The 144,179-nt window shown below is 42.2% G+C and overlaps 2 protein-coding genes across 3 annotated transcripts; one reads left to right on the top strand and one right to left on the bottom strand.

Annotated features, from left to right (window-relative positions):
• The first annotated feature begins 53,001 nt into the window (after window positions 1-53,001).
• On the top strand, window positions 53,002-97,845 carry LAS1L (LAS1 like ribosome biogenesis factor). The gene is made up of 14 exons (XM_033137429.1): window positions 53,002-53,090; window positions 54,021-54,251; window positions 55,645-55,770; window positions 56,937-57,006; window positions 57,219-57,300; window positions 61,512-61,694; window positions 63,548-63,594; window positions 65,206-65,315; window positions 78,910-78,995; window positions 79,491-79,697; window positions 84,283-84,421; window positions 84,931-85,283; window positions 88,448-88,592; window positions 97,615-97,845. Exons 2-14 carry the CDS (start codon window positions 54,070-54,072, stop codon window positions 97,703-97,705), a joined length of 1,821 nt encoding a protein of 606 aa, XP_032993320.1. The 5' UTR covers window positions 53,002-53,090; window positions 54,021-54,069; the 3' UTR covers window positions 97,706-97,845.
• Window positions 97,846-106,659: 8,814 nt separating this feature from the next.
• Window positions 106,660-141,590, bottom strand: ZC3H12B (zinc finger CCCH-type containing 12B). Of its 2 annotated transcripts, XM_033137497.1 has the most exons (8): window positions 141,307-141,590; window positions 138,780-138,851; window positions 134,476-134,565; window positions 113,730-114,451; window positions 112,550-112,689; window positions 110,709-110,943; window positions 110,144-110,250; window positions 106,660-108,527 (listed from the first exon to the last, which is right to left on the bottom strand). In XM_033137497.1, the coding sequence occupies exons 4-8, from the start codon at window positions 114,323-114,325 to the stop codon at window positions 107,107-107,109; spliced, it is 2,499 nt and encodes an 832-aa protein (XP_032993388.1). In that variant the 5' UTR covers window positions 114,326-114,451; window positions 134,476-134,565; window positions 138,780-138,851; window positions 141,307-141,590; the 3' UTR covers window positions 106,660-107,106. The 2 variants fall into 2 exon arrangements, with proteins under 2 accessions (XP_032993388.1, XP_032993387.1); XM_033137496.1 differs by lacking the exon at window positions 138,780-138,851.
• Between the last annotated feature and the right edge of the window lie 2,589 nt (window positions 141,591-144,179).

The following is a 144,179-nucleotide window of genomic DNA, read 5'->3' as shown; positions in this document are numbered from 1 at the left end:
TACTTCCATACACAAAATCAGCTTGGGGAGATAGATAGATACCGGTAGGTAGGTAGGTAGATAGATGATAGATAGATAGATAGATAGATAGATAGATAGATAGATAGATAGATAACTGAAACTGAAAGCTTAAAAGGGGGCAGGTAGGGGTGCCAACTTGAATAAAATATTGTGGGGGCCCAGGAAAGCTCCACCCCACATAATCGATCACATGATGCAGTGCACACACACTATTTGAATGAGAATGCACATCAACTTTGTGGGGGCCAGCTCCCCCAAATATTTTATTGTGGGGGCTAAAGCCCCCACAGCCCCTAGGAGTTTGCTTTATAGGGGCAGGTCACCCCCTGTCATGTCTACAGCACTACATAATAAAAATAATCGGCAATGCAAATACAAAATTGCATTTATATCCCACTATTCCTCAAAGGAAGTCAAAGAACATACATGGCTTTCCTCTGCTCATCTTACTCCAACAACAATTCCTTTAGGTATGTTAGGCTAAGAAAGCAACTGTTCCAGGATGGGATGATCTATTCTAGACAGCAGTCCTGTGCTCATTTCCTTTCAATCCTACTGAATTTATTTCTGAGTAAATATGTGTAAAGATGAGTGAAGTTGTGGGCTGCAGCTCCAGCCCCACCCAGCATGCTCCAGCTGGTCAGGGATGATGGGTGCTGTAATCTGCCCAGGAACATCAGAAGTATGCAAAGTTTGCTACTCCTGAGTTGTGCTGCCAGTCGGGATACCTAATCAAGTGGGGTTCTGAACCTGGGTCTCTGCAGTCTTAAATCAACACTCGACAGCATACTTAACTCACTACCATCAGATAATTGCCACTGTTAAAATAATCTGCCACCCAACAGCCGGTCATTTCTTCCCATTAAGGAAATGTGATCAAATCAAGATGGGCCATAATATTTTCATGCACTGAAGAACAAATATATGCCTGGCAACAAAGAAAGGGTCCCTCCAAACTGCCACTGTCTTGCAGGGGAGGGAGGGCATGCTGGAAATTTAGTGGATTAAAGTAGGCTGTTGCCCTAGTTCAAGAAATCCACTTTAAAAAAAATAAAGAAATGTTTTTGTGGATTGGAAAGTGATGGGAAAATGAATCGAAAAGTGTGGGAAGAATTAATGATTAATGGGAAGGCATATAAACATTTCATTAAGGAATCAGGATGAACGCAGGATGAATGCCCTGGGAGGAATTCCACACTGTGCTGAAAATGAATTAACAACAACAAGAACAACAACAACAAAAATATGCATTCCATCAGCACAAGTATTTTTGCTTGCCCAACAGAACCATCTTTTCTCCCCGCCTCCATACTGTTATTTGAGTACTCCTGATACACACACAAACATGCACACACAAGCCGGGGGGGGGGGGGAATTGGGGCTCAGGAAGAAGAGAGGGGAGAAAGCCCCATTGTGCTGGCAGAAGCCTTTGCACTGGCTCCCGCTAGCCGAACTGCTTAGCTCAAAGTGGTTCACCCTTGAGGCCTTTTCTGGCATCCCTTGACAACATTTGACATCCCCCCAGCCCTTGCACTGCAAGCTTTGGGAATGAGGCATGAGGGCTCTGACGGGGTCTTCCTGCCTCCTTCCCAAAGCCTAGGTAGGTAGCGCTTTCCCAGCTTTGGGAAAGAGGTGGGAGAGCTCTAGTACCCTGCCAGAGACCTTGTGCCTCCTTCCCAAAGCCCAATGCCTCACTTAGCCAGCTTTAAGAACGTAGCATAAGGTGGGGGGGGGGGTTGTCAAAGTCTGCCCTCACTCCCCCCCCCCCTTGTGACAATGCAGTGTGCCGGTTCTGTGTCAAAGTACTCTTGGTATGAAAAGTTGGACTGCCCTGATTTAGCTTATTTTAGCCCTCTGGGAGTGACCTGAGCTGCATTTACATGGAAGTTTATTCTGTTTCCATGACTTTCCCCAAACTGTTAAGTTCTGCATTATACTTGAACATTCACAACATAATAGCTTCTGGATTTACAGTGGAATTTAGTGCAAATTTAGTGCCCATTTCCATGTTATTTGCTTCCAGAAAAATCCATGGACGTGAGTGCTAAACTTTTGCTATATTCCACTTTAGTTTTGGATGTGGCTTTTACATTGTGTGAAAGCTGAAATGTAATGTAGAAATTAACAGTTAGGGAGGCTTTGTGAAAACAGAATGTGACTCTGTTGTGAAAACAGAAAACAAACATTTGAATGTGACTCTGAATAATGCACACCGAGTCCAGAGAGAAAATAAATGGATAATACTTTACTGAGTAAACTGAACAAGAACAGTGTATATAACTTGAGAAGAAATAAACAGAGATGGTTTGTCTTTCTTTATAGTTTAGGCCTAGTCCATAGCAGGGAGATATATGACAACTACTCAAGGGAAACCTTCCTAGAATGATACAACCAATCAGGGTATGTGTTCCCTCAGCAAGCATCATACCACTCTGCCTGGTTGCTAAGCAACACCTGACACCCAGACCCTTTGTTATCTGACTTGAACGCTAACAGGAATAACCCTTGCAAACAAAATGATCTCTGATGTTCCACTTTCAATTTGCTTGTTGTCATTTAGCCTCCCACAAAAACAAATAGAAACAAATGCTCAGTAAATACTGGAAACAGGGTGAATGCAAAATAACCAGGTCACTTGGAGGAGCCCAAAACAAAAGACATTAAAGGGCCCATCTTCCCCTTCTTTCCAAAGGACTTGCCTGGGAGAACACGTTGCCTGTGGCCCCACACCTCTGTGAAAACCAGTGCTGGTGATGGTAGTATTTATGTCATGTCCTTTAAATCCACAGTTCCCTTAACAATGATAAATCTGTATGGAAGAGAAAGAGGATGCTTTGGCAGCCTGACAGGCACTTAATGTGCAGAGATGAATAAAAGATAAATCACCACTTCTGGGGATGAAAGAATCAAGCTGTCAGTCAACACACACTGGAGGTGGGAGGGGGCTCTACAGTGCTAGTGATGACAACAGTTGGAGGGGGAAATAATGAGGAATTAACAAGTATTTGGAAGGAAGAAACATCTAAAGCTGCCATCCGCAGGGATGCAAAAAAATAAAATCAAAAATAGTAGGCCAGAAAACTGTTTTTATTAGGTTGCTGTGGTTCTAACTTGCCTCCCTGGTTCTCCCAGTCCCCTCCTACCTCTCTCTCTTGATGGCTGCACCGGGGGCTGTGGCGGTGGAGGTTGGTAAGTGTTTGGCTGGGGTGGGCCCCCGCTATGTTGTCTGCTTAGCTTGGAGGCCTTCAGACCTCTGAGCTCTGGTAGATCGCCGTTGGGGTGATCCCAGTCCTGGAGGAGCCAAGGTCGTCGGGGAGGGAGTTGGGGGCTCCGTGCAGCCCTCTCAACCTTTGCGTTGGGCATCCCTGGCTCCTCCATGCTTGTGGCGGCAGTGTTGGTGGTGTGGGGACTGGCCAGAGAACCCTGTTGGTGCTGGCGGTCCCCATGAGCTTGGTGCGGACATGGTGCTTGCCATCTTGCCTCGCCGGAAGTCATCCAACGGCTAGAATCTTGTACGCACAGAAATGAAAAGAGAAAACACCAAGGCAAGAAGAATGGATTTTGGAGCTAATGGACTATGCGGAACTGGCAAAACTAACGGCAAAAATAAGAAACCAACATGATGGACTATTCATGGAAGAATGGAAGCCCTTTTTGGAGTATCTGAAAAAACTATAATCAGTTGAAATTGTGAGCAGGATTTGAAATATGAGCGACATAAGAAAAATGATAATATATGAAATAGAAGAATAAGTCTTAGGTGAAATGCTTATTAGAATGCAGTATGTAAATGGGATTAAGAACAGACTGACCGGGAAGGCACTGGGAATTTTACCTTTATCTCCCCACAAGGAAATAGTGTGGTGGACTATATTCTGATACCCACTAAAATGACGCCCAATGTGGCTGAGTTTTACATGCTTAGTGACCATCTCACCCTACATTGCAAACTTGTCCTTCCTTCAAAGAAGACAGAACAGTTAATTAATCCATCCCGCCAGGAACCGAGACCCCAGCACACAAGAATACGAGTCAACGAGCATACACTATCTCTTTTCCAAAGCTTGGTGAATTCTGATTGTGTGATCCATTTGTTCTTGGTAGAGAAAGGTGAACTCTCCCCTGTTGTTGGAGTCACTCAGTTTGAGGAATTTATTGATATTTTAATAACGGAACTGTCCCATTTGCACCCATTTAGGCCACCCAAGAAGAGAGGAATTGGCGATGGGACTGACAAAGAAACCATAGCAATTAAAACTGAGGTTAGGAGAATCTATAGAGTTCAGAGAGACGGGCAGCTCTCAATTGCCTGACATTTACTTTTCCAGATCCCAACTCAGGAAAACTATCCAGCTCAGCCGGACAAGATGTTGGGATATGCTACTTTCGGCCATCCTATCGAAAGATCCTAAAATTTTTTGGAAGGCTGTAGCATACACCCCCCAGACACAGGATGATTTGTTGACATTGATTCCATCTTTGTCATGGGTAGAGCATTTCAATGTGGTTTTCTTCGATGACTGTATTCCACCCGATGGCCAGGACCATGCCATTATTACCCTTGCGGATGAGTGGCCACCTGTCTCCATTACTGAAGTTATAAGTTTAATTGACCAGATGAAAGCAGGAAAGGCTGCCAGCCCTGATGCTATTCCATCTGAATTGATCAAAGCCAAGGCAGAGTGGTGTGCTCCGATACTAGCGGAACTATTCACTGTGTTAGATAGATCAGGTATCATGCCTAACTCATGGCAGCAATCTATAATTATCCCAATTTTTAAAAAGGGTGACAAAAAAACTGCCATCCAACTATCGGCCAATAAGTCTATTGTCAAACATCGGGAAATTGTATGCCAAACATCTGTTAAACAAACTAACTACTTGGCTTGATGAGAATAACATCATAGGTCCAGAGCAGACAGGGTTTAGGCCAGGGAAATCCACTTTATGCAACTGCATGGTGTTATCTCATTTAGCCGCTAAGTACCTGCGACTCCATAAAGAATGTCTTTATGTGGCCTTCCTTGATATCAAGACTGCTTTTGACACTATTGACAGGGAGCTACTATGGTCCAAATTGGAGTCAATGATTACTTTACTTGATCAAAAAGCTTTACACAAAGAACACCTGTCATATAAGAACTACTACTCCAGGGAATGCAATGACAGATCCTGTCATCATAAACCGAGGAGTAAAGCAGGGCTGTGTACTTGCTCCCTCTCTTTTTTAATCTTTTTCTTAACGATCTTGCTTCTTCACTAAAACAGGTGGATGCCCATAGCCCAAAACTCAATGCATCAAGCACTCCCATCCTCCTATACGCAGATGATATGATTTTGCTTTCACAGACAATAATTGGCTTTAAATGATTGTTAAACTCCTGTATTGATTATCTGTCCAGAATAAAATTGTGTATGAACTTTGATAAAAGCAAAATAATGGTTTTGGGGAATTCACGCAAGAGCTATAGCTGACTTTTGGTGGAAAACCCATCCAGCAGGTATTCGAATTCAACTATTTGGGAATTACATTCCATCATAGGCTTCTATGGTCCTCGCACCGTGCTACAGCGGTGAATGCCAGTAAGATGGCTATGCAGGCCATAATGCGTTTCTTCATAACAAGAGGTAATTCACATATCCCCTCTGCCCTCAAGGTCTTCAACACCAAAATTATAGCTCAATTACTCTATGGAATTCCAGTCTGGCTGCCAGGGTTTACCCAGCTGGTAGAACGAGTGCAGGCAGCTTTCCTTTTTAAGATTTTTGCTCTCCCATGTTGTGTACCCTATGCAGCCTTGTGACTAGAGGGAGGTCAACACAAGGTAGAGACCATTGCCTGGGTGAGATTTCTTCTATGCTGGTTAAACATCTGCCTCAAAACAGATAAAGATCCTCTCCTCAGTGAAGTTTTGTTAGACTGCTTCCCTTCCCCAGGGCTACAATGGTTTAACATAAAGATACAGCAAAGAAAATATGTTCCCCTCTTTACTTTCAACTTTCTTGGGGACATGAAATTAACCACAATTATCTTGAATTTTTGCTTAACCCTCAAGAAAGAAGGGCATTTTTGCTGGCCAGGTTTAATTCAAATCCATCAAACCTCCTTTGGGGAAGGTTCTCTGGAATGGTGGAAGGAGATAGAATTTGCCCATATGAAAACCACCAGGTGGAAACTCTTTCAGACATGGTTCTCAAATGTAAACTATATGCTATATGCTGATCTCTGCCAGCAGTTCCTAGATCAACTCTGTATCCCCAACTGGAAACCAGAGTTGGAGGTCATACATTTTCTATTACTGGGGAACGATCAGGAGCTCACCAAGTTAGTGGCTGAATCTCTTTACCGGTATTTTGGTTTTTTGTCGACGAAACACATTGCAGACGTCTCATCTCCCTGGAGACATAACGTTAGACTGCATTGCTCCTTTTCTTTTGATAAATGTTCTGTGTCACTGGGGAGGTGGTAATTCTGTCTTGATTGCTATGGATGTTTGTATGTGATGCCAATAAAAGGTTTGATGATGATGATAATATATGAAATAGAAGAATAAGTCTTAGGTGAAATGCTTATTAGAATGCAGTATGTAAATGGATTAAGAACAGCATGGAAAGAAAGGCAGAAAGTCAACATTTTAAAAAATGTATAACAAATTTGGAATCTGGAATTTATATGTAAAGATAAAGTTTAATAACAATTTGACCCACAAAAAAAGAAAGTGCAAATTTCACAGAGTTGCCTTTAAATGTGAACTGAATTGAATTTCTCCAGATTCCCTACCTTGAGGCAAATGCCACTGAACACCATAGAACTTACTTCCGAATGAGTATGTATGGAGCTGTACTGCCAATTCCCAGTTTGTGTTTTATTTTATTAACTTATCTGGAAGTGTAAAAATGTTAACATTTTGAGCGACCTAATGCAGACTGTGTGATGTCACCACCTATTCAAAATCCAGTTTAAATGTCTCTTGCGGAAATGGCATAAACCTTCCCTGAACTAATGAATGTATTTTTATTGAGCTCTTTCAAGAGTAGAGCAGGGAGTGAGTGGAGAGAATGCTCTGTCTCCATTCAGTATATAATCTCCAGATGGCATGCATCACTCAGCCCAGAGTCAACTTTATTAAATAAAATGTTTTCCTGGAGCAAAATGTGCTTGCTTTGCTGAGTCCCCTGTTAGAGTAGCAGGCCCAAAGAGCTTGGCTGATCGAACTTGTTATATCAGATTTATTTTAACAGGCCTTCAAGAAGAAATGGGCTGGTTGCTTTTGCCAGAATTCAGGACAAAAGAGCTCAAAAAGCTGGCTAGAGAGCATAAATCTCCTTTAGAACAGGGGGGGGGGGGTAACCTTTTCTTTGGTCCAAGATCTGCATTAATCCTTGATCAACACTTCAGGCGCTGTATGCAAATGGTGATGGGTGACCCAAGGTAGTGTTTGTGTGCATCTAGCTGATTCATGCAGATCGGCTTAAGAAGGGCATAATCCCCCAATTTCCCTCATCAAATGAACAGCCATGGGTATAGGTAACCTTGCATGCCTAGTCAGCAGAGGGTAGTGTTGGGACTAACAAATAGTCCGGAGGAAATACACTTTGTGCTTTTCTGTGGAAGTGCCAAGCTCCACTCTTCCTCCTTCTTGCTCTCTCTCTTTCTTCCCTTGGTTCTGCCCAATGCAGCTATGAAACTAGCTCCCACCATGTTGGCTTAGATCTGAAGCCATCCTTAGAAATATGAAGAAATTGTTAACAAAGACTGTTTTTCTTCTTCTTTACCAATGGGACCTCTGTATTGTGTGTTTACTCTTGCAATGCAATTGGTGTGGGAATAAGACAAATTGGGGTGGGGGGTGGGGCTGGCTGGCTGGCCGACCAGGTAGCTCCAGATTTCAAGGTTTTTCTTTAGCTCTGTGAAACCAATTTCAAACCCAAGACAACGCTTACCCTCGGTGGGGAACTGCTGCTGGGTAAAGCGTACAGGTTTCTCAACCATGTCTCTCAAATGATACCTTTAGCAAACCCCTTGGAATCTCTGTTTGGGCAATGGGGAGGATCACCACTTTGCTTCTTGCCTTTCTCATGTCATCTTGCAGAACCTCAGGTGTCACATTATTGGGCAACAGTCTACAATCCAGCTTAGAGGTGGACTCTGACAAAGAGGTCTCAGCATCCCTACCTCCACTGCTGGATCACCCAGTTTAGAGGTTGCAGCTTTGTCCAACATTTCCAACTCTGGAGACACCCCCTTTGGCAACCCTCATAACCAGCAGCTGCAGAATGAGGCAACAGCCCTTCAGGCAACGGACAGCTCCTTAAAGCTGGTGGGACTAACAGGAGGTATCAGGCCAATCACTGGTGCCCTTCAGCTCTCTATATTGGACAAACAGGCCAAACCCTACGCCAAAGGATAAATGGACATAAATCTGATATCAGGAATCACAAGACAGAGAAACCAGTAGGAGAACACTTCAATCTCCCAGGACATTCTATAAAAGATCTCAAAGTAGCTGTCTTAATACAAAGGAATTTCAGAAATAGACTGGAAAGAGAAGTGGCTGAATTGCAACTAATCACCAAACTTAAAACCATGGAGAAACCTGGTTTGAACAAAGACATTGGATTCTTATCTCATTATACATAACAAAGCTATCTTTAGCCATCTCACCCCTTGCCTTTCCCTGCAAGACTAATTGCAGCCGTTTAGAGTCGTCAACAGGTTTTCCACACTTATCAGCCGATCACCCATTCCCAACACCCTTCTGAGTAATACCCCTCCCCACTCCCCCACTATATTTAAGGATCTGGTGACTTCTGTTTCAGTGTATCTGAAGAAGTGTGCATGCACACGAAAGCTCATACCAGTTTTTTTTAAGCCCTCAAGACTGAAATATGCTGCTGAGGATATAGCTCAATGTAGGGGAGCTGTTTTCTACAAAGGAGGCTTTGGGTTGCTGCCTTGCCTTGCCCTGCCCTAAAGACCAGCTACCTCTGTTCTTCTTACTCGTCATTACTACCACCAGCTCATTTGTAATGTGGAGAGGCAGTGAGCAGCAGGCTTCTGTGCACCATCACTACTGTTTGTTTGTTTGTTTGTTTGTTTGCTTGCTTGCTTGCTCCCTCACTTCCTCTAGGTCAGAGTGGAATGCAGGTGAGCAATGGCTCTTGTGGTCCTTCAGCAGGTGCCTGACATGCCAACCTTTGACCCCACCCATGGTTTGCAAATGAATTCCATTTTGTTTTCATACCTTCTACAATGGGAAGTAGGGAGTTGCCTTAGGATTGGCTCATACAGATGTAGATCATCCTGGTTAATGGCTTACTACCTCTGGCATAGTAGGATGCGGGTGGCACTGTGGTCTAAACCACAGAGCCTAGGACTTGCCGATCAGAAGGTCAGCAGTTCGAATCCCCACGACGGGGTGAGCTCCCGTTGCTTGGTCCCAGCTCTTACCTACCTAGCAGTTCAAAAGCAGATCAAGTGCAAGTAGATAAATAGGTACCGCTCCGGCGGGAAGGTAAGCGGCATTTCCGTGCGCTGCTTTGGTTCGCCAGAAGCGGCTTAGTCATGCTGGCCACATGACTCGGAAGCTGTCTGTGGACAAACGCCAGCTCCCTCGGCCTATAGAGCTAGATGAGTGTCGCAACCCCAGAGTCATCCACGAATGGACCTAATGGTCAGGGGTACCTTTACCTTTACCTCTGGCATACAGGTAGGTAGCCGTGTTGGTCTGCCGTAGTCAAAACAAAATTTAAAAAAATCCTTCCAGTAGCACCTTAGAGACCAACTAAGTTTGTTATTGGTATGAGCTTGTTCCTCCTGAAGTTTTTATAACTGTTGCTGAATTATAAGTGACAGTTGCCTGGATCCATCTGGCTGAGAGCTGTATGCAATTGGAATTGTACCTATCTTCAGCTTGCTAGGGCTCAGATGATCTGCAGGGGGAGGGGCTCTGTGTCTTCTTCTTAAGCCTGATTCAGGAGCTGAGACAGTACATATATTTCATTTTATTTATTTTTGTATACTGCTTAAGCAGATGATGGGCAACAGCAGTGATAATTTGTTTGGGTGGGTATGGGGGGGGTTGGACTTAATCCCTAGCCCTTTGGTTTGACCATCAGCTGATTGGCATGGCCACTTATCTGCCAAGGCAAAAGACATAAAAAGTATGAATGGGGAAAATCTATCCATTTTAGTTTCTCTTGGTTTCTTTTTTTGCCAGTATTAATTAAGTTCAGTTTGTGCATTTCTGCTTTGGGTGATTTTTCAAAAATGTACATTTCTCCTAATATGTGCATTCTTGTACACAATTGTGCCTTTGATGTGCATTTTTGTAAGCTTGCTACTTTCCTTAATATGCAGATCTGCATGCTAAGGTTTCCTCAAGTTACACATTTTTGGAAATGTCTACTGGTTGATGAACACTGTGCAGTAAAATTCAGAGCAGTGCACATTTCCAAGGAATGCTGCATTTTGGCTTGCCTGCTAATTGGGAAGTGCCAATTAGGTGGGTGTATATTAAAATGTAAACCAAAATGAACTTCTCCTTTATGTCCCTAATAGAAAACTCCCTTGTTTGTTTAAGTGGTTTAATACAGAAGCAGACCAGTGAGATGGAGCAGAGCTGCCCTCCTGACAGTGATACTGCTGCAGCTTAGCTAGAAGGGATGGAGTAGGATGGGTGTCATAAGTCTAATGACAGGAGATTCTTTTAGATCAGAGCGTTTTCAAGAAGAAACAAAATGACACAAATCTTCTTAGAAATAACCGTTTTATTGATTATAGAGGTAGTTGATTATGGAGGTAATTCATTTTTAGGCCTCACAGACTCCCCTTCTTGATTTATTAATAAATAATAAATCACATATATTCTTTAAGAAATGCAGTACATGCTTGAATAGTATTATTAATACGTTGTAGGCATCAAAATAAGATGCAGGACCATATGATTACACATAAAAGTAATGACAGTAAAATTACAGTAAGCTGAATAAATGATTGCAAAAAAAGAAGGGGGGGGGCAGAAGCTTTTGATGAGTAGCCATAAAAGATATCATTATTATTCATTTGTTAACCTTTGTAAATGACATATTCTATTCAGCTCAAAAGTCCTATTATCCTTTATAAGGCCCACACTAGATTTACACATAACATATCCATAGAATACAGTTTTGGTCTGTAACTACTGGAATTGCTGCCACTTTACATATCTCTCCTCTCCCAATGCTGCCTTGAGTGGTATTTTACAAAGATATTATTCCAATAAACAATATATCATTTTCCCATTTATAAATATCTAGGTGATACCAATCATCAATAGTTGCCAATTCTTTCTGGAAACCCATTGCACGAAGAACCCCTTCTCTACATTTTCCTCTAGCAAAAACATACGGACATGTTCCTACAAATTCCACACCAATTGTTATATTGTAAAGTATCATATAGCCATAGCAGTTTCTTTTGTTGTTTCATTTCTTATATAAAGCATTTGAAATATTGTTTTATTCATAGCCTGCATGGCTCTTTCTGAGAGTCCTGTTTCCAACAAATGTAACCTGTATGAATCAACCATATCACCTCCTTGCAATCTCAATACAGTATCTGAAACTCTAATTGTCCATAGGCACTTGTTTGCCTGTATCTCAATATCACAGGCATTTGCAATTCCTGTTCTCGTACCTATTCCTCCCAGGATTGTATCCAACAAATCCCCTCTGGAATGGGTTCGTTTCCATTGAAATAATTTAGATTTTGCCAATAATTCATAAAACTCATTGGTATAATTTCTACAAAATGACAAAGAGGTAGACACATTTAAGCCTGACATATGCAATTTAAATCCCATTGGTGCACTAAGGGTTGAAACAATACCCTTCGTCTTTCATGACAAAGTTTAATAACTGATGGAGTATTTTTCTCCTTATTTTTGCATATACATTTATACTAAAGAAGACCCAAACACCATGTATTGTCACAAACCCTTTTTTCCAGAAAGGTATTAATCCCAATCCTCTAAGAATAATAACCTAAATGATGTGGAAATAAACCGAAAACATTTTTCTTCCCCCTCCAGGCCAAAATGGCTAAGTAATGCAGGTTGTAACAGGATATTTCACCAATACCGTTTCTCTTTCCCCCACTCTTCTTATAAATACAACCACTGGATGTTTTCTTGGTACTAAAATAGTGTGAAATGTATGTTGGTTGTGTTTTAATGTTATTAGGGATAGTGTTTTATTCCCTGTTTCAGTTGGCAAATGATAATGGTTTCTGGGTACCTCCTTTATTACACTTGGTAAAGGTGCTCCCATTTTTTTCAGTTGTTGGAGCTCAACATCCTCTTGTTTCCTCGGTTGACCACAGAAAAAGACCAAAAATAGAAATACATAATCATTATTCAACATCCTTCATCAGGCATCAACCTAAAGAAATTGAAAAAGGCTTTAATTGATTTCAGTGTACCCATTTCCATTTTTCACTGTCCATCTGTATAAGACAAGAACGGGGATAAATAAAATCCAATATGACATATGGACCCCACCACCAAGATGTTGCTTGGCTCCTAAAATCATATCCATTACTTGTAAGCAAACTGGTAACATAATATTTTCCCTTTTAAATGCTTCGTTCAAATCCGCTTACAACCAAGTTTCATGTATTTCTTGCCTCATAAATTCACTCTCCTTTCAGAGTTGTAAGAAATTCATTTCTGATTCTTCCATTTGTTCCATATCCAATACTGTGACAGGAAATCCCAAAGACATTTTAAATCCAAATAATATCTCATAGGATGACAATCCTGCTTCTTATAGCTGCCAATACAGTGGGTAATTTCCCATCCCAATCTTTCCCAGATTCCCCCCCCCCCCCAATCTTCTCAACATTCCCTTTTTTGGGGGGTCTGGTTTAATCTTTCTACCTTTCCTTTCCCTGTCATCCAATTATCTTTAGCCCAATTTTTTTTTATCACACTCTTGTAAGAGTTCAGATTTCTGTCTTAAGGCTGATAACACTTCCAAGACTTCAGCATCTTGTACACTACATTGTCTTTCAATAATACCACAAGCAAATCATTCTGTTCCTGCCAAAAGCAAAGCCCATTTTATTATTCGGGAGCCAGTTTGATACCAACTTCCATCTATAAATATTACAGAATTGCTTTCACACAGTGAATTCTATTCACCTTTGTGTATATTCACAATTTCTGTTGGGAGCACAGGTGAATACCGTAATCATGGGTACTGCCAGTTTCTACAATAAATACCATAAGGTCTGGTATTTTAATAGTTACAGACACCACACTCTTTTGTGCTAAATAAACAGTCCATTCAGCTAATTTGGTAGAACTAATGCCTGGCACTGTACCTTGTAAAACCGTGGCAGCAGCAGCCTTTTCACATTCATCAAATTTCAATTCAAGCTTATTCAGTTTTCTAGAGGCATACGCAATTGGGTGATATTCCTTATCAAATTTCTGATACAGTGGTACCTCGGGTTACATACGCTTCAGGTTACATACGCTTCAGGTTACATACTCCGCTAACCCAGAAATAATGCTTCGGGTTAAGAACTTTGCTTCAGAACAAGAACAGAAATTGTGCTGTGGAGGCGCAGCGGCAGCGGGAGGCCCCATTAGCTAAAGTGGTGCTTCAGGTTAAGAATAGTTTCAGGTTAAGAACAGACCTCCAGAACGAATTAAGTACGTAACCAGAGGTAACACTGTATAAGCCTGCTTGCAAATGTATAGGTCATGGCCATGAGTTCTGGCCATGAGCGGGGCCAGTTTGGTCTCTGGATTCCTATCATATATTTTATTCCTATTTTCATTCCATCAAGGGGCATTTTTAAAACATCTACATCCCATATTGTGTTTGCTACCTCTTCCATTTTACTTTTCTCCCAATTTGCTCCATTCCTCGGCTCTATCAAATCCGCACAATACATTCCCATATGTATATATATGGGCGTAAACAAAAGGCAATAGGATCTTTCCCTGGTTTTTAAGTCCCAAACCTTGCTTTTTAGCTTTGGGGACACCTGTCTCCAGTGGTGGAGCTTCATGCTCCGGCACCAGGGGTGGAGAGCAGGCGGGGGCAGGGCTGGCACGCATCCCGGGGGCGTGGTGCGTCGCTCAAAGGGGTGGCGCACGCATCCTGGTGGCAGGGCGCGCTGCCCGCAGGGGTATGGCGCACGTTCATGGCGCCCGCAGGGGCATGGCGCACGTCCCTGCCTGTCTCCCCCACATGATCCCTTAAAGCTAAATTTATTCCTAAACGTAGGACTGTGCTTACATGCTCTCCCATTCCATTAATCATTCTCATTAATCTTTTAACTTCTTTGGGGGTAAGCCCATGTTTCGATATCTGCTTTTCCTACAGTAGAACTTTCCCCTTCTACTTGGGTTTTTAATTCCCTTAATTCCCCAGTTGTCATCTGTTCCTGTACTTCCTGTAAGTAACTGTCTGTAATTGTCTTTGCCCTGCTCTCCTGTTCCCCCATATGTAACACTGAGGCTTGTGAATACCTTAACACTTACTCCTATGGGATTACAACAGGGATCGTCCTCACAACCACCATCACAACAAAAGAAATCAAATCCCTCACATGGATCTTTCTTATATGCCCTCAGCTACCTTCCGTTCTATTTCCATCTGTAAATTTTCCACTTCGTCTTCATCATTTTTAACAGGTTTTCTCCTTGATGGAGACGCTTCTGTTGCAGCATTTCCTTTTCTATATGCTCCACACTTTACTTTCTCAATTTTGTTCTTCCTCCTTTTACCAAGATTTTCACTACCATTTACTTGTGCAGCCATTTCATTGATTTCAATTCTATTAAAGTTCTTTGGTTCTGGGCATTATTTATAAGCTAATCCAACAAATCTTCCATAAAACATAACACCACGTCCCTTTTCTGCACAGGATCTTTTACCCTGTTTTCTTATCCAGCATGTCTGCTGGTTTCTAGGACTTTATCTTCCCAGGTATATTCTTCCTGGGTGTTTTCAGTCTCCCTCTTTTTATACTCAAGCAGAGTTTGTATCTCATTTTTAAGAGTAGCGCTCTCTTATTCTATCTTCCTAGGTGTATTCTAAGTTTTCACCTAGTTCTCCTGTTTTATACTCAAGCAGAGTTTGCATTTCCTATTTTATACTCAAGCACAGTTTGTATTTCACTTCTTAAAGAGGCACCCTATTTTTCCAACATCTTTAGCTCATGGACTGTTCCTGCAGCACTGAGTTTCTTTATATTTCTTAGCCATTCCTGGCCTTGATCTGATTTCGGAGTACTTTGCCAATCCCAATTCCTCCATTTGGTCTGATTTCCCGCAAAATTTTCTCCATACAAAAAAAAAAAAATCTTTCAACTGTTCTTTAGAGTCCTCCCCGATTGCTTGTCTAGGTACGTCCCCCCAAAAAACTTTTTTAAGAAGCCATTATGTCTTTTCTTTCAAATTGCTACTGATCCCATCCTCGTCGCCAGTTCTGTCATAAGTCTAATGACAGGAGATTCTTTTAGATCAGAGCATTTTCAAGAAGAAACAAAATTACACAAATCTTAGAAATAACCCTTTTATTGATCATAGAGGTAGTTGATTATGGAGGTAGTAACTAATAAGAATTCATTCACTCCTTTCATTCATACTCACCAGATGGTTGGACCCACTAAAAAAGGTGATCAATCTTTTTTAAGAGTCTGTGGACGGCCACCTCTGCAGCAGGTAAGCAATGCGCTGTGCCAGGGTTTTACCAGCTGTTATATAGTTTCAGGTTCGGTCCTCATATGGCTGCATTGTCTTGTATTGCAGGGGGTTGGACTAGATGATAGTTGTCGTCATGCTGATTCCCCAAATAGTTATGAATAGTTATTTGTCCCAACATGTCTTTTGAGAACAGTGTCTGCTGTCTGCTAGGCCAGGCACGCACATAAAACACAGCCCGGCTCTTCCTCTGGGTTAACCCAAAGGTAACTTGTCTCAGTGTGTCCTCTGAGAATGGTTACTTGTCTCAACATGTCCTCTGCATGTCCTTTCAAAACAGTTAAAAAATAATAATCTCAGTATGTCCTCTGCATGTCCCGTGACTTCATCCAAACATCCAGCACATCCTACTTGTCCATTCCACCAGCTAGTTCAACAGTCCATCTTTCCTGTTTTCTTCAGAATCAAACAATCTCTATCTTGATCTTCAGAATCAAGCAGTCTCTATCTTTATCTTTATTTTTATCTTCAGTGTCACATACCATCTGGTTCTACTCACACTTCAGACATATCTCCATTCATACCATTAGGCATACTAAACATATCTTCAATTATACCATGAGGTCATTTTTAGGCCTCACATGGGGGCTGCAGAAGTGCACCAGGGAGAAGCACCAGTCAGTGGTCCTACAGAGCCTACACCTCACCAGTGCCCTGCCTCACCTTTGTACTCCCCAGGTAAGCAGCAGTGATGCTGATATAAGGAGGGTGGCACCGAAAGGATACTGCAATATGAAATGTAAAACAGGCTCACCATGTCCAAGTTCACAGGGGTGCTTCCAATTTTTTTCTCTGTATTTCTTTCTGGATGCTAGAATTCTGAATAACCCAGACTGTCTACCTCCCTTCAAGTAGTACCTGTGACACACCAAATGGGTTTTGTAACACACCACCCTAATCTCCGAGTGGTGCGAGACTCCAGGGGTTGCAGGCGTGCTTACCAGAGTCTGTGTACCTTTTGGGGACAATGAGGCACAACAGAGACTGTGGTGTCTTTATGATATATGGTTTTATTTACACATTTATACCTTTCCCCAAATGGAGGGATCACAGAGCATTCACATCATATGGGGGTCTGGCTACCCCATTGAGAACACAAAAATCCATCCTTTGCATCTCTTAGTTCCAGCCAGTCATCCCCAGCTCACATGGAGTTCTGTTGTTCCTTCTCCTTCTTGCTGTTAAGCTATTCCAAGGACCTCTGGCCAGCCAGCCTCATTAAATTTGAAACCCTAAACTATACCTTTGCCTCTGCCCACCAGCACCCAGCAAAGAGGGTCCCCACTCTCCTTTGCCTGGCAGTCTTGCCCTCTGACTGTTTCCTTGATGGACCATCACTGGACTTCATCCTATGCTAATGGCCCATCCACCTGCCTCTGCTGAGCTGGATTGCCTTGTTAGCATAATTATATCCAGGGACTTCTGTGCTTGGCAGTTTAAGCAAACCTTGATTTATTCTAACTTTTACCAAATTCAGGAATCATGGAGAAGATCTGGCACCCATGAATTTAATGGAATATGCCCCCACCTCTGCAAACCCATAACTTATTTAAAGGAGCCTGAAATAAAGCAGTAAAGATCCCACCATGATACTTGGGGCCAGTGTGATGTTGTTAATGGGCCCTTCCAGACTGGTGTTTTATTGCATGTTCATTCTGCAATATGTTCTTGACACAATAATAGTGCATTAGTGGTGAGCTTATTTCACTTTAGTTTGTTCTTGCAATGCTTCCCCAGTGCTACCTCATTATTGCTATCCGGAGGGGCTGCAGCAAAACAAGAATGAAAAATGAACCAGACAATTTGTGGTATAAGAAGTTACACTGTTACAGGATTTCAGCATGGAGCAAGGACAGATTATCAATGGTATAATCAGCATAATTGCACTAGGACCAATGCCTGCAAGGGGCCCCAAGTCTGAGCTTTCATTTTTTTTAAAAAAAAAAATGTTTGTCTCTAGCTTTTCTGGAAAGCAAGTTATGAATCAAAATGTTCAAGGTATCAACCTGATTGTAGATAAGCGTTTCCTAACACCAGGAACGGAGGTTTCATATCATTCTGCCGAGCAGTTTCACAACAACCCTGCAAGGTAAACTTGGTGGAGAGAGGGTGAAAGCCCCAAGGTCACCTGATGAGCTTTGCAGGTGAGTGGGCATTTGAACCTGGGTCTCTTTGTTTCTAGTTCAAAGAGAAAAGGGATGGGCGGGGAAGGGGTAATGCTTATCCCAAATTGTGCAATCTCCTACTGTATGCTTCTGACATGGCAACAAACAAAGAAGAATAGGATTTCATGTGATTTCTACTGTAGCAATGTTTTTATTTCTAGGGAACCTTGCAGAAAAGCACATCAGAACTTTGCCAGCTCATCAGGCAGTAAATGCTCTTCTTCACTAAGTGCAGTTGTGCTTAATGAATTAAAGATGAAAGTCACAGCAGGGGGCAAAATTGCTAGAGAGGGAAGCACTTTTCTTAAAGGGCCAATTCAAATCCTTAGATGGGACTCTCTGGCTCTTTAAAAGTCATCTCTAGAGTGAGTGTTTCCTTGAAGAGGGTGGGAGCTGCCTGTATTTTGGCAGAGGTAATAAGTAGAAGAATGTAATGAGATTTGTTGCAAGCAAACCCTTGTTCGCTCACCCCTATAGCATCTAGTCAGGGAAAGGAGAATTGTTTGTCCTTTAGCCTTTGACCTGCAGGGTAGTGACGCTGGTGAAATTGATAATTATATAAGAACATAAGAAGAGACCTGCTGGATCAGGCCGAAACCTCATCCAGTGCTGCATCCTGTTCTCACAGAGGTACAACAGCTTCCACAACAAATCCCACTCATAATGTGTTTGGTTGCAGGATCTGATCCTCCACACCTCACCAAAAACTATTTTTGAGCTTGGGAGGCTAAGAACTTTTGCTCACAGGGAATGTGGCTCTCAGGCTCCAAAAGGTTGCTCACCCTGGATGTAAAGTGTGCAGGGATTCACTCTGCATACCTCCAAAGGTCTCCAAAGCAAGGGGGAAACTTGCTTTGGAGCCCCCTGCCTGTTGACATCAGGCAGGAACCTTCAGTGTTCTATTTTTATTATATTTATTATCCATCCTTCACCATCAGGTCCCAGGGCAAGTTACTACAGGGGAGGACAGATCTCTCTCTCACTCTACCGTGAGCCAACTTTGACAGGTGGGCAGGACCACCCAATTGTAAATCAACTGCTGTTATAATGTCAGTTAACTGACAGGTGGATTGTCTCACCCACCTGCCAAAGTTAACCTACATGGGTGGGGGTAGATAAACAGCAAGCAGGGTTGAATTCGCATCCATTTTTGTTTCTTCAGTTCTCAGTGCCTGTTGTGTTTGCCATGGTTTTCCATAAATGACTAAAATCATATATTTCCATTTCTTCCATTCTTTTTCCAGAGGAGCGCCAAAGATCTGATAGCTTTTACCTCTGAGTTTAGTCCGAGTTGTACACAGAGCCATTCCACCAGAATCACAACTCTTCCATTTGGCTATTTCATTCTTCCAAATACCTCTGTGAAGGACTTTTCCATTTCACCATTTGTTCCCTCCAACTCTACTATTTCAACCTCTGCCAGTCCTTCTCCAAAGTCTCTGTATCATGTTTGATTCAGCTGTTCATTTCATTTATCCCTAGTTTACTTTCACCCCCCATTTCATCAATCTTTGATCTAATCAATTTTATTTGCTCAGAAAACATTTGCTGAAGAATGCCAGCAGTCAGTGGAATATCCAAAGATATACTTGCCATACTTAATGTTTTTGATCTTATTAACAATCCAGTCTTATTACATCTCCCATCTCTGCCATGAGATCTTCATAGAAAAACTTTCTCTCTCGCTACTTTCTCCATGCTGTGCATAATTTTAAAAACATTTATCCTGTTGCCTCTTTTCTTGACTTTTCTTTAAACTAAGAAGTCCCAGAAGCTGCTACAGTATCTTTCCTAGTAGGGGAGTTCCTCATGGAGGACGTTTTGCTTAAGATTTCAAGGGCTGGTGTCTATTCTCTCCCCAAAAGCTGATAAAGTAACAGATGCAAAGGAAGCACTGGGGAGAGAAGCAGGCTTAACAAGAGGAAAATCTGTAAGTGCATCACACTCAGCAATTACTTTTGATCCTGTCTGTCATATTCCCTCCTACTCACGTGTCACTCATGAAACTACCCTGGCTTACAAATTCAAATGCTGCAGGCAAAAAGGCACCCAGGTCTTACCAGCTGTGGTTTCAGCATTAGACATACTGGTCTATGGTCAGAGAAAGCATTGCTCATACACAGTTGGATCACTTGGGGAAAACAACATTAGCCTAATGTGCAGGTTTTTTAAAAGGGGGGTGGGGGACTATCATTACAATGATTACAGAACTGAAATATTTCTGGTTTTCTTTTGCAGATTTTTCCATATACTTTTTGAAGTGGAAACCAAAGGTAAAAAGGTTAAAAAGGTAAAGGACCCTTAGATGGTTAAGTCCAGTCAAAGGTGACTATGGGGTGTGGTGCTCCTCTCGCTTTCAGGCCAAGGGAGCTGGCATTTGTCCATAGACAGCTTTCCAGGTCATGTGGCCAGCATGACTAAACTGCTTCTGGCACAATGGGGCACTGAGATGGAAGCCAGAGTGCACAGAAATGCCATTTACCTTCCTGCCACAGTGGTACCTATTATCTACTTGCAGTTTGCTTATTTTGAACGGCTAGGATGGCAAGAACTGGGACAGAGCAATGGGAGTTCACTACCGTCACATGGATTCGAACTGCTGACTTTCTAATTGGCAAGCCCAAGAGGCTCAGTGGTTTAGACCACAGTGCCACCCACGTGCTGGGTTACCTTAAAACTACTAAGGATAAGACTATGGCCCCTTACTGACAGTAGGCTATAGTAGGAGGCAGTTACGAGCTGAAGGGGAAATGCTGAGAGAAATTATTTCTCCAAATTCTCCTCTAAATAATTTGAAGTCAAATTAATATCAGAACTGCACACAGTATTCCAAACGTGGTTGCATCATAACAGCAATTTGAAATCAGTAGTTTTATTTCCAGTTCTTTTCCTAAAGATCCCTAGCATGGAATTTGCTTTTTTCACAATGGCTGGGCACTGAGTTGACACCTTCATTGAGCTGTATTTTATGACTCTAAGGTTTGCAGCCTAACATGCATCACTTTACATTTCTGCCCCATCCTTGGTCCTGGCATCCACCCTTTCTCCCATTGGTCAGGACTCTGGGTCCAGAGCCAGATTGAGGCAACTACCACAGGTGGCAGAATCTAAGAGGACAAGTGGCATATTCCAGGTTCCAGCAAGATATCATAAGACCTTTCGCGAGATCTTGTGAGAACCCAGAAACCGCTGCCAAACAACCCAGGTAAGTTAGGATTCTGTGAGGGAGGCAGTGGGAGAGGGTAGCCTCAGCCAGTGAAATGGAACCTGCCACTGTCTGGGTCAATGGTACTGCCTCCAAGATTCTCTGCATCTGTAGATCAGGGCATCTTTACTGTCATTTATTCTGGCACTGACCTTACTTTTGCCCTCTGCATGATGTCAGTGTTCCACAATCATTGCCTGATTCCACTACTTTGCCCTGCATGAGCTTTGACATTACGACTAAATCATCTGACCTCATATAAGAGGGGACAATTGCCACAATAGGAAGGAGGGAGATTGATTGATTGATTGGTTGATTAAATAAATAAATAAATAAATAACCGCATACCCCAAGCTGATTTCTTTTGAAGGGTTGTAAAATTGCCAGTGACAGCAACACTATTGTATGATTTTGCATGCTAGTTAATGCTTATAATTTTAGCAAAGCATTTCAATAGTACTACATGATTAGGAAAATGATGTGCTATGCAGGCTTGCATTCATAATGTTGAACAGGGACTGGGGGGAAGTGAATGAGGATGCTGCTGGCATCATTCTGTTGCTGCTCTTCCTGCTTTTGTTTCTGTTTGTGTGTGTGTGTGTTTATGTAAGAAGGGCACAAAGAATCTTTGACCGTATAATTACATCAAACCAAAACATGGTATAATTGAGAGTCTTTGTCTCATTTAGGTTAGGGTCAATTCCAAAGTATGTGTGTGTTTGTTTGTGTGTGTGTGTGTTTGTGTGTGTGTGATGTTTGTCAATACAAGTCCCCCACACCCCCAGATTTTGATGGTACACATGTCCAGACCCCAGACTAGGGATAAATCAATCAGCCTCCATATGCTCCATACATTGTCTATGCATTGGTAACCTCATGGTTGGATTACTGCAATTTGTTTCTACGTGGGGCTGCAACCTCCACAGAATCTTTGGGTTGCTGTGGAGGCTGCAGCTGGTGAAAAATGCAACGGCTAGGTTGTTTGTGAGAGCAAACTACCCATCAGCATATAACATGCTACTTGTGGGATTGCACTGGCTGCCAATCCACTAATGGGCCAAGTTCAAGCTGCTGGTACTTATATAATGCTCTCTACAGCTCATGGCCCAGTTCCCCCCCTCACACAAACAAACAAACAAACAAACAAATGTGTAAACATAACACACAGGTACTACAGGAGCAACCATTCATAGACATACAAGTACAACATGGTATTAAAGCAGCCAAGAGGAGAAAAGATGGTGGTTGCCAGTCATGACTGGAATAACATAAGATAACCAGATTACTTGAGAGACCTGTTTCCTTATACCACGAGTTGGAAGGGACCCCAAGGAACATCTAGTCCAACCCCCTGCAATGCAAAAATCTTAACTAAAGCATCCATGATGGATGGTCATGTGTCCCACTCTGTGTGCACCCTTCATGGGCCAAAACTACATTTCAAAATTCAGAAAAGTACATAATACAATCTGGAGTTGTGTTGTGATGAGCAATCAAGTCTGGGTTCTGAACTGCAATCATATGTTTGCAACCATTCAGTTGAGTCAGTCAGTTGTGAAAAACGGGCTGAACAAATTTCTCCTTTACCCCACCTCCAGACTCAGCTCATTCCACTTGCTGAAGATCATTCTAGCTATATTGAGTTGAAATCTGGATTTACATCAGAAACATTCACTGGAACCACCAGAAAGTTCACTGTGAATTCAGTACAACTTATCTGCGTCTCTTGTAAGGGGGACATGTCAAACTCAAATAATCTTTGCATGAGTGATTCTGTCAGTCAGGCTACTCTTCTGGACTTAGTTCACCAGAAAAGGCATCACAAAGCTGGAAGTGAATGGACTAACAGAGTGCAAAAGCATGCATGTTTGGTCAAAAATTATCCACACCAAGTACAGTAAGAACATAACATGAGAGGTGCCTGCAGGATCAGGCTAAAGGACCATCTATCAGAATGGCCAGATATACAGTGGTACCTCTGGTTACGAACTTAATTCGTTCTGGAGGTCCGTTCTTAAGCTTAAACCGTTCTTTTTCTGAGGTGCGCTTTCGCTAATGGATTTCTGTTCATGTCCTGGGGCAAAGTTTGCAACCAGGAGCAGCTACTTCCAGGTTAGCGGAGCTTGTAACCTGAAGTGTTCATACCCAGAGGTACCACTGTATGTCCATGTAATGGCCTCCATTCAGAAAATACTCCCAGGAAAATGGGTGTGCACAGGATGGCAGCCGGAGTTTGGAGAACCTGTAACCTTGTATTATTATTATTATTATTATTATTATTATTATTATTATTAATACCCTGCCCATCTGGCTGGGTTTCCCCAGCCACTCTGGGCAGCATATAGCACATAAAAATTGTAAAACATTAGACATTAAAATTTTCCCGAAAAAGGAGTGCCTTCAGATGTCTTCTAAAAGTCAGATAGTTGTTAATTTCCTTGGGGGGGGGCATTCCACAGGGTGGGCATCACTACTGAGAAGTTCCCCGCAATCTCACTTCTCGCAGTAGGAAACTGCCAGAAGGCCCTTGGAGCTGGACCTCAGGGTCCAGGCTGAACAGTGTCTGGGCTGTTATTAAACAGCAGCAAAAGCTTTATGGTAGTAAGGGCTGTTTGATGGTAGAATAGACTCCCTTGGAAGGTGCTGGACTCTCTTTCATTGGAGGTTTTTAAGCAGAGGTTGGGTGGCCATCTGTCCTGGGTGCTTTAGTTGAGATTCCTTCACTGCAGGGGGTTGGACTAGGTCACTTTAAGGGTATGAGATAACCAGCCTCATATAATCAAAATGCTTAAGGCTAATGAACCCAAGACACGGTCAATGCCATAGAGTAAGCTATCCTGCCAGGCTTAGCTAGGTCACACCCCCTCCCCCTTGGAGGAAGGAAGTCAAGTCCATTCTTCTGCTTCTGTACCAAATTATTTAGGAACATTCAGCACTCTGGACTAACCTGTTTGGAACAGCACATGAATCTGGCCTTTGAGGAGTTCATAAGTAAACCATTTTTAACTTATCAAATGTGTGGTCTTTTACTATGCCTGGTGAAGTGGGAACTTTGGAAGGAACTTAGAAGGGGATATCTTTTAATGAAAAAGAGGCATAGTGCCACAGCACCATAATACTTGTTGTTGTTGTTGTTCTTGTTGATGATGATGATGATGCTACTGCTGCTGCTGGTGCTATAGCACTACAACACTATGCAGTACAGGACTGAGATAATGTTAGGTTTTTTTAATAAAAAAAATTCTGGTCACTACCATTTTATCAGTGTGCCTAATGTCAGTAATCAGAAAGGTGCATAATAATAATAATAATAATAATAATAATAATAATAATAATAATAATAATAAGTGTTACAAGTTTGTGGGGTGCCTAGACCCTCTTCCTAGTTCCTAAACTTCCCCTTCTAATTCACAGGTGCAAGATACTGGATTTAGCCTGTTAAAATTAACCCAGAAACAAAGATGGATCCAGGAGTAGCTCTAAAGTACAAAGTTCTATTGTTGCAAGTATTTGGGGTGGGGGACTGAAGGAAGAAAGATGACTGCCTTTCACTGTTTGCAAAGTCAGTGAGACTTTACTGAACACTGATGGTTTCTGGAAGGCAAAACATGCACAGTTGAGACCTCTTATTATGCATATACTAAATGAAAAGAGACTTGCAAAGGCAACATTTGTTGTTTTTTCCTCACCCGCTCCCCAAAATGGTCTTCATAGGCCCAAATTATGCCTTTGCTCTTCAAAGCATGTTGGTCATTTTTATCATTCTGCTTTACCACCACCTTCTCACTTCTGCGCCTGTCTCTCTGACCATCATCAAGCATCTGTGGATAAGCTAAAGTATTTGTAGTTCAGCTTTTCGCATCACCAGAATGCTTGACCTCAATCTTAAAGCCCAAAGGAATGTGTCAGCTGGAGTCTGACTTCTCATTAAATTACTAATAAGTTCTACCTTCTGAATAAAGCTTCCATTCCTCTGCATGCTTGTTTTGCATGTTTAAGGGAATTTGCTACTGCAATTGGGGGAGGGGATTAAATTTAGGTTAAATAATGTGGTTCCCTCATTTTCAAATCTCCATCTCAGAACTCTGGCAGCCATCCTAAAATATGCCATGCCTTTGATGAATCCCCTTATGAATCATGCTTGCATGAATGAAAATTATCTATCTGTGCAATGCCTTGTATTTTAAAATGTATCATAGTATCTCATCTTTTTAACACTTTCATACCAAAAGTTCTTCCCCCTCACAATAAATATATCACAATTACTGATTTTTGCGTACAAAACATATGACCCAGGGAACTTGCTGGTACTCTTTACATTTGTGTAGGGATGGGGGTGGCACTTGTGAGCGAAGCCGTCAGGAACCTCGTACTCCCAGTAGGGTCACCCAAGGCAGTAAGGTCAAAGGGAAGGAGCTAGACAAAAAATGATCCAAGAGGTCCTCAACAGCAGAACAGGCAGATGATAACAAGTGATATGTTACAACGGCTGTGAACGCAGATGAAGACTGCAGCAGATAAAAATCTACTGGTCGTTGTGACTACTCATGCCACCGGAACAGAGCCTTACTGTGAAGACTGTGCGTTGATCAGCAGGCACTGATCTACACACATAAAACAAATTCACACACAGGCATCTTCCAAAAACCCATTCCAAACCCAAACCCCAAAAGTCCCATGGCGACAGGGACTTTTGGGGTAACAGGGACAGGATTGTGAAATCTGGAAGCCCCTAGTCACAAACCCGAACATGGGTGGTGAATACAGATTCAGTTGTTCTGACTCAAGAAACGAGGCAGTTGAGCAGCTCGACAGCTGTATCCATAACTGAGCAGCCCTTTTTAGGATCCACTCTGCTCACCCTGAAAAGGGGAGGGGTTAGAAATGGTGCCCTAAACAAATTCTGCCTCCCTTATTCCCTGACTGGATTAACGTGCCCTGTGGGGTCACCACCCAGCGGTCGTAAAAGACAATTGAACTTCGGAACGTGGAATATACAGACTTTGTCGGATAACCGCTGGATGCCGTCCTATCAGAGACGCCTAAGGAAGATAAAATTGTCCTCCTGGGTGATTTTAATGCAAGAGTTGGGTGAGATTTCGATATGTGGCCTGGGACTACTGGGAAAGAAGGAATTGGCAACAGCAACCAGAACAGAATCTTACTTTTGACGATATGTGCAGTGTACAACCTTGTTATTACCAACACACTCTTTCGACAGAAAAATAAATTTAAAACTTCATGGAGGCATCCTCGGTCAAACCACTGGCACCTCTTAGACTATGTTATTGTCCATGCTAAAGATTGCCATGATGTGCTCCTTACCAGAGCTATGACGAGTGCCGACAACTGCTGGACAGATCACCGACTAATATGCTCCATGATGGCTATCAAGATTATACCTCAACGCAGGCTTCAAGGAAGGAAACCAAGGTGCAAATGAACACTCAAGCCCTTCAAGATCCCATTAAGTGGGATTGCTTCCAAACAGCTCTTAAGGCCATTCCGTAAATTTACTTTGGCCTGTTATTATAGCGATAGTCTGGAACAAAAACAGCATCATAGGTAGAATTGTCATTTTAACAGCTGCTATTCTTCCCCACAGTGAGAGCTTCAGTCTGCTCCAAATGTCCATTTTTCATTTAACCTCCTTCCATGTAAGTTCATAGTTGTCTTTGAATAGGTTTATGTTATTTGGGGTTAGCCAGATACCTAAGTACTTAACTTTTTTGTCATCATTATTCCTGATTCCTTTTGTAACTGTTTTAATTGTTCTCCTCTCAGGTTTTTTAGTCATCATTTTTGTCTTGTTCTTATTAATTTGCAGTCCTGCCACCTTTCCATATTCCTCTATAATTTTCAGTGCTTCCGCTAATGATGTTTCAGGGTCTTGCAAAGTTAGCACTATATTGTCCGCCTTAATCTTGTATTCTTTCATGCCCAACTTTATACCTTTAATTAATTCAGTATTTCTTATCTTTTCAAGCAATACTTCCAACACGCTGATAAACAACAAGGGGGACAGCAGGCAACCTTGCCTTGTACCCTTTGAGATCTGGAGATCTTCTGTTAACTCACCATTTATTATGAGTTTTGCCTTCTGGTATGTGTATATAGCTTCGACACACCTCATTATATTTGCTCCAAAACCCATTTCTTTTAAGTTCTTTTTCATAAAGGCCCACAACACGTTGTCAAACGCTTTCTCAGCGTCAATGAAAATTAACGTGGCCTGTTTATTTATTTTCTTGTCTAAATATTCAATTATATTTATTATATTCCTCATGTTATCTTAAACTCTAAGTTATGATTTGCAGCTTGGGAGTTTAGACAGCCAATCACGTTGAGAGTGGGAGTGGCTCAGGCCTTCAGAAATGTACATAAGCAGTTGCTTTGCCCCTATTGTCCAGTTCTGTTAGTTCAATAAAGGTTCTTGCTGTTATCACTGTGTCTTGCTTTGTGGGAACCCACCTACACTTCAGTCACTGACTCCCATTGTTGGGGAGGGACTTCTGGAGATCCTGAAGACCCACTACAGCCTGTAACTTTGCAATACAGATGTGTGTCCCATGGATTCACTGCAGCACTCAGAGAAACTGGAATCAAATATAGGTGGGGTTACCCCTTCAAACTGCTGATAACACATGAAGGAATAACTAAAGCTGCAGTCACCCACCTTGAAGCAAAATAAAAATAAAAATGGACCAGCTACAGCTTCAGCCAAAAAGAGATACACAGAGGAGCAGAAGACACTGATCCTGAAGAGGGAAGATGGAGGGGGGGGGAGAGAAAAGAACAAAACTAAGAAAATGGCTGCAAAAACAGCAACATAACAGCAGCCTTTGATGGATTCTGTCCTGCTTGAAAACCAGAACAGGCAGTGTGGTTAATGGTTTTAAGGCCCCTCTAATCAACCTTCTTAGAGGCATGTGTCACAACTGCTCCCTGTCACTGCTGTTATTTGCAGTGGTGATAAAGGTGCTAGGCAATTGATTGTGAGAAGATTCTTCTATTAAAGGCATCATCTGATGCCTTTGCAGATGATACTTCTAGTGCTACATAACCCAGCTGAATGCTTTCCATCGAGTCACAAATTACTCAAAATCTGGAATTCTCTTTTCTAATGCAGATGCAGCAGAAAATGGATTTTATCTACCGTATTTACTCAAGTCTATTGTGCCATCGAATCTAATGCGTACCTCAATTTTCAGAACCTTGAAACCAAAAGAAGTATTTGTTGGTGAATGTAAATGTGCCATCAAATCTAATGAACACCTTAATTTTCACAACATAATTTGGCCAAAAAAGATGAGCATTAGATTCAAGTAAATACGAATAATCCAGAGTAAATGGGAGCAGGAGGGTGTTATTCATCAAAGTGTAGTCCAAGAATTAATGAAGAATATAAATAATATTAAAATAGAAAAGTTTAAAGAATTAAGTAGAAATTTTTTATTAAAATGGTATAGAACTCCGGCACAAATGGCGTATATAGTGAAAGGGTTTAGTCCCAAATGTTGGCATTGCGGTCAGGAAAAAGGATTTTATTCCCACATGTGGTGGGAATGCAGTCTGGTTAAGGAATATTGGCAAAAGATTACAAAGGTAATTTCTGGATTATTTCAAATAAATATAGAAGTGAATAGGGATTTACTATTTTCGGGAATACTGGGAAATAACAAAGTAAAAAGTAATATGCAAGAGCTGTATAAGATTATGATTCTAGCCGGAATGGCAGTTATTGCACTGGGATGGAAAGAAAAGGCTAAATGGGAAATGGGAAAATGGAATGATTATGTTTTTGAATACGTACAATCTGAAATATTTGCACAGATAGCGGCAGAGGATAGTTGGGAAAATAAATGCCAAAGAATTACAAATAAATGGGCAATTTATAGGAATTGGATAGAAAGGGGTGAAGCCAACCCAAACATACAAGCTCGAATGAACAGACTGTGTACATGGATAAAGATCTGAAGAACGAAGGTCTGTCCAGAGGGGAGGGTGGGAGGGGAGGGGGAGGGGGAAAAAGAAAAAAGAAAAAAAAGAAAAAAGGTCTATTGGAGATGCTTGAGAGTGCTACCTTGTTTAGTGGCTGTTTTAAATGACGCATTCGAAATGTATTAATTGTATTCTGAAATTTGTGCATATCTTATTGTACGATGATTCTTTTTTTCTGTAAATCAGCTGCAGATTTTTGTTAAGAGGTATTTATATCTTCTGAATAAATAGTTCATTTTTTTTAAAAAAAGTAAATACGATATTTCATTTGGCTGGGGATGGGGGAAGCCCTGGCTTATACCCCACCCATCTGACTGGGTTGCCCCAGCCATTCTGGGTGGCTTTCAACATACTATAAAGACACAATGAAACATCAACCATTAAACCATTAAAAACTATATAGGGCTGCCTTTAGATGTCTTCAGAAAGTTGTGTAGTTGTTTATCTGTTTACAACGTTGAACATGTTTTGGACCACTGTTTCTGACATCATTTCCAAGATCACAAAAAACCTCATACCCTCCAACACTTATCCAATGAAAATAGATACGTCCCATTCCATAATGATAATTTTACTATTTTCTCCAATGAAAATAGGGGCATCCTAAGTAAAAGTGGGACATTCCAGGATCAAATCAGAAACCCGGATGGTTTCTCTAAATCAGAGATGTCCCTGGAAAATAGGGACACTTGGAGGGCCTGCAACTTATCTTTGTCACTGGTCCTACTTTCACTAAATAAAAACCCAGATCTCAATATCTGGCATAGAGTCATTTTCCCCCTGATGACAGCCACCTGTTAGCATGTTTTTGGAAATCCGAGGCTGAACAGCCACTAGAAATATGGTTCAGCAATGGGTTGCGGCTATCTCTGAATGCCTCAATAGACAAAGAAGGATGAGAGAGACACTTTAGATGAAACCTGGCTTTCCTTTTTTTCATATACAGTGGTACCTCGGGTTAAGAACTTAATTTGTTCTGGAGGTACGTTCTTAACCTGAAACTGTTCTTAACCCAAGGTACCACTTTAGCTAATGGGGCCTCCCACAGCACCGCCACCACATGATTTCTGTTCTCATCCTGAAGTAAAGTTCTTAACCTGAGGTACTATTTCTGTGTTAGAGGAATCTGTAACCTGAAGCGCCTGTAACTTGAGGTACCACTGTATAAGGGATGGAAATAAAAATTCTCTCCCACTGATAACCCAAACACATCAGTGCAGGAGCTGTATTAACCAGTAATGTGCTTAACAGTGTGTCTGAAATGGCTTCTGGTGCAATCGCCATGGTGTTTGGCAGCCTTCCCATGGCACCAACCTCCAGTCATGAAATTTATCAGGAATAATATGGGGGTAATTATCCCTGGCAACCCCCAGGGCAGGGGGGCACTTCTCACCCGTGGGTCATCCGATATCTGCCACTCGCTACAATGGAATGCAGGGGCAGGGATGCTGGGTGCTTAGCACTGCACGAATTGGAAACTCTCCATTGCTGGCGCCATGAGCGAGAGTGTTCCTGTTCCTTTAAAAAAAATTAAATTTGGACTCTGAAAGAGGCGTGTTCTCAAAAGAAGCGGACAAAAAGGAACTGCTAAATAATCCAGTCACTGAGTGTTAAGGTTCTGATCTGGAAATGACTTTCATTGTTTTGCTACGGTTTATGTGAGGTGAGCATCTGTTTCTTTTCTATACTTATTACTTCATGACTTGGCAAGCCTCACTAAGAAATATTTAGTTCACTAAACAGAATGCAAGAGGAACTGTACAAAAACTTGAGAATTTGATGCTTTATGGTACGGCCCTCTGTGGAGGGCTCTAATTGGAACTGGCAAGATATGAAAGGACTTTGTACAAAAACATGATTAGATACACCTTCGGCTTGGAATGATAAAATGGCGTAAATGGTGGCACATTAGAAAAAGAAAGGGCCTCTCTAGGGGGTAATTGATGGATTACAACTGGGGAACATTTCACATAAGAAACTACATTTGCTTGCATGGATTCTTGTTGTATATGGAATAATATCAAAGTGAAGGTGAATCTTTGATCTTTGCAAGCTTCCGCTAGGGCCCAGGGGAAGCAAAGCTTGGATTTTAGAGGAACCAAACCATTACTAACTGTGAAATATACCTTATGGCATTGCCCCCTACGGAAGATCCTTATTCGGATTTGAAAACACCAGTTCGTTAAAAGATTCGAATGACTGCTGTGTTTTAAATTTTATTAGATAAAGGAAAGCTGGAAGACAGACCAGAGTCCTGGAAGATAAGATTGTGGAATGAAAAGGAAACTCTGAGGGGGACTGCGCCAAAAACATTTGATGAGAACAACAGGAAGAATAAATAAAATTCCTCTTGCACGCTAATATACATATGGATTTGTTAAATACGATTGAAAGTCACATACCAGTGACAGAAATGATAAGATAAAGGATAAGATTGGATTTATGATACTGGGAATAATCAAGAGAGAAAAAACAGGAACAAGAAATAAAGGATTTTCTCCTGACCAGCCAGTACATGGGAAGTCCTTTTAAATTATATACTTTGGAATGTATAATTGGCTTTATTATTTGTGTTATGATGTGGCAAGATTTGATTTGTTATTAATTAGAGTGTTATTAATGAAAAAAGAATAAACATTCATATATATATATATAGTGTGTCTGAAATAATATCGCGCGGTTAATGTAATGCACCCAGTGGTAATTGTATCATGCATTTAGACTTGTAACTCAGTTCTTGTTGCAGTTTTGTTATATTGGAAAATAGTAATGGTGTAAAGAAAAAAGGCAAATAAGGCGTGGGGCATGATAAAGGGAAATAAATGTATGCATGTGGTTTAGAGAAAGTGGATAGTTTTTCTTCCATAAATCTAGAACTTCAAGCCATTCCACCAAGCTAAATGCTGGAAAAATCAGGACAAACGATAGTACTTCACCACTTAACACACATATTTAAACTAAGGAATCCATAGTTGGGAATGGCCACCAACATGGATAACTTTAAAAGAGGATTAGGCAAATTCATGGAGGATGAGGCTATCAATGGCTACTAGCCATGGCGGTTATGTTCTACCTCTACTATTGGAAACCAAAATCGAAAATTCTTTCTAGTAGCACCTTAGAGACCAACTGAGTTTGTTCCTGGTATGAGCTTCTGAAGAAGTGTGCATGCACACGAAAGCTCATACCAGGAACAAACTCAGTTGGTCTCTAAGGTGCTACTAGAAAGAATTTTCGATTTTGTTTTGACTATGGCAGACCAACACGGCTACCCACCTGTATTGGAAACCAGTGAATACCAGTTGCTAGGAATCACACATGGGGAGAGTATTGTTGCACTCAAGCCAGCCTCAGGGCTTTCCATAGACATCTGGTTGGCCACTGTGAGAAAAGGAAGCTGGAGTAGATGGTTCTGTGGCCTGATCCAGCAGGACTCTTTTATGTTCTTGTGAATAAGTGCTGTCCTGAAATAATAAAGTATTCTACACATGCTTTGAGAGTAATCCTAGAAGGGCACCCCAGAGGACATAGGATTTTGAAGTCTGTGGGCAGAGAGAGTAGTCCACCATCTGAAGCCTCCTCCCAACAAGTGTAGGAGCCACTGTTGCCCCTCCACTGTTCTTACCTCAATGATGGGGAGAGCAAAGGGGATATTCCAGGGGCAGATCAGGGTGGATTTTTAAAAAAGGTGTCTTGTCTGTGTTCTAAGCTTAAAATTTCCCCTGGATTGAGATGAACTCTAAATGTGGTCCATGTGTTAAAGCAGAAAAACAAAACAAAAAACCAAACCATTGGTTTTTATTGTTCCTGTGACATATTTACCACATCAGAAAGGATGTCATCAGACTCAGGAAAAGCTCTGTCAGTGAAGCCAGCTATTCCCAGGGTCATCCAGCGATCAGACCAAATCGGAAAATGGAGCTGCAGGAGGAAAATAATCTTTTTCAGACATGGCTTTAAAGGGGAAGGGAGGTTTGAGCAGGCTCTTACGTGTGCCCTTCCTCAATGGCAAACACCAGGAATTCAAAGCAGAGATTAGCTTTCGAAAAGGACTGAAACGAATCCCTGTGGAATAAATTAAATGCCTCACCCTTGAAGAGTGATTATGTTTCTTTCATTGGAGAAAGAGACTCTTTCACCATAAGAAAAAAGAAAGAAAAGAGGGGGGAGAGCACTGCTGTCAGACCTTTGCAGCTCGAACTCACTGCCTTTTGACAGTTTTTAGCAGGAGTTGTTTGGCATATTTCTGGGGGTGCTTATTTGAAGGGGGTGTTAATATGTGAGCTTTTATCCCCTTCTATTAAAATTGATTTGTTGTTTTCCTTCTGTCCCAAATGTATCACAAGTTGTGAACGTTGTTTGAATCAATGATAGGGAACCTGTGCCCCCTCCAGGAGTTGTTAGACTACAGCTCCCATCATCCCTGACCATTGGCCGTGCTGTTATTTTTGTGACTGGACAACCTTTAGTAGCACATAAATTGCTTTCAGAAAACCAAATAATTTAAATCTTAGCTTCTGAAAACGTCAGATGTTAATGTTAATAATAATAATAATAATAATAATAATAATAATAATAATAATAGCAAGTACCTGGCAATCATTTTAATGCTTTCTATGCAATTTTACACAAATGTTACTTACCAAGCAAAACTAAATAATATTAATTTAACCAAAATATCTTTGAATTCCCAAGTCACACCATACCTTTTCAGCACCCCTCATTTTTGAAAGTTGAACATTGAAAAAATTCAGCTCACTCTACGCTAGATCACCAAGGGTCTACATAGGAGGAAGGGTCTACTCAGAAGATCCGGCAGCAAACAATGATCCAGAGCAGGGGTCAGTAACCTTTTTCAGCTGTGGGCAGGTCCACCCTCCCTCAGACCATGTGGTGGGCCGGACTATATTTTTTTTTGGGGGGGGGGGGGAAATGAACGAATTCCTATGCCCCACAAATAACCCAGAGATGCATTTTAAATAAAAGCACGCATTATACTCATGTAAAAACACCAGGCAGGCCCCACAAATAACCCAAAGATGCATTTTAAATAAAAGGACACATTCTACTCATGTAAAAACATGCTGACACCCAGACCATCTGCAGGCCGGATTGAGAAGGTGATTGGGCTGCATCCGGCCCCCGGCCCTTAAGTTGCCTACCCTTGATCCAGAGACTACCTGGAAGAGGATGAGCTGGCAGTGACCAGATAAGATTCCTCAAGACCTTTGAAGGGTTAACAGTTCCCATCTCCTCTAATCCAGATTACACATTGTGTTGTATATGCATGCCCTGCAAAGCTCCACAGCATCCACCCTCCAAAATGTGAGATTGCTTTGCCTTCAGACCATGCAGAAGTTACATTTCTCCCTGGAGTGGGAAATGTGAAGAGCATTTCTAAGAGTATGCCCTGCAGCACTGAGTATCTGAAGTCATCCCCACATACAAACAGCTAGGATCACAGGAAAAGAAAGCGATTCCACACCTTGAATATAGTTTCATTGCAAACCCTTAACACCGTATATTTTGAAAAATTCAGCACTGAGGTCAAGGCAAGCAAAGTCTCAGTTTGAGAATGCACTGAAATTTCCTGAAAATATTCACATGTAGATGCAGCACACATCTGATAAGAATAACCTCTTTGGAAGTACTTTTTATTTATTGGAATCCAAAATTAAACATACTAAAGCTCTCTTTTTCAGGAATAAAGGATAATTAGCAACAATGTAAGAACATGCAATTAAAGCCCAATGGGTTATAATTTATGTCTTACCCTCTGATGTGAAACAATTAGTATAGCATTAAAATGGTTTATGCATTAACTGCTTAAGGGGCAGAATTAACTCTTTCAGCATCTGAATGAAAGCCATTATATGGTTGCCCTTTTAAATGTGTCTGCCTTCCCCTTCCCTTCTGTAGCACAGAGTAGATTAAACCATTAAGGATTAGGGTGAGAACAAAATCTACTGCATTGTTTAATAACTTCCTTGCTGCTCACAGATACCCACATCCCATACCCTGAGTGGCACTGCCAGGTTTTCAGGGTGCCTCAGCACGGACTTGCCGAAATCCAAAACTTCCACACAGGTGAATGAGCAGTGTTCCAGCTTTATAAGGGCTTTGGGGGGGGGGTCAGTCTGGACAGTGTCCATGCATCCCTTCCATACCTGTGGTCCTATGTAGATGAAGGTAGAATCTCTAAGAGGAAACCAGTTATTTTGTTAAGGGAATGACCTTAGCCAACCAGACAAGTATTATTATTTATATTAGAAAGAGGTTACCCCTCTGTTATAGAGACAGACAAGGGTAACCCCACCCTCATCTAGTTGGAAGCAACATCAGCTTGTGATGCAGAAGAACAATAGCTAGAGTATTGCGTGTGCGAGTTTTGGCTGATGCTGGAAGACACAGACATGTCTTGTTCTGCACTGGACCCAAGAACTGTTCCTTGGGGCTTCCCTGGGACCCTAATGGAGAACCAAGATGTGTTAGTACTTTTGAGCCCCTCCATCTTATGCTCAGGTTGTATAAATGTGTAAATAAAACCAAATATCCTAAACAGCAGTGGAAGAAGCATCTTTGCTGCCCAGGGCGGCGGCGCGGAGGCACCCACCTGGAGGGCGGGGTCACGATGTGCGTCGTGACGTCATGACGCACGTTGGATGCACTGCGCATGCCCGGAATTTCCTGAGGCCCACTCCCAGGCAGCCCTACCCCTATCCCCTTAAAAAACAAATACAGACCATACACTAATTTAACAAAATAATAAAAATAAAAAACAAAGAACAACGCTAAAATTAAACTAAACATTTGCCCCACCCCAAACAAAAAATAATAAAATGATATAAAAACCACCATTAAAACAAATTAAAAGTGCAGCAGTGAGTGCAGGCCCCGCCCCCTAGGCCAGGTGGAATTGGCAGGAAAAGGGAGCGGCCTTCCAAACACTCACGGAGCAAGCAGCAGCAGCAATGTCCCAGGCCTCTCTGCAGGCTTTTAAGCTGGAAGCAGAGGACACCGTCTACCTAGACCGGGGTGGTGCTCCTCCCTCCCAGCCCAGATCAGGAGGTGTGGCGAGTAAGTTGTGTGTGTGTCCCTTTGTGTGCGCACTCTCTCTCTCTCTCACCCAGACACCTATCAGCTGGTTGGCGGGCGTGCAACTCCCCCTGACGCCACTGTGGGCGGTGCATGCTCTAGGGAGCGTTTCCCGCATGCAGCAGCATGGGGAAGGGAGTGGCCGGCCACTTTGCCAACCACCAGCTTTGGTGACGGCGCATGTGCCCACAGAGAGAGCTCTGAGTGCCGCCTCTGGCATGCGTGCTAAAGGTTTGTCACCACTGGTCTACAGGGAAGGAGGCAGACTTTCAGCTTAGAGAATCATAATGGAAGAAGAACTGAGTTCAAGGCAGGCATGTCTAAGGGTGCATATACTCAAGGCTGAACGGAAGAAGACAGAAGGGGGCTGGCATCTCTTCAGTCTAACTGCCAACTCCCAAAGGATATGGATGTGCACCTGTGTGATACTCTCTGCTGCCAACCATTCACCATGATGACAGAGCACATCTGAGGTCCTTTATCCCTGTGGGGTTTTGTTTAGGTATGGAGTGTGGCCTTGTTCTCTTTTTTAAATGACAACAAAACCTGGTCTTTCTTCATGCTGTTGTACATGAAGACTACAGTTTACAAGACTCACAACCCATCTTACCTCTTTTCCTCCTTGCACTTCAGCATGCCCGCATCTAGGACTCCTGTTTTGATAATATCAAGGCCCAGAAAGCTCTAGTGAGTAAATTGTACAAATAGTTGCTACTCAACTGAATGAATTTTTACTTTTTAAAAAAAGGGGGGGAGGGAGAAGAATCTACATCAGGAGTCACCAGCATGACAATTGTTGGTGTAATGTTGCCCTCACGTCTTCCCCTGGTGCCCATGAAGCCACTAAGTCCCCACCACCTCCATGTTCCCTTGGTCATGAGGTAGTGAGGGCGGTAATATTCTCCTCTCTTGTTAAGTATAGGGCTGAAAGATAAAATTACAGCAGTGTTCTTTCCCACTTCCTCTTTCAACTCTATGTGCTTTTAAGTCCAATATTGATTCTTCTGGGTATAATTTTTACCTAGCCTTCTTGAAAAAGCCATGCACACACACTTTCTCTCTTTCTCTGGTGGGGTGGCGATCCCCACAACACACACTCCAAAATCCAAAACTGCATGCTTCTAAATAGTTGGTGACCCTGATCTGCATAGCAAGTAGCATTACTGATAAGACCTGGGAAAGGATATGGAAATATTCTTCTGTAACTGTGATTTATGCAAAAACTAAAGGAAACAGTTGTGAAATCCAACATGCTCTAACACCGTTTTGGAATGAGTAAAATATATCATTTAAATTGTGAGCAATGTTGGAGGTGCAAGTACACTATTAAGACAGACTTCAAGCACATATTGGGGACTGTCTGACCAGTCTTTAATGGATAGAACTATTTCAATCCAATTTATGGAATTTGTTTATTTAAAGATTTATATATTGCTTTTCACAAAATGTATCAAAGTGGCGTACAACAATGTAAATTGAATACTCTTTATGCCCATGTTTCTTATATAGTACTTTTTATAGGGGTGCCTGTTTTGTTTCCCCAGAACTTACTCCGCGCTTGGAAAACTCAAATGAATATTGATGATACCTCACTCCCAATCTCTAGATGACTTTACACCATGGTTTTATGCATGTGTTACACAGCATAAGGGACACAATTGAATCCTATAGGACCCCCTCCCCCCAAAATCATAAATGCCGAGTTGTTGAGCAGTGGTCTCTCAACAATAGTTTCTCAAATTGATCATTTGGACGGAAACAGGACCTCCATGCACAGTACTTTTAAGGGTTGGTAGCACTGAAAGCTGCTGTGAGATCTTAGAGAAATCACAGAGTCATATTGCCCCTATTGGTATTCCAGGATAAGTCACCCATCAGGATGCACAAAGAGTGTACCAAAACAAGGTCTAAAGCCCAACTGAAAGAGATCCAGAAAATCAGCCTCATCAAAAAGTAGTTGAAGTTGTGCAGTTGCTACACACTCAAGCAGGTTGTCCAAGTAAGGGGTCTGGGTGGTGATGGTGGTGATATTATTTTTTTAAAAAATTAATCATCATCATCATCACCCAAGGTGATTTACAGAACTGAAAATATATAACAAATATAAAATATGCTAAGCTTAAAGCCAAACAATAAAGCAACAGTGAATCTAAATAATTCTAAAAGCACATGCCCAAAACATTTAACAAAATCAAAAATAGCAGAATATAGAATTAACCAAAAAGAAATAAAAATTAATGTACTGTACTGTAAAACCAACACACACCATTTTAATCTGTTACTTTGCAACGTAGTGGTAAATTCTAAAGCACGGGCACGCTTCATAGCAGTCCCCATAGCAGTGCCCCTTCTGATGAGTGTGGGGAGAGGGTTATTGGTTTGTACGTTTTTTTCTGGTTTTATTATGCTTTCTGTGTTTTTATCTTGTACTTTTATGTTGTGAACCGCCCTGAAATCTGCGGCATAAGGGCGGGGCACAAATTAAATAAATAAATAATTTTGCTGGCCAGTGCAGACATAATGAGTTAAATAGCTGCCACCCAGCTTTATCCAACATCTGATCCTATGAAGAATTCTTGTGGACTCAAAAGCTTGCCCACTACTTTATGACATTTTGGTTAGTCATAAGAAATAGACTTTTATTATTTTTCAAAATGAACCACGGCAGTTCTAAAAATTGGCCATGCATGCTCATGTAATGTACCTCTTCCTCTGGTTAGCTTATTTTGTGAGTTTCTCTCTGAGAAAAACCTATCTATTTAGCACAAAGAGGGTTGTAGATAGCCTGCCAAGAGATGAGATCACTGCCCCTGCTGTGAAATACTTGGGAGGCCCTTTGTCCCACCACTGTTACTGAATATGAATCACAGGTGTTTTGTGTAGTAAGAGTGCCGCTGCATGCTTGCTCTTGGTTCTTGAGATAAACAGGCATATTTAGATCAATAATCTTTGCAGTTATGAGTAGAAAGAACTGCTATGATTAATACTGTGTCAGTGGAAGTGACTTTTGTTAAGTCTATATTGATGTAACACTGTGCTGTTGTAACAAGATGCATGATATTCTTTTTGAAAATCAATTTAAGCGCACCAAAAGGTTCGAGCCACTGCTGCATGCCGGGGTTTGATTGAAAGGGCGCTGCTCTATGGAGAAACACCCCCAGCTGTTCCTGCCACTGTGCTATATACTGACCCAGTCAGTAATGATGGCAAATTTAATGACATTATATTCCGGAAAAATCATTTCCCCAATCCCTTATGTGATGTTTACGTGGCCCACGCAGGCCCTCTGCTGTCAGACTTTTCACACTGCCACTGGCATTGCCAACTTGCTGCAGAGAGATGAAATGCAGAGGTGGCAGAGCAGTGTTATGGCTATAGTCATGTCAGCACTCAGCAGCTGATTTCGCTATTAGAAGGAGTGATAAACATATATCTCCCAGGATAGCATAATGGTTTATTGAAATGTTTTTGGTGGTGGTGTTTATGTTTCCCCAGGGGGCAGTGGAGTGTCCTGCTCACACCCAGTCAAGGGGGACAAAGGACAGATAGTTATTCTTGTTGACAAAAGCACACACAGCAGCTTCTAAGCACTGAATACACACTGCCACACACTTCTAGCAACTATGTAGCAGGCATTAACTCTCCCTGCAGAGTTGAACAGAGCAGTTGAAGCAACAGTAGGACTGCGACCCCTACGCTTATGTACCTTCGACGGAATGGGCACATGCTACCCAAGACTTCTGCTACATGGAAGTTGCCATTACACTTGCCTCTTTTAGCCCCTCCTGGTCCTAGGATGCAATGGGGGTCCAACTGGCCCACCCCTCTGCTGAAGAAGCCTCTCCCTCCACTACCAACATGCCTGCCCCCCCCCTCCAACTGATCGGACTTTTCCTCCTCCTCCAGCCCTGGCTCCTGCCTCATGGGTGGCACAAAAGCCCATAAATCACTGGCTCCCTCTCATGGGTCAGCCTTCCCCCCTGCCACACATTCAACACAGCCCTGCAAGTGTTTGAAATGGGGAACAGGGAGGCAAACCATGCACTCTTGTGCCTTGTCCGCATTTGCAGTTTGTTCTGCTTTTTAGGACTGCCTTTACTCCCGTTATGCCTTGTACACATGCATGTAACTTAGGGGTTTTAGTTACAATTCAACAGTGTACAAACTTTGTTCATAAAAACAAATAAACAAAATAAAATGCATAACGACACTGTAACTCTAAAGTGCAATGCAATGTGGCACCTAGAGCTTTTTGCCACTTTGGGAATTGGGGGTGGATTAAAACATGAAATGGGGCCATGGACTGGCTGGATGCAGAAGCATGGTGGGAGGCACCAGCTGGGTAACTCACAAGGGAAGAAGCCAGGGGATTGGTGGTGGGATGACAATGAGTGGTCAGAGGGAGAAGATTGGGAGGACATGTCACATGCTAAAGAGGCAACAGGGTTTAGTGAACAGGAAGAGACTGGGGCAGAGAGCAATCCAAAAGCAGAGGCCGAAGCAGAGGCTAGAGAGGAGGGAGGGGGCACAAGGCAGGGATCAGGTAGGCTGTTTAAGAAGCCAGAGGGTCTCCCCCTCCAGCTGCAACCATCCTGGTCTCCCAGAGCATGAAGAGGAATGAAGAGGATGGATGAAAGAGAAACAAGAAGAAGGAGCCTCAGATTGCTTGGGAAGGACCCAGGAAGGAGATTTAGGGAAATGTGGGAAGGTGGGGACCTTCAGTCCTTGCAACTGCCTCACTGTGGAAAGCTACTGGGCTCATTAGGCTTGAGCTGCTTTGCTTCTTTGAATAAAGAGTTAACTTCACTGGCACCTTGTGAGTTATTACTTACCTGACCCTGGCAACTGCCTCTGACACCTGGCTCCCACTTGCTGAAGAACAAGAGCTTGAAGGAGGATTCTTTTCAAAGACTTTAATGTCCAGATTCCTACAATACCGGTACATATGCACATCGTTGGTTAAGGCACAACAGGGAATGCACATAATTAATCCAAGGTTCAGCTACACAAAGGCAAGTGAATTAGCTCCCAAGGCTTAGCCGTTGATCAGACAATGACACATACCTTTGCTATCCTATATAAAGGAACAGGGCGGACACAACTTAGCACAGCAAGCATTTCTGCAATCCCTCACTATGCTTGGTAGAGATGGATTCATCTCTTCGCACCCCTTTAGGAGCCTATTGCATCTTGGGAGGGGGTCTCTGCCCCCGAGTGCTGGACAGGGCACCCCCCTCTGGATAGGGCTCCTCCTAGTGTCTGACTGCGCTGCAGAAGCTGGTACATGAGGCACCATGGAAGTGTCAAGGAATGGTCCAACAGCTGTAGAGAGGGAGGCGAGGGTAGCAGAGGTCATGGCTGTCATTGCAGAGATGGGTGAGCTGGAGAGTGGGTTGAGGGGAAAACCCCATGCTTGGATCATCCCCAGGACCCTCACTGTAAGGTTGCCTCAACTACAGCATAGACCTTCCCAACGCATTGGAGCCCTCCTTCCAAGGAGAGAGTGGAAAGGAGGAGCATGTGGCCTAGTCATGTAATGTAGGGTTGCCATGTGTCAGGTTTTCACTGGACACATCTTCTTTTTCAGGAGTAAAATTTGTGTCCAGGAAGATTATTTAAACTTGGCAAAATGCCCCGGGGTTTTTTTTGTTTGGCAGCAGGCCAAACTCAGCAGCGGAGGCAGGAACCTTATGCCCCTCATTGTTCTTCTCCCTTTGCCAGCAGGGAGCCAGCCCCACTCCAGAAGGATGCTGCCATTGAGGAGCACAATGGCCAGCAGGACACACCCAGGTAAGCGGTGTGCTGTGCAGCTGCACAGTGTGCACTGGAAGCCCCAAGCAGGGCTGCAAAAGCAGGGTTCCCGCTCTGCACCCCCGCCGTTCCTTCGCCATTGGGGCCTTTATTCAGCGCCTTATACAGGCACCACGGGTCTCCCTCTAGACCTGCACCCATGGCCTCTCCTCCTCCTCCAAATGGCTGCTACCACTGTGCACTGCAAAGGCTCCCCAGGCTACTGAGACGCCTCCTGGCCACGGAGCCTGGCCCAGACCAAGCAGGATGAACAGGAGCAGGCGGAGAAGCATGGCTGGCATCAGGGCATGGAGGAGCAGGAGCAGCACAGGGGAAAGGGTTTTCCCGGCTGGGAACCGGCGTGCTCTAGTGAGGCTTGGGTATGCAGGGAAGCCCTAGCCACATCCCTAGGGCATAGCTGTCAACCCCCCTGCTGTTCCCCACTGCTATATACATAGCTGTCAACCCTCCCTGCTGTTTCCCAATGCTATAATAAGGGAATTTCCCGCAAAAAAGGAAAAGGTTGACAACTATGCTAGGGTGCTCCTGTGTGGCATGGTGGAGCACGAGTCCCCAACATGTTCCAAGCCCAGTAGTCTGTGGAGGTGAGTGAGGGACGTGGTGGTTTCTGCTACTGGAGAGAGCCAACCTGCCGCAAGAAAGTTGAGGCTGCAAGATGAGACCGGCGAGGTTCTGGGGAGGGAGTGCAGTGGCTCCTGGTGCTGCTTCCCCCAGGACTGCAGCTGCCTGCTACTACGGACCGGACCCTCCCCCTCCCCTAATCAGTAATTTGTTTTGTTTTGCCTTCAGTTGCTTGGTTTGGTCCAATTATTATTATTATTATTATTATTATTATTATTATTATTATTATTTTGGTGGATGAATTCAGAGGAGACCAAATATGCCGGCACCCATGGGGAAGGCCTGAGCCCTCAAGGATGCTGCCTCAGTAATGACTCCAACCTCTGGATGCAGTAGTAACCATCCTCATTCTTATTTTTTTTAAAAAAAAAAAATTACCCCCCTATTTTTGGTTTGTTTTTGTATTTTTAGTCATTTCCCCCTTTTCTTCCATTTCTTGGGGGGGGGGGAGAGGAAAATCCTCTTCTTCTTTTAACTCTATCTCCCTTCTCTTTCTACTCCACTTTAACTGACATCTCTTATTTATCACTCTCCATATTCATTTTTTTACATTCATTTTCATTTTTATTACCATTACTGTATTAAATATTTCAATACACCTTTTATCTTATTACTATTTTTCGTTCCCCTCCCCAGCCCACCTACAAATGTGTCACAGCAAATGTGTCCTCTTTTTGCTCTTCAAAATATCGCAAACCTATTTAATGCTAAATCATAATTTACTGCTACATCCAAATGAGGCCATTGCCTGCTACTCACAGTTTTTGTTAGTGCTTGTTTTTAAATTTAAAAATAAAATCTGGAATTTTTATTTGTCTTTTTTTAAAAACAAAAAACAAGTACTATTGATGAGTGTTTCTTCTTAACTGAAGGGTGTTAACCTATTAGTTGTGCTCACTTTGCATCCACATAGCCAATAAATGTTGAGCTTGTTCAGAAAGGAGAAATCGTGGGAGGAAAAAGGCTGAGAACCTGGCTTGGAAATGAAAGCTCTTTGGTGTGTTTTGCTTCTCCATTGCTGATTCACACCACTCCATTGCTGAAATTTGCTGTGACGGCCGGGATTGCTCATGGAACTTATTAAATCATCATTCAGCGCAGAGCCTGGCATTTCAATCAGATGGGAGGATGGCTGCATTTTGTGTAACACAAGAACAACAGAATGGACTACAATGCTACAATTCAAACACAATGACAGCCATACTGGAAATGTGTCTGCATAACGAATTCCAAAGAGGCAGGCTATGTGAGTGGGTTGCAGAATAAACAACAGAGAACAATGGCTAATAATTTTTGTTATGACACAAGCTTCTACAGGGCTAGTTCATTTTGTCATACCGTATGCAGGCTTATATGTAATGTATATGTTAAGATATGTTAAGATGCCACAAAGCTCTTGTTTTTGTTATGTGGTGGAGGCTCCATGTGGTAGTATAATGCTTGAAAACGCCTCATTGGGCAGATTGTCAAATGTGCACAGGGACATAGGAAACTTCTGAATCAAGCCATTGATCCATCTTGCCAGTATTGTCTATACCATGCTGATGACCTTGAGACACTGATGGGCTACAATTCCCATCAGCCCTAGCCATTCTGAAAAGTAGGGTGCCTTCAAAGAGAGGTTTGTCCAATGCAAAGAGACACATGGTGAACATACTTGCCCAGCACAAACCCCCTGCATGTTTCCTGAGAATTAAGTCCCACTAATAGGACTTGCTCTATTGCTTTTACTCTCTGTATTTAAGGTCAGCTGTCAATATTTTGCAGGGGGGATTCAAGGGAATACTGAAGATTTTGATTTGTGTAATTAAAATGCATTTAAGTTCTCTGTCATCATAACACAGCAAATTCACTTTTTAAAAACCATGACCAATTGTAGTTAGGAAAGTGACAGGGAAATGCTCTGAAAGTGTGGATGATAGAATCAAAGAATTGTAGAGTTGGAAGGGACCTGGAGGATTATCTAGTCCAGCCCCCTCCAATGCAGGAATATGCAACTGTCCCATACAGGGATCAAACCTGCAACCTTGGCATCATTGGATGAATGAATAACAGGAAGATGTATAAACACAGCACAAACAAATCAGGCTGAATGCTCACTGTCATATAACCTCCTGACAAACAAATCAGAACACGTGATCAATAAAACCAGGCATACTCTGCATAAGCTTTATGCAAGCAAATAATAATAATAATTACTTGCATTTACACACCACCTTTTCTCCAAGGAGCTCATGGTTTGCCACCATGTAGAGATTGCAGTCCCAATCTCTGACCCAGGGTGAAGGGACTGGAAACAATACATCTGCCCAACTCCAGCAGCAGCACCTCAAAGGGCCAGAAAATCGACTGCTAAATGCAGTTTTTATGGTTTAATTTGATTATGAACAAGCTGGAGACTAGATTTTTTAGGAAGGAGCTTTTGATCATCCTTAATTGGCCTTGGCCAGTGCTGGCAGCAAACAACATTCACCCCCAAAGAACCTGTGTGCTGCTGTCATTGTCTCCAAAGAGTCAGAAGGAATAAGGGATTCTGCTACAGTGAAGCCTCCTCCTTTGTCCTCCCCACATGTCTAATGTGTTACCTACAAAAAGCTGAAGGATGCTTACAGACTAATTAATTTGTTAGGAGGCTTTTCTCAATTTTGCAGCCTCTTGGGCTTGTAAAAAACAAAAAAACAAAACAACCTTTCCCTGACCGGCAAATAAACATTAGCTGTAATTTCTCTCACAGAGCCGTGCCTGCCTAAATCAGATTTAAAGAGGCAGTGAAAGATAGGCGTGCCTGGCGTGCTCTGGTCCATGGGATCACGAAGAGTCGGACACGACACGACTGAACGACTGAACAACAACAAATCTTCTGAACCCACCTTTTGGGACACTCTCTGACACTGGTGATCAGGTGTTCCTGCTTTCAAAACATGCACAATAACAGGTTGAAGTCAAGCAGCCCCCTCTGACCAAGAGGATCATAAACAATTGCTGCCAGCAGAGCAAAGATCCCTCTGCAGCAGAGTGGCATGCAGTTATGAAAGTCTCTCAGAGTTTGCATCCCCTGGATTGCTAGCACTGTGAAAGGAATTACAGTGGTACCTCGGGTTACATACTCTGCTAACCCAGAAATAATGCTTCAGGTTAAGAACTTTGCTTCAGGATAAGAACAGAAATTGTGCTCTGGCAGCGTAGCAGCAGCGGGAGGTGCCATTAGCTAAAGTGGTGCTTCAGGTTGAGAACAGTTTCAGGTTAAGAATGGACCTCTGGAATGAATTAAGTACGTAACCAGAGGTACCACTGTATGTGGTTTTCTGGTGAAAAGGTGGGGGGCAGGGTAAATGCACATGCTTTGCATGTGAAAGGTTCTAGGTCCAATTCCTTGCCTCTCCAGTTAGAACACATGTGGGAAACCTTCTTCAGACTGCATGGCACAACCATCTCTAAGGGCCACTTGACAGCAGTGGTTGGGGCCTGAAGCAAAAGTGGGGAGGAGAAACAGACATGATTTTTACCTTTGAAAAGAAAAAGTCAAGGATGGGATAAAATTTGTTACCACACCTTCACCAGCTTATTCATGGTGGGTTACGTCAATTCAAAATTCAATCTTTGTTCAAAGTATTTTCATTAATAACAAGAGGCAAATACAGAAAAAAGAAATAAAAGATTGTTTTTTAAAAAAACAAAGATTAGTTGTCACAATTGTCAATAAAGAAAGAAAGAAATGTAGAATGCAGCTGTGATTTACTAAGCTAATAAGAAAGCATACTGAGAGGGAAAGGATGTGTTGTCTGTAATTACCAAAGGGTTCCATGGTCTCAATCCATTTCAAAGAAATAAACAACATTGGGCTGTAATAAATTAGGACACTTGCATAGATCTGTGGTACCTGACATTCCTGAGTCGCTGTGTTTGTATATAAAAAAATAAAATGAGACCAAATGGTGAAGAAGGGATCTTGATCACTTTTGCCCCTGAGCACTTTTGCTTATGCAAGATCTTTTCAAGAAGGGGCAAGCCTTGGAATAGCAATAATCAAGATTATTGAGATCAAAAGCCTTCCAGAACTTGGCAGTTGTGGCCTGGGCCACTGTCAAAAGATGCTAAACCAGTTCCTTGTTATTCAGGTCTCGACCCAAATTTACAAACAAATTTAAAAGAAAATTAAATAAAAAATTCCTTCCAGTAGCACCTTAGAGACCAACTAAGTTAGTTCTTGGTATGAGCTTTCGTGTGCATGCACACTTCTTCAGATACACTGAAACGGAAGTCACCAGACCCTTAAATATAGTGAGGGAGTGGAGAGGGGTATTACTCAGAAGGGTGGTGGGAATGGGTGATCAGCTGATAGGTGTGGAAAACATGTTAACGACTGCAATTATTACAGGGTCTTACAGGGAAAGGCAAGGGGTGAGATGGCTAAAGATAGCTTTGTCATGTACAGTGGTGCCCCGCTAGACGAAAATAATTCGTTCTACGAATTTTTTTGTCTAGCGGTTTTTTCATCTAGCGAAGCGGCAATGACAGCCGCGCTCTGCTAAACGAAAAAAAAAAGACGAAAATTTTTCGTCTTGCGAGGCATTCGTCTAGCGGGGCACCACTGTATAATGAGATAAGAATCCAATGTCTTTGTTCAGACCAGGTTTCTCCATGGTTTTAAGTTTGGTGATTGGTTGCAATTCAGCCACTTCTCTTTCCAGTCTATTTCTGAAATTCCTTTGTATTAAGACAGCTACTTTGAGATCTTTTATAGAATGTCCTGGGAGATTGAAGTGTTCTCCTACTGGTTTCTCTGTCTTGTGATTCCTGATATCAGATTTATGTCCATTTATCCTTTGGCGTAGGGTTTGGCCTGTTTGTCCAATATAGAGAGCTGAAGGGCACTGTTGGCATTTGATTGCATACACAATGTTGAAAGATGAGCAATTAATAGTCCTGAGATGGTATGTTTGATGTTGTTGGGGCCAGTAATGGTGTTGTCCGGGTTTATGTGGCAGCAAAGTTGGCATCTGGGTTTATTGCAGGCTCTGGTACCAGTGTCCATGTTGAGTCCTGTTGTTGTATTGTTGTGGGTAAGGAGTTGTTTTAGATTGGGCGGCTGTCTGTAGGCGATGAAGGGTCTTCCACCCAGAGCTTGAGAAAGAGAACTGTGCTCTTTCACGTAACAAAAGCTTACCATAGTTAACAGTGAATTGCACTTTATTTATTTATTTAAAGATTTTCTTGTTTTACAAAAGTGTGTGCAACGTCTCTCTCGTATTTTTTCCATGTAACATATTTACAAATCAGTTTTGGTTGTTGAGACATTAGGGAGAGAAGGGGGAAAGAGGTGGGTGAGGTGGGGTGACGATGTTTCTATTTTACTTAATATATGTAGGGTTTGGTGTCAGCGTTGTTTGTGTAGGTTCTCTGTTGTTCGCTTGTGCTTCTTTGGCAGTGAGAGAGGTCGGGATTGGTGTAGGGTGTGATTATTTATGATTGGCTGTGGTGATCTTTGGTTTCCTGTGTGAGTAGGGTGGGTGGGTGTTTGTGATCAGTTTAGCCATATTGATTTGTATGCTGTCGGTAGATTTTTGTCATTGTCTTGTTGGGCTGTGTGTGTGATGAAGGGGAATCATACCGGGGTGAAGGTGTCTTCTTCTGTTTGTCCCCGTGGTGAATTGCACTTTATTATTGATGAGGCCTCGGAGCCTGCACAGAGTAGAAATTAAAGTCCTCCAGCCAGGCCACATCTGTAAGTTAACTCTCCAGGAGTTAGGCTCCTCGGTCATAGCTGTTTCTCTTAAAACAAGGGCTCATGCCAGATATTTAGTTGGCAATGTATTCATTACAGGGAGGTGAAAACATTTGTTTGTTTTGTTGTAAGTTTTTTGGGGGGGTTAGACTACATGAGGTCTGAGCCCCTTATAATTCTTGAGATCCTCAACTTGACAAGGGTTAAAAATCTAATGGAGCATTCAATTGTTGAGGAAGCCAGGCCTGCTTTTTGGTGAGTCAAATATGTAGGGTTCTTAGTATAACAAAGGAAGTGGTTGGATGGCCATTTGTTATGAATGCTTTAGCTGATATTCCTGCATTGCAGGGGGTTGGACTAGATGACCCTCGAGGTCCCTTACAACTGTACAATTATGATTCTATGACTGCCAAGAATCCTGTGAACAGTAGTTCAGAGCTCACAAGTCTCAGCACCCTACACAAACAACTCTTTCTAGGATTCTTTTTTGGGGGGAGGAAGGGGGGGTAGAATGTTTTAAATGTGCTTTAAATACATAGTGTGAATGCAGCCTTTATGTAAATCTGCTGCTGTACATCCTTCCTTGGTTCCTGCCCTACTATGCTCAATCCCTTTAGTGAGGCACAAAGGGAATAAACTGTAAATGCTTTTTGCAGGCTCCTAGTTTACTACTAATCCTGTTATGCCTGATCAAAAAACTAATGGAAGACCCCTAAGGGCATCATGGTTTTTAATAGTAGGTATTTAAACAAGATGCTGTCTTTACAGTATACACTTGTGCATTTCAGCTTTTCCTTCATTATGCGGTGGGATGGACAGGGTTTTTTTTTGCCACACTTCCAGGAACACTTGGTTAATAAAATGTGTGAGACCAGGCAGGGCAGAGAGCCATGAATATGGTTGGTCTGCAACATGGAACATATCGAGCGATGAAATTTCCCTGGTTGTACTGGTGGTTATTAGTGATCTTTTGCCCACTTAGCCCTTCCCCACCTGCTTCCCACCTGCAGATCACGCCCCACCCAGGACATGCCCCCCCCCCAAGCAAAAAAATAAATAATAAATAATAAATGGTTATCGGCAGCCTAAAAGGAAAAAAAAGCTCAAGACTGGTCTTTCTCCCCCTCCCAAAATCTCAATAACAATTCAGCTCTTCCGCTCTTGCTGGAGGTACAGTTGGCCACTGTGTGTGTGTGTGTGTGTGTGTGTTGCGCCAGCTGTTTCCCCTTCCCTCATGCCGACAAAGAGCTGGCGTGCCTATCAGAGACCGGATCCTAGCCTGCACCCTGCTTGGTCAAATGGGGATGCAGGCTGAGACTTGGGCAGTGTCAGGGGGCAAATTCATCGTTTCCGGGATCATCGGGATCATCGTTGCAAGGGAGCTTGGCAAACTGAGTTCACTTGCATGGTGAGTAGTTCCTTTGCGAGGACTGAGGATCCTGGGAAACTGAGTTTTTCAGCCATTTGGGGCTTTCTGTTGGGGGGGGGTTCTGTTTTTTGAAGCTGTTTTTGTTTTTTGAAGCTGTTTTTTGTTTTTGAACCTGAATGACCATGGCTCCCCCCCCCCCTAGTTTTGATCCTGGGTACGCCCCTGACCCCAGAGCTTTTCCTCACTACACAGTATTCCTGTCCACTATTTCTCCCATGCAAAATATTCCTTAGTGCTGCTTTGGAGAAGTTTTTGTGTCCTGCGAGGTCACTGTTTCCTCCTCCTCCTGCTGCTGCTGCTTGGAACCATGCTACTGGAGGTCTAAGGTCAGGGTGGGCAAACACAGTAGTTTACTCTATTCTCAGGGAGAAGCAAGGAGCTGGGGAACTGGCTTTAAACTCTAAGGAAATTTTAAGGGGTTGGTTGGAGGTGTGAGGTCCAGGATGCCTAGGTTTAATTAATTGGTCATTTCTTCCCTTTTCTGAGGCTGTGACCTAAAGAGAGGCAATAGCAGAAATGACCAGGTAGAAGAATGCAGCTGCACTTGCTGCATTCCATAATATATGGTTGCATTAATATTTTCCTTCATACTGGTATTAGTAACATTCAGCGTCTCTCCACTTCAGTGCTTATACGACATCTGAACTGTGCCTTTAGGTTGGGGAAAGGTGGAGGGGGTGGGGTGTTCAGTTTGCAATTATTCTTTTCAATTTATTTTAAAGCAGCTGAACTTTTTTTTTTAAGGAAAGCACTGCAGGGCTGTTGTGCAGCAGTGAGGCCAGGAATGGCATGGGAGAGACTCTCCTGAGTAACATCCCTTCTCTACACCCATGTCTCATAGATTGTTTTGGAGGATACCATGGTTAATGGTATCAAAAGCCAGTGAGAGATCTTGTTAGAGCTACAGGGTCATGTTCTCCCTCTCCCAATAGTTGTCATTCACCAGGGTGACCAAAGCAGATTCATCCCAAATCCAGGTCTGAATCCAGATCGAATTGTGTCTACATATTGTTTCCTCCTGGAACGCCTGCAGTTGCATCACAATGGCTGCATAAATTCCTTGTCCCAAAAGGTGGTATGTACGACAGAGCAGTAGTTGTTAAATGCCATCTGGTCCAGGGTGGGACCCCCCCGGAGTGGTTGAACTATCACCTCCTTCTATGTGAGCAACATCACCCCCTCATAAAGGGCAAGGGTCCAAATGACATGTTGTTGGGTATGTATTCACAAGCACCCTGCCAACATCATCAGGCTGCAAAAGCTGAAACTGATCCCACAAAACATGACTTGATGGGAGTGCTTGAAACCTATATTGGGAATACATCCATCACAGCATTTAGCTCACTATGGAGATGAATAAACCTTGCCCTCAAAGTGCCTAGCAAACAACTCACAGAAGGTCTCTGAAGTGTCCTGGGCCCATTCCACTGATATAGGTGCCAACAGCCTGCTAACCACCCTGAAAAACTTCACCAGCTGATTTCTTGATGATGACTTGGAAGCAATGGAGCAGGCCCTCTTTGTGTTTTCACAGCCATAGAGTAGGCATGATTGCATGTGTTTGTATAGCTTTGCAGTGGGACTTCCACCACCTATGCTCTGTCATCCTGCCTGTCTGCTTCATCTCATATACAGTGGTACCTCTGGTTACGAACTTAATTCTTTCCAGAGGTCCGTTCTTAACCTGAAACCATTAACCTGAGGTACCACTTTAGCTAATGGGGCCTCCCACTGCCGCCGCCACATGATTTCTGTTCTCATCCTGAGGTAGTTCTTAACTCCTGGGTTAGCAGAGTCTGTAACCCGAAGTGTTTGTAACCTGAGGTACCACTGTATACTCTCTGGTACATCAGGGAACTGAATGTGCTCCACAGTAGCAGAGAAGCCACTCAGGAGTGATCATTTCCATGTCCCCCTGAATCTCGCTGTTTCATAGTGAGACAGGGGCCTTGGCAGGATTGCCAGTCCTAGCTGTTGTAAAATCCCTTAGAGAGTACTGGTGTCTGTAAGCATGGGCATGTTTAAAGATGCATCTTCAACATAGGAGAAGCTGAGCCAGAGTAAGCAACAACTGAACAGGAAGAGTCAGATTTTTTTATGCACTGTCAAATTTTGAGGGGACATATACCCAGGCCTGCCATCACCTAGCGACCTTCATATCAGAGTACAGTAAGGCACCTGCTTGGTCCCAACAGGCAGTGTTCTGAAGTGTAGGTGCTGCCACACTAAACAATCTGAGTTCTTAGTCTCAATAGGCATTTGGGGGATTCATTCGTATAAAGCAGGTTTCAGTCTTATGGATCAGGGAAATTACTGCCAGGTTATAGTGTGGGCAGGGCTGAGAGGGGACTGTCGAAAACAATGGAGGGTATCAAGGATCTGGTGTACCAACAGCAGCTACAGTAGATCGCCTGCCTGCCACGACTTCCCCACAAATAAAAGCTGAAGGGGAGGCATTGGAACCTGGATCTCATTTTGTGTGAAAAGTTGTGTGTGGAGAGTGTGAGGGGTTGTTTTTTCCTCAAAAACTTTGGCTGAAAGTTTAACGGGGCTGTGAGAAGCAGTTTGGGAGGACCTGGAGGAGACCAGGGTTCCATATTCCCACACTCAGCCACTGCCACTGCCTCTCGGCCTGACTTACCTTACAGGGTTATCGTGGGGATATAAATCGGGAACGGGGAGAGTCAGGTACACCAGCCTGCATGAAAAGATGGATGAAGCCTAAATAAACTCGTAAGATGCTTATATCTCTTCCCCACCTGAGTCACCTCTCAGTACTGACGCCTTTCACGCGAGCATGGTATGCTTGTGCGCTTCCGCCTTCGCCTGAGGAAAACATAGAGGCTTCCGCCCAACCGCAGCTGCCCTTAAAACCCTGGAATCCCGTGCCGTTGCTATGGGCAACCGTCACTTCCGCCCAGGTGAAGACCGGCAACCACAAACACCAAGCCTGGAAAGTCCCGGAAGCTCAGCCACCGGGGACAGTCTTGTTGCAGCTATGTCTATGCTTTCTCCCTCATATCCGCTTTCGTGTCGCAGGGGGCGCCGCGCACCCAGTCAGATTGCTCCCTCGCTTCCTTCGCTCCGCCCTTGCCGCTCCTACTGTAATTGGTCTCGCTTTCTCTCCCGCTCGTTTTCTTTTCCCCTCAGTCGGCCTACCCTCTTCTTGACTTTGGACGAGCTGGGGAGCCTCGCTCGTCTTCAGCAGGTCCCCTCGGCGCAGGATATAAGTGTGTGCGGCGGGTCTGCTCAGCATAAGGTGGACGTTGGGGACGGGATCAGCCCTGATGGGTGGGCGGGTGGAGTGGTTACAGGCCCGTCACGCACACCCTTCCCAAATAGGGCGCAGAGAACGGCGGTGGTAACCTAAGTGGTGGTTTTGCATCGTATGTATATATGGAACACCTCCTACACGTGTATCGCCAGACAGTGTATGAGTGTGTGTTGTATGTACGTCTGTAGATATATGAATATATTCGTAGGAATTGTTGTTCCATGTGCTGGCGGCGGCCTTACAGTAGTTCAACTCAATACAGTTTAAAGCAACATAGAATCACATAAATACTACTAAATACAGGTATAGTGATCCTAATTTATAAACTTGTGTTAGTGTGTATGTTTAAGTATAGACATCTGATATATTACGTATTTTGTGTGATGTATGTATAATGTGAAGGTATGAATTACTACTGAGTAAATGCAGCAAAAGCAGCAGAGACTTGAGTGTAATTGTGTGTGTGATATATTTATAGAGAGTGCACCCAAAACTGTTAGTAATTGTCATCAGTGTATGATTTTAGTGATTAACAGGATCTTACTGGGATCCAGAGCTGTATGAATATTAAAAAAATGTCTCTTTTATATTTATATATGCATCACACAAAAAGGTATGTTTATTTATGTGTGTATGGTTAGATAGATAAATGGATATAGGACCACCGCAGAAATGTAGGAAAACAGCATCAAGTATAGGCTAAGGAATTTAATTGTGTTAAAGGTGCTTCAAGATGTTCTTCTGTTTATGCTGCAACAGAACAGCACAGCTGCCTAGTGGAAGTTGAGTAAATGCCAGTTTTGTCCATACTGACTTTTGAACTTGTGTGGGACATAGGGACATCACTTTTTAGCTTGAGAACGCATATGAGACTTTGGTGTGTTTCAGCTCACAAAAGTTTTGTTTTATCCTTAGATCTGATATTGTTGGATCTGCGGAGGTTGTTGAAGAGTGTAGCCGCAGCATGGCTAGCGGTCCCAGTAGCACAACCCCAGGATGGAAGCAGATGTCTTGGCGGAAGAGGCCACAGAGTGTTGTGGCTTGGGAGAGCAAAGCTGAATGGGACCAAGTGATGGTGGGCCTATATTGTGGGGACCGTGAAATACAACGGGATGCATTGGACCGAGTATCTGCTTGGAAAAGCAGGTAAGAGGGAATGTGAACAGGTTGTAGAGGCAGCAAGCAGTGTGAAGTGCAAGGGCAAAGGAAGGATGGCAGGGGATAAGATGAGTCAGACTCTATCCCAGAGCTTTCCAAACTTTACATGTTGGTGACACACTTTTTAGACTTGCATCATTTCACGACACAGTAATTCAGCAAACTGAGGGTTAAACTATCCCCTTTCAGCCCCAGGAGAAGTGCGGGGAGCATTCACATGGCACATCTACACACTGCAACTGACACACTAACGTGTCGTGACACACAGTTTGGAAAGCTCTGCTCTATCCTATGATTGCTAAGGGTGAAGACCTCTGTCCTCTCCTCTGCTTAGCAGCACCTATTCTTTTCTCAGTCCCAAGCTCTTGGCTTTTCTCTTGAATTTAGATCAGTGGCTCTCAAACTTTTTTCTCTGGGCCACACTTTCAGAATAAAAATTTGCTTGCACCTCACTAAATTTTTTATTGATAAGAAATGCATTGGAAAACAAAAAGAAACAACTCCCGTCAATGCTTGCTTTATAATATGGAACGTGAGTACTTTATAATATGATCATGGGACATCCAGAAATTATAAAACAATGCAGCTACATAAGAAACATGAATCATTCTCGAAATATAATACAGTATAAATTAGCTTCTTACATAAGTATCTTAAGTACAGACTCAGTAAGAGGTGTGAGCTTTTGCCAGGTAATCTCATTTATATTAGGTCTAATTTGAGAGAAACAAACTTTCATCAACACAAAGAAGCCTTTCTCTTTTCTGATCTTCCATATTTGTTGAAAATCCCTGTTCACAAGAATATGTTGTGGAGAACTGTAGAAGAATAGCCAATGCTCTTGAAGAGAGGCATGGATTCTGCTTCTGGTTGCATATTCCAAAAAAAAATTTTATACTATACTGCACTGAAATGTTTAAATGTTTCTTTGAATGTCCTTGAATTTTCCTGCCACATGTACCTTCCTCTGCTGCCACACCCTTTGAGAACTACTGATCTAGATTAAAGGTGGGGAATTTATGGCACTCCAGATGTTGCTGGACTACAACTCATGTTATCCCTTGGCCACGCTGTCTGATAGGATTTGGAATTCAACATTTGCATGACCACAAGTTCCCTACCCCTGATTTAGATCCTAGTCAATTTCACACAGTACCTCTCTTTGGCAATTCCAGATGAAAAAAATGGCATACTTACATACATAATTTTATTTGTATGCCACTTTTCCACAGTTCAAGGAGTTCACAGGTCTACTTGAGGAAGGGGTTTTCTTAAACTCAAAAGTTTGAAAACTACTGCTCCAGGAGTTTGGAAGTATATGCTTTTTGTCTTCAGAATGGAGACAATCCTGACCTCACTGTGTTTCACTCTTTAAACCTAGGTATGGACATAGGATGCCATTAGCTGTGGAATGCACTGCAGATCTGATTCGTTGTAAACTCCTAGATGCCTCTGGTGTTCTGAAATCCCATGAAATGGTGCTTACATATGGTCTAGCTCTTGTGAGGTAAGAACGGGTAGACAGAGGAAGGAAGATCGGAGGGCTGGGAAGGGTGTTTGTGCTAGTCATTAATTCCACACCCCTAGTGCTAAGCAGGGAGAGATTAGTCTCTCTTTGTAGAAAGCTGTCATACTTTTATAGCATTTTCAGTCTACTGTATATATAATTCATAATTGCAGTATACACTAAAATTCCAACCATTAAGTTCTTGGGTGTTGGCTTCAGCTCAGGTTTACCCACAACTGAAATTCTGTTTTGATTTTAGTTAAGGTGAATAAAGTTTAGTAACTGAGTTGGCACATAGGAACCAACAGGTTCAGTTCTAGCTTGCATGAGAGAACTTTAAAACAGCCATTCAATTAGATTTAAATAATAAAAGCAAAACCAGACAATCCAAGATGATTGGTTTAAGGCATTTCACATTTTTAGAACTGCAGATTAGAAAAAAGTAAAGTGTAAGGTTCCCAATTCATTTAGATTAAATAATCCTTTTGGCAGCTGACACTTTTTGGGGCAAAAAAAAATTCACCCCCAAGTTTCTCTCACCCTAGTGCATATGAAGCTTCTCTATAGGCAACAAACCTGTTTACATCATCCAGCAACCATCAAATTTTGGAATTATATGACTGGTCTTTTATAAAATTCTGAAATAAATAGAGCAATATGTTCCTAGGTGAATTGTATAAGTGCATTTGATTCAGTCTGATCCTCATATATGAAGATGGTGCTTTATTAGTCTATTAAGAATTTACCAGTCAGATATTCTGTGACTGTAGTTTGAAATCAAACTTAAGTATTTAAGTCATGTTTTGATTAGTGTTGTGGGGCAGAGCAAGCTGATAGGTCTAAAAGAATTCTAAGTATGTAATAAATTTGAAATTTTAATCTTACAGTCAGAGACATGTACATTGTGCTCATGCTGATTAAATCTGATGATGCCCTTGAATGCACCACATCAGATATTATTGACTGAACTTTATTTATTTTTTGTGGATTCACATTCAGTGGAGACTTTCAAACAACAGTTCAGGTTCAGTTCAGGAAAACAAAATAAAGCTTTATTCCAGGTTTATATTTTGACTGCATTCCTGGAAACATTTTTTTTCAGACAAATGTATCATGAAAAACTAGAATCAGTTGTGTATTGGGTATTTTTTTTCTTTCATGTGCAGGTTTGTGAACCTCCTCACAGAGAGGAAGCAGAAAACGGTCATCATTCCACTGAGACGCCTAGCAAAAGAGGTAGGAAGGTTCCAGAGAATTAAGTCTCTGCAGGCTACAGACATCACACACACACGAGAGAGAGAGAGAGAGAGAGAGAGAGAGTGGCAGGCATGCAGGCAGGCAGGCAATTGGAGAATGATGACACAGATAGTATTCATCTCCAGCAAATGTGAGGGAGATCTTACCCCTTGCCCCTGTGATGTTAATGACCATTTGGTTTTCTTTCATAGCTAAACATCCCAGTATGGATTGTGAACCTTCGTCATGATTTGACCCATGGCAACCTACCTCACCTGGATGCTTGCCAAAAAGGTGAGTGCAGATTTATATAGTGCTATCTGTGCCCATTGTGTGGGAGAACGGGCCAGACTCCAGAGGCTCCCACCTGGAGAAATGGAAGCAGGGGTAAATGGAAATAATAGGTGACAAGGTGATTTACAAATAATTAAAATCAGTTTAAAGTGGAAAACAACAAATACATCTAAAAAGAGACTGAACCTGTTAACAAGTAAAGACTCATCGTAAAGACCCATTTATCCAGCTGGGGAAGCCTGTGGGAACAAAAATATCTTCAGTTGCTTCCAGAAAGTGCAGATAGTGGGTGCATGTCATAATATCTCAACAGGAATGCTGTTCCACAGAACAGGAGCAGCCACACTAAAAGCCCTGCACTGAATTACTTCAGAGTGGGCTTCTGAAATCGTTGGAACTTTCAAGAAAGACTCTCCCATAGATTACTGTCATCTACAGTCATACCTCGTGTTGCGTTCGCTGTGGGTTGCGAACGGCACGGGTTACAAACCCGGCAAACCCGGAAGTGTTTACTTCTGGGTTTCGACGCATGCGCAGAAATGTTCTGCGCAGGTTGCGCATGCGCGATATCGCTGCTCTGGTTGCATACTTTTCGGGGTGCGAATGGCACCCAGGAACAGATCAGGTATGTAACCAGAGGTACAACTGTACTGGGTATAAAAGGGGGTATAGTTATGTGTACTTGGGCTTAGTTGGAATACAGTACAAGGGTAAGTGTGGGGCAGGTTTGCTAAAGGCTTCATGGAAGAGCTGTGTTTTGAGGAAGGGTTGGAAGCGAGGTATTCTGGAAAGGTATTTCCGGGCAGAAGGGGTTGTTGTTCAGTCGTTCAGTCGTGTCCGACTCTTCGTGACCCCATGGACCAGAGCACGCCAGGCACGCCTATCCTTCACTGCCTCTCGCAGTTTGGCCAAACTCATGTTAGTAGCTTCGAGAACACTGTCCAACCATCTCATCCTCTGTCGTCCCCTTCTCCTTGTGCCCTCCATCTTTCCCAACATCAGGGTCTTTTCTAGGGAGTCTTCTCTTCTCATGAGGTGGCCAAAGTACTGGAGCCTCAACTTCAGGATCTGTCCTTCTAGTGAGCATTCAGGGCTGATTTCTTTGAGAATGGATAGGTTTGATCTTGCAGTCCATGGGACTCTCAAGAGTCTCCTCCAGCACCATAATTCAAAAGCATCAATTCTTCGGCGATCAGCCTTCTTGATGGTCCAGCTCTCACTTCCGTACATTACTACTGGGAAGACCATAGCTTTAACTATACGGACCTTTGTCGGCAAGGTGATGTCTTTGCTTTTTAAGATGCTGTCTAGGTTTTTCATTGCTTTTCTCCCAAGAAGCAGGCGTCTTCTAATTTCGTGACTGCTGTCACCATCTGCAGTGATCATGGAACCCAAGAAAGTGAAATCTTTCACTGCCTCCATTTCTTCCCCTTCTATTTGCCAGGAGGTGATGGGACCAGTGGCCATGATCTTAGTTTTTTTGATGTTGAGCTTCAGACCATATCTTGCGCTTTCCTCTTTCACCCTCATTAAAAGGTTCTTTAATTCCTCCTCACTTTCTGCCATCAAGGTAGTATCATCAGCATATCTGAGGTTGTTGATATTTTTTCCGGCAATCTTAATTCCGGTTTGGGATTCATCCAGTCCAGCCTTTCGCATGATGAATTCTGCATATAAGTTAAATAAGCAGGGAGACAATATGTCGTACTCCTTTCCCAATTTTGAACCAATCAGTTGTTCCATATCCAGTTCTAACTGTAGCTTCTTGTCCCACATAGAGATTTCTCAGGAGACAAATGAGGTGATCCGGCACTCCCATTTCTTTAAGAACTTGCCATAGTTTGCTGTGGTTGACACAGTCAAATGCTTTTGCGTAGTCAATGAAGCAGAAGTAGATGTTTTTCTGGAACTCTCTAGCTTTCTCCATAATCCAGCGCATGTTTGCAATTTGGTCTCTGGTTCCTCTGCCCCTTCGAAATCCAGCTTGCACTTCTGGGAGTTCTCGGTCCACATACTGCTTAAGCCTGCCTTGTAGAATTTTAAGCATAACCTTGCTAGCGTGTGAAATGAGTGCAATTGTGCGGTAGTTGGAGCATTCTTTGGCACTGCCCTTCTTTGGGATTGGGATGTAGACTGATCTTCTCCAATCCTCTGGCCACTGCTGAGTTTTCCAAACTTGCTGGCATATTGAGTGTAGCACCTTAACAGCATCATCTTTTAAAATTTTAAATAGTTCAGCTGGGGTAGTAAGAGACAAAGGTCAGCGTCCTTTGGGGGAGCAGTAGATCTGCAGGTGATAGAGATGGACTATCAGTCTCACTGGCAATCTATGTGCAGTACAATTGCACGTTACATGCAATTAACTTTCACAATTTCAACCTGACACAGTTGAAGGCAGACAGGTTGAAATGGCACATGGCAAAGCAAAGCAAGACATAGAGTTACCTGGCATAGAAAGAGCTTTTAAGCTCTCTGCCTTGCTTGGGGGCCAATGCCTGCTCAGCATGCTGGCTCTGGGATACTGTTATGAGATCTTACAGGCCATTACTAGCCTTCCAGAGCTGGCCCACTGGTTGGGCATTTCCCCGCCCCCCAGTGCAAACCATGGAGCTTAAAAGGATTGCCTGGCATGAGATTGGATTACCTGGCATGAAAAGCACCTGTCTGCTTTGCTTTCTGGGCGTGACCCACTCAGCATGTAGCTCCGAGAGTACTGGAGATATATGTGGAACCATTGCAGGTGTCTTGCTTTTGAGGACCTGTTTGATCAGAGATAACATTGGGACAAAAGATACATTGAACGCTAATTCCACCTTCACTTGCTGATCTTCAGCCACAGTGGGCTGCTCTGTCGCACCAAATGCCTAACTGCTAAGTGCAGTACTTTGTTATTTCCAGCAGGTGGTGCTGCGCATTTAGGGCTTGGCAAATGCTTTCACCAATAGAAATGGATGATCCGAAGATCTGGACAGATAGAGTGTTCATTTGTAGGGAAATGGAAGGCAGTAGAGCATCATTGTAGATGGAAGAGAGGAAGTGCTAGCCTGTTTTTTTGCTCCAGCGGAGCTCCATGCTGGGCAAAAATTTGGTCCTGTCCAACTATATGATTCTAATTCTAGATACCATGTTTTCCTGAAAACAAGACGCTGTCTTATATATTTTTTTCCTCAAGAAAACACACTATGGCATATTTTCGGGGGATGTCTTATTTTAACCGCTCTGCGTCAGTACGCTGCACAGCCACGCCTATCCAGGCCGTCTTAAGGGAGGCGCCGCGTTACTATGTCTTATTTTCGGGGTATGGCTTATATTGCACAAATGCGTAGAAATCCTGCTACAGCTTATTTTATGGGTATGTCTTATTTTCGGGAAAACACGGTAGTACCTTCCCACCATAGACAAGTCTAAGAACAGGCTCATCCAGGTCGTGATCCACCAAGCTAGTTACAGTTAAGATTTTACATTGTAGAGCAGGCACCCCCGAACTCGGCCCTCCAGATGTTTTGTGACTACAATTCCCATCATCCCTGACCACTGGTCCTGTTAGCTAGGGATGATGGGAGTTGTAGTCTGAAAACATCTGGAGGGCCGAGTTTGGGGGTGCCTGTTGTAGAGCACCATAAGTGCCCTGGTAGGAAGGTGATAAATGGATGTATTAAGCCAGGCACGTCCAACAGGTAGATCGTGATCTACTGGTAGATCACTGGATGGCTGTGGTAGATCACTACCCCCCCCCCAAGAAGCTCAACAAGTTTGGCTCCCCCCAGAAAAGCTCAACATTTATCCCTAAAAAACTTGGTTTTCTCCTCCATAAAAAGCTCAACAACTTCAACCTGAACCCCCCCAAAATGGGCCTTCCTCCTTCCTAAAAAAGCAAAAAAGCTCATCAACTTTGACCTGAATCCCCCCAAAGGGGGTAGATCACTACCAGTTTTTTAACTCTGTGAGTAGATCGATCCATATTCCAGGAAGAACAACAATGAATTTTCCTGGTGCCTAAAAGTTGACAGTGTTGGCACCTGGTGAACCTCCTTTGGGAGAGCATTCCATAACAAGGGCAGCCACTAAAAAGACATGCACTCTTGTTGCTGCCCTCGGCACGTTTCCCTGTATGGAGCAGTTATGAGAAATTACTTGTAAATCTTTCACTTGACCAGGCTACCTTTGTTTTACTATCTTCTCTATACTGTATAATGTGTTGTCACCTCCAGGCTGTGATATTGTCCTGGAATGGCTCCGGCAAACATATTGGAGCCGCCAGTTGGCCAATAACCTAATAAGAGGATGTGATGAGGATGAGGAATCGCTACTAGCAGGTACCGGGTCCATCAGCAGCATAATGGAGCCTGAAAAATTGGAGTCCCTCGACTGTCAGAGAAATGTGGTGTTTCAAGGTGAGTACAGTCGCCATGTGGGTACACACTGCTGCCCAGTTACAGCTATGCTAAAATCCTGGATTTCTGCATTGTTTTCTTGAGGTGGGAAGCTGGGGGCAGAGAGGAGAAAAAAGGAGCTAGAGGTCAATGGTATGAACCTAGTAACAAGTCTGCATCTGTGACAGAAGTTGAGGCATGGAATTGTCAATTCAAATGGAAATTGGGGAGATGAAACTAGTCACCTTGGGCCCCTAAGAAGCTTATAATACTCTGAAGGGTTGGGAAGGTGTTGCCATTATATTTAAAGAAACTTCTTCAATGTTTTACCCTCTCCTCCCCCACCCCACCCCACCTCCATCTATATGGCAATTAAGCCTTCACGCTCAGTGCTAGAAGGTAGTACCAATGCCTTAAGCACTCTGGCACACTGAGAAAGAAAATGTTAGCCCCAAACAGTGCTATGTGGCTGGTCATCCCTGAGCAGGAACCCCTCATTTTGATGTACGGATCCCCCTTTGTGTTAACTAAAGCCAATAGGTAACCCTTAAAAAAAAACCCACAAAATGTTTCTAATGTGTGTGCAGTTTTCTCTGCATGATGGCAGAGGTTTCACCAAATATTCCATCATCTTTTAGGACTGCTGTGGGGAAGCCTCCAACCCACAGAGCCTAATCAGGCCCACTGGGCCTCCCTATTTGGCTCTCCAAGCTGTTTTGGCCAAGCCACACCCAATTGCCCCACATTGGACATCTAGTCCACAGGTAAAAGATCCTGCTTGCTGTTGAAAGCGGGGTTTGCAGGTACCAACTGTGCCATAACCTGGTCTGATAATCTCTACAGAACTCGCAAAGGCACAGGGCTTTGCCATAGTTGGCAATCAGCTGATTTTCAGCACCTTAAAAGTACTGTTTGCCTACATGGCTCAATTCAAAGCACATGGGGAAAAGAAAGTGTTCACCTTAAGCTGTTGTGATGTCAGATTATTGTCTTGTTGCTAGTCCCACTTGCTTGACAGGTTTGGTCTGCAGGAGTTGGTGGGGGTAAGGATATAGCCCACTAGTCACCTTCAGTTCTCCACCCCTGCATTGAGTCATGCTGAAGCACTGATAACCTGGGGCTGGGGCTTGCTGGAGATGAGGGTGTGGAGAGCATATTAGATGTTAGTTCACCATTCTCACCCTCATTGTACATGTCCTCATGGCTACTAGCTGCAGGGCTTTTGGCATCCCTGCCTGAAAAAGGCTTCAGCTTCAGAAGCATGTCTCAACAAAAAGCAGCCATGCAGTACAGGTGACCTTCCTTGGTAGGAATTTAAGTAACTTTGGGGCCTAAATGGAGCCTAAGTGTATGAAGTGGTGCTGCTGATGTGAAGAGGATTATATAATCATTCCTGCAATGCAGTGTATTACCCAGATCAGCCTTCACCAATCTGGTGCTTGAGTGCCCTCTACTTGTTTTGGGCTACAACTCCCATCAGTCCCAGTTAGCATGGCCATAGGCAAGGGCTGACCTAGATGATGCCCAGTGCTTCTCATTTCCTTTTGAGGAAATGTCACCCCATCAAGAGCAGACCACTACCTATCCATCAGTTATAGGGAACCACCCACTAACACTGCCTCAGTCATATCTGAATTGAGCTTCAGTTTATCAGCTCATAAAACCATAGAATTGTAGAGTTGGAAGGGTAATTTTGCAGGGGGTTGGACTAGATGATGCTCAGGGGTCTTATGATGGAAAGAGTTCTTATGATGGAAATAATACGTAGTTATTTGTTAAATTAGCATCATGCTGTTTGAAGAAATGGTGCTCAGAGTGTTTTGCATTTCATAGATTTCAAAACATTTACTGTCCTTCTTCACTTGCCTTCCCAGAGAAAGTCATGGAAATTCTGGTTTCCTATAAAAATCAACAAGCTGAAGTAAGTTTCACAGATTTGTACTCTAACGAGGTCTTCCTGATTCATTTTTGAAGTTGTAAAATATAAAGTTCAAGAGATTTTGCTCTAGATACCACATTATATTTTCCCTGGACCTTTTGACAATGCATATAGAGAATCATACCGAGGACTAAATTTCAAATAGGAATTGTGCTCCAAATGTACATACCATATACAGTATCATTTAGACGTCATGTTAGAGGGGTGGGGAACATCCCAGTGGGGTCCAATTCAGCCCGAGAGGCCATTTTCCCCAAACCATGCCTACCCTCCTATCAGCTGACGCCACTTGAGAGGGTCAGAAGGAATAAGGCGGCATAGTGTTGGGTTCAGGCTCACAAAAATGCTGCCTTCGTGGAGGGCTCGCTTATGCTCAAACACAGCACTAAGTAGCTGTTTCTCCCATCCCTGTAAAGTGATTTTGGGAGTGGGGGGAGAAACACAACTATGTTTTGCCAATTAAAGCAGCAAAGCAGAGAGTTCCCACTTGCTGCTGTCACTTGTAAACTCCAGCCTTGCTTCTCACGTCCTTGTCAGTGGCAGGGTGTGGGGAAGCATGCAGTTTGCCAGCCTCGTCCAGTGCTCCCAAAAGTGCTGGAACATATGGCTGACACAGTATCCCTTGTGGTGTGGTTCCTAGGCAGCAACTACATGCAAAGGATTTTGACAGCCCACCTGCCTGTCCAGTTTGGCCCGTGAGGCTGATCCCAATAAGGATCTGGCCCTTGGAGCCAGAAAGTTGCCCCACCCCAGTTCTCATCATTGAACATAATAAAGAGGTAGATTAATTGATTTCCCACCCTTTCTTACTGGTACAGATCACAAAAGCCCATAACTTCTGCACTGGCAATAGATGAGTAGCAATGGATGACCCATCCCTGAACACTGATGGATGGATCCAGTGAGGCTATTTTTCACTGGCCTTCTTACAGCACAATTCCTCCTGTTTGTTTATATATTTGAAAATATATATCTATTGCTGTGCCATAAAAATGTATCCAAGTGGTTTACAGCAATAAAACATAAAACGGTACAGTAGAAACCATACCTGTATTAAAAGGTTAAAAACAGATATCAATTAACTGTTGTGGAACATTTTATATTTTAATTGCCTACATAGGCCTGACAGAATATATAAAGTTTCAGCAGTGGCTGTTTAAAAGTTGACACAGAAGGGCACCTGCTCAATCTCTGTTGCCAGAGTGTTCCCCAGGACTGGGCCAGTGAAACTAGAGGTTCAGTTTCTTGTTGGCAAATGAGCCTCACCAGTTTAGGGAACAACCCAAGATGCTCCTGCAGATTATCTCAATTATCAAGCTGGGGTATAAGGGTTTAAGCAATTCCCAAAGTGTCCTGGACCTAAGTTATTCAGGGCTTTGCAAATTAATGCAGGGACATTCAACCTGGCTTGGTATTAGATGGACACCCGGTGCAGCTGTTTTAACAGTGGTGTCACATAATTCTTGGCCAGATGCCCTCATCAGCAATCTGGCTGCCACATTCTGGAACTTCTGAACCAGACCCAAAGGCAGTCCCACATAGAGTGCATTACAGTAATCTAGCCTGTTAATTGAGTCTTCCTCTTTGTGTTAGGTTCTCCAGCAACCGCAGGACATCAATCAGGTCTGCAAATTGTGGTACAACTCTTCCTCAGAGATACAGTGGATTGTGGCCCAGGCGAAAGAGTTGTTCCTAGAGAACAAGTAAGGATTTTAACCTAGTTGAGTCTGAGACCCACAGTGGCAGGTGTCTACCGTGCTTGCAAGTACATAGTGATATTTCCCAGTTAGATACTATGCCATCATAACAGAGCCCCTCCTATGAAGGCAGGGGAAGTTAGTTTGCATGTGTAAATACGCAGGAGCAGCCATGCAAAGTTATACCAAAGTGTCAGTTTCTGCCAGCCTTGAGCAGAGTGAGGGCACAAATAGCAGACACAGGAAGCTGCCTTATACAGAAGCATACCATTGGTCCTTCTAGCTCATTTTTTTCTGAACCAACTGGTAGCAGCTCTCCAGGATTTCCAGCAGGTTGCATTCCCAGGCATTGTTCCTGGGAGATTCCGTATGCAAAGTAGATGCTGTACCACTGAGCTATAGCCTTTCCCAGGAGCAAGTACTGAGCATGAGGCCTAGAGCTGTGGGAAAGCTGTCCAGTAGGAACTGAATGTCAAGAGCAGATGCTTTGATAAAGAGAATAGGAATATTAAGGGAGCTGACAAAAGGACAACGTAAATGGACTCTCCATGCTCTTTCTTCTGCTAAAAAACTGATATTAATTCACTGGAAACATGGCTCCCTTCAATCAATGGATAGAAGATATGATAACTCTAGCAACATATGAATGGATTACTTTTAGACACAGATTGTGTATGGATAACTACAATGATAATTGGAATCCATTCATAGAGTATAATGTTTTGTTAATAATTTTAAATTTATTGGATTAATTGTACAGTCGCACTTTGGTTGTTGAACGCCTTGGTATTTGTCCGTTTTGGCTCCCAAATGCTGCAAACCTGGAAGTGAGTGTTCTGGTTTGCGAATGTTCTTTGGAAACCAAACATCCGACGTGTTTCCTTTTTTTAATAAGAATTTATTGGATTTTAACAACAATAACAAATACAAAATACAAAAAAACCACTACAACAAAACTATAATACTACAAAAATACAAAAAACATAACAAACAAACACTTATTCACCTATTCTTATCTTATTCATAACATTATTTTGGGACCTCCTCATGTCCTCTCTTCTGCGTACATTTCTAATTAACTATAGTAACTTTATAACATTGTAGATTCTTCCTTCTCAACTAATCTTAATCTTTATATATCATAATCATCATATACCTATAAACTTATTCCTAATAAAAATAAACATAACACAATTCTAACTTCTTATATCCTATCTTAGCCTGGTGGTTGATTGGAGCATGTGCTGGCCTTGTCTCCTTCTCCCAAGTAAATGGAATGAAATGAGATACTTTGGGCTGTCTAGTGTGCACTGTTTGGGCTTTGGCACAGTGGTTATAGCTTTAAATGTTTTGTAGCAAATAAGATTTACTGTGACTTTTCTATCTTATCGCACTCTGGGTGCTTCCGCTTAGTGGCTGTTTGTAGGTGCCGATTGACTACTTTTTTCATATTATTTAGGCCCATTAAGAGATTCTGGCCCAGTTTGAACAATACTCTTCACTTGACATTCTCTCTCATGTCACCCCTTGCCTTTCCCTGCAAGACTAATTGCAACCATTAAGAGTCGTCAACAGGTTTTCCATACCTATCAGCTGATCACCCATTCCCACCACCCTTCTGAGTAATACCCCTCCCCACTCCCTCACTATATTTAAGGATCTGGTGACTTCTGTTTCAGTGTATCTGAAGAAGTGTGCATGCACACGAAAGCTCATACCAAGAACAAACTTAGTTGGTCTCTAAGGTGCTACTGGAAAGAATTTCCTATTTTGTTTCCTATTTTGTTTCGACTATGGCAGACCAACACGGCTACCCACCTGTAACTCTCTCGTGTATGTTTAGGAACTGAATGCATGCATTACCTCCCTGCACTCTTGGTGCACCTGTTCTATCCCCAGATATCCATGGATAGAATGTTTTCTGGGTAAAGTATACATGGGCTCAGGTTGGCGGTCACTGCCTAGATTTTATCTGGGCTATTGATTGTAGTGTTCAGGTTCATGCATATTTGATTTTACACATGCACTCAGTATTCATATATGCCCATTTGTGAACACAGAGAGGGGATGAAAGGTGCAGTCTTGCTCCCATGTGTGGTGGGGAAGAGTATTTTCAGGACCACCATGCTGTGAAGGAGAGAAGGTTGTGTCAACCTCCTAAACACCTGCAGACAATGAACTTGTGCCCTCTTGTCTCTGCAGATTGTGGAGTTCTCATAGCAACTGTTCTGTTTGCATTATTCCCTGACAGCGCAGAAGATAAGCTTCAGTGTTCTGCTCTGTTATTTACATTTCTGAGTCCTTCTTTTAAGCATGTCCTGCTGTTTCTTGATAAAGCAGAATTTGCTTTTGGCACTTAGCATTTCAGCAGGGCCTCCTGTTTACTAGTGATGGGCAATAGGAAGAGTAGGAGGCAGCTCTGCAACACAGCCCAACCACCCCACCTCTATCTTGCTTAGGAGTCTTGGATGAGAGAACACACCACAGGGCATGCTTCTAACGCATTTCACAAAAAAGTGAAGGGAAATGTGTTTCTGTTGAGGCTGCTTCACATGCAAAAACTTGTCCAGCTCAGAGTGAAGTAGTGGAGGGAAAGGGATCAGTAGCCACAAGGCTGCAGTAGCATTTTAAATTGATTTGTGGTGTTCATCTGGGTCTATCACCTGCCCAAATACAAGGCAATTCACCCACCAGCTTTCTTTCCCAGATCATCTGTCACAGTCCAGGGCACTGCATGCTATGGGCAGAGAGAGTAGGTGTTGGTTTAGCATTTGACTAGCAAAAATTACAGCCTGTCGAATTTGGGCCAGTTATTTTAAGGCATTAATTAGTCTGAACAGTAAACAACAACCAATAACAGAGAGAACTGTTCTGACTACAAAAACTACAAAAACTGTCCGAGGAGCACAGGAAGCTGTCTTATTTCAGTATAATCACTGTTAGTAACCACCGGTAGCTTTTTCTTCCACAAATTTGTATAAGAATAAATTTTTTTTTTCTTTTTTTTGGTATGGTCAACGGGCAGGAAGAGCCTCTTCAAAGTGTTAAGTGGAGGTTTCCCGTCATTTACTACCTGGTTGTCTGCAGTTGCTGTGGATTGAATCTGAGCATTTGTAGGCCAAAAAAGGTGCTCTCCTTGTCTGTTTCTAGGCCCGATTTTATTAGGACAACAGCTCAAACAGAGCCTGTTCCTCCCAATAAGTATATGAACCTAGGAAGCAGCCTTGGACCGAGACTCTGAGAGTCTGCAGACCCCGAGGGTCTTCAGTAGAAGATCTTTCACATCTACTAAATGAGAAGGATTGAGCCTGATACCTTCTACGTAGAGTGAAAGCAGGTGCTCTGCTGCTGAGTTGTGTCCTCATCCCATGCATCAGACTGCTGTGACTAATTGTATTTGTTTTATGATTTTTTTGTGAGCTTGTGACTTCTGTCTGGAGATTCCTGAAGAAAGTTTAGTTTATTGTGTTGCCAAGAGTGTCAGTAGTTGGCATTTTCTTACTGAGACCTAGTAAAAGGTAATCTGTTGAATGTGGCTGGGACTAGATATTACAGTTTCCTTCCGAAAACAGCAGTCGCTTTGTCCCCTTCTGCCCCATGGTAATGTCTAGGGAGCTGAAATGTGTGATGGGAGTGGTGTTGCATCGCAAGGCTCGCCTCTTCCATGTGTGAGGATGGGGAAAGACAGTCCTAATGAGACTGTGTTGCATCCTGTTAGTGCCAGAGAGATGGGGAGAAGGTGTGGGGCTGTGGTCAATGGCTCCAGAAGATTCCTGGCAGTGACCCAGGCCATATGTTGCTGTCAGCTCCTCTCCCACCGGAGCAACAGAGGAATACAGCTAAACAGTGCTGCCAATGGCATACCCCCCCCATGTGTGCTCAGTTGATTGAACCCTGATTCCAAGCTGGAGCCCACCCAGTGGGTCAGTGTCACTCCATTGAGGGCCTTTGAGAACCAAGCAGCCCAATATCCTCTGCTTTGAAAAAATATCTTTAACTGCTGATAAAAATCCTTCCAAGGCCAACAAATCTAAAACATGGGAGTAACTGTTACTTTGTGTTCAGTATGTCAGGAATCTTGAAATAGGTCGTAAATTATTTTGCTTGAAACCTTGAACATTTGAGAATGATACTGTGGTTTGATAGATGTCCTCATATGAATTTACTGACACAAACTTGTGAGTCTGCCAACAACCTACAGCACCCAGGTGGCACAAGTGAATGGAGTATAGAATTTACTCTTTCTGCGGGGTTGATTGTAGGGTTGACCCATTGAAATGCCACAAAAGGAGACATGTTGCCCAGTTTACAAATGCAGGAGTATGACGTGGTAGAGACGTAAGTTGAAAGTTGGATTGTCCTGGTAGTTTACGGGGGAATCCCAGGTTAGACTCAGTTCCATGTAAAACAAATGAATCTCTGCATGTAAAAATCTAGCACACTCATTTCATGCTAGATTTGTATTTGCACAATTCTCATTTTGTATAGGGTGGGCATTTGAAAATGGCACACATCACCTGCAATCTAAGGTGATGCAGTGCATTCTACCATCTCATTTCTGGAGAATGTGTAGACCAGGCCTTTGGTGTACAGGTGATATTCGAAAAATTAGAATATCGTGGAAAAGTTCATTTATTTCAGGAATTCAACTTAAAAGGTGAAACTAACATATGAGATAGACTCATGACATGCAAAGCGAGAGGTGTCAAGCCTTTATTTGTCATAATTGTGATGATTGTGGCGTACAGCTGATGAAAACCCCAAATTCACAATCTCAGAAAATTAGAGTATTAAATGAAATCATCAAAACAAGGATTACAAATAGAACAATAGTGGACCTCTGAAAAGTAGAAGCATGCATATGTACTCAGTATTTGGTTTGGGTCCCTTTTGCATCAGTTACTGCCGCAATGCGGCGTGGCATGGATGCTATCAGGCTGTGGCACTGCTGAGGTGTTATGGAAGACCAGGATGCTTCAGTAGTGGCCTTCGGCTCTTCTACATTCTCATATCTCTCATCTTTCTCTTGACAATGGTTCAGGTCAGGCAAGTTTGCTGGCCAATCAAGCACAGTAATCCCATGGGCATTGAACCAGGTTTTGGTACTTTTGGCAGTGTGGGCCAAGTCCTGCTGGAAAATGAAGTCAGCATCCCCATAAAGCTCATCTGCAGAAGGAAGCATAAATGCTCCAAAATCTCCTGGTAGATGGCTGTGTTGACCCTGGACTTAATAAAGCACAGTGGACCAACACCAGCAGATGACATGGCTCCCCAAATCAACGCAGACTGTGGAAACTTCACACTGGACTTCAAGCATCTGGCATTGTGTGCCTCCCCATTCTTCCTCCAGACTCTGGGTCCTTGGTTTCCAAATGAGATGCAAAAGTTGCTCTCATCAGAAAAGAGGACTTGAGACCACTGAGCAACAGACCAGTTCTTTTTTTCTGTAGCCCAGGTAAGACGCTTCTGACGTTTCTTGTTCAGGAGTGGCTTGACAAGAGGAATATGACATCTGAAGCCCATCTCCAGGATCTGTCTGTGTGTGGTGGCTCTGGATGCACTGACTCCAGCCTCAGTCCATGCCTTGTGAAAGTCCCCAACATGTTTGAATGGTCCTTTCCTGACAATCCTCTCCAGGCTGTGGTCATCCCTGCTGCTTGTGCACCTTTTTCTTCCACATTTTCCCCTTCCGCATAACGTTCCATTAATGTGCTTTAATACAGCACTTTGGGAACTTCTTCTGCAATTACCTTTTGATGCTTTCCCTCCTTGTGGAGGGTCTCAAAGATAGTTTTCTGCACAGCTGTCAGGTCAGCAGCCTTCCCCATGATTGTGATTCCTACTGACCCAGACTGGGAGACCATTTAAAGGCTCAGGAACCCTTTGCAGGTGTTATGGATTGAGTAGCTACTGCACCTTTTCACAATATTCTAATTTTCTGAGATTGTGAATTTGGGGTTTTCATCAGCTGTACACCACAATCATCACAATTATGACAAATAAAGGCTTGACATCTCTCAGTTTGCATGTCATGAGTCTATCTCATATGTTAGTTTCACCTTTTAAGTTGAATTCCTGAAATAAATGAACTTTTCCATGATATTCTAATTTTTCGAGTATCACCTGTATATGGACAGGTGTATGTGGAGCTAATTTTAAAGGCTGCTTTTTCTTATTTGGTTCTCTCTCTACAAGCAGGAAGGGATGCGGGTGGCGCTGTGGTCTAAGCCACTGAGCCTAGGGCTTGCCGATCAGAAGATCGGTGGTTCGAATCCCCGCGACTGGGTGAGCCCCTGTTGCTCAGTCCCTGCTCCTGCCAACCTAGCAGTTTGAAAGCACATCAAGTGCAAGTAGATAAATAGGTACTGCTCTGGCGGGAAGGTAAACAGCGATTCCGTGCGCTGCTCTGGTTCGTTGTATGCCGGCTCCCTCGGCCAATAAAGCGAGATGAGCGCCGCAACCCCAGAGTCGTCTGCGACTGGACCTAATGGCCAGGGGTACCTTTGCCTTTACCTACAAGCAGGAATGTCCATCTGGCTGGGGCAACCTAGTCAGATGGACGGCATATAAATAATAAATTATGACGATGATGACCTGTGAAAACAGTTTTCTGTATGGGGGCTCTGAATTGTTTCTTTCTTTCAGAAAAATGCTAACAAAATGCTTGCAGTGCTGCCTCAATAGTATCTCCCCAGAAAAACAACAACACCAGCGGTGGTATTGGAATGAAGTATTGAAGGATGGTGCAAAGTTGATGAATAGGATTATTAAGAATAATTGTTGTGCAGTCATAAAGTATCTATATCCATGTATATAAACACATACACATATACCTCAATACAGGCTATTCTGATATGTACCAAATGGCCAACAAATTTGGAGGTGTATAGAAGTCAAAGAAGACTAGGCTCAGTAATGTCTTTTTTCTCCTTTCGAGAGTTATGGTTCTTATGGCATAGTCTTGTTTTTAATTAGTGTCTTATCAATGCTAGCACAAGTCATCTTAACTTGAAGCATACTAGATAATAGTTAGGTTGTAGGTGCTGGCTAGGGCTGATGGGAATTGTGATCTGAAATGACTATGAGGGCACCAGGTTAGCCAAAGCTGTTGTAGATGTTCTTCTGGGTGAGAAATTGAAACCAGATCTCAAGCTTTTCAGGGATGTGAATATGAGTGGTTTTGTTTTTGCTTCCTCTTCTCCCCCAGTTTATTTTATTATACTTTTATTAAGTAGAAATTGGCACCTGATTGTGACTTCAGCTGCATAGCAACTGGAAAATTTCCAACATCCAGGGTGTGGGGAAGTGCTTTGAAGAAGTGGATAGCATTCAGAAAGCAACAACTTCTTGGTGCAATCCCCTCACTTAAAGCATCTGTGAGTTCTTGATGAGACATAATGACTGTTCCTCCAAGAGCCCACGTCAGAGTTATCTTTTCCTTCAGACCCTTTAGGTTTTTACCCTTTTTCATGCGTACATTTGGTTACAAATAAAGGGAAGGGGTGGAGCGATGGAAGGTTTGACTGTGACCTGTTCCTTGACCTCCATGTATTTAAAGTATTATCTGCACCATGGGGAGCCAGTGTCTTTCCCTCGAGTTGTTTATTATTTGTTTATCAAATTTATATGTTGTCCTTCATCTGATGATTGCAGGAGAGTTTACAGTGTAAAAGCAAACAATATAACAAAAAACAACTCCCCCCCCCGGGCAACTGTTTAAAAGGCCATAGATTGTTTATTTAGTCAAAGGTCTGGAAATGTTTCAAGCCAATGTCTTTTATGGAGGCAGCATCATTGTACTGTAATCCTAACTACTTGCAACTTCCAGAGACATTTTTGCTATTTGTGAGAGTACGGTAGTGAAAAAAAAAATAACAAATTGGAACTTTCTTGTACCATTTCCTTCTCAGTATCAGAAATCATGTAATAAGCAATCACCAGTGCACAGTGTCTTCTGGTAATGCACTAAGCTACAGAATGCCCAATCTGGGACCCTCCCACTTCCCAGGTACCAGATTACACATGTAGAAGTTTATGTGTAGGCTTCATTCAGGTGCTCCTTTTAAATGTATTGGGGTCACGAGCGGGGAGCAGTGGGTGCATCTCTATTCTGCAGCATTCATTTGTACTAAGTGTAAAAAAAAGCTAGTTGTTATCCAATACCAATTGATGGTCTATTGTGTTTGTATGTTGTATGCTGCTTTGGTACTTAAGTATATAAATTTATATAATGAATAGAATACTGTAATATCACAAGAACTTTTAAGTGGTGTTGCAGTACTTCTGGCAGTTGGGCCTTATTACTTGCCCTCAAGCATACTATCAGTTTGGGGCAAACTCTGACCACCTTTCCCATACGTGTAGAATTTTCCTTTGCAGCTGTGGCTTGGAAGTTTTGATTACCAGATGTCTTATTACATCAGGTAATTGGTAGGTGAGTGGCCCACAGGGGGCCACCTCTGGGTGTAGCCCTCCAAATGGAAGTGATTCCCGTATAAAATAAAATAAAATTAGGTGTAGTAAGATTGACATCACATATTGATAGCTAACCTTTACTATATATTTCCTGTATATTTTGGAATGTTGTTTGTCTGTTTGCTGTACATTTGGACACCTCTTAAGACAGCCTTTGCCAACCTGGTTGCTTTCCAGGGGCTGAAAGGAGTTGTAGTCCAAAACATCTGGAGAACATCTGGTTGGCAAACACTGTCTTAAGATATCATAACCCAGTTTTGCACATTCCTGAGATCCATGAGCAGGTTTTCAACTATATTTAGATATGAGTGGATGCCATTTGAATCAAGATGGTGGGCAGAACCTTGCAAAACTCACACCACCCCCACTTTCTTAGAATTTCTTAGCAATATCAGGTACAAGGCTACTAGCAGCAGAATCACTGAGGTCATATTGGTCAAGATGTTGATAGTTTAATGTTCAAGGTTCTTAGTCACATTGGTGTTCTAGCAGAAACTGGGCTACTGGGAGGTGTTATATAAACATATATATATATAGAGAGAGAGAGAGAAGGTGGACCCGTTATGGGCATGGAAACCAGGAAGGGGGTTTCTCCATGGGTCACCTGAGCTAGTTCCACTGAGGGTTGAGGTTTGTGATTGAGCAAGAAACTCAAGTCTTGGTTCCCCATTTCATTGGGGAGGATTTCCTTGGTTTCAGAGACGTGTTAAGGGCTGGGCCCATTACCTTCCACAAGCTTGAAACCATCTGTTTTAAATAGCCTGCAGCTTTTTAGAGGCCAGGAGTTGAGCACTTTTTCTCTGTTGCAGGACTTCTCCAGGCTCTGAACAGGCTTTGTGAAGAGGGGGTGTGCGACGAACCTCCACTTCACACTCTCCCCTTGTTACTAAGTGAATTTCTAAGCAGGTGTTCTGTGTCAAATTTCAATCCACCCCACCTGTCCTTCTGAGGTCCGTCTGTGATGTCAATCACCTTTTATTTATAATCTGGGGATCTCTTAGTAATGGGAGTTTTCCTGTCCAGCGGCCGTGGCCGGTTATATCCTCTGCTCTGGGCTTCAGGGGTTAAACTCTTCTTTGCCTACAGTTCAGGGTCTCTCTTTCATTAGATCCCTCACTATATCAGTTAGCTAAGCCCTCTTAGCAACTCTGTGGCAATACCAAGGTTTCCGCCTGCTAGCCCCTCCTGAGGGAACTCCAAGACACAAACTATCACCCTGCAGGTCAGTTTTGTCTTTTCCCTGAGTTCAGCTCCTCATGAGCATACATAACTTGCTGGACCAAATGAACGACGATATTTTCTTAGCTCAACAATAATAAGTCTTTATTTCATTCAGAACATAACGGTTTCAGCAATGCAATCGTTTATAAGCTTAGTTTCATAACAGTGTAAACTCTTTCAGCATCATATACACATCTTCAACCTACCCTAACCTACCCACCACTATCCTGGCCCCACGCCCTCCTTCTTCCAGTCAACACTCTCCCTCTCTCATGGCTGCTCCCTCCTTTTTAAAGAGCGGAATGTCCCGCCTCCAATGAGATACCTGCCACTCAAACTGGGGTGCCCATTAACTCATAAAACACCGTGGGTTTCTGAAAATCCCTTAACTTAGATCCGTTTCGTTACAGGGTGGCTTTTGCTTTCTTAAAATTACCAGGGTAAAGAAAAATATGTTTATGAAGGGTGTGGGAATATGATCAAGTGCACCTCTCCCTCTTTCTCTCCCTCCCTTTTAAAGTAGTAGTCTAAGCCTTCTATTGTTGCCAGATCAGGGCAGAAATGCCTGTTTGTTAAATAAGGGGTTTGTACACCCCAGGGTTCCTGCCCCCCTAGCAGTTCGAAAGCACGCCAGAGTGCAAGTAGATAAATAGGTACCACTCTGGCGGGAAGGTAAACGGCGTTTCCATGTGCTGCTCTGATTCGCCAGAAGCAGCTTTGTCATACTGGCCACATGACCTTGAAGCTGTATGCCGGCTCCCTCGGCCAGTAACGTGAGATGAGCATCACAACCCCAGAGTCAGACATGACTGGACCTAATGGTCAGGGGTCCCTTTACCTTTACACCCCAGGGCATGGTCCATGAACACATGATACATTGACTTCCCTGAAAGTAAGGAGGCGTGGGGCTGGTCGTTGGCTGGCATCACCACACACCATCCTGGGCTGCTGTGGATGTCAGCTCTAGCAGTCCCCCTTGCTATTTCATAGATGAAGTTCTGAATAAGCACCAGCTTCTGCCAGTGTATCACAGTGCCCCCTGACAAAGCATTGCACCACAACATTTGTAGAGACTTTAAATGGTGTTGTTACCATTGCCGCAGGGGCCCAGCAATTGAGGAGACCCACCTGAGGGCAATTTTAATGAGGTACCACCACATCCCCAGAGCAGGCCCTGTGGGGATGGATGGAAAGTCCTTGAGCATGAGCTTGAGGTAGGATAAAAATGGAATTTGTGAGAGAAAGTTGCAAAAAAGCAGTGTTTGCCCAGGTGCTCAACCTCCCCCCCCCCACCTGCTGTTTCTCTTTTGTAAGTCTTCCACTTCAGAGCTGCTTAGCCGCCAGCAGGTTTGCAGGTCAAGTGGAGAAAAACAACTGGCAGCGGCAATGGAGGCAGGGCTGGGACTGTTCAGGGATTCTTATGATAGAAGAAGTGAGAGCCAGCTTCACTGATGCCTTTTGAGAAGGGCTGTGGTTCAAGTGGTAGAGCACATGCTTTACATGCAGAAGGTCCTGGGTTCAATCTCTGGCATCCCCAGACAGTGCTGGGAAAATCTGGAGAGCTGCTGCTGGGGACTAAAACCTGGGATCTTTTGCATTCACCTTTCCGACCAGCTTCCAGGTTTTGGTGCCAGAAAGGTAATAGTAAGGGGGGTGGGTGGTAGGTGGGAAGGAACAGAGAACATGGAATTAATGCTGTTGTAGAATTTTGCTCCAGCATAGCAGTCCCTGAGCAATTGACCAGAGGTCTACTTCCCCCTTGTTCATTTTGATCTGGTGTTCATTTCGCAGTTTTTGCAGAAACATGCCTTTTGAATTATAGTACAAGCTGCTATTTTTACAGCCTGGGGGAGAGGCTGTGTCTATTTACAGCAACTGGAGCTGATGCACTGACTACAATGACATGTTCCCTTTCCAGCTAGAAGTTTCCTTTTTGAAACTAACACTATTATATGACACTTCCAGAAATTAGATTTGTCTCCCCATCTTTTATTAGCTGTAGTATATTCCTGTTTTAGAAACAGATTCCTTCCTCCCTCTTTTTTTTTTTTTGAAACCCCCACAACTTCATTGAACTTCTATATAGAGACTCAAACTGTATTATTGTTGATTTATCAGTGGGCTGGTTCTGATCCTCTCAGCAATAATTTGGAGAATTGGAAGTAAATGTAGGATACGTGTTTCTTTCCACAAGTTTGGTTTCCACAACCGGTAGCTTCACTCCAAACCAGAACAGAAAAGCAAAAATGTTCTTCAGATGTAATACCAAACTATGAAATTGTAGGATGGGTTTTAATAGGTAGAAGAAGATACAGTGGTGCCTCGCAAGACGAAATTAATTCGTTCTGTGAGTTCTGTCGTCTAGCAAAAATTTTGTCTTGCGAAGCACCAACGGAGGGGGGGGGAGCGAAAAAAATTTGTCTTGCGAGTCGCGCCCATAGGAAAATTCGTCTTGCGTGTCACCCTTTCGTTAGCGAATGCCTTTCGTCTAGCGAGTTTTTCGTCTAGCGAGGCATTCGTCTTGCAGGGTACCACTGTATATTAATTGCAATTTATCCCTTCGGGCCACATGTGTAGGTTGAACAGTTTTAAAATTCCACCCTTGACAGCTAAAAGCATAGAAATTAAGCTGTAAAGTCTCGTTTTCAGCAAGTCCAGCTAATGAAATAAGTTACCTTCTCACTTCTTATCCCACTTAACAAACAATGAGGCAACAACTTATAAAGTATATTTAAAAATAAGATTTACTTGCTTTGTAATCATGCATTAGTTCACAGCAATGGCAGCACTAAAAAAATATCCTGTAGGCAGTATAGCACATGCCTGAAGCTGGAGCAAGCGGAGGGCCCATCTGCCCTCATGGCTGGTCAAAGGATGAGAGAGAGGAACAGGAAGTACTGTATGCTGCTTCCTCTCCAAGAGAGGAAGGGAAATGACATCACACAGAGCTATTTCTACCACTTGTATTTCTATGGTCTGAGTATCTGCCTATCAGCAATACAGCTCTTTTGACTTAGCCCCTTCTCATGCTATGTAGGAAGAATATGCATTTGTTAGGTTTGGCGGATGTCAGGGATCTGTCCCCGGCTCAGCGCACGGAAGGGCTCTCGGGATGTTACAGAGAGCCCCGGCCCCACCTGACCAGCAGCACGTCCTCTTCCAGTGGAGGAAACAGTGATGTCTCCAGTGGGGAGAGGCAGGCAGCTCCAGGTCTTGAGAGCAGAGGCTCTGGGGATGTTGGAGAGACCCTGCACTCCCCTCGCTTACTGGGCGGGGAGGGAGGCATGCCAGTTCCAGTGCCCCAAGTGCGCAGAGGGGTGAAACGTAAGGAGGGGAGGCGGAGATTTGGGATACCGAAACTCTTACGTTGGGGTCACAACCGGAAGGCGCCACTCCCGTATTCTGCGAGTGACTGATACAGACATGAACTTGTAGCTCTTAAAAGACGGTTTGGAATCTTGCCTGGTTACTTGTGAGCAACCACCCCACGGACCTTACAGCTGCTAATCTCGTACAGGAATGGCATAAGGAAAACAAGCCATTCCCCCTAGCATATGACGATTAGAAGAAATTGGATTGATAAATAATATTTTTAAAATAATTGTCCAAAGCAGACAAAGTAGGATCTGTATTTTCCTACAAGTGAAGATTGGATCCTAGTTTGTAGGCAAGTGCAAACAGTCATTTGGCCATTGGAATGTACCAATGAACTAAGGTTAATAGCTACACCAAGATCAGAAGGGAAGCAGGAAGTGTGCAAGCTACTCAAGCCTTGTTCTTTCTAATGGTTTGGCATTAAATAAGCACAATCGAAGAAGGTTGGGTTATACCAATGGTGACTGGTGCTCATATGGAGTGGTAGAGTGGAAGGAAGGAAACTCACTGAGATTTGTAATGACTCTAGGGAAGCTATGATCGAAGTGCTGCTTGATGATGGCTTTCTCATCCCAACCATGGAAGAGCTGAACATCTTGAATATTGAACATCTAGGTTAGTGCTCTAGATTTCTCTTTTCTTTTGGCTGACAGATGTGTGCACATGGTTTCAGCAGTTGACCACTCAAAATAAATAAAACAAATCTGTGCTACATCCTAGCAAACTGGAAACTGTATTACCATTGTTAAGTAATATAAATGAATAGCTTTCAGTTGCCATCATAGACAAAAATTATGTGGAATGTGGGGAGGGGCAAAGACAGAATGAGAAAGTAGTAAACCCTGCACCTTGCCTTTTCAAATTAATGAAATTGAGTTAATCATGTCTATTAATTTCAGTGACTCTGCTTTGAGTAGAGCTAGCATTGGATACAGCCTTATGATTGTGGTTCTATACCCTCCTGGTGATAACAGCAGTAACAAGAATCATGCAGAAATATAACTTCAAAACTTGAGAAAAATTAAGGGAATGTGGTGGTGTTCAATATATTACCTTTTGTTGTTGTTGCTGTTTGAATAACTTTTCTCTCTCCCCTTGTTGGTGGTGTAGAAACCACGGATTGGGATTTTAGAATCCCTCAGTCTTTTAGTTGCCTCTGGTACCCACTCCTGAAGGGCCTGCACTCTAGAGACTTCACACAGACTCTGGCCGAGATGCTGTTCCGTGAGCTGAAGAAATTCTTCTCAATTCCCGAACTCCGGTCAGACTATCTCATCAGGTGGCTTACAAAAATTATAGAGACCAGCACACCATCGAGTGAGTATTGTACCCTTTGCAAGAATAAAAAGCAACAGAAAGCGCTGTTTAATCCTCTTCATCAACAGAAACATTTTTTTGAGAGCCAGGGTGGTGTAGTGGCTACAGAGTTGGGCTAGGACCTGGGAGAAAAGAGTTCTAGTCCCCACTCAGCAGTGAAGCTCACTTGGGCCAGTCACTTGCTCTCAGCCTAACCTACCACACAGGATAAAAATGGGTGGGACTTAAGTATGCCACCTTGAGCTCCTTGGAGTAAAGGTGGGATATAAATGTAATAAAATAAATAATAATAAACATTTAAGGTAACTATCCCCAGCCTGGTACCCACCAGAAGTTTTGATGACAGTTTCCATCAGCCATGGAAGTGGGAGGCCAGAACTTCAGAAGGGTACCTGGTTGAGGAAGGCTGATCTAAAACATGCAAACCAATATGAAAAAAATATTTTTTTGCTATTCATTTCATGTGTTTATATACCACATTGTTTTAAATACTTGGGCATAGTCTTCCGCGATAGAGGGTCGAGGAAAGCCCACTTAACACAAGTTCTGGCTGCAGCCCAGAAGTCCACCTCTGCAATCTTAGGGTTTTTACGATCCAACGGTGCACACTATGTACCTGCGGCTCTAAAACTCTTTGAGGCTAAAGCGCTAGCTCAATTGCTTTATGGGGCTCAACTTTGTGCCCCTCCACCAAATCTGACCCTTCTTGAAAGGGTCCAGTCAAAATTTATCAGAGCAGCCCTCCAGGTGCCTCCATGTGTGCCAAATGCTGCTCTTCGTCTCGAAACAGGCATGGTCTGCATCGAGGCGAGACTCTGGACACAGGCCTGTAACCTTTGGCTGAAAGTTCATCTTAACCCTCAGGGCCTTGCCCCATTGATATTAAAAGATAAACATCGCTCCTCTTGGAGCAGAGCCATAGAAAACAAGATGACGAACATAGGTTTACATCCAGCTTACCTGTGTTCACATAGTTACAACACAGCAAGGGCATTAGTCAAGCAGAGGCTAATGGCTATCGAGAGGCAAAATGACTTAAGTAAAGTCCCTCTTTTTTTAACCCCAGAGGAGTGGAGATACTTACAACTCCCAGCTATTTATTTTACTCAGCTCGAGGTCCCATCCCACAGAAGGGCGTTCACACTGGCCCGAAATCATGTCCTGCCATCTGCCGTATTGGATGGGAGGTATAGGGGGGTTCCTTTGGGCGACAGACTCTGTCCATGCGACTCCGGAGAAGTAGAGACTACAGACCACGTACTTCTCCGTTGCTGCTTTTATAGGCCTTTACGGAATGAACTTATCTTTTTTTTTTTTTATCAGAATTTATTGACATTTTCACAAAATAACACAAACCCAACCCACACCTACAAATATCAAAACAAATACAAATACACATAATGTCAGGATTCTTCTTCTTATCTGTATACCTTATTAAAAAAAAAAATTCCTAGTTCCAAATCTTGACGTTTGACTTCCCCCGCCTGTACACCTTCGGTTTTAAAACAATACACTATTTCCTTAACAACTTTTCTCTATGAAAATTTAACTTTACTTAAAAAAAAAAAACACCTTTGTCTTATTCTTTGCATTATAACCTAAAACTTAACCAAATATTCTTACAGCTAAACTTATTTCTTCTATCATTTATCATGCTGCTTTTAACTTAAGCTCAATATCTCCTTACTTATTTAACATAGACTTATAATTAACAAACTTCACACTCCGATTTCGGATACCATGGCAGACCATCTATATTATACATTAATTAATTCAACCCACTCCCCTTCTGTCCATTATCTTCTCCTGTCCTTCACCAGAACCAGATCTCCAATTATATTCTTCTAAATATCCACAGATCCAGGTTGCAACCACCACAAACCCTGCATCGAGCTCCAAGATGTTCGTCCTCTCCATTCTGAGTTTCTCCGTGCCTTTGTGCCATGCTTCTTCTTCTTGTAGAAATCTTAATTCTATGTCCCTCGACCCCGAGCTGCCACCTCGGAGTCTGGATATTAAAAATCTTTCCGTTCCAGGGTTACTGCCACCCCCTGAAATCGGTCCCTGTTCCATTCGGATTTGCTCAGCCATCTCCAACCATCGTTCCAACACATCTTCCAACTCTTTGCAGAAGTCTGTTTCCATTGAATAAAACTTTCGAAAAGCCTCCTCTGTGGAAAACATATTCTTTCCATTTATAATCGCACTCAAGGCTCTTAGTTTTCGATCAAGCAGTTCCAGTTGAAAGACAGTGAGTTTTTCCTCCTCCTCCCAATCCTTCAATGCCAACGTAAGCGCGAAGCCCAACATCTTCGGGGGGGGGGGAGGTGGGTATCAAGTTACGTTTCCTGTCTTTTCCTTCCTTTGTCTCAATTTTTTCCTACGCAAGTCCAAATCGCCGCCATTTCTTCCGATCCCGGAGTATAAAGACCAAAACTTCAAATGGAGATATTTTTTCCTCAGTTAACCCCCAAAAGGAGATCTCAACAGACTCAGTTCTCAAATTCCAAATACTTTCTATTGATTGTTGTAACAGCAGTCACTTAAAGAGTTAATTTCTTTCACCACCCGAAGGGAGAGAGGCGGGCTGCCTTTCTTCTTCTTAATCCCAGAGCTTTCCCGGAATACAACGAGTCAGTTAATTACTCACAGCTTCTGGTTTCTTAGCAACTCCTTAATGACAGGTAGAACAGAGACGCTCATCACGGACTTTGCCGCCGCATGTAAACATCCCGGTTGGGGCATTTCCCCTAAAGCCCAGCTCCGTGGTCCCTTCACCCCCACTCCCCCTTTACAGGGGGAGCGGGGGAAGGGTTCGGAGCGCAACGGGCACAGCCGGGGAGCCCAGGGCACGGGACGCTCTTCCCGTGCCCCCACCGAAGCCCCGCTATGCGGCTGCAGGGCTCCTAACCCCCGGAATGAACTGGGTGCTTCGCAGCCGAAGCAACCCAGGACCGTCCATAATGGCGCCAGCCGCCGGAAGTCTACGGAATGAACTTATCTCTCCGCTATTATGTGAGTCTCCTGGATGTCCCGAAGAACACTACGCCCATTGGCTCCTCTCAGATGCCAACCCTAAGGTCACAGCTGCGGTGGCAAAGTTCTGTGCTGTCGCTATTAAGCTTCGGTCCACACAATTAGGTGGCTCCTGATCCTTCTTTTGATTTAAGTATTATAATAATCTGAATTGTTGATTTTTTAATTAATTTCTAAATTTATTCTTTTAAAGCAATAATTATTAATTTTAATGTACTTCAATTTTAATACGGCCAATCCCTTTTAGATCAAATATCAGATCAATTTTAAATTGCAATTATTATTGATTCTGTATGTGTCTTTTTTTGTGTGTGTGTGCTGGTCGTCGACCGTAATAAAGTACTTACTTACCACATACAAAAAATACAAATAGAATAAGTAGAATACAGCTGACCATGACTTTCTGTGTACGCAGCCTTGAAGGTTGAGGAAACACATTAATGTGTTAGTGTGAATTAATGTTCCTTGCCAACTACAGTACATTTGCAGTTTTGTGGGAACTAGCGAATGGGAAGACCTAGTAATGTCACATTTACTATAAATCTGGAAGGAGTTGCTCTCCTTGTAGGGCTCTTTTCTACACCCTTGTTTTCTTCTTTTTAATGATACCTTTTGTTTAAGCCTCAAAAATTTGAACACAAGGATAGTCCTGCACTGAACCAAAGATTCGTCTAGTCCAGGGGTAGGCAACCTAAGGCCCATGGGCCGGATGTGGCCCAATCGCCTTCTCAATCCGGCCCACAGACAGTCCGGGAAACAGCATGTTTTTACATTAGCAGAATGTGTGTTTTTATTTAAAATGCATCTCTGGGTTTTTTGTGGGGCCTGTCTGGTGTTTTTACACGAGTAGAATGTGTGCTTTTATTTAAAATGAATCTCTGGGCTATTTGTGGGGCATAGGAATTTATTCATTCCTCTCCCCCCCCCCCCCAATATATTCCAGCCCACTATATGGTCTGAGGGACGGTGGACCGGCCCAGGGCTGAAAAAGGTTGCTGACCCCTAGTCTAGTCTAACATTCTTATTCTAGCAGGGACCAACTTCTGAAGGAGTCTATGAGCAGAGCATGAAAGCAATGGCTGTCCCTCACAACAACTGGTATTCAAAGTGGCTGCTTCTGAATGTGGAGGTTCCACTTGACAAATAGCCTTCGATAGAACTGGACCCCATGAATTTGTGTAATCTCCATTTAAAGCCATCTGTTAGATGGCAATTGAACTGCTGTTGTTCTGATCAGACTGGCTCCCACCAATGCTTTGTTCTGTTAGTAAAATTTGACACACATGCTGCTTGAGGTTTACTCGAAACTGGCTCTCCATCTACTTGTTTTTCTATTTTAAAACATACTGTTAAATCAGCTACTCTTGGTTCCATTTTATAGATAAGACAACTGGGGCTGAGACAAAGTGACACTTGCCCAAGCCACATTATAGCAGATATGGAATTTTGACCCAGCCCTTCCTTTTTCAGATCCAACTCATTTGATTACACACTCTTTCTTTGCCAGCTAAGTGTCTCTTTTCTTTTTCTTCCATGGTTCTGCATGAAGAGAAAAAGTCAATGCATTCCCACACAAATAGCGAAAGCTCCCCAGAGCCATTTCTTCAACATGTTTCACTGCAGTGGCAAAAACTCCTTGATTGTTGCCTAGAAGCTACTTGCTGGGCGAGTCTTCATCTCATGCACATGTAAGTATGTAAGCCATTCGCTGGCATATGCATTGTGGTGGAGACCTGGGCTTCAAGGTGTTAGTGCAGAAGAGTCAGTTCAGGAAACCAATGTGATTTGCAGCCAATACTTCAGCCTCTGAACTGGCTCCTCGTTGCCCTGTGGACACAGGTAAGAGATGGGACTTTTTACTTGAAGTACTCTAAATACCTTGGCACTTATAAACCCTAGGGCAGAGATGGGGATCCTTAGGCTTGGGTATCTAATGAAGCCTTCCAAGCCTCCCTTTCTTTCCCAAGTTGATCTTGCTTAGTGCTGTGTTTGGGTTCACAAGAGAGTTCCTTGCAAGGTGGTTTGGTGTGCTCCACACCGAGATGGGGAAATAAAACTCGCAGGTATGGAATTTATTGGCACCTTTTATGCCCAGCTGGCTTCTTAAACACAAACTTGCTTTGGCCAACTCATTTGAAAGCAGTTGTTTTGCCCTTGCTTCACACTCTCTCCACATGTCACTCTTTTCCTGGCTCAGGATTCTGGAAAAATTGGATCAGCCTTTGCCTCCAGATTCCAAGGAATTGCTTCTCTACCTCACCTCTATTTACACCCAAGAGGACTGCTCCGTTCCCAGCCCAGGCTCAATCCCAGAACTCCGGAAGCAGCCGATTTATACTGTGGAGAGCTTACAGTGGCAAGTGAAGCAGAGCAATATGGCCAGAGGACTTGCCAAAAGAGCTACAAGGCATGAGTGGCCACTGGGAGATATTGAAGAAGAAGAAGAGATGGAGGAGGAAGAGGCAGAAGCTCAGGCAGCACATCTCTACCCTGGATATCTTAATGAGAGAAAGATGGCTCTGCTTGGATCGGTCTGGCAGGTCAGCCCAGGTAAAAATTGCCTTTTGGTTTTCTGGGGAAGGGGAGAAACAAGAAACAGCCTGGAGTGTCTCCAGCCTTACATCTCGCATTGTCTTGAGTATCTGTACACATCATGATTAGTAGTTGCAAGTATGTGGAATAGTGGTAGTGGCAGTAGTGGACTGTTAATATTATTTTTCGATTTGTGAGTCACTTCCTCTTACCCTGGGCAGCCCAAAGCAACTTACAACCCAACAGTTGAGTGGAGAAAGAAAAGGGTGTAACTGAGCATCTGTGGTTCAGAGACACTTGAGCCCACAGTTTCATTCTTTGCCTATCAGGGGCCTTTGCTACATCACAGAAATAGAACTTTGCAGGAGCTATGGAGGGTAGAACACATGCTTGGCATGCAAAAAGTCCCATGTTCATTCCCAGGCTTCTCTAGGTAGGTCTGGAAAATACCCATCTGAAACCATAGAGAGCTATTGCCTTAGACAGTGGACTAATGGTCTGATTTGGCACAAGGCAGCTTCCTAAGTACATTCTGAGGTGATAAAATTACATGGGGCGGTGAGTTGGTGGAGAGAGAGAAAGAGGACCTTCTCTTGTAAGTTATCAGTGGTAGAATATCCGCTTTGCCTGCAGGATCCCAGGTACAATCGTATACGTTAATTTGTGTGTTGAGTGATGAATATGTGGCCCATTCAATTTCATTGGATGATGCTGAGTTCTAATGTTATAAAAAAGAAAGATTCTCTGCGTCAGTCTAGTCTTCAATGCAAAATGCCCAGGCTTGTGAGAATTATTCTGAGCTATGAATGTTGCTTGTTTTTTCCCTAGGCTGAGTCAGCCTCATTCCAGCACCTGTTTCTAGATTTAGTATTAATTCCTGCTCTCTCTAATAATCTTTTAAATTTCCTTATTGCTCAAGTAGTACACATTGAGTTTCCCAGGCAGTTGAATTACAGCCAATCCTGAGTGTGTTGCCCAATAAGTTTCCAGAAATGTTGTGTTAGACATGCCCCAAAGAGATATTAAAAATCTGCTTTCAATGCTCCACTCATTTAGAACTACACAAATTCATTCTTTCTCTTTCTTTCTCTCTCTCTCTCTCTTTCTCTCTCTCCCACACACACACACTTGTTTTCTTTTTTGGGGGGGGGGATGGTGAGGATATTTTGAGCTGGTTTATCCAGAAATAATCATGGCTCAGTCTAAAGTGTTTGCAGCTCAGAGCTGATCTGCACCTCATTCACTGCATCAATTAGGTGTTTGTGGGCAACTCAACATATAAGCTTGTATTCAACTGACAAAGGGGGGGGGAGTAGAATCACACTGCTCTGCATTTGCTGCCCTGCTCTGCTGAAGAAATAGATTGTCAAAGTTGTCATCTAGACCATTGGTCCAACACATTGGACCCTTGATATGGTCTGAAGGACCCAAAGGTGTGTGTGTGCGTGCAATGAACTCCCTTGTCATGGTTAGACCATCATTGGGTAAGTTTTGGACTGGCCCTGGTAGTTCCCACCTAAAGATGGGGTAACCCATCTTTAGAAACTAATGGAACCATGTGTTTTTCTTGAATGATCTGGGGGATTTCCAGCTAAGAAAGCTGACAATCCTGTCATAGACAGGGTTGTCTATGGCAGGGATTCAGGTCAAAGTTGTTGAGCTTTTTTAGGAAGGAAAACCCTGTTTTGGGGGGATTCAGGTCCAATTTGTTGAGTATTTTTTGGGAGGAGGAAAGCCCAGTTTTTTAGGGGTTCAGGGCAAAAATGTTGAGCTTTTCTTAGGGGACAAAAACCTGTTGAGCTACTTTGGGGGAGTCAGTGATCTACCGCAGATGTCCAGTGATCTACCGATAGATCACAATCTACCTGTTGGACATGCCTGGTCTATGGAATGCCAAGATGAAATGAACAGTTGACATGATTGTTCCTGAGCATCCTCTCCAATGCTGTGGAGCCCAATTGGTCTCTTCGTCTTCTGGGGAGCTCCAGTTTCTACATGCATAGGCCATATATGTTAAGAAGTTGGTATCTCAGTGCTTGTTTGAAAAGGTTGAAGATTATTGATGTCCTGAAACAGAGATCAGGAACTTCAAGCCCAAAGGGCAAATATGGCCCCCAGCCTTATTTGAAAGACTATCTGCAGACCATGCACCTTCCCCAGGCCACACCAGCCCTGCTTTTGCCTGGCTGCAATGTTCATTGCTTGCCTGGATGGAGGATAGAGAGGAATGGGTGTGCAACCTCTGAGTTCGTGGAGCAGGAGACAATCCAGCCATGCAAAAAGTAGCTTCACACAATTTTGCCTCCAGACCCACCTATCACTGGCATGTGACACCAGAAGGATGCCTGTGAGGGATTGTGGCCTTCAGACTGAAAGAAGTTTCCCATCCATTGTAAAGCATACTTACATTTTAACTCAATTCTAACCCACATTGATCTCTGGGGAGAGGGAAAAAACGGGAATACAGCATGATCACATCTTACACATATTTAATTTGCCCAGTTTCAGTTGTATGCAGTTGAAGGCAAGCTGGATGAAATCGTGCAAGTTAAATCCAAGCAGGGCAGAGAGTTTAGAAGCTCCACTTGGGTTACCCCACACATAATGGTTTGTTTGTTTGTTTGTTTGTTTGTTTGTTTGTTTGTTTGTTTGTTTGTTTATTCAACTTATACACCACTCTATACCCGAAGGTCTCAGGGCAGTTCACAACAAGACCACAACATATAAAATCAAACCAAAAGCAATTACAACCCCCCCCCCCCAAAAAAAGCCACATTCTAAAAGGGTGTTGGATGTCAATAAGATCAACCAAAGGCCTGGTTAAAAAGAAACCTTTTTGCCTGGCGCCCAAAGGTGTATAATGAACTTCCCTGGGGAGAGCATTCTGTAGATGGGGAGGCACTGCAGAGAAGGGCTGTTCTCATGTTGCCACCCTCTGGACCTTGAGGAGGCACACAAAGGAGGGCCTCAGAAGATGATCTCAGGGACTGGGTAGGTTCATATGGAAAGAGGCAGTCCTTTGAGGTATTGCGGTCCTGAGCCATTCCAGGGGTTTGGGTATACATGCTTTTCGTGTATATGCAATAATATTGTACCACATTTTGTTCATAGTCCATATGAATGGACAAACCCCAGGTGAAAGGCATTTGATCTTGCTGAATTATCCATGTCTTCTCTCACAGATTGGGTGAAGTGGGGAAATTATCCTTTGGGGAAATTGCCTGACCAATCAGATGACCCTGACAACCTGCTGGTGGAGAACTACTCCATGATGTTGACACACGACCAGCTGATGGATGGAGGCAGGAATAGCACCCCCAATGCCACGTGAGTAACATGCTGAGGACTAGATGGGCCCTTGCAACGCTAAGTAAAAGAGATGAAAGACTTGATCTTGTCTCCACCATGAAACGCACAGGCCAGTCTTTCTCTTACCTTAACATACCTCACAGGGGGGTTGTTAAGATATCGGAGGGTGTGGAGGATGTGCGCTATGGATGCTGTATCGGGGAGGATCAGAGGAAATGTAATAAAATCCATGGGAATGGCCAGTCTGTGAATAAACAATGTGTCATGTTTTGTTCTTTACGTCTCTCTAAGATGGGTTTTGAACATTACTTTCCCCTTTCACTTGTTTTATTCCTTAGGAACTGCTCTTTACTCCCAAGTAGCTTAGAGTAGCTTCCACGTGTGTCCTTAAACGTCTGTCACCCAGACAGCTTCCCCATCTTGACTTGCTTAACTTTCCAGGAATAAAACAGCACCATATGTTATTTGTCCTTGGCCTGTGAAGATAGACTCAGGGATGTTACGCATATTTGTTCATTTTAACAGATGTTTTAATACCCCAACCTTTCTCCAGTCCCCCCCACCCAAAATTGTTAAAATAAACTACATACCGGCAGCTGAAAACTGCAGGAGGGGAGAGTGCTTGGCATCTGGTTGGCCATTGTGAATACAGGATGTTGGATTATATGGTCCTTTGGCCTATATCTAGCAGACTCTTTTTATGTTTAGTGCTGAAAATGTGTGTTGGGAGGTTGCTTGTTTGGCTTTGTGTGATTGAGGCTTTCTAGATTAGGGTTGACTTATGAGGTCAACTTTTGTTTTTTGCTAAAATTTTGAGATCCACCAACTGAAGACTGATGCAAAGGGTGGGACAGAAATTTGATAAACCACCCAGAGATCTACTGTAGATTCAAATCTAGCTTCTGCCCATCCTTTTTCTAAGCACTTTAGCAACACAGTGACTAAAAAAGCCTCCACCAGCCTTTCTGCCAACATTGGAGCTGGGGAAGAGATAGGAATCACACTGCGACTTCAGGGAAGATCTCTGGCCACCTCTCTAGTTCCAAAGGAAGCCGGAGGAAGGCAAGGGCTAATTGTGGATGCAATGCTGAGTGAAAATGTATAGCATTGTTTATGCAGTACCTTGGACTTCGGGTGTTTTACAGCAGTTAAACTGAAGCTGAAGATCAAAGCCTGTCTGCAGTCTAGTATTTTTTGTAACTTAAAGCCATTGGTTATCCAACTTCTGCTTAAAAACTGATGCAGGAGAGTCCACCACTTGCCAAGAGAGACCATTCTATTCCACTGTCAAACAGCTCTTACCATCCAAAAGCCCTTGAGATAGTTGAAGATGGCTATCATGGCTGCTCTCAGTCTCCTCTTTTCCTGGCTAAACATACCCAACTCCCTCAACCATTCCTCATACGGCTTGATTTCCAGACCCTTGTTCATCTTGGATGCCCTCCTCTGCACACATTCCAGCTTGTCAATATCCTCCTTAAATTGTGACACCCAGAACAGGACCCAGTACTCCCAATGGGGTCTGACCAAAGCAGAATAAATTGGTACTATTACAACAATCGGCCCGGGACAGCACTCTTTGGTTCAGTCAGCCAACCAATTACAAATCAACCTAACAGTTATCTCATCTAGCCTTCATTTTATCAGCTTCTCTGCAAGAGTACCATGGGAGACTTTGTCAGAATCAAGATACACTATGTCCACAGCATTAACCTGATCTACCAAGCTTGTAACTTATTGAAGAAAGAAATGCGATGTGTTTGGCATGACTTGTTTTTGAGAAACCCATGCTGGGTATTAGTACTCATAGCATATTTTTCTATGTGCTCACATACTGACAGTTTAATTATTTGTTCTAGGGCCTTTCCTGGTTAGTAGATACCTGGGTCTTCTTCTTTTTCCCCATTTTGAAGAGAGGGACAACATCTGCCCACCTCCAGTCTACAAGGACCTCACCTGTTCTCCAAGAATTCTCAAATATTATAGGCAGAGGCTCTGTTAGTACCCTTGGGTGCAGCTGACCAGGCCCTGGAGATTTGAATTCATTAAACGTAGCTAGATGTTCCTTTATAACCTGTTTCCTATCTTGGGCTTCAGCTCCCTACTTGCATAATTTATTCTGTTATCATCAGGTTGGGCATTGCTTTCCTTTTGGGTAAAGACAGAGGAAAAGTAGGTGTTGAGCAGTTCCGCCTTCTCCCTGTCATCCAGTAGCATTTATTCCTCCCTCCTCCCTCACAGTTGACTGTATCTGCAGCAACCCCTATATGTAACATACAAAAACAGTATGAGAGCAATTCAGTGCCACGCTCATCTGATCATTCTGTCCATGCTAGCAGTTCTGCCAGACAGAATGATCCCCCTGCTTTCTCCCTGTGCACTGTTGAGGGTGTCTCACCAACCCTCCAGGGCAAATATAGGTGAGGAATGGAGAGAAAGCACCATTATGCTAGCAGAAGTCCTTGTACTGTGCTTAGCTAGCATGCTGTGTTACTTGAATTGGGGCCTACATGTTTTCCACTTTTCTTTAAAGGCACTCTTTTCCTTCAAGTGAAGGAACTGTCCAGCCTTAACCAACCTGGTGTCCCCCACATTTTGGACTACATCTATCATTTCCAGTCAGCACACATGTGCTAGGTTGGAGCTGGCAGGAGTCATAGTCTAACGTTTCAAAAGGGCACCAGGTAGGTGAAGATGGTACTTGGCTAAGCTGGCCCATGAACGGTGAACAAGCCAAGTATATTGTTTTATAGAATCATATTTTTTAAAAATAATGATTTTATTTATTTTCATGGTACAGAAGATAAATTTTGAGAAAACAATTGTTACAACAGTAAACAACAAATAGCTAGTTCTGACAAAATTATTATCATTATTATTATATTATGCCGCATGTTAAAGTTTCATTTGATTACTCTGAGATCACACATTTTCTCATGGGCGGATTACCGCGACAGTCTGAACAATTTATACATTCAATAAATATTTGCCATATGAAACGATATTGACCTTCAGGAGCCCAGGGGCCTTAACCCAATTGCTGGGTTAGCCATGTCTTAATTCTAGGAATGGGATGCCTTAAAGTTTCTGTCTGTTCCTAAATACAGAAAACATTTTTCCTTGGCTCGGACAAATGCCTTATCCTCAAAGCTTTTAAAGGGTGTATATTACAAAGCTCCTATAAGTAATAGATTGTGCACTTTCAACAACAAAGATGTGTATTTTGTTTTACCTGTTCTTTTTAAAAAGCATTTATACAAGAGTACATAGAAACTGATATGCCCTGTTACACAGTCCTTTGTTGAATGCCCTTCAGAGTTTCTCTTGACCACTTTCATGGAGGGCTTGAACTTTTTGAATGCTTGAGCAAGTTGCAAAATTCATAAATGTAGCAATCTATGAAAGCCTTTTCTGCTTTTAGCAATCTTAAATGCTTCACATTCTGTAACTTTTTTATTTTATCTGTGGTTGGTAGACCATAAATAAACAGCATTTGAATATTTGTTTCTATCCATGTTCACTCCTATTTATTAAGCAAATTGATAATAAAAAAAACTTGTGTGGTTCAGACTTCTGCAATCTGGTAACAACACAAGTTACAACTATTTTTCTTGCCCTAAAGACCTCAGATAGGATTGGGGAATAGTGTATGTTACAATAAACAGTCTTTGCTACAAAATTGTTCCAGAGGTTGGCCGGCATCTGTTTTAGGTCTCTGCAGCAGGCCTTCATTTATGGTTAGTTTTTTACCCCAAAGTTGGATGCTTCCAGCAGAGTGGCTCCTAATTGTCCATTTGAGCCAGTGCTGTGAACTTCCATCATTATGTCACCAGGACAATAATGTCATTTGCCACAGCAGCTGCTACAATCGTAGCCATTTATAGTCACTCCTGCCCCACTTGCTTAACTGTTCTAACTCTGATCCCACTGTGGTGTTGATTTCTTCCTGTCGGTGTGTGGCAAGGGCAGAATTGTTTGACACACAACTGAATGCAGAGATGTGCAGAAAATAGTTGACATCCAAATTGAGCTTTTCTAGATGATCAGAAATGGTTGGGTGCCTCAGTTCTGTTTCATTTTTAGTGCAATATTCATGCAATACTAGATCCATCTGAAGGGGCATGAAGATGCTGCCCCTTTGTCAAGAATGGTGAGCGGGAACAATTGTTGAAGAGGGCAGTGTGCCTCTCTCACCCTTCCAAGTGGATTTTTTGGCCAGCAGCAAAGACGGAGGAGCAGATATGGCACCTCAGTGTGTGCATTTATTTTATTTTATTTATGCTGTTTTGCTCTTGAACTCCCCCTTGCTGTTCTGGGGGTGTGGGTAGTACTGTGGCCTAAACCACTGAGCCTCTTGGGCTTGCTGACCAGAAAGTTGGCAGTTCGAATCCACGCAACAGGGTGAGCTCCTGTTGCTCTGTGGCAGCTTCTGCCAACCTAGCAGTTCGAAAGATAATTAGGTACCACCGTGGCAGGCAGGTAAACAGTGTTTCCATGCGCTCTGGCACTCATCACAGTGTAACGTTGCGCCAGAAGCGGTTTAGTCATGCTGGCCACGTGACCCGGAAAGCTGTCTGTGGACAAATGCCAGCTCCCTCGGCCTGAAAGCGAGATGAGCGCCGCAACCCTAGAGTCGCCTTTGACTGGACTTGCCCATCCAGGGGTCATTTACCTTTACCTCTGGGGATGTATGATCAGGAAGCAGGCAAATTATTATCATTAATGATTGATAAGAGGTGTTCTTGCTTTTCTGCTTCCTTTTGAGGCATATTGAGTAGCTGTAGTTGAGAACAGATTGCTGGACTAGATGGGCCTTTGGTTCTTAATTAAATTTTCATCCCATCCTTCTACCAGAAGGCATCCAGTGCTGCAAGTATTGAAGTAGCAAAACAATAGAATAAAAAATTAAACCAAAACTCACTTAGAACATTTTAAAAGGTTAAGAACGTATCAAAACAGTTACACATTTAAATGATGGCTAATCATTTCAAGATTGCTGGGAACAATCTCTTTCAGCCATCCAATGCCGGGTAAGGGAGGTTTGTTAAAAACAAATGTTTTTAAATCCCTCCTGACCATTAATAACAAGGTAGACAGGTGCACCTCACCAGGAAGGGGATTCCATGGACAGGGAACCGCTCCTGAAAAGCCCCTGCCTCAGAACATCTCCAACCAGACTGCATACTCAACACCCAAGCATTCACTTCTGTGGTAGTTGCCACAACTGATATAATAACCACAGAGTTGGCTTAAGTACAGTGGCCAAGAAATGGAGCTAAGAGTGGCAGAACATCTGGTTTGAACTTCACCTTTGCCATGAAAGCACCCTGTCCCTTCATCCCAAACAGCAACATGAAGATAATAATAGTGACCTGCTTTGCAAGGGATATTATAAGAGCAGTAGTGAGTCTGCTTCAGTTTGGACATAACCAGCATAAATGCATTTGTTAATAGCACTGACCTTTTTCTTCATACCTACAGATTCTTCTCTGCTGTCTTCCAGTCATCCCTCAGTTGCATAAGTAGCAGAAATCCCCTCCACCATTCTTTTTCTAAACATAGACTGACTAACGAGTGTTCTTTGTTTTTATCTTGAGTCCATTTCAAAACACCATTCCCTCTTAGGGTATGTGCTGCTCTCTCTTTCCGCCTTTCTTTCCCCCACCTTGAGGTTTGATTTACGTCACTGTTTGAGGCTTCTGCTGCTGCTGTGAGAGTGCAAAAGAGAAGCAGGAGGTCTTGCTTTAGCAATGAGGTGTGAATTTTGTGGTGGCATGTGTCTATTTGAGGAAGGGAAAGGAAAGAGGTTACTCTGGTTATGAGGTCTCTTTTAAGAACCAAGCCCCTGTGGGCTGAGTGGGAAATTTCAGGACCTTGAGTCCTCTGTTTCTTTTTCTCTGAGACTTTGTACCTCCTTGTGTGGTGGGGAGGATGGGTTTACCCCCTCTGTCTTCCCCCAACTACTTTTGCAGACAAAAAAGGAAGGGCTCAAATGATGTACAGGATGCAGCTGATTTCCGAAATAAATTACTATGGAAGGGAACTGTTGATGCCTGCAACTTGGAGGATGGGCAGAAACCTCACTTCCACAAAGTGCCTTACTTTACCTGGGGTATAACTTGCTCAAAGAGATGTCGCAGAAGCCCCAGATGCTGTCTAACTAACATGTGTCTGTGCAAGGATTTCTGCAAGGGGACATTCCTCAGTCTCCACACATCTACTCCAGAGGGTTGGGGAAAACCCTAGAACAGATTTAAGGGCCATATAAAGGGGCAAAAATCTTTGTGCTTTAATTTCAAAGAGCATGTTGTCCAGTTTATGACAAGTGTAGTCAGTGCTGTGCCTCTCCCAATGACACTGGACTGCAAGTGACTACCTCAGTGACAATGCTGAGGCTAATAATAATAATAATAATAATAAATTTATATCCTGCCCATCTGGCTGGGTTTCCCCAGCCACTGTGTAGCTTACAACATATATATATATATATATATATATATATATATATATATATATATATATATATATATATATATATCGAACATTAAAAACAAAATATCCTATACAAGCAACAAACCGATAACAATAATAACAATAATAAACAGTTTGCAGTTATACCCAAATTAAAATAACCACTAACTCCAACTAAACATTTAACGAACACCAACCTGACAAAAATGAAACAGAGGAACCAAAAGTAGAACTGTTCAAAACATTTCAGCCAGTTGCCCCAACCCAAGAGTTGTTCCAGCAATGTCCCTCCACCTTCCAGGAGCCTCCTTTAGTTGTTCAAGTGAGAGTGGGCCCCACCCCCCCTAGGCCAGGTGGAAGTGGGCCTTGCAGCAGGAAGCAGCCTTCATTCTAGCACTTAGGCAGCAGCATTCCCTTTCTGTCATAGATGGAGGTCTTTCCTGTGGGGTTGAGATAGTTGCTTTGTGCAGAGCCTATCCATCATCTTTATTGGCTGTCTAGCATTATTAGTTCTCTGCATTTTACAACATACGAAACTGGCTTTATACTGAATCAGGCTGCTAGTCGTGGCTCTCCAGTTTCAGACAAGGTACATTTGTAGCTTATCTGGAGATACCAGGAATTGAACCTGGGATGCTTTGCATGCAAAGCAGATGTGCTGCCACTGAACTACAGCCCTCAACTAAAATGCCCAGTCCCATCTCTGAAAGTGATGAGGTGGAAACACTCCAGCTGTGACAAGCATTTTATTCTGCCATCCTGTGCCTCAGTATGTTATTTCCATCTGTACCTTGTTTCATCTTATAGTGGAGATGCAGCCTGTCCTCTGTTTCTACTATAATTCTGCTTGTAGTGTTCACTCCTCAGTTTTGCACCACAGCCTGATCTATGCATAAGACAGAGTGAGGGGGTAGAGTTCTCAGGTGTGGGAGAATGGACTGCAGACTTCAGGCTTCACAATTTTGAATGCTACTCTAATGCTAGCACAATAGGGAGCAACTTCCTAGCATGCTTGGTTTTTGTTTTTGTTTTACTGCAGGTCATTTTGCAGTTGTGTGGGTTTTTTGTGATGATGGGTTGGGTATCAAAACCGGCATCCCTCATCAGCTGTCTGAATTGATATGGTCCACTCTTACCACCTCAGCATTCTGGTGACTTACTCTGCTGCATATGTAGACCAGCCCCACTGCAGATCTTCAGTTAAATCATTTGCATTACTTGGCAAGCCATGGTGAGACATGGGCAAGCCTGTTTTATTTTGCTACCTTTTTAATTCCACCTTTTCTTCAAGGCTCTCATTTATCTATGATTATGCAAAAGCTTGAACATGAGATTGGCTCTTGACTCTAGCATTAGGGGAATTCTTTACTATATCAGGCTTTAGGGGAATTTGTTGGTGCTTTTCAACCTTTTCTTGTTCCTACGTGTTGAAAACACACATGGCCTGATGGGGTTGGAAATTAGAAACCACAGCAGGCATGAAGACATGAAGCAGGCCTGTGTCTTAAGGCTATAGCCTTAAGCAGGTTTACTAGCTCTAAGCATCTTGGGTGTGGAATAGCTGAGATACTTACCTCAATATATAGGGTGCATACCCCAACCTTACCTCACAGTTAATTTTAGGAGGGCAGATTTTGCCTGTCTTACTGGCTGATTTGGTGTTGCCTTTATGAAGCTGTAGCTGGACTTTTCATTGTGGTTTGCACATGCTGTTGACCACTGTGCAAACTTGATGGTAAAGAAGCAGGGAAGGCAAATCCTGCTAAACTCAGGGTGCTCCCAGGCTGTCACTGTGTCCAGGAGGGATTAAATCATATCTTGATGAATTCAGCTTGCAAAATTATACTTGATTTGGAAGTCTTATACAGCAAACACACTTCCCCAAAAGATCTGACTTCTTGCAGTAAGGAAGGTGATGGGGAAATGCTTTGCAAAGTGTGGGATAACAGTTTTTCTGTTGCAGAATCATCTAGCATCGTTGAAAACAATCCATAATACATGTTCTTAATATAGCCAAACAAAGCTGCATGAACGCTGAATAAACAAGTTGTCTGGAAGCATCTTCTGCTGTATTTACTTTTTAACCAAGGATGGTTATGTTAAAATATCAGTTTCTGCTCTGTCACTGGCAGGTCTCTTGCTGGTTATATTTGCATTTTGTCAGGGGAATTCCTTTTTTCCTCCAGAGAACAAAACAGCTGTTGGGCACAATTTTCTGTGTGTGCAATGTGGAATTTACATTCAGAAGTAACCATTATTTAATCCTGGGATAGGGCAAAGGTGATTATATTTGTGAAACACTCTTCACTAGTATATCTGAAGTTGAGTTCAATAGATTAGTCCAGTATTTCTCAAGCTTGGGTCCCCAGCTTATCCCTGACCACTGGTCCTGCTAGCTAGGGATGATGGGAGTTGTACCCACTAATCGTGTGTAAGACACCCCCAGTTTTTAAACATTATTTTACAATTTAAAAAACCTTGTCTTATACACAAAAAGTACGGTATGTGTTTGTGTCCCTTTTGCTTATAAAATTTGTTTTTAAAGCTGTTTTCCCGCCTTCTCCTACAGCTCTTCAGAATGGGGTGGCTCTGTTGCTGAGGGATTATTATGGACCCAGAGCGATCTCCATAAGATCAAAAATGGCCTTCAACTTTTCTAACAAGTGGATGATGTGCTGGCGATGCAGAAGAATATACAGTGTGCGGAATTGGCACTACTGCAAGTGTCACATACATACCCTTTCCACATTTGTAAGAACTCAATCATTTAGTGTGGTGGCACCTACACTCTGGAACTCTCTACCCATTGAGATCAAGTAGGAGGTGTATAAATCAGTGTTTTTCAACCACTGTTCCGCGGCACACTAGTGTGCCGCAAGATGTTGCCTGGTGTGCCATGGGAAAAATTTGTTTATTTGATTCCTATTCAAGAGAATTACTTTATATATAGTCAATATAGGCACAGAGTTAAATTTTTTAACATTTTCTAATGGTAGTGTGCCTCGTGATTTTTTTCATGAAACAAGTGTGCCTTTGCCCAAAAAAGGTTGAAAAACACTGGTATAAATGATGTGTACACTTACTGCTATGTGCAGGGCTTTTTCCAGCCAGAACTGTTGCAGCACCTCTGAGGTGGGCGCCACTTCTAGAAAAATAGCACTATGTGCATAGCAGAGCCACTCACTCTTTATAAGCATGTTCTGCATTCTAATAAAAACAGTATTCAGTCCTTTTTCTTGCCTGTTAATGTTTCTTTTTGAGCACGAAGTTTGATATGCAGTTCAGAGATGTGAACAGGGCTAGGTTGTAGCACTTAACTAAGTTCACTTAAAGCAACGGTCCTCAATCAGTCCAGACCCCAGACCCACCTCTGACTCCCAAACAGGAACATGGGACCCACTTTCACATTTGATGTTAGCATCTTGCTACATATCATGTGCTGAGATGTTGGCATGCTATTTTGTTTAGTACATGTGAAAGTCTTGCCATTTTACAATTCTTTTTCTAAAAAGATACTAAACAATCTAAATGTTCAATCAAATATTGAAATATAAAAATTACAGTTCTGTACATATTTACTTGGGACGCGGGTGGCGCTGTGGTGTAAGCCACTGAGCCTGGGCTTGACAATCAGAAAGTCAGCGGTTCAAATCCCCATGACAGGGTGAGCTCCCGTTGCTCGGTCCCAGTTCCTGTCAACCTAGCAGTTCAAAGGCACGTCAAAGTGCAAGTAGATAAATAGGTACTGCTCCGGCGGGAAGGTAAACAGTGTTTCCATGTGCTGCTCTGGCTTCACCAGAAGTGGCTTAGTTATGCTGACCACATGACCCGGAAAAACTGTGGACAAACGTTGGCTCCCTCGGCCAGTAAAGCAAGATGAGCGCTGCAACCCCAGAGTCATCCGCGACTGGACCCAATGGTCAGGGGTCCATTTACCTTTATTCTAAGCCCACTTAATTTGGAGCCAGTCCCATTTAAATGAACCTTGCTTCTGAATAAGCATTTATGGGCAGGCAGTGAGCAAGATGGCTAATCATTCTGTAAGCAAGCACTCCAGTGCATCCCTAACCATGCCTACTCAGAAGAAAGTCCTATTCAGTGGGGTTTGCTCCCAAGTAAATTGGATTAGGATTGCCATTTCAGATTTGGGTGAAAAACTGCAATAACCCTCAGGTGTTATTGAGGAAATGCATAGCAATTTTAAGCCCCATCCATGGTTATTATTCTTTTATGATTATTTATTGAATTTATATACCACTCCATACCCAGAGGTCTCTGGGCAGTACACAGAAAACTCAACATAAAAACCAACCTAAAAAAATAAAAACAACCACCTAATAACACCCCCCCCAAAAAAGTGCCACATTTTAAAAGGGTGTAGGATGTCAATCAAATCAACAAAAGGCCTGGTTAAAAGGAACGTTTTTGCCTGGCGCCTAAAGGTGTATAATGAAGGCACCAGGCAAATTTCCCTGGGGAGAGCATTCCACAGACAGAGCCATTGCACAGAAGGCCCGTTATGTTGCCACCCTCTGGACCTCTCGAGGAGGAAACACATGAAGGTTAAACCCAGGTAAACTATCCCAAAGGATCAGTCTGTGAAATTGCCCACAATCCTATCAGCATACATTTACCTGGGGAGGAAGGAAAAAGATAAGCCCTACCCTAGCTGAACCCATGAATTCTTATTCCCAAATTATTATTATTCAGAGATTTTAACGCATACAGCAGAAGCAATAGAAATCCGATCCACACTTGGATGAATGTGAACAGGGAGATATAAAACATTCAAGGGGACTGGACCCTCAGTAGACTTAATGCATGAATGAACCCATTAAATTCAACTGGGATTCCCTCCACCTTTTCTTCCTGACCAACCCCTCTATTCCAAGTCAAATGTGCAGTGGAGTAGCAGCCTTTATTAGTGAATAAAGCATCATGTTACAAGGCTTGCTCTCTAGAATTGGATGCTACTGGATTCACTCATTGATTACACCACCAGCAGCAATTCAAGCTCGTTTCTATGGTTTATAGGCCTCCTGCCACAACCCACTGTCTTGTGAAGTTCAGTGAGGCAGCTGAAATCAGATGAAAATCCTCTTCCAAGGCCAGGCAGCATGTTTCCAGCAGTGGGCGGGGAGGCAAGGCTAGGCTGGGATAAAATGGGGAGGAAAAGCTCACAAAAGAAAAGTAAATAAAAGGTTGCATCCTCCAGGCCTAGCTGAGAGATTGGCACGTAGGTCCTGAACCACTGGTTTAAGACGTATGGCTTAAGGCTCCAATACAACTTCAAAAAGTATGCATCTGGAAGGTAGATGTTGATCTGCATGTTTGTGCTGCTCTAAAATTAACAAGATTGAATATTTTTTAAAAAAATTAACACAAGATTTAGACTGGCATGTATTGACCACAAAAAGAAATGCACAAGAGACTTGAGAGGTACTGACCAAGGGACTCAGTTTATTGAATACATTAATATAAATGCCTAGATATAAAACATCTACACAAAATCTGCTAATTGGGTGGAGTGGAGAAAACAAGGATCCCTTCCACCCCTGCCATAACCACCTTTGAGATGCATTTAAACAGAAATATTTGCTGCCCACACCACTCACCAGAAAATTCAAGTTCTAAACCCAAGCAAGCTGGAAGCCACTATAAGCTGTTTCATAAATAAATGGGTGCTTGCATTCTTTGAGCAAGAAATGAGTGATATTTGTACTAGTGTGCACATGCTCATATACATTGCAGCCCTGTCAGAAAATTAAAAGATCTTCAAAGTCACGAACTTGGTGATGCCCAACCTGTTCTGTTGCTGAATATCCACTTATTTCAGTGGACTGTGTAAAGCTCCTAACAAAGTTACGCTAACATGGTGACTCATCGGCAGTGGTTGGCTGACTACACTTTCTGGCAAGACTTCTAACATTTTTTGTAATGCTGAACACTACTAAACATTCAGAAGCTATTATTTGGCAGATCAAAACATAGCAACACTTCACATATTATTTATCAAAGTGACTAACTTAGCACTAGTGACTTCTCTGTAGTGAACCCTACAAGTATGGGTTCAAATTTGTGCCACTGTCTTGTAGTGCCCTGACCCCATACACCTCTTAAGGAATCCACTCTAGTGAAAAAAGGCTGTTTTTTCATTGGTACTATGAAGCTGCTGAGTGGCATCAGGCCCTGTGGAGAGTCACTATGGTACTTCATTGGTTAAGTATTGCAGAGAAATGTCTACAATTGAATTGCAAGGAAAAAATTCTCAAGAGGCCCAGTTCATAGTTAACACTAAGCCAAACTATGGCTCTGCAAGCAGCAGATACCCATAGTGAAAATCGCAACCATTTCGCTCTGCCTGTTCTACTACCACATTACCCAGAGCTAAGGCACAGTTTGGCTTAGTGTTACATGTGGTTTGTCTCGCTCCCAACATATAAGGTATGTTCTTTCTTTACCACTCATGGTTTGTTGGGGGAAGACAGGCCACAAAGCTCAGACCCACATCCAACATACTTATGGCTTAGCTCCAGGTAAGGTTGACTCCAGGTAGCACATCATCAGAAAGACCAGATTTTCACTCTGGGTACCCATTTGCTTGCTCATTCTTGTTTTGGCTTGCAATTACATGCAAACAGGGCCACTGTCGTGTAAGCAATGATTTTCACATTTTAAAGGGAAAGCATGTTTTCTGTCCCCTGCAAGATGATGCTTTGGCGATTATCTCAGCCATTTTGTATATATATATAACTTTTTACAAAACTTACACACATGCCCATGCCAGTGGATGCCTGAAATATGCAGCTGTATATAAAAACATTGCACAAAATATTACACTGATTACAGACACCACATGCTGGCCCTGACCCAGCTCTAGCTGCACTGCCCCGACATGGGGATGTGCACTCTCTTCGGCATAAAACAGCACACCCAACTAATTCAGTGGAGTCTAGATTGCTATCATGATGTACCACCTGCCTCTGTAGCACTTGTGGAAGCCAGCTTCCCTGTTTGCATTGCTCTTGCTGGATCAGGGCAATGGGCTGTAAAGTCTATCTTCACTCTTTGTCATTGAGACTTACATTATATTTGGGTCAACAAAAAAACCCAAAGAGATTTTATAAATTTTTTACAACAATTAAACAGTTATGTTTAGTTCTACAAATTAAGAAAAGCAAAATACTGCAGCTCAAAAGTACAACAGGATTAACAGTAGTCAAATATGTGTACAAGCAAAAACAGAACAACATTTAATATTTACAAAATTACTTAAGATTGCTTCGTAACCTACCTTTTGGGTTTTTCAGACACAACTCAGTTGCCTAACTGAACATTAACTACTCTTCAATAATAAATTAAGAGAAAATTAAAATATTTTACAAGTGGAAGATTGCTTTTAACTGGGTTATTTTAAATTTATATATAGATACATATTCTGTAGTTATTTGGTACACAATTTAAAAAAATTAAATACTGTACTCTCAAAAAGAGCATTTTAAAATAAAGTCTTATATTTACAATGTAGGTGACTATGACTTGTTTTTATACCATCCCTTCTACTTTTAGAAGAAATTCTGCAATAAGAGATGAAGGCAGTGAAATGTCAGTTTTGAACTGGCATGGGAAAAGTCCCCCAAGAGAGAAAAAGAGAAGTGGATCAAGGCATAAAGGAAACACATATTAAAAAAAGTTTCACTGATGAATGATAATTGTCAGGCAAAAATATTTGCATACTGCTTCAAAATTTTCATTCACCTCTTCTTCCTTGTACAGCAGAAAAAATTGGGAACCATTGTTTAGGAAAAGCTGTGTTACAGTAAACCACTTCATCTTCACAGCAATATTTCTTCCCAAGAAAGCATTCAAAAAAGGCTTGAATTTTTTCCAATACAGAACAAAACAATATATAAACCCCCTGACACACAAACAAAAAACATTTACTGACAGGAACAGTAAAATATTTTAGATCCCAATAAAAGCTCTCAAGGTAATTTCAGCCTAACAATAGGTTTTCTGAAAATACTCTTCCAAAATCCCCTGCAAGAGTTTGCTTTAACATAGGAATAAAATGGAGAACATCCATTTTTATACATACAGAAACTGATTTCCATGCAAGAAGTTGTGAGCACACAAAATTCCTTACTGAACCTAAATCATACAATAGCTATTTTGTTAAGAACAAAAGCAGGATGTACAGCAATTTTACTGTAACTGTATACATATTAACATCAATATTATTAACACTGATGCTTTACAAAAAAATATCAATTGCAGGAATGCATTCATTTAATAAATAGACTTAATATAACTTATGCAGAGTAGTGCTCTTAAACACACACACTAGCTGTGCACACTGTAGTAATAAAGTGGATTTGAAAAGTTACCTTTGTTTTTTCTATAAATTGTTAAGTGCCCATTTTAAATAAAAAGGTTCATAATCTGTGATGGGCTACTCCCCTGTGACACACAGTGTCACAAACATAGTGATGAAAATACAATATTTAAGCTAATCTAGAGATGGCTTTTGTACATATTTTTATACAATCAAGAAAGATACAATTTGTATCAACAAACAAAAGGTCGTTTCTGGATATTTGAGGCGTTGCTCTCAGCTGCTTTTACACCACACAAGAGAAGGAAGTATAAAATAAATGCAACAATAAAGGAATCCCATTCTGACAAAAGCTGGCCAATTTTTGTTAAAAAAAGATGTTTTCCAGATTTAAATGCAGGTATCTGTAAGGGTTGTGTTGATGCACAGATTAAAGCCACAGAGCTGATCTGCATTTCTGCTGTTTGCTTTTAAAAGATGAGAGAGGACAATTGATGCTCTGGACACCTGCCCACATAACCACAAGTCAACATGGTGTGTGTCATTCTGTTCTAATGCAGTTCAGCCTCCTGCTGAAACCAACCTGCGACCATGACAAACCACCTGTTTGCCACCAGTTCTTCAGCAACAATTTTCTGCAGCAACCTGGAAAAAGCAGCAACTTTTGGGTTTCATCATTAGACACCCCCAGGTATTCTAACACTTGAAAATAAATGCCCAGGAGTGTGCTGCGTACATTGAGTGAAGCAGCAGCCCCTTCCCAAAGAATGCCATCTGGCACAGGGCTGGTGGTCAGTCACTCTTTACGATATTTTTAATTACTATTGAATAGTATTAATTGTTTCAATTAGTTTGATTTTGTTGTTTCCTTTACCTGTATGCTACTGCATTTGATATAATAGAGATTGCAATATTTCATGTTTTTTAATGCTACTGTGATTATTGTGACTCGCTTTGAGCTCCGCAATTGAACTCACACCACTTTTTGAAAACAGAGTATGCCATCCTAAAGGCAGGGGACCTTAAGATTACAAAGATACTGTAGGTAAACCAATATCCTCATCTTGTACTGTATTTAGAAGAATGTGTCAAGACAGCACCTACCAACAGTCTTGGGTCATCAGTTGTGCACTCAAGCAGAAGCACAACAAGCTAGCAAAGTTTGCTTGCCCACCCTTTTGCCACCATTGTGCTGCATGCTGCTATAGGCACTGCCTGGCCCATGCTGAGCCCAAACACTCTGCACGTTATGTGGTTGTAGGCAAACAGACTGGATCAGCATGTCACAGAATTATTACCACCTGTTGAGCTGTACAACTTAATGCAAGCACATCCCTCTTTAAGTGTATTCAACACAAAATAGAAATGGGCCACCAGCAGCCATTTTAGGATCAGTGCAATCAATCAAGTAGAGGGCTTGGGGTTTCCTTTGGGTATTTTTAGACTGGGATCAACAAATAACCCAAAAGCAGCTTGCAAGCCATTATCAAAACACCAGAAACAACCCTGACTGCAGCCTCACGTTCCGTGTGTTTCATAGTAAGAAACATTTAGGCAGTGTCACACCTTCTCATGAAGAAACAAAAGGCCAGAAACCAGGCCTTCTCAACTTTCATGAAAAAAAACTACAGTAGAAGTCAACAAGTCCTAGCTCGAGACATATCGAGTTAGTAGTGGTTCAAAATGTTGAAATACACATTTGGATTTAAAAAGGGTGTCCAGTCAGTGCAGCCTAAAAAACAAAACAAAAGAGCCACCACCGCCATAAATGCCTCTTGTGGGAGACATTTAGCTACTAAATTGCCCACCCTGGAGCAAAGGATACTCATTGTGCAAACATTTCCACCCATAGAATGAGGATTCTGGCCTGTCAAGCAGGGAGTTCCAGGAAGCAAATGCTCACCTTTGCATGGATTTCAAAGTGCAAAACTGAAGCAAGTTTGCAGTAAACCCAATTCTAGGGCACCCCTTTGAAAACTAGCCTGCTGTCCAACACTAATAAAAATGAACTGGATTTTTAAAACTACTTTGCATATTTGTTCATTGACATCCTCCAGCACACGTTCTTGGTATGTCTTTGGTAAACACACAAGAACAAGAAAGCAGAATTCAGATTGCAGATGCTACAACTTCTCTGCTTTCTGGACTGTACTGAAAAGGCTAGAAATGCCAATTGTAACAATCTGTAAAAGCCATAGGCGTGTACATAGGGCGTGCTGGTGTGCTTAGGCAGAACCTAATTAAAAAAAAAAAACAAGCCTGTGAACTGTGATGAGGTCAACCCAGCTCCCTCAGCTGCCACAACCTGTGGGGAAGCAGTGGAGCAGGGAGAGACAAAGGTGGAAGAGAGGAGAGTAGGGAAGCAGATAGAGGGAGACACAAGCAATATGAAAAGGCTGGAATAAAACTGGAATGTATAGGCAGTTTCTGCCTGCACTTGTCTCTGGAAGTGGGCAGGGAGAAGTTGCATATCCATTCCAGCCTTTTCTTTCTGCTTGTATCTGTTTCTGTTTCATGGCTCTGTCTCTGTCAGAGCTCCATTCACCACCTGTTACTCACATCTGGTGGGCAATGTCCCATTCTACAGGACAGGAACATGAAAAAAATCTTAATCTGCTTTGGTCAATTTGGGTTAGCTCATTATACAGATGATGAAAACTGACTGTCTTTTGTATACACCTGGTAATCACTACACCACAGATATGGTATTTTGTGCCTCATTTTCTACGTTTGCATATTTAAAGAAAGGTTTAGTTGTTAATTTTAAAAAAGTTTAGTTAAATTTTAGTTTCCTTAGTTAGTTTGATAGATAATGTCCTTTGTGACTGAGTATGAATATATATTCAAGAAATGTTCACCTTAAAAATTAAAATTCCTCAGTGCACACCCTGATGAAATGTGTTGTACACGCCTATGGTAACAGTGCAAAGATTACAACAGTATTTAGCTGAGAATTATTAACATGTTTGCAAGCCGGCCATGTTCTTTTTCCCAAAGGGCAGAAGCTCAAGCTATCTAGAAGGTCCAAGAGAAACATTCACTGCTTCCCAGCCCCAGCCCTGTTCCCTTCAAGGTTGGGCAATGCTCCTCATGTGCAAAAAGGTATTCCACTGCACAAAAAGTGTATTCCCCAGAGAACTAGGCCTCCCCACAAAAGCCTCCTCATGCTGGAGCCACTAGATAGGTGCAAAAGCCCTCTGTGAACACAAGGCATGTCAATTGACTGGGCTTGTTTTATTGTAGTTCTGTGAAGGATATTTAAGAAGAGCAGGCTTCTGCTTGTGAGGATGTTCAAGTGCACAGAGTTTATTGTAAAAACCCAATGTTATGTTGCAGCAACATATGTCAGCTAATACTGAAGACTATACACTGAGTCATGCAATATAATTGCTGTTTTGAAGGACCTGTTTGGACATACCAACATATGACCTTTTTAGATTCAATAAATGATACATCCATGCATAAGGTATGCACTTCCTGTAAAATGCCTTTTTCAAAAATCCCTGCTTTAAAAATCATTAAATACTCATATTTATTATACAATCTGCTTTTTCAAAATGCTTCATGCATATTTTAAATATAATCACTACAATAATATACAGAATTGTATACTGCAATTAAAACCTTTTAACAAATAGAGCATATCACCTGTCATTTTTAGAGAGCTCCAAAATGTACAGAATTTTCAATTATTTATCTTTAGAAATTCAAAATGAAGGATCTTTTTTAACGTCCTGTTCTCAATTTGGCAACAATCATAGCTGCCAACTGTTGTGCATCTGTCATGTGGGGATTCTTCTCCATCACCGAGAGGACAACGCTAGCTGGAAAAATATTACAGAGATTCTTATAGATTTGATACTGATGCTCTGGGATTATGTGTGGTTCTTGTGGGTCACCACAGATTCCAACCCAAGGATTCCTCCAGATCTGCTCCATCTTCTCTGGCACACTTCTCACCATTACAGGCTCATAAGATGGTTGCATGAGGTTGTTGCTCAGTGGGTAGGGATGGTAAGGGTAGGTATCAGTCGGACATGGCAATGGATCCCAACTGGCATGCTGCTCTCGACAGAGCGGTGGCCTTTTTTGTCGCGTGGGATTGCTTTCATAAAGACGCGAATCAGAAACACTATCCATTCTCGTCATAACGAGGGCACGACTTGGCTGGGTAGTGGCTGATGGGTGAACATTTGGAGGCACAGGGTAGTCCCCTGGGCAACTGGACCTAGCCCCAACAACTGGGTGTTGGATGTGCAGTGCTAAATGGGAAAGTGAATGCTTGTGTATATGTTTAGACCCTTCAGGGCTATAGCTCTGAACTCTTGTTAAGGACTCATGATAACCATGGGAGAAAGGCTGAAGGCGGCTTTGAGGTGGGAGTCGATGAACCTTGACATTGTCTTCTGGGCTCCCATCCCCTAGACCCATATATAAGTCTGTATATGAGGAGTACAAATCATTGCTTGTATGGCTTAAGCAACTGTCTGGACAGGGGCTTGAATTTCTTGAGTATAAACCTTGGTCTACATCAGCCCCATAGTAATCTGTGCTATGCATGCTACTAATACTCAAATTGGAGAAGTCACTGAGCATTGAATAATAGCCATGGTCCCCCAAAGACTCATACTTTGGGTACTGATCTGCGTAGTTCATTGAAGAGCCATGGCTATTAGTGACCAGGATTGGAGGATACTGTACACTAGCCATGTGTTCTAGTGAGGATTTCTGATGTGTGAATTGAGATGAACCAGGTACAGGGCTGCTTGCTGACCGGGTATTTAATGCCCCAACAGCATGACTTTTGGAAGGTGGAATGGTTGGGACGCTTAATGCTGAAACAAGGGAGGGGACAGAATTCGCCTCAGACTTCCGCACCATTGAAAGCCTGTCTTCGGGTTCCACAGGAACAGACCGAATGCTTGGATCTGACTGACGTTTGGGAGCAATGCGCTTCACTTCTGAAGTTATTTCCCCTTTGGAAAGGGCTGCTCCTGTGCCACATTTAGCCAGTGCTCCTTCACTCATCGTTTTCACAGCAGATAATTTGGCACTGATGCGAAGCTCATCAGCTACGGATCTCAGGGGCTGGTTTGCTCGTTCCGGGTGGTAATATTTACACTTGTGTCCATAGGTGCATTTCTTCCCTGTTGGGGGAAAATCTCCCATATTAGGCATTGTCTTTGCAAGCAATATCTAGCTAAGCACAGGAGGTTGTGTCAAAGTCATACTCAGACTAGACCAGGCTGTTTTGAGACTACAACTCCCATCATTCCTAGCTAACAGGACCAGTGGTCAGGGATGATGGGAATTGTAGTCCCAAAACAGCTGGAGGGTCAAGTTTGGGGGTGCCTGGACTAGACCCACTGGACTCAAGTTATTAATAAGTAAGGGTTCTAGCCAATGCTAGCTAGCCCTGCTCAAAGTAGGCCATTGTAATTAATGAAAATGATTAATTTGGGTCCATTGATTTCAATGCATCTACTATGAATAAAACTTAGTTGGATACAATTCTTAACTTGTTCACTGATTTCAATGAGTCAATTTGGAACATGACATAGATGGATACAACCCAAGGCCCTTTAAATGCATTGTAACAGTCAATGCTAGAATGAACTATTAACAGCCATCACATTTCCTTTGTCAGCAGACCCAAATATGTGCTATTTATGTTCTACAATCCAGTCACTGTATCTATTTTTCTTTCTTAAGTGATATAAACCTTCCCGAAGGTAGCAAGAGCAGGTACTGGTGTGAGTCTAATAAAGACTCAGGTTTAAATTCCCACTCATAGAAGCACAGGGAATCACCATATACGGAGTAGGGCCATTAATCTATCAAGCATAACACTGCCTGCTATGATTGGCAGCAACTCTCCAAGATCTTCCACATGATCCCTGATTTAATTTTTAAACAGCCAGCTTCATGCATTATCATATTTTAAAACGTGCACATGACGTGCCTTTGGGTCACCATCTCTATGCTTAACTTTTGACACAAAGGTGTTATGAAAGTGAAATGCAAGTGTGAATATGTACTGTATATACTGTATAAGCCGACCCAAATATAAGCTGAGGCACCTAATTTTACCACAAAAAACTGGGAAAACTTATTGACTCAAGTATAAGCCTAGGCTGCTTTCAGGCTGCTCGTTCCTCCTCCGCTGCCGCCAACAGTGGCAAAGGCAGAAGAGGAGGAAGGGCTGCTTTTGGGCTGCTCGTTCCTCCTCCACCGACAACAGCCTCAGTCAGGGACCCTCACTCAAGTATAAGCCGAGGGGGGCTTTTTCAGCATAAAAAATGTGCTGAAAAAGTCAGCTTATACACAAGTATATAGGTAATTCCCTTAGGCCACAGGTCTATGCACAATGGGGAGTAATTGCCATTGAACTCAGTGGGACTTGCTTTTGAGTAGACATGCACATTAGACTGTGTAGACTGTGCAGTAAAAGTCTCTCAGCCAAGACCACATAGTGTTACTCATTAGGAATTTCACCCTACTCCCAGCCACACGTACGCAATGCCAAGATCAAGCAAGCAAGAGCCAGTTACCTACTTAATACCATGTCTTTGGTTTAACCATGAAAGCTTTTTTTTTTTTTTTAACTCAGCAGTGCACTCAGCAGACCCAAGCAAAATCTGATTTCCCCACACTCCTAGAAGCATGCTACACCTTTCTGTCCCACTCAAACTTCTCTGCTTTTTATCAAGGTTATTAATTTTATTATTCTGACTCCCAAAATATTCAAGTGTGACACACTCACCATAAGGACAAGGTTGCTTTTTGTGTTCAGGAACAACAGGCCTTTTCCTTAAGAAATTTTCAAGGCTGGGGCCATGGCGTCCTAATGGGTCGTCTGGTGGCATAAACCTGGAAAAACCAAGAGACCAGTTTTACCTGCTAGTATTAAATTTACCTGACACAGTAGACTGGTAACAATACAATGGTTAGGAATGGGCTGGGAAATATCCAGTTTTAACCTGGCCATAGCTATGAGATTGGCAGGGTGCCTGAAGGCAAGCTAATCTCTATCAGCTCCCCCCACCCCATCTCAAAAAGGAAACTGTAGAGTAGGAACCAGTGGAGAAAGGCCGACTGAAATCAACAGGGGACTGGAGTCCCTTCTCTGTGCAGAAAATTGAAATAGGTTTGTGGCTTTCTAGTTTAAAAGAGAATAACAAAAGGGAGTCAGTAATGGTCTTACCTTGCCCTACCAGGCAGCTACTATTTAAGAATCTATGAAAATGTAGACAAAGCACTTATAATATTCAAATCTCACTGTATAAACATTAAGCATTACTATTCCACTTGTAAATAAAGAAACCTACTTATCATTCACAAAAGAATACATCAGGAGCCGTTCCTCTACAAATTTCTTCCATTCTGGCTTTTCATTTTGAAGGTCACGGTAATTGTCATTTGACACAATGATGCCATCAGACTCACACGCCAGTTTCACTATGAAACGGTCATCGTAACAGACAACTCGTCTCCCTTGAACTCTTCGAGATGGGGTGAAAACAAGAATTTTTTCCTTTTCCAGTTTGTGTAAAATATCTTGATCTGAAAAACCAGGGTTATATAAGAAACTGTTAATAGCAAAGTCCCTTATATGGAAATATTTGTTGTTGTTGTAGTAGTAATAATAATAAATTATTTATATCCCGCCCATCTGGCTGAGTTTCCCCAGCCATAGAAAGGAGTACTTTCTGAAAAAGTATTCAGATTGTCCAATTAGATCAGCCTTCCCCAACCTAGTTCCTTCTAGATGCAACTCCAATTGGCTTCTGCCAGCCACGTCACAGGAATTGTACAGTTTCATCTAAGCTGTATTAAAAGACTGACGAGGTGTTTTATAGAAAATGGACAGGATTCACAACACCATCTAATGTGGTTAGCTTGTGCTATTTATTTAAATTTATTTTTTATTAAAGATTTTCTTGGTTGGTTTTGTTACATCACAGAGTACATCTCAATGTGATTATCCTCATACTACAGATTTTGGTACACAATTGCAATACCTGTTTGAAATAAATACTAAGAGTAATGAAGTAGTATTTCGCCTGAAGTGAATCCCATAACACTAATTTAAATTTTTTTAAAGGTAAACCACTTTGAGGGGGGTGTTTTTAAAAACAAACAAACAAACAAGCCAAATATAAATTTTATGAAATAAAAAAAATGAAATAAATTATTTCACTCTGAAATGTGATTTCACCACCCCTGTTTATTCCCCATTTTGGACGACTTAAGACAAAAAGTTCACCACATGCTGAAACTATATATAAACTCTCTGCAACAGAAATCTGGATGTCAGGGAGAAGCATTATAGCTTAACCAAGTCCCTCCCCAAAATGCTTGCTCTCTATGTTGATCTCAGTATCTGAGATATTCTTCAAGGATTTTACAAGAAGAAGTGTTTGCACACTTCCCAAGAGCATAAAAGTTGGTGTGCCAGTGCTTTGCTCTGTAACAGTGGACTTCAATCTTGGGTCCCCAGATATTTTTGGACTGCAACTCACATCATTCCTAGCCACTGGCTGAGATGGCTGTACATGATGGGAATTTTGCTCCAGCAACACCTTGGGGCGCAAGGCTGAAGAGTCTCCCTTCTGGGAAATCATCATACAGTTAGGCTTGTTTCAGTTTATACACCATGCCATTTTATATTATGGTTCAGTCTACGCAACAAAAAACTGTAAAGCTGCCTTGTATGGAAAGACCTTGCAGACACAGGTGACGGGAAAATGCATGCAGGTGAAGTGGAAGGGCAGAGGAGGATTGGAGCACTCAAGCCCTCTCATCCATGCCCAGAACAGAAACTAATAGGCTACTAGAGGAGGGAATCCCACTCCTCTACTTCCAGCATAGAAATGCCATAGACTTTTGCTCCTTTATCATCCCTCAGAAGGATAGTTAACACCTCTGCAGGCTAGTAAATTTGAGGGCTTATTTGCAGCACAGATGTAAAGTATAAAGTGTAAAAAAATTAAAATAAAATAACAATCTAGTGGCTTAGAATATGAGCAACTACCATGCATGTGTGTACAGAAAATGCTTTGATTCAGGTCCTTGGCCCCATGCCAAGAAAAGCCAGTGGCTAGCACAGTAATTATCTTCGTCCTAGTAATGGCAATTGAAGAAAACAAATGTATGTTTGATTTGCCACCTGTAATTGGTGCATCTGGTCGAGATTGCTCTTTCCTCCATGTAGGCACAAACACTGTAATATCTTTATGACCTTTCTCCAGAAACCAGTCGACAGCTAACTGAATCCCTCGACAGGAAAATGCTTCTTTATTCCCATGACTGAAAAACAGAACAAGTTAGTTTAGAGTACTGGTCAAAGTATTGCAATGAGATTATATATTTTTTTCTAAAATACATAAAACCAGAGAAGCTAGTGTTATGTAGTGGGGCAGAGTGTTGGACTAAGACTAGGAAAATTTCAGTTAAAGCTATTCACTGTCTTTCAGGTTAACCTACCTCACATCACACTATGTACACCACCCTGAGCTCTTTGGAGTATGGATGGGACTAAATTTCAGTTAAAGCCATTCACTGGGAAAATTTCAGTTAAAGCCATTCACTGTCTCTCAGGTTAACCTACCTCACATCAGACTATATACACCACCCTGAGCTCTTTGGAGTATGGATGGGACTAAAATGTAGTTTAGCAAATAGCATTAAGCAGATTTATAGAGGAAAAGAAACCTTTTCTGAAAGTTTAGTACCCACTTTAGAAAGACATAATTTTATTTCAATGGGTTGTAACCACCCCTGCTACAACTCTTGTGCTCAGCAAATTGTCTGTAAATTTTAAACTGCTTTTCAGATATGTATTTCAGAAAGAAATAAACCTCTGAAGAGAGTGAATAATGCCTTGAGAATTTACTAAAGTGATTCCATTCTTACCTATAAGAGTAGGACTTTAAACTAATTACTCAGGTAAAAGCAAAGATTTTCCATTCTGTGATACACTGTACAAGATGAACAGTATAGTATGTCTACTCAGATGGAGCCCCACTGAATTCTCTCAGAGAAACATATATAGGACTACAGCCCTAAAAAATCTATTAAACAGCTCAAATTTTAGTTTTTAAACACAAGTGTGTAGACTTAAGGCTCATCTTCTTCAACAGGTCTTTGAGCTCCCATGGTTGATTAAAAGGGCTATCTCAGTTGAGTTACAGATGCTGCCTTTTAAAATATATTATGCTATTATTATACATTTTTAATTGGATGTTGTTTTTAATAACAGAAAAGCGTGTATATGAAATAAAACAAACAAATACATATGCAGCATAGTTAGTGCATTTCTTAGAAGTATTCTGTTACTGCTAAAGTACCTCATTGCCACATTACTTCCATCAATGACAATTGGCCTCAAGTTGTCAGAGCTGTCTACCACCTCATCTTCTAGAGACAGCTCAGGACTGGCAACCTCCTTTGTACCAGCAGGACCAGTGGTATTTCCAGTACTTGCTTGTCCTTCATTCTCAACCTTGTTTCCAAGTCTCACAAGCTCAGCCAAAATGTCATTGGTAAGAGCATCTGCCCCCAGCTTGTTCAACACAGCTTGAATCTGATCTCCAGGATATCCCAGTTTCAAAGCAAAATCAAGTTTTGATTGATATTCTTGACTCAAGTTTGCTTTATTCTCTTCCGGTTTCAAATCCTGAAGGAGGCTACTCTGCGAAAAACTTGGACGATCCAAGCAAGGAGAGCGGCAAAGTTGCCGATGTGGTTTGTAGGAAATCTCTTTATCCCTCAACTGTGCATTGCTGCAGCTGTTCCTGAAGCCAGGCTGCTCAGGTTCACTCTCAGAGCTTGTCCATTCCTCAGATTCGGTGCTACGATCTCCACCATCTTGCTCTTTAGTCCTCTCTTCTTGGGAGCGGCTCTTCTCCATTTTCAGCCTTTCCACCATAGACCAGGCCGTCATCACGTTCACCTTCTGGCCAGATTTCTCTTATGGCCAAAGTAGCCCAGAAGTTGTACACCACTGCATCTTGTTGACTCCACTAGGCTGGGTTTCATCTGTGATGTACCCCAAACCAGTAATATGTTCCTGCATTATGAAAATACACAACATGCATAATTAGATTTCACTGACTAATGCAAAATAATTAAGAATCTTACAATACACATTTTTAGATAATTTGAATACAACAGAGTTTGTAGTACTTCCAAGTAAATTGAATTCCCTTACCCCCACTCTCCAAAATAAATGCATTTAATACAGAGGCTTGGTTTGCACATCACATTAAACTTTAACTTAAAACTAGCATGGGTTAAAACTCATTTTGTTTCAGGGAAAACACAAACATGACAAGACTCTGGCTTGTTTCATCTGCAGAGGAGCACACTTGGATCCTGCATTGCAGGGGGTTGGACTAGATGACCCTCAGAGTTCCTTCCAACTCTACAATCCTATGATTCTGTAATTCTGAGCAGCACGTTGCTCATTCATATTAAACAGTTTATAGTCTTAAATATGGTTTAATGTGGCATTTGAACTGGGCCAGTGATGGCAACTATACCAACACCACCCACACAGTAAATTCACTGTTTCAAGTTAATTCCCTGTCAGATAGCTGCTTGTCACAGTGGCTGTTGTGAATAAGAAACTGTACTCACAAACCAGAGAAAACAAAGAAGGTTCACTTTCACACACTGAAAGAATGCATCAAGAGGATATGGGGGTGTACTGAATAATCCTACCGTACTACCCCAGGACAGCCACAATACCATGCACATTTCTGGTCACCACATCTCAGAAAAGATACTGTGTAGTTGGAAAAGGAGCAGAAAAGGACAACCAAAATGAGCAACTCCACTAAGGTGAAAGGTTACAACATTGTAGACTTTTTAGTTCAGAAAAAAGTGAATAGGGGAGAATAAGATATAAGTTTATAAAACTATGCATGGAATGGAGAAAAGAGACAGAGGGATTTTCCTCACTCATAGTACTAGAACCTGGAATCATTTAATGAAACTGAATGGCAAGAGATTCAAGACAGGCAACACATCATTTAACTATGTAATTTGTTACCACAGGATGTGATGAAGGCCACTAACATAGCCGGCTTTAAAAGGGTAATAGGGTAAAAGGGTAATAGCTATGAAGTTGAGGTTCCAGTACTTTGGCCACCTCATGAGAAGAGAAGACTCCCTGGAAAAGACCCTGATGTTGGGAAAGATGGAGGGCACAAGGAGAAGGGGACGACAGAGGATGAGATGGTTGGACAGTGTTCTCAAAGCTACTAACATGAGTTTGGCCAAACTGCGGGAGGCAGTGAAGGATAGGCGTGCCTGGCGTGCTCTGGTCCATGGGGGTCACGAAGAGTCGGACACGACTGAACGACTGAACAACAACAACAAATGTGTTGTTTGTTTAAATTCAAATTCAGAACAAGCAGGGATCTGAAACCACAGATTGGTCCTGGCTTGTTCTCACTAATCATAATGAAGGCAAACCACATTTCTCCAAGTTTGGACATCTTTTGAAACCATGTAATTAGTTTAAAAGGAGAAGGGGGTGCGCTTCTGCTTTTCTCCTTCTGGGTGCAAAAGAAAAGAGAGAGTGTAACAGCCCACAGCTTAAAACAATTTGTTCACATAATGCAGGGATGGGGAACTTGTGGCCATTCAGACACTGTTGCACTCCCACTCTCATTAGCACTGACCATTTATTTAGCCATGCTGGCTGGTGATGATGAGAACAGTACAACAACTGCTGCAGGGCCAGAGGTTCCCCATCCTTGACACTGTAGGAACTATGGCTTATCATGGTACCTGAGCATGGCTAATGCTGCACGATTGTGTGCAGCATCTCTGTTCAAAGAAGGAATCTGAAGGTTGGCCCCCAAAGCTATGCAGTGATCTGTATGTGAATAAAGCATTCCAGATTCTATGGCTGACGACTGAAATGCATGAGAAGGGCCTCATGCAAGAAATTCCAGATGTATTTCTAGAGTATTTCTCCCAACCCTTTTTGTATTATTTTCTTTCCTGTATGCTCTGAGGTATTAAGAAACAAAGACCTATTTAGAAACTCAGAACATTTGTATATTTTATATTTACTCAGCAGTTCATTAATTTTTTTAAAATGAACTGTTCACCCACACTGTTAAAAAGCCAAATCAAATAACTGTTTCATTTCAAAGTATAAATCTTTATTCATTCTTCCTCCAATGGAGAAAAAGAAGGCACACTGCAAAATCAAAGCAAGTCACTGGAGTCAAGAGGAAGCGTGGTAAGAATGAATTCTGCTAATGCAAATGTTCCTCCCTATATTAAAAGCATATTATTTACTGTACGTACTACTGAATATCAGTACAAGGGCAAACAAAACATAATGGCACCTTTCCTCACTTTCCTTGCCAGAGAAACATAACTGGAAAAAGAACTGTACTTGTGGAACCTCTTCAAAACTGACATTAATCTTTTGAAAAACTTCTTTTCAGTGGCCACTTCACATCCATTATATGTGGAAGCAGATCTTTGGCAAAACAACCATAAAAGGGGAAAGGTAGGGTGCTTTGAATGACCAATGTTATATCTTGACATGTATTGGTAGACAGTTTTTTCAGCCCTCCACCACAATTTGTCTGTTTTAGCAGCAGACTAAGAAGTGAGAAAGATAATTGCAACAGCTGTTTAAGGGAACACAGAACTATCTGGGAAATAGCTGCTGAGGGGCAGCCAAATATGCTGTCACCCTACCTGCTACTTCTCTCCTCCCCCTTAGTATATGCTCCCCTACTCCTTCCTGTACACACAGGAGATCAAAAGCATCTGTTTTGTGTTTAAATGTCCTCCACAAAGAACTTACAATTGACTTAGGTGTTTTCAAGGGATAGATAGAACATTCTGAGCTGCCATGCCTTAAAATGATTGACACACAATCCTATACATCCCTACGAAGCAGCAAGTCCCATTCAATTCAATGTCATCAGAGTACATGGCACCTTGCCTCCTTACGCCTAGTGACTGCTTCCAGGAGCTTTATATATTTACTAAATAGTATTAAGGACAAAATAGTGCCATGCACCTTCTCATTACTCCTCTCCGGGGTTGGTGCCCCCAATTCCCATTCCACAAGGATACTGTTAATCTGGTGATCCAATCAGCATCAGTGCACACCATACCATAAACTGGCCAATATGCCAATACTCATTAGATTCCAATCAAGGTTTGGTTTTGCTCAATAGCAACCCCATGGAATAGGGAATAAAGCTTCTACAATAAAACTTCAGACTTGTGGACTTATGACTGTAACAAATCACTCAGCTTATTGCTATAAAAAGCTTAACTAAAATTATTATTAAATGTTATACAATAATATGAAATGGAATAATGAATTATATAGATCTTATGTAAAAGTTATATAGAAAATGAAATCTATAAAAATAACACAAAGTAAAATATTTGAACATGAAGCAACATACATAATTAGATTTAAAGCAACTTAAAACAACTGGATATAATTTGCATATGAACTACTGAGCAGCACTTCATTTTCATTTCACTTTTAATTTGTACACTGCCTTTCTATATTGCTATGCTGAAGGCAATTGATAAGCTGTAGAAACAAAATATACAACAAAGATCACACATCATAATAATCTGATCTAATGCAATTAAGTCATATTTAAAATTGACTTTAAAATGAACAACTTATATCAAACATAGTAATATATCAAAGTAATATTCAATAATCCATATAGGATATAATAATACATAATAAAATTAACTTTCAAAATACCACCAAATAATAATTAAACAAAATTCACTCTCATAACTAAAATAAATCATGACTATGCCGTAGTCAATAAAAACAGCAAAGTGCCAATATCTAATATGATGTAAAAAGAATGAACTGAGCAATGAAGTCACATACCGGTAGCTTATAAAATCACAAGATAACTGGTCCCCTTTCCAGGTCCAATATTTAACAAAGTTGCCAAAGCAATCAAGGTAAATAGCATAACTGTAGCCCATCCAGCCATGAAACATTTTTTAACATATTGAGTCAATAAAATTTCAGTCACCAGTTTTAGGGAAGTCGGATAGGCCTCATAGTAGCTTAAGCAAAGCCAGGCAGATAGCAGGCAGCAAGGAAGAAGAAGAAAACAAGCAACCCCCTCTCTCTCCCCAAAAGAAGTACTACCGAAAAACTGGCTGCACCTTTTATATTTTTCAGCAATGGATCCAGGGGGGTGGACCTTTATGCATAAAATCTAGACTATGAGTTACTATCATAAATTATCTGGGAGGGAGGGAAACGGGGACTCTGCTTTATCAGTAGTTCCCCATGCAAGGCACCGTGACACATTTCCAGCATTGGTTTGCCAGAACAAGTTATGCTCTCACTTTTGATTTGGCACAATAGTTGCTGTTTTTCCACTACTCTGCTGATAATACCAAGGTTTTCAACAGCCTTATCTAAAGAAGCAGTGTGTACAAAGATCCAAGAATCTTCCACATTAAAGATACAAGCATGGAAGTGTAATTCATTTTGATGTGAAACCTACCAAAACTGATGGTTCTGAATATGGAGTCCTAACAGGGCCCATATTAACAGGTCAATGGTATCAAAAGTCACAAAGAGATCAAGAGGCAGGAGCAAGGTAACACTCCCCTTGTCCCTTTCCCTGTAAAGGACGGAGATGAGGATCAAAAATATTCAATTCAGTTCAATTGGATCAATTCCAATTCAAGAGATCCACAGTAAGTTTCTTTAGGAGTGGACACACCAGCTATTTCAAGGCAGCATGCTCTAGTCAAACTAACTCTGATAGGTTGAATAAGCCAGCTGGGACTGAGGTCAAGAGAGCAAATGGTCAGACGTACAACTGCTAGCACCTTGTCCACATCTGCTGACTGCATAAGTTCAAACTGATCCCACAACACATCACTGACTGTGGCATTGGGAACCTTCATCTGAAACTGAAACTGCAGAGTCAATGGTACTCCATGAGTTATATTGCAAGCCACCCTGTGATCCTTAGATGAAGGGCAGTATAGACATTTAATAAATATCAACAACACTCTGAATTCGAGCCAATTTATCCTCAACATGTGTAACTAGTTGGTCACAGCAGGTCCTCAAATGGTCCAGATTCCGCCTCTACAGTGGGAGTCAATAACCTCTGGACCATTCAAAATAACTGTCAGCTGACCTCTTGAGGATGCCATGCAAAATGTGCCTTCCTCGTAGACCACACTGGAACATGGTAGGCATGTTTATGCATACTAGCCAGGGTTCAGTCAGTTTTCAATAAAGAATTGTATCACTTGAGCTCTAGCCTTCATGTAGTTTGCTTCATAGCCCAAGGCTGCCCAAAATTCTAAGGAACCACATGGGCACCACTAAACCAGAGAGAAGGCTCAGGAATTATTGTGTCAGCTACCCATTTCATTTCACCATCTTATAGCTATACAGAGGCTTTGACAGGATCATCTGCATTCTCCCACTAGCAGAACATTCAGAAAAACATCAGGTTCCAAGGCAGGCCTTCAAAATGGGCCCACCACCCTTACAATATAGCCTGTTTGTTCTAATTTTAAAAGTATCCTGTTGCCCTTATTTTCTGAAACAGCAAGTGAAATGCTAAATTATTGAATAAGTGAATCTGTTCCTTAGCAATTCAGGCTAACAATGCAAATAAGGGGGGATTCTAAGTTGACTAAACAAACTTCCACTTGCAGTCAAGTTACTATGGGACTCTTCTCATTTCCACCTCCTAGACACAAATCATGCAGTATTCCACACACCTCTGGTTGTACGAAGGCCCACACCCAAGTGTACTGGCTATTGGAATAGCAGTTGTAGAAGTGTGATAATAATAGCAGAAAAAGTCACTGTGCACAGCGTTCTGTGAATGGATGTAACCTTCACATTACTGATTCAATCTGTGACAGCAGAAGTCAGCATATGCAGCAACTACCCTGCTCCATGTGCTCCAAGTATGACTGTGTTCCAGAAAGTTTCCTTCCAAAAAGGAAGGCACAGACAACCCTGCTGTAAAATTATTTATTCTGCAAATCCAATGTCCTAAGGCAGTGGTGTGGAACTTGTGGTCCTCCAGATGTTCAGTGGGGCTGATGGGCTTCTGGATTCCCTCACCCCGATTTCTGCATTTGGTATAATCTAAGTACCTTGGCTCATTTGTGATTCACATTTCACTTCAAGGCCATTTGGAAATCATACTCAAGAAACTGGACATATTGATGTAACTTATAGAAGTGTAAATATTTTATTTATTTTATTACTTTGAGCTGCCTTGGGGGTCCAAAAGTTGAGGGTGCATATGCTTCTACAAATATAAATTTTAAAATGCTGAGGTTCACCAAATGGGTTGTTTCAGCTAAAAAAATGAAATGTTTATTTTTACTGTAACTGAATCCTGTCAGTCACCATGAAATTTTTGAACGCCACTTAAGTTTGTGACAAAGCTCAGAAGTTATTTAAAAAGCATCATAGAAGATGTTTACTTCTGGGTCAGCCTTCATGAAGGTGCCCATCAAATGTATGTTTTTATGTATTGATGTCTGTTGATAACCTCAGCCTGAGTGATGTGAAACCCTTGCCACCTTTGGACACTTAGCATTTTATATTGCCCAAACCTGCTACACAAGGACACACTTCCAGGCAGAACAGAAGATACAGCTTTGTGACCAATGAAGACACTACAACAGAAAAAAGAGAGCTGGGGACAGGACTCTACACCATTGATCCTCATGGCTCATTTACCTTGAGTTAGAAGTACCTGAAGCTCCCTGAAGAGATAGAGAAAAAAACTGGTTGAGAGAAATGACTTTATTGTGCATATTACTAGAAGGGCGGGGATGCTGGTTAATGATAATCAGTAACTGATGAGCTGACGTACGACTAGAGTAAAATATATTCATATAGTCATGAATAGCTATGTGTAAACAAGCAAACTACCTTTTTTACATCATGAAACCATTGAATAGCAATTATAGTACTGAGGGTCCCTTCCACCTCAGCCTAGCAGAAATCAGGGTCACATATGACCATACAACTTACTAAGAATCAGAAATTCTCTGCCCTGAAGTAGAAATTCTCTACTTTGCTGTTTCCTCTCCCACATGGGCAAACTTATAATAGGCAATGTGGTGTAGCCAGATATCTTTGTAGAGAAATAAGGGCACATGGTTCAAGAGGAAGCATAAAACAAGCATGCATGCACAAATCAAAAGGGTTGCGCAACTCCATGAATATCATGGTAGCCATGAAGCTTTGAGATGACCCAAAGTTAATGGCCTGGGCATGGACAGAACAATCTGCATTAGTAGGCAACCAATATTCAGCTTTCTAAATGGGTTACAGCAGACAAGTAGTCTTCACAAGGGGTTTTCAGTGTGATCTGTCCCTGAAAGTAGTTAAAGTTTTATCAGAGCTGTACCAGACTGGACCTAGTAAGTGTTCCAATTCTTACTTTCCTCCTGTGAAAGTTTGGGATGTTCCATGTGCTACCAAATTCTTTGATGGATACCACTTCCAAATAGGCTACAGTTAAAATTCCACAAGTAGATTGTAACTTGTGAAGTGCCCGTTACAGTTGTACCTCGGGTTACGTATGCTACGGGTTACATACTTTTCGGGTTACGAACTCTGGTAACCCGGAAGCGCAACCCGGAGCACGCGTGATATGTGGAAGCATTCTGCGCAGTTCGTGCATGCACAAACTGCTACTTCCGGGTTTTCCGCGCGCTTGTTCGGGTTGCATACTTTTCGGGTTACAAACTGTAACCCAGAACCAATTACGTACGCAACCCAGCGATGTGTGGATCACTGAACATACAGAATGTAATATGCAACGCTTTCTGGAATTTTGCTACAGGGATCTAGTAGCACACAGAACATCCCTTAAAGAGGAGTAACTTTCACACAATCTGGGCAAGTATCTCAAGGTGTTTCTTCATTCAACTCAAGATGTGCTTCATCCCAGTTTTTATCCTCCTTGATCTTTACCTATTCCGTTTTTTAAAGCTGATTTTGTGCAAGTCCTACAGTCACTACAGACCTGTTCCCCCTGCAAATTTATACTGGGTGTAGAGGAGAGGGTGATGTGTGACCCTACACAACCCCTGATATTTACAGTCACCTTCAGGCTTCTCCACCTTTGTTTTGTAGACTAAAATAAATTACTTGTGTGTGCTGCAGGGATGTAAAGCAATAACTGCACAAATCCCATACTATTAAAATAATTTAAAAACCTAAACACATAATTCTTAGCTGAGGAAGGAGACAAACAGAAATGAAATGAAAAGCAACAAAAGGATGCTTGCACAAACATAACCTTGAAGAACGATTTAGTTGCTACCTCACCTGCTCACTAATTTACTGTTCTAGTTTTTAGTAAAGCATATTCTCTTTTATTGTCCACTACACAGTACGCTGCGTGAAGTGTGTTGTCCCCCCTTTTGGACGGTTTGAAACCGCAGCATGGTGGAAGTGTTGGATTCTGTTTCTCTGACATTGACCAAGGGGTGACTGCGGGGGTAGCCGAGTTTTTGGCAGCAGTGCTTCAAGGAGTACTTTAACAGGACGAAATTTTAGATTTTACATAAACACACATACAATCAGCCTATGAGTTTAATTGTTGTTTCTTTGTGTATATATATTTTAAAGTTCCTGTATGTTTTTCTTTCTCTCGCAATTTTACATGTAAATGCCTAATAAAGGTTTGATAAGTAATACCGGTAGTAAAGTATCACAGCGATATAAAGTTTGAAAGTTTGTTGAACACCTGTAACATGTACCATCCAATACCTTGTTAAGCAATCATATAGTATGTTTTATCTTTACTGGTGAACTTTACATTTGACATCCTGTACCATAAGCTATACGGATACAGATTGACCTAACCTAAAATAAGGGGTATCAGGTGCCTGAAGGCTGCTTGTTGCAAAGCAATCTCAATAAGGCGAGTACTTCTCCGTTCCCCTGTCAGCCGTATCTTCCCACAAACCCTTTCCCCAACCAGCTTTTATCCTTAAAGAATATTAAATCTCTGAGGTAAACAATGATCAAGAATACAAACAATTAAAAACACTGTGAGAAGGGTATATGGGTAAATACTTGACAAGGAAGGGTTAAAATACTCTTTTTCCTCCTATCTTTTCTCTTATGCAAATTGCTCTTGCCAAGTGTTAACATGCCCTTCCCCCAAGTGGGGCATTAGATTCTATACACTCAAAATTTAACAAAAGATCCTTTTTTCAGCATTAATCTTATGCACACATACATTTTATTTTATTTTTGCATCATGCACACTTTCAACTTGTTTCCATATCTTAGGACATCAAGCATGGTGCAACAATGCAAAAATCTCTCTCTCTCTCTCTCTCTCTCTCTCTCTCTCTCTCTCTCACACACACACACACACACACTACTTACTGAAGTCTGCCTCCTTTGAACCACAATATTATGAATAACAAGCACTTAAGATTTGTCACACATCAAAAACAAGATTTGAAAAGCAAACTAGAGGGGGGAATTCATCTCCAAGCACATGTTGCCATTACTGCTAGCATACTCACTTCCACTTGCCTCTAAGAAAGCAGCAGCTTAGCTGTAACTCACATTGGTAGTAAAGAAGATAGCTCTTTGCCAAAGCAGAGCCTGTGTGCAGGGGTGTCCTATTCTTTCGACTCTGGTGACAGATTGGTGGATTAGTGTTACGAAAGCTGCTTTCTGCAGAAACACACCCACTTCCATGACTCACAGGAGTATCTTGCTTCTTCTTTTTTTAAGTGATTGTCAACTGTGGTTGAAAGACTATTAACAAGAAAATTCAGCTGTGTCATTTTTTCATTAAAAGGCGACAGGTGGGGGGAGCACTTTGATGTGAGAATCACAACTGCCTCTAAATCAGTGATTATGAGGGAGTAATTATTTAAATTGTTTTTTTAAAAAAATGTTGCTATAGTGCTACGACATCTTAATAAATAGGGGGAAGTTACCGGTAGATCCATGCAGAAAAGACAGCTTTATCAACCTGATTTAACATATTGACTGTATAACAAAATCAATAGGAATTTTCTAATGAGATGCAATTTGTTGCTCCCAAATGTTCTTCTGGAGGCAAATTTTTTATTATTATTAAATGAAAGGGTTAGAATTTTTACTCAACCGTCTACAACAATAGAAGCCCATCACCAGGTTCAATAGTAACTGGCATGGCAGATCCCTTTGTCTGGATCCCACATGGTTCCAAATATCATGTAAAGGATGGAAGCACATGGAAATCATCCACAACAGTCAGCAACCTGTATTAGCACAGTGGTTGTAAGGATGTGGCAGGGGTATCACTCATGTGACCAGCCTGTCCCACATGGAACGGAAATGTGTGCCTACATCATTTGTATGTTTGATTAATCATATATACTTGAAGAACTGATGAAGCTTCCTTTGCGAAACCTGTTGTAATCCGGAAGGCAGGTCTTCTTCCTTCTTCTCAGATGCCCCTTTGTGAAAAGATTCAAGATGACTACATCCCACTACCGACAGCTTTGTTTTTCTGTCCTAGTGAACTTTTGATAACTTATGTTGGCACTGAGCTGTTTGAATACATCCCAAGCTGAATGGTTCTTTTGTATTGATTTTGGTCATATACGTTTCATATATATAAGTGGATTTTTCATTACAGTATCTTTGGTATTATTATTATTATTATTATTGTCATTATTATTTCAGCCGATGTGCAGTGGTTTTATTGTTACTTTTGCTGTATCACTCATGTGACCAGCCTGTCCCACATGGAACGGAAATGTGTTTTTCTCCAAAATGCAAGAGTTGAAAAAATATCTGGAAACTTTAGTTAACTATTTGCACCACAAACTTCAAAAAAAGCATTCCACTTCAGATGACAGTTAAGCCTCTGTCACATGTAAGCATTTGCCTTTACAAAAACTGATCAAAATTATTATTAGCTATCATAATCATACTATTATTTGGTGGTAGTAGGGAATCCCTCAAACCTCAGGTAAAACTGACACCATCAAGGGAACATATAGCAAAGGGGAGACTTGATTCCTATGGGATTTTTAAATCTATTATTATTATTATTATTATTATTATTATTATTACTATTATTACTACTACTACTACTACTACTACTACTACATTCTTAAGGGCTACTAAAAAGCCTGGGGTAGCTAACACAATGCTCTTCAGAGGTTGTGAACTACAACTCCTTGATTACTGACTCTGACTGAAGGTGGTGGGAATTGGAGTCTGAAACATCTAGAGGGCATCAGGTTGGTTACCCCTACCATGACTGTTTGTTTTTAAGTAGTCCTCAAGAGGTTTGCAAGAACTTTTGAACTCCCTGAAAGAGAATGGTGGGAGGAGGAAGAGATTCTCTTTCTCCAAGTCTTAAGCACCTGCTTCTGTCTAATTTTTCCATGGCTCTCCTCTGCCATCAGGAAAAAATGCACAATTTCTCCAAGAGAACAGAAAGTGTTTGTCTAAACTAAAGGGCAATATGTGTCTCAATGTTTTGAGAAAATGAGCATTCTGTAGCTGCTGTGGGACAGTAGAGAGAGGGCAGGAAGGAGCTAACCAAGGGTGTATCATTCTAGCTTTAAAATACATTTCTGACTTGTAAGTTTGCCTATGCTGATTTCCTACTACTTTCATGAATGGTTGTCATCGCACTAAATTCCTAATACTTATTTGCATAATTATATTCCCAAGCACTAACATACAAGTGTAAGAACATACTGTAAGAGCCTGCTGCATCAGGCCATTGCCAGTTGCCCATCCAGTCCAGCATCCTGTTCTCACAGTGGCCACCCAGATACTTGTGGGAATCCTGCAAGCTAGATTCAAGCACAATAACCCTTTCCCCTCCTGTAGTTTCCAGCAACTGGTATTCAGAAGCATTGCAGCCTTCAACTGCAATGGCCCAGCACTGCTATCATAGCATCCATGCTGCATGCATGACTCAATGGTTCCTGAAATATTAGAAGACTTGCTCTCCAAGCCATGCTACTCAACTATACTGTAATTCTAATGCACATGACATATTACAGAACAATATAAGCTCCCAAAGGGGTGGGGCTCTTCCCCAGTGAATCTACTGCCTATATTTCAAATAGGGAAAAGACAGAGGAATGAAATGTGAGAAAATGCACCCTACATGTAATCAGGGTGTGTTTCTGCTGCAGATGAGACTTCCTAGCCAAAGGATTTACAGGAAAAGGTGGGCTGAAGAACAGGGGGCAATTAGATTATCAAACAGGATGGGCAAAGTTGGTTAAGGAAGCAAAAGACATTTTGGCAGGTGTTAAGAGTTAGAGCTTGCTATAATTAATCATTTGACAGGCAAGTCAGCATGATCATGGTGCCTTTCGCTTTGGAAATGCAGCATTATATGGCAGACCACAAATGCTTACAGAATTCTGCTTACAGAATACAACAGATAAAGTGACGTATTTGTTCGTCTATAGGACGCCCCCATGTACAAGATGCCCCCTATTTTGAGGGACTCAGATTTAAGAAAATGGGGGGAGATACTATCCATGTATAAGATGAGCCCAGATTTTGTACATTATTTTAGAGTAAAAAAACATACCGTAAGTCTTATACACAGAAAAATACAGTAATTGTTTTGCTTATCTCTTGCTTGCTCCTTCTTCCCATACTGTTTTTATCTATATGGCATACCTAATGTTCAGCAAGCTTCTTTCTCCCTTGCCTTTTCATCGAGGTAGGGAACCTGTGGTCTTCAAACTAATTTCATGTCTGTGGGGGAGCCCAAAGGAAGGGAAGAGTGAAGAAATAAAACCAAAACAGGGATGGAAAAAGAACAGGGAAGAAGCCCTGTGTAAGTGGTCAGTTGATATTTCTGGCCAGAAAAATCTGAAGAACCTTCTATTCCCAAACAGATCTGCCCAGATGTTGAGATTTTCAGGGGAGGCCATGCAAGCAGTTGCATCGCCATATGAAGTTCATGGTAAGGCTGTGTGATGTCTGCTATTCAAGATAGTGATATATCAGAGGCTAAACATCATGATATCACAATGTCTGAAATAAGGTTGGAACTATGTAAACACCAGAAAATGAAAACAAAACCATTTCTCCCTCCTTTTTTGCCAGTGGGGGTGGGAGGAAAGAAAAAGGAAGAAGCACATAAGGAAGTATAGGGTTGGGGGAACAAATGTGTGAGAAAGCAAAGGGGTGAGGGGAGAATTGGGGAGAGTTCGAGGATAGGGAGGAGAAAATGGGGAACATTACGGGGGGGGAGACACAGACACCCACACGGACACAGAAGGCAAGAAGGGAGGAAAGGGGCTTAAACAACAGGGCAAGGTTTATTTTTATTTTAAACTCAGAGGTAAATAACCCGTGTATTTTTCCACAGGACAAGCAGTGGTTTGCAAGCACGCCCTGGCTGAAGGCAGCAGCTATTCAAAAGGCAGGGTTGGTCAGCAACATGGGGGGCTTGGGGGAGATGAAGCAGAAAGACTTTCCTGCTCTTCAAAGACCCCAGCAGAGCTTGAGTATCAGGAGGCGCCCTCAGGCAGGTCCTGCTAGCAAAGAGTCCAAAAGGAGAAAAGAAGGGGAAAGGGGGCTCCCAGAAATCAGCCCAGAGTCAGCTTGGACCGCCATCTCCTTCAAGCATGTGCCAGCGTGGCACCTGTGCTTAAAAAAAGAAGCTTGTGGCATCTATGCTGCAAAGTTTCTGGGTGGGCTGCTTTCTTCAGCGCCTGCTCTTGTGGTTTGCTGCCCCCTGCAGGAGGCAAGGAAGAGTTGAAGCAGCACAGCAATTGGGCGACAAGAATCATGAGAAGTGATGACTAGCTTCAAGGTTTTCCCCACATCATGATTTCTTACATAGCGCACGTGCACACACTGTGTTTTGCGATATATTGTCATGTTGAATATTATGAAAATGTTACCATGATGTGGACTTCAAACCCGTTTTGAACTACATTGCCCAACCCTAGTTCTTGGGATGCAGATGTGTGAGAGGGACTTCTCTGTGTTGACCCCCAGACTGTGGGATGCCCTCACCTCTGAGGAGCATCTGGCCTTGTCATTGTATATATTTCAACAGATCAACACACAGGGCTTTGGGACTGGAAGATGTTACATAATTTAATTGTATTGAGCTCTATGTAACTCATCCTGGGATCACAATGTGAAGGATAGGCTATCAATGCCCAACAATATACAGTATATTTTTTAAACACCCTGGCCTTTCAACTCTGACAAATTAACTCAATCTTCTTGGGTGCCTTGTGCAACATAATGATGGTGCTGTTGCTGCAATGGACCCTTTGCTAGTCCTGAAGCCCAAGCAAACACCTGACATCACTCTGGAGCCTGCACTGATTTGAGGCATCATAAAGCTGGATTAGAAGGGAAGATTCAAGTACTGTATTTTGTAGTACAGTTTATTGATCAGTTGTGTTCTGAGGTTTGGACCATTTAAGTATTTGAGTTTGGTTTAAAAGCAAACAAACAACAGTGCTATCAGACAAGTATTCACCTGCATGACATCATTCTGGCCAAAGGAAGGAAAGGCTAGATCTTGAGAGACCAACAGGGCACCCAATAGGAATTCCTGGGGCTGAACAAATCTTGAACACTGTAGGTAGGTCCAGTTGTGCCTGACTGTAGCCACCCTACATTTTCATATTCTTTCTTTAGTTGCTAGCTAAGGGATCAACATCTTTGAATGACAGGTCAGAGGAAGGATAGAGATTTCCAGTTATTTCCCTAACCCTACTTCCCAATTTCTCATTCATCACTGAGGTCCCTGCCACAGGCAAGCCAAGTCTACTTTTCTTTTGCAAACCTGGCCTTGCTCACCATACCACATTATCCAGGTCCTGAGAAACAGGTCAGGAACATGTGCCCTGTCAAGGCACAAAACAATCCCCTGCTATTTTTATTTTATCTTTTGACCAAGACAAGTAGAGATTCTCTGCTCCCCCTTGCTGATCCATCGAGTTATCACCTTCTGCAACTGAAAATGTGAAGTGAAATAGATGTGATCAACTTTTGCAATAACTCTAGCATATCTCTTTCATGAGCTACCAAGCAATCCTTTAGTTTCCCTTCCATATTTACATTAATTGGTGCTGCTATATATTGCTTGCTAATACTGAAGTAAGCAGAATTTTTAAAATGCCTATAAATACCACCAAAACTATTACTTGGGAATGGGTAAATTTTCCCCCATCTGTAAGTAACAGACTAAAAGATAGTAAGAGACAGTAATAAAAATAAAATCATCTCCAATTATACAAAATTTCATAACTTTGGTGCTATTATAGTCTTCCTTATATAAAATAAATATTTAAATAGCAGTTTAAAGAAGAAAAAATCCAGTATTAAAACCTTCCAATTTGTAACATGAAAATATCTCACTCAAAGAGGGAAACTTTGCACTACAGCTTTAAACGTTTAAGCCTCTAATGTCCATTGCTTAGCAACCGGGCATCCTTACCTAAACACTATTTTTCAGCAGAGTCACGACTGACTGGTGGGGCTGATAATGCAATTCAAAAAGAACAAGTGTTCCCAAAGTACTTGAATTCTGTTCACATAGTACTGTATTTCAAGTATCAATACACCTTTCTGTGTAATAAAATAAAAATGCTTTCCCAGTAATTATATACCACAACAGGATTTCAACAGGATGAAAAATAATAATTTTTCAATTGCACAATTTCAGCTCCAGTTCTTAGAAGAATTAAGGCATAAAGGCAGATAATCATTGTTCACAACACTGTTTTATCCTGATACAGACAAAGTACATTTAAAAAACCATTTTATGAAGGCATTTGATTTACATGCTGATGATTTAAACTTTTTCAAGCAGCCCATGATCACTCAGAGTCCAGTGAAATCATTAGGAATTTTCAGTCACAGATTCTGAGAAACCAGTTTCTGTTTCAAAAGGAACTAATCACAAGGAAAAAGAAATACTGTAATGTGAATATAAATTTTTCGCAGGCCAAAACTATGTATTAAATTATAGGTTTGGAATTTCATTCCACAACAGAACACTATTACTAGAGTCATATGTTACTTGAGTACCAATGCTAGCATCCCTTTGCAATATGGATCTCACCTTGCCGAAGTAATGTGTGAAGGATAGAATCATGCAAAAAATGGATGGGGAACATGTGGCCCTCCACATATTGCTGGATGACAACTCCCATCATCCCTAACTATTGGCCATACTGGCTGGACTGAGGGGAGTTGGTGTCTAACAACATATGGAGAATCAAAGGTTCCCTACCTCTGCTGTAAGAGAATGGTCAGGTACTGCCAAGAGTAGTGCCATCGCTCAAATGTTATTGGAGTGATGTGGGATTCTGCCGGAGAACTGGCAATCTCAATGAGACAGAAAGAGTGTAAAGTTGATCTGAACTTTAATCAATTATCTGCACCTTCAAAAACATTTCATTCCAGATTCTTATTCGTTCATTAAAAATCTATGCTTTTGCTGCTACAGAATTTGGCCTAAATTACTCATATCATCATATTATTAGGAGAAAGATCACTAAGCCCAGGAAAAATTGACAGCATTCATCAAGGAAATCTATGGAAAAGGAATTCCTATGGGGTTGGATTTTTTTTTTGCTTTTTTGTACTAATTAACTAGTAAAAACAAAACAAAATAAAAAATTCCTTCCAGCAGCACCTTAGAGACCAACTAAGTTTGTTCTTGGTATGAGCTTTCGTGTGCATGCACACTTCTTCAGATACTCATTAACTAGTATTTAGAGCCACAAAATGCCTCTTCCCACCCACCCACCCCCCATAACTCTCAAGAATTTTGCAAAAAAAAATCACTTCTTAAAAGAAGGGGGATCTATTTCTTCAATCTAATTATCTTACACACCCACCTATCTCCAATTTTTGCATCAGGAAGAAACATGATTCCAAGAGAATTGAAACAGTGCATGTCTAAAAGATGAGGCAATGGCTTGAGAAAAGGGGCGTTTCATGACTCATGTGGCGTACAGAAGGAGGCTAGCCAGGAGCAAATATTTATTACATTTACACCCCACCTTTTCCTCCAAGGAGTTCAATGCAAGGCACATGGTTCTCCCCCTCCTTGTTTAATTTACTCTCCTAGATCTAAAATATTACTTCTACCATGCAAGTTTGCATTTGATAATTTCCTACTGAAGATGGCATCACACAAAAAATTTACCTAACACTTATTTGCATGCTTGAAACTGCTAGCACTAAACAAACAGCTGCTGCACATTCCATGGTTCATGTTTCAATGGGAATTCTAAATTAAAAAAAAAAAAAACAACCGAGAGACACTGCTAATATTTGTATACCAACTTCAATGGACATGAAGCAACCATTTTTTAAAAAAAAAAACGATATGCAGTTTTGTTTGATTTGTTAAATTGTCTAGCACTAATAATGCAAATAGCATAATCCCTCTATCCAAATCTTTTGTTCCTTAAGCACAGGCAGGTGGTAACATATGTATTCTCTTAATTCATTTTTGCCCATCAGGGGAAAAATGTATTTAAAGGATACAAGAACACTGACAGAATAGAAAGACAGCAGTCCTACACTGCATCCAAAGATGTTTTAATTATGTGATTGAATCCCCCATCTTAACATCACTATTCTATATCAAGCTGTCCCCTTGGCTGCTTGGGAAACGACAACAAACTAAAGTCTATTTCTCATAAACCTCAGATAAGGCAGTAAGCTTATGTCTGTACTGCAGCTGTGGGCTCATATGATTGAATACTCCTCAGTACCACCACCACTCAATAAATAATTCTCTGCCCTATACACTAGTAGCCAAAATTGTGGAAACCTTTTGGAGAAAGTGTATTTCTGAGGTTTGATGGCTCATAACACCACTTTTTTGGAGTAATACCATAAAATTATATATCAATGGAAATATAATTTAATGAAGAATGTAATGCAATAACTGCTGTTGTAATAAATAATCCTTCATAAAAGTTATTGCATTATATTCATTAAATTATCTTTCCATTGATATATAATTTTATGGTATTCCTCCCTCCCCCAAAAAGGTGGTGTTATGAGCCATCAAACCTCGGAAATACACTTTCTCCGAAAAGTTTCTGCAATTTTGGCCACTAGTGTAGAAGGGTTCCAGCCTAGCCTTCTTCTTGGCATGCTGTGTGTGAATCCTTTTTTCCAGGACCACCCCTATTTCCCTTCCATATTTGATAGTTATACACCAAAGCTAGTTAAGCAGAGGTGTTGCCATACTCTGGCATGATCAAGCAACAGAAGCCAAAGCCAATCTTAGTTTAGAGCTCCCAATGGCTTCCATGAAGTTCTAGGGATCAAAATATGCATTCTTTAATTGACTTTAAAGGTAAAGGTAAAGGAACCCCTGGTCCAGTCGAAGACAACTCTGGGGTTGCGGCGCTCATCTCGCTTTACTGGCCGAGAAGCCGGCGTACAGCTTCCAGGTCATGTGGCCAACATGACTAAACCGCTTCTGGTGAACCAGAGCAGCGCACGGAAACACCGTTTACCTTCCCGCTGGAGAGGTACCTATTTATCTACTTGCACTTTGTGCTTTCAAACTGCTAGGTTGGCAGGAGCTGGTACCAGGCAACAGGAGCTCACCCTGTCATGGGGATTCGAACTGCCGACCTTCTGATCAGTGAGCCCTAGGTTCTGTGGTTTAACCTACAGTGCCACCCACGTCCCTTAATTGACTGGCAATTCAAGACTGGCAATTCAATCATGGCAATCATGACAAATTTGGCAATACTCTTGATAAATGCATTACGACCATATAACTCAATGCTATCTCTGCTCTCCTCTATGCTGTTCTAATCTGGATGATGAAAATTTATTTTTGTATATTTGATGCCTTGAAGGAGACACATACCTAAGATCTTGTTTTGCTATCTTTTTGTTTTATTTGCATTGGTTATATACATTTCTTGTTACCTGTTCTACTGGATAATAAGAAGCAATAATAAGTATATTTACCCAAAAAAATGCAGTCTATGATCAGGGTATATTTAAGAGAAGAAAGAGATAAAAACATGCTTTCTTCAGGAAGTGGAATCACTAAGAAAATACAGTACAGTACTACATTTGCCCCCCAGGGTGGGACAATGGTGTCCAAAGAAAAGAAAAGAAAAGAAAAGAAAAGAAAAGAAAAGAAAAGAAAAGAAAAGAAAAGAAAAGAAAAGAAACACTCTCCCCTTGAAGCCCTCACAATGAAATCTAGGCCTATACAGTACTGAGAGCAGAATTTAAGCAGAACCTGCCTCCTAGTGGACAGAAGAGAGGACAACTTCAGTATCTAGCTCACTGGAGAGGGACAAGTAGGAAGATCAACTTAAAAGTTTAATTTCTTAATATATCAATTAAAGTGTTCATACATGCTGGGAACAGATGGTACAGTCTACATCTTGCCCCAAGCGGCATTCCTACTTGTGGCTCTTTAGTTGAGATTGTCCCAAGATAGTCATTAGTACCTTATTAAAGAGAAAACAAAATAAAAAAAATTCTTTCCAGTAGCACCGTAGAGACCAACTAAGTTTGTTCTAGGTATGAGCTTTCGTGTGCATGCACACTTCTTCAGATACACTGAAACAGAAGTTTCAGTGTATCTGAAGAAGTGTTTCCGTTTCAGTGTATCTGAAGAAGTGTGCATGCACACGAAAGCTCATACCTAGAACAAACTTAGTTGGTCTCTAAGGTGCTACTGGAAAGATTTTTTTTATTTTGTTTTGACTATGGCAGACCAACACGGCTACCCACCTGTAACTGTTATTAAAGAGAGAATACTTTCCCAGTACAGTACATCCTGTCATGATTGCTAGACTGATATCATGAGATGCACTGGAGCTTGCCATGAGCAAATTTACTTCACACTAGGTGAGCCAACTCACCATTTCAAGCAGCAAGTATTGTGTCTGCATGGATATAAACTTAAGTTTCAAGTAGACATGCCAGCCGGAGTGTCTACTAACAGATAAAAAGTTTGTTTGCATCAGACTTGTAGTTAAGGATCAAGTAACATTAAATCACTGTACATTTTCAAACAAAATAATTTAACTTACAGTTAAAGCTGGTCTCTTATATTTCTTAAAGTGCCATAATCATATCTTGAGTCTCTATACTTCAGGCTTACATGGCGGCTACAAACATTCCTAATTTAAAAAAAGGAAAGGAAGTTTTTAAAAAGGAAAGCAATTTTACAAACCACAGACCTAACTAAACCAAACAGCAGATATCAGTAACAGCACATATTTAGATTTGCTTTCAAATATTTGTCGAAGATGATATTTTGAACCACTTCATCGCTCACTAAATGTTACACAGACACAAGGGGAGAAACCTTTAACTAGAATATTGTAATATACTATATCAATAGTATATTCTATCAGCCAGCCAGTGCCAAACAGCAAGCCAAGTTTTCATTTCCAGGTCTGAGTTTGAGGGGGACACTGTCTTTATATTTTGCTCTCTGAAAATAAACACAACTGTGGAGATGGTCCCTGCTGCCTTTCAACTTCAAACTGGAGTGTGAGGCTAGGAACTACCAGTACCCCAAATTGTCACTCTTGCCAGAGGGTGATAAAACACCTGCCATAGTAAGTGGAAATCAGACCTCTAAATCCACAAATATCTGGACCATGTGCCACAGACCCTTGCCATGGTGGGAGCTAATTTTGTCATGAGGAACTACAAATTGGGAGGGCTGAAAAGTGGCACTTGTTTTAATCTTCTTGCCAGGGAGTTAAGTCTGGATTTTGAATTTTGGAATTATATGAATCCAAATCAAAGCAAAATACTTGCTTCTGCTTATCCTATTCCTCACAAAATGTCTGTTCAACTTTTGCATTTGTATACAATCAAAGTATTACAAAGGCACAATAAGTCTTCAGTTGCTTCTCTTCCAAAAGGAAACTGATCCTATAAAATGCTACTGCAAATTTTACCCCTAAGATGAGGAGAAAGGTGAAACATTTTGAGTTTGCTCAAAAAAAAAATTAAAAATTCTATCACTTCAAATGTATGACCCTGAGGTCAATGCATCATCTCTTTTATTCTGTCCAGAGGATGTAGTCTCAATATTTTGGTAGAAAGCATCCTATTTATTCTTTGCTTATGTAATTACGTAGATATTGTGACACATTTTGAAAATTTTACTGCTTTTGATAAGATTTAATCTGAATCAACCATAGCTAGAATAGGCTACTCTCAACACACCCAAGGGCAGTTCAAGGAGATTTCTGCACAGACTTATTTTTTGAGGCAGGGGTAGATTTTCTTTTCTCAACCACAAGCTATTCAAACGAACAGGTATCATAGAACGTTGCAACTCCTTGTTTTACTTTGTGGTGTAGAAGACTGTGTGCTGTTATACATTGCTTAATAGTTTTTAGGTTAAGCAGGAAAAACATTTATAGACAACCACCTCCACCCAACAGCAAACTATACAAATTGTAATAAAGAAGAAAGCACCTCAGGTTATGCCTGCTCTTAGCAATTTGCATTCAGTTTGTCTAAGAGGCATGTCTTCTTCAACAGGACTCTCAGATTAAAGTAGTTTGTTAAAGTACATTTGGCTTTGGATGAGTTTTCACAACAGCTACTGATTTCTTATTCTTCCACAGCCACCTCCACAGTAGAACAATAAAAATATGTGCCTTAGCACTACCTTGATAGAACTACAGCAAGAATGACAATGAGTCAGTTGCTGTTAAAGGAGTTACAGAAAATGTTCCATAATATCCAAATACTGGCAGAGCTGCCATTCAGGAGGATGCAACTATATGGAGGCAGTTCCACATGGAAAGACTCTGTGAAAGAATTCATTGTGCGATTCCACCGCAATACAAATAAATAAGGGTCGTAGTACATAGCTGAGGTTATCAGAATTACTGAAAGCCATTTCACAAAAATGGCTTGCCATGTGAGCAGTCTCCCACACAGATGCATTTAGAAAAAGCTGTCACACCATCATTTGCTGGTAAAATATATTCCTTTGATGCCAGTGCACCACTATGCCAATTGCTTTGGTTGCCTAAAAACACAACATGACTAGTAAATTCAAACCATGTTTATTATTTTATATGTGTTGGAAGCCACTCAGAGTGGCTGGTGCAACCTACCCAGATGAGCGGGGTATAAATACTAAAATAATATTATTATTATTTATTCTGAAAAATTCAGTTTTCCAAACCTACTAAAGTAGACCTCTACATGGAATCAGCCTTCCACACACAGAGGTGAGATGAGCATATGCAAGGATGGAGCTCTACATCACTAGGCTTGACTGGATGCCCATCCCCATTCAGGGCTATTAGCCATAAAAGGCCAATGTTTCAAGTCAGAAGTACTATGGGTGCAAAGATCACAATAATATTGCTATAAAACACACTGCTGAACAGAATAATATACAATTGCCCTACAAAATTGTCAGGCATATTATCTACATGTCATTTAGGTAGTAGGCACAATTTCATTACTAGCAGAAAAGGAAGCAGGTTGCTTAGAAGACATCAAAGGGGTCCATAATTATTATTTTTTAATAAGAAAAAGATAAATCTTTAAAAGAGAGGGGGAGAGGCATGGCAAAAGTCAGGCAACAGAAGGCAGCCAAAACACACAGTCTTTGTGTTGGAAGTGCTAAGTGGAACATTCAATTTTGCTCAAGTTACAGTGCAACACCTTTTCAATTTGGCTGCCTGTAGCTTCAACTTCAGATTCAGAGCATTTGGAATAAAATAAGCCTCCTCATGAAAAGGCCAAAGAAGAAAATTCATAATGTAGTCTTGGCTTTCCCTACACTGGAGGTTTGGTTCACTCACCAGGCTATATGGATTGTTCAACTAAATTGTTCTGGCATTATTAAAAAGAAGAAGTGAAACAGCACAATTGTTATCCTGTTTCCCTTCTTCTGGCACACCACAATCACTGGAAAAGATGATATATCAGTCAGGGATTAACATGTGGTCGAACGTGTGCAAGATTCTGTCTGAAGGCAAATATATGGATTGCATTATATTTTCATCCTTTTTAGCCTTCCTCTTCTAAAGCTGCAATCCTATGCACACTTATTTGGAAGTAAGTCTAACTGAAGTTAGCAGAATTTAGTTCAAAGTAAACATGCAAGCCAATGGAAGTTGGAAATCAACAACATTTGGAGGGCACAAATTCTGCATTCCTATATTAAGGCACGTAGCATTGTGCCATCACTGCCAGTTCTGTGCTTGTCAAAATTTCTTAAAAGTTCTGGGTAGAGTGATGAAGAGGTGGGATACCAAACACAAAGCCCAAGATTGTACTGCTACACTGGACCTACCCTAGTTTTGTAGGTACCATTCAACTACAAACCAAACAACAATTCTGACTAAGTTAATAGCTCTCTGGATAAAGTTCTAGAAATAATTTCAATTCAAGTTCTGCAATTTCAGAACTTTTGCAGAAAGTTACTGCGAAAAATACAGTAAAAGCACATGGATAAAATTCATTCACCAAATCACCAGGTTATATTTGACCTAACTAATGGCAACAGACTCCAAAACTGATTCTTCCAGGCAACAGTGTGCCACAAGAAGGGATTAAAAATGTACAGAACAACAAAGGTAAACCAAGGCTTGTGGGAAGAAAGGCAAAGTGGGAAGAAACAGAACATGTGCTGTTTATACTGTGTACTAGTTCTCTGAATTGTTCATATTGACCACAAATTGTCATTTGGATGTCAATGTGGGCTAAGTAGGTTTGTGAAAAATTATAATTCATGCTTACGACAAACAATCTACAAAACTACTCATTCCACACACAAATGCACTCTAATGAGCTTGCTAAGGAGTAAAAAAAAATAGCATATTTTAAAACGTGATTGAAGTAATTTTTAATGTTGTATCTCATGTTCTGAAACCCATAAAAATATTGTCCTGCAAAATTTTTGGGTAACTGCACACAGCAGTGTTTATATTCCCTCAGAAGAGTCCTGTTAGTTGACACTAAAGATGCATCAAATCCAACACCCCATTTTTCTACAGTGGCCAGGCAAATGCTTCTAGGAAGCATGCAAGCAAGGAATAAAGGCCATAACCCTCCCCTGGTGGGATTTAGTATTATGGGAGAGTGAGAAAAATCTCCTCTCTGCACCATTTAAAATTTTTATAAACCTCCATCATGATCTCCTTTCTAAACTACCGTAAGTTCCAAATGCTTGTCTTTCTTTTTGAGGAACTTGTTCAAACCTGAATCATTTGATCATTTCAGTTCTGTGCTGTCCACTTTGAGATGTGGTGACCTGTACAAAGTATTTTAAATGTAAGTTTTATAAAGCATTGTGATCCATTTTGTTTTCAGTTTCTTCCCTAACAATTCCTAATAAAGAACTCACCTTTTTCAGTAACAGACCACACAGATTTGTTGTTTACAGTAAGTGCCCAACCACAGCTCAAAGATCTCTTGTCTAGGGATAGAGTGAATAAATGAAAGGATACATTTCAGGGCAGGGGGTTGTGTCCCAAGGTCAATCACTTTGCACAATCTTATGTTGTATCTTATATGCCATTTTGATGCCCATTCATCCGTTCTTGAGAGAATCCTTTTGGAATTCTTCATGGTCTTCTTTGAGCTTCTTGAATAATTTGGTACCCTTTTAAGATTTCTAATGATTCTATGTTCTGTAGCATGCAGAGAAACAACTCCTATAAAATAACCTTCCTTGTTCTTTCTATAGATTTTGCATGCAGCAATAAGTGGATATCATTTATTTTCACCATTGCATCAGCTGAAGGATCAAACCACACCCCATTTTACAGAGGCTAGACAGATGCTTTTGGGACTACTGAAGGCATGATTACATCAGTCCACTGCTCTGCTTTTGGGGGGGGGGGGAAATACTACCTATGAACTTAGGTTCCAAATAGCTACAAAAGCTAATAGCTGAACTTAGACTTATCCCCATATAATTATCATAGTTGGAATTAACCTTGGAAGCAATCAAATCCAATCTTTATTGTTATAGTCCATGACCAGCATCCTGTAAAGTAATCTAATCCAGTGTTCTTCAACCTTGGATCCCCAGAGATTGTTGAACTACACCTTCCATCATTCCTGAACACTAGCAAAAAAATGGATGGGAATGATGTAGAGCAGCAACAACTGGAGACCCAAGTTCAAGAATACTGATGTAGTTCAACCTTCTACTCAATGCAGAATGCAACAACAGCATCCCTGATAGATTGGCATCTAGCTTCAACAAAAAAGAGTCCTGAGACAATGTATTCCACTGCTGAACAACTCTTACCATAGTTTGTTTCTCCTAATGTTCTGCAAAAATATGCCTCCCTGCAATTTCCACTCAGTAATCTGCCCCAGAAACACATGGCATTCACCCACCTCCCTAAAATCTCCCCATGCCAGTTAGTCATGTCAATAACTCTGTAAACAAGAAACAGAGCCTGATTTTTCATTTTCCTCCTCCCTCACAATTCTGCTTCCTTATGTGCTGTGTCAGTTCTAAGCATGGACTGTTATGACTGACATTTGGAAGCAGAAACAGCAGCAGGGGTTACGGCTGAAGAATGGTCTAAAACCACCTTAAATAAAATACAACAAATAATACCTGACATTTGCTAATTATTATTATTTTTAAGTCATTTCAAATTCCCAGCAGCATACTTTATCTAACCCTAGGGTCCTGCTGAGTTATTTGCTTTAATATTTTAGGCCCTAACCAGCTTTCCATAAATATTTCTAGCTTGCTAGCTGAGGACAGGCCTCTATTCTTCACCTAAGAATTTATTTAAACATATAACCCAACATTTCCATGTAAAAATTCACAGGCTGGTTAGCAATAAAATATATGTTAATTAAATAAAATCAATATATATAAAATTGGCACTTATTACAGGCACCACATAATACATAGCTGTCAACTTTCCCCCCTTTTTAAAGGAAATTCCCTTATTCCGAATAGGATTCTTCGCAAGAAAAGGGAAAAGTTGACAGCTATGAACCTACTCTGCATTTGTAAGAACTTGATTGTTTAGTGTGGTGGCACCTACACTTTGGAACTCCTTGCCTGTTGAAATCAAGCAGCCGCCTTCACTGTACTATTTTCGGCGCCTGTTAAAAATATTCTTGTTTAGACAAGCCTACCCAGATGCTTAGAAAGTTGAGGTAATTTGGTATTTTAACGTTTGCATATTTTAAAGTGGGGTTGTAAATCTTTCTTGATTTTACCGTTTCATGTTTTTGTAAACCACTTTGAAGGTTTTGGTTTTTCTTTTTTAAAAAAAAAAAAGAGTGGTGCACAATTTTTTAAAATAAATAAATAAATAAATACTGAACAACAAAATTTAAAGAGCATTGGGGGTGCATGGCAGAAGGTAAGAGACCTTACCATCATAAATATATATTTAAAAAAAACAGTAAGCCTGCAACTTGGGGGGATGGGGTTACGTTCCAGGAATCGGGTTTAAGCTTAACGCCAAAATAGTGTATACTCAAAACACATTGGGTTCAATGTTGTGTGGGCTTGCCAAAGTTTTTTTTTTTCGCCAGGCGCCTGCCCTTCTTTTTATTCCTTTTTGGGGGTTGCTTGGTTTGGTGTGCTTTTTTGCCAAGTTGCGGGCTAACAGAACAGAAATAAATGAGCAACGATTACGTTATCTTAACACGCGCAAGCACACAAAACCCTAAATAAGCGTGGACAAGCTCCCTAGCCCCTTAAAAGGAACATGCTTTTTTGAAACCCCAAGTGCTGCTGCATGTGGGCAGACAGGCAGGTACACTGCCCCTGCGACGGGAAGCTCTCCCAAGCCACGGTCTACCGTGGGCGAGGGGAAAGGAGGGGAGGCGACAACCTTTCTCCACCCCACTCCTCCCGAAGCTGAGGATGGCAGGCGTCGGGTACCCACCTGTCCCGGAGGCCGCTTTGCCGCACAGAGCCTCCGCCCTCCTCACCGGTCTCTTCCTGGGCGCAGCGGCGGCGTCTCTGCTTGGGGGGCCCCGCCGCGGCCGCTCCCGCCCCGCGGCACCCACAGCATGAGGGATGGGGCGGGGGCGTCCTTCCCGGACGAGGAAGCGGGGAAGCGGCCCCCGGACGGAGCAGGAGGTGGAGGACCCGGCCCAGCCTGGCCTGGCCTCCGCCGCCGCCGCCGCTTCTCCGCGGCTACTGCTGAGGCTTGCTCCTCGGAAAGGCCGCTCGGGCGCCGTCTCTTAGCAACCGCGCCCGGGCCCCTCCCGCTCCTGAGAAAGAGGCGGCGGCGGATTCGGCTTGGCCGCGAAGATGCTCTCGCGCCGTCTGCGCAGGCGCGGGCACCTGCTAAGCTGCTGCTGGCCCGTGCGCGATTCCGGCGTGCGCTGCCTAGGAGGTTAGCAAGCGGGCTGCTAGCTTCTGAACTGGGCTGCTGCTGCAGTGCGCTCAATGGGTGGCTGGGAGGGCGGAGGAGGAGGAGGAGGAGGGAGGAGCGAGCTGCTGTTGGTGCAGGGTGCTGCTGCTGCACAGTTGCTGACCCTGTCAGCTTGTAACACCTGTGCTGGGAGGTCTGCACTGGCCGCCGTTAACAACCTAGGACAGGTCTGCCTATGAGGCCACCTTCCCAGCATAATACACCCACTTAGCCACTTCAGTCAACAGAACTGGCATTGATACAGGTGCTGCAGGATACCTGTTCCACATTTCTAGTAACTTGATCTATTGTTGTTATTATTTATTAAATTTCTATACCACCCATCATCCCAGGATCACAGGGTGGTTTACAATATAAAAATACAAAAATACATAATACACAGAAAACAGTACCCCAACCCCAGTTTAAAAGTTCATAGATTGTTTAAATAGCTGCAGGCCTGGGAGAAGAGGAATGTTTTTGCCTGGCACCTAAATATATGGATTGAAGGCAACAAATGAACCTCCCTGGGGAGAGCGTCTCACAAGTGGGAAACCACTGCATAAAAGCCCATTCTCTCATGTTGCCACCCTCTAGACCTCTTGTGGGTGAGGCACACAAAGAAAGGCCTCAGATGATGATCACACGGTCTGGGGCGGGGGTCAGCAACCTGCGGCTCCGGAGCCACATGCGGCTCTCTGACAGGTCTCCCGCGGCTCCGGCATGCCCCCTTTCAATGCCCTTTCAATAATAATTAAATGGTTATCGGCAAAAACGGGCCAAAAAAACCATGAATAATCCGCATCAACATTGAACAGCTGGGCGGTGTTTCTCAGCCCTCTCGGGGTTCCCGAGGACAGACCCAAGATTGATGTCCACCTTGACCACTCCCAGAGAGAGGAAGCGACTTCTTCACACCAATAAGCATGTGGGGAGGGCTGAGCTTTTACCACCTCGGCGTGCCGATTGGCAGGACAGATCGCCCGCCTTGGCACATAGGCTCGGAGCCGGGGCCTTACCGCCGAGGTAGCCACTGAGGATGAAGGCGGGAGGCGGGCACGGGAGAGCGACGTTTCATCCGGCCAATGAGCCGCCGGGATGCCTGTTCCTGTTTGAGGGGAACGTGCCAATGAGGGTGGCGTTAGGGCGGGGAGAAGAAAGAGCTGGGCTTTGCGAGTTATCGAGAGAGAGAGAGAGAAAAGAGTCGGGATAATAAAGGCGGCAGGAGGTGGCGGCGGCGATTGGAGCGGCCCCTGTTCTGAGCGGCCCCTGTCGGGCGGAATCCTTTTCAAAGCGGCCGTGTGGAGGGCAGAGCAGGCGGGCCAGGCGTCGCCGTGACAGGAGGGCGGTAATGGTCGCCGACAGGATGAAGTAGAGCTGCTTTGGGGCGGCGGCGGCGGCGAAAATGTCCGGGCTGCTTCTGAAACCTCCACCAACCGGTGCTTCGCCAGCGCTCGCTGCGGGCGGTGTACATGCTCAACGACGGCCCCAAGGGCGGCTCGGGGGCCCAGAGCCCTGAGGCCGGCGCGCTGCAGTGCCTGGCGCGATTCCCCCCCCTCAAACCTGTTTTTTGCTTTTTTGCTTTTTGCCTTGCTCTCCCACCCCCCCTCTTTTTCTTCCTCCCCTCCTTTTTTAATCCAAGGGGAGAAATCCCATTTTTAAAACAAACAAACAAACAAACTAAAAACAAACAAACACCCCCACAGCTGCTGCAGCCACTCTATTTGAATTTTTATTATTACCCTTTTCTCCCTCTATCCCCCCTTTTTCTTTTCTCTTCCCCTTTTGTTTTTGTTTTCAAAAAAAGGAAAAAGAAGAAAAAGATTTTCCCCCTTTATTTTTATTTTTTAAACTACTACATATTTTTAATAGATATTCTCCCCACCCCACCCCCAATTTATATTTTTCCACCCCACTTTTCCATTCTCACCCCCCCTTTTTCTTTCTTTATTAGTTCGCTTGCTAACCTATCTTAGAGGGGGAAGCCCTCTCTCCCACCCACCACACCCCCCCAAAACAACTTTGAGCTGAACCCCAAAAAATGGGGGTAGATCACTGCTGAAAGTAGATCACAGTTTCTTGGGAGTTGGCCACCCCTGGTATAAGACATGTAACTAGAAAAAAAATTTAAAAAACCAAGCAAATAATTATAATAACTACTGTAATAAAGCACTGCTATAATTATATATAATTTCCCTAAAATTTTGGTTTCATTCGCCTTTCCGTGCTGAAATGTCACAACCTGAATGACCATGGCTTGCCCCCCCCCCCAGTTTTGATCCTGAGTACGCCCCTGAGTCAATGCAAAAAAGTAAGAACTTATTCTTGTTGTTTTTACTAATTATACTTTGCATTGGCTCCTATACGTTATTTATTATTATTGCATTAAGGTAAGAAAC

The sequence above is a fragment of the Lacerta agilis genome, chromosome Z (genome assembly GCF_009819535.1).
Source record: "Lacerta agilis isolate rLacAgi1 chromosome Z, rLacAgi1.pri, whole genome shotgun sequence".
NCBI lineage: Eukaryota > Metazoa > Chordata > Lepidosauria > Squamata > Lacertidae > Lacerta > Lacerta agilis.
This window is presented reverse-complemented; position numbering and strand designations above follow the sequence as displayed.

Coding starts and splice junctions, on each gene's coding strand:
- LAS1L (XM_033137429.1), top strand. CDS start 54,070: ATGGCTAGCGGTCCCAGTAGCACAACCCCAGGATGGAAGCAGATGTCT. Junction 61,695..63,547: donor GAGAAATGTGGTGTTTCAAG/GTGAGTACAGTC, acceptor TTGCCTTCCCAG/AGAAAGTCATGGAAATTCTG. Junction 85,284..88,447: donor GGTCTGGCAGGTCAGCCCAG/GTAAAAATTGCC, acceptor CTTCTCTCACAG/ATTGGGTGAAGTGGGGAAAT.
- ZC3H12B (XM_033137497.1), bottom strand. CDS start 114,325: ATGACGGCCTGGTCTATGGTGGAAAGGCTGAAAATGGAGAAGAGCCGC. Junction 110,944..112,549: donor ACCAGATGCACCAATTACAG/GTGGCAAATCAA, acceptor CTGGTTTTTCAG/ATCAAGATATTTTACACAAA. Junction 108,528..110,143: donor AAAGCAACCTTGTCCTTATG/GTGAGTGTGTCA, acceptor TTCCCCCAACAG/GGAAGAAATGCACCTATGGA.